Genomic DNA, 144,179 nt, shown 5'->3' with positions numbered 1-144,179 from the left:
TGGCTGAACCCTTCACCAACAAAATTTAAGCTTTAAATCATCCGAAAAATCCCATCTCATTGCCAAATGTGATATATTCACAGAGCACAGCACACACAGCTCCTAACATGGCAGACAGCTTTGTCGGAAGCCTCCGGAACAGCCTGATTCTGTTTATTATTAACTCTGCAGTTGCAGTACATAATAGGTCCACATCCAAAGTAACATTACAAGCTTACAGACATTACAAGGAAACAGTAGCGGGACATTTGGAAAAGCATAAGTCAAGCAGAGTCAGCATGGTTTTATGAAAGGGAAATCATATTTGACAAGTTTGCAGGAGTTCTTTGAGGAAGTAACGAGTAGGGTGGATAAGGGGGAACCAGTGGATAGAAACATAGAAACATAGAAAATAGGTGCAGGAGCAGGCCATTCAGCCCTTCTAGCCTGCACTGCCATTCAATGAGTTCATGGCTGAACATGAAACTTCAGTACCCACTTCCTGCTTTCACGCCATACCCCTTGATCCCCCGAGTAGTAAGGACTTCATCTAACTCCCTTTTGAATATATTTAGTGAACTGGCCTCAACTACTTTCTGTGGTAGAGAATTCCACAGGTTCACCACTCTCTGGGTGAAGAAGTTTCTCCTTATCTCGGTCCTAAATGGCTTACCCCTTATCCTTAGACTGTGACCCCTGGTTCTGGACTTCCCCAACATTGGGAACATTCTTCCTGCATCCAACCTGTCCAAACCCGTCAGAATTTTAAACGTTTCTATGAGGTCCCCTCTCACTCTTCTGAACTCCAGTGAATACAAGCCCAGTTGATCCAGTCTTTCTTGATAGGTCAGTCCCACCATCCCGGGAATCAGTCTGGTGAATCTTCGCTGCACTCCCTCAATAGCAAGAATGTCCTTCCTCAAGTTAGGAGACCAAAACTGTACACAATACTCCAGGTGTGGCCTCACCAAGGCCCTGTACAACTGTAGCAACACCTCCCTGCCCCTGTACTCAAATCCCCTCGCTATGAAGGCCAACATGCCATTTGCTTTCTTAACCGCATGCTGTACCTGCATGCCAACCTTCAATGACTGATGTACCATGACACCCAGGTCTCGTTGCACCTTCCCTTTTCCTAATCTGTCACCATTCAGATAATAGTCTGTCTCTCTGTTTTTACCACCAAAGTGGATAACCTCACATTTATCCACATTATACTTCATCTGCCACGCATTTGCCCACTCACCTAACCTATCCAAGTCACTCTGTAGCCTCATAGCATCCTCCTCGCAGCTCACACTGCCACCCAACTTAGTGTCATCCGCAAATTTGGAGATACTACATTTAATCCCCTCGTCTAAATCATTAATGTACAATGTAAACAGCTGGGGCCCCAGCACAGAACCCTGCGGTACCCCACTAGTCACTGCCTGCCATTCCGAAAAGTACCCATTTACTCCTACTCTTTGCTTCCTGTCTGACAACCAGTTCTCAATCCACGTCAGCACACTACCCCCAATCCCATGTGCTTTAACTTTGCACATTAATCTCCTGTGTGGGACCTTGTCGAAAGCCTTCTGAAAGTCCAAATATACCACATCAACTGGTACTCCTTTGTCCACTTTATTGGAAACATCCTCAAAAAATTCCAGAAGATTTGTCAAGCATGATCTCCCTTTCACAAATCCATGCTGACTTGGACCTATCATGTCACCATTTTCCAAATGCGCTGCTATGACATCCTTAATAATTGATTCCATCATTTTACCCACTACTGAGGTCAGGCTGGCCGGTCTATAATTCCCTGCTTTCTCTCTCCCTCCTTTTTTAAAAAGTGGGGTTACATTGGCTACCCTCCACTCCATAGGAACTGATCCAGAGTCAATGGAATGTTGGAAAATGACTGTCAATGCATCCGCTATTTCCAAGGCCACCTCCTTAAGTACTCTGGGATGCAGTCCATCAGGCCCTGGGGATTTATCGGCCTTCAATCCCATCAATTTTCCCAACACAATTTCCCGACTAATAAAGATTTCCCTCAGTTCCTCCTCCTTAATAGACCCTCTGACCACTTTTATATCCGGAAGGTTGTTTGTGTCCTCCTTAGTGAATACTGAACCAAAGTACTTGTTCAATTGGTCTGCCATTTCTTTGTTCCCCGTTATGACTTCCCCTGATTCTGACTGCAGGGGACCTACGTTTGTCTTTACTAACCTTTTTCTCTTTACATACCTATAGAAACTTTTGCAATCCGCCTTAATGTTCCCTGCAAGCTTCTTCTCGTACTCCATTTTCCCTGCCCTAATCAAACTCTTTGTCCTCCTCTGCTGAGTTCTAAATTTCTCCCAGTCCCCAGGTTCGCTGCTATTTCTGGCCAATTTGTATGCCATTTCCTTGGCTTTAATACTATCCCTGATTTCCCTAGATAGCCACGGTTGAGCCACCTTCCCTTTTTTATTTTTACGCCAGACAGGAATGTACAATTGTTGTAATTCATCCATGCGGTCTCTAAATGTCTGCCATTGCCCATCCACAGTCAACCCCTTAAGTATCATTAGCCAATCTATCTTAGCCAATTCATGCCTCATACCTTCAAAGTTACCCTTCTTTAAGTTCTGGACCATGGTCTCTGAATTAACTGTTTCATTCTCCATCCTAATGCAGAATTCCACCACATTATGGTCACTCTTCCCCAAGGGGCCTCGCACAATGAGATTGCTAATTAATCCTCTCTCATTACACAACACCCAGTCTAAGATGGCGTGTATTTGCATTTCCAGAAGTAATTCGATAAGGTGCCACAAAAGGTTACTGCACAAGATAAAAGTTCACGGGTTGGGGGTAATATATTTGCATGGATAGAGGATAGGCTAATATATTACCAGTTGGGGTGGAGTGTAGATGTTTAGTATAAGGGGTGTTGCAGTGGTGTGAGGCAGGATGGGCCGGGTGCTCTTGGTCTTTCCATTATTGTTCATGGATTTGGATGTAACCTTTAGGGCTGCTGATGAATGGCCGTGTGGCTTTGTTGGTCTGTGCAGACATGTGCCGAAATGGCCTCCTTCTGCGCTGTAAATTTCTATGTTTCTATCCTTTCTTACCCATCCACCAGGAGACTCCATTGCACCTCGTCATTTGGGGCTGCGACGGGAGTTGCCCAGCAGGCATGCAACTTCAGGACAATCATTGGGTCTGTGCGCTCCTGGACACGGACCTCCACAAACACTGGGTCCTGAAGGATCCTCTGAATGGGGTAGTCACTATCCACATACCAGGATCTGTAGTTAGCACCTGAAAGGCAGACACAAGAAGCAGTCAGTCCCTGCATGGATACATTGCCAGGGCTTCAGTCACCATCACCCAGGGCTCTTGTACCTTTGGCAATTCTCAGTTGCAGTTTCAGAATACCATCATCAGAAGCAGGAGGTGGTGGGGGAGCTGTGTAAACCGTGACGTTGATTTGCAAGCCAGTCTCTTTTCTCCCCTTGTACTGGCACTGGACATGCAGCCTGCAGAGAGACAATAGCAGCTGGAGCTTCATTCAGCCCCAACCCGAACATCTCCCCACCATCCTCCTACCTGAAGGTGCTGTCCCAGGTTATTGAGCCCAGCTTCCCAGTCACAATCGTCCTCTTACCCAACACATCCGTTTCATACACCAAGGTTCCATTCTCCTCCTGCAATGGGAACACGGGTTAATAGGGAGCTGCTTGATTCACGCACAGAATGCCCAACCCTTCAATACTCACCCGCTTGGTCGAGCCACAAGAGGTAATGGGGAAGCGAAAGGTCACAAGCTGGGCAGTGGTTAGTTTAGGCCTGCATTCCACTTCTTGTCCATCTTTCACATACAGAGAGGACAGGTTGAGGGCAGGGCGGGTCAGGTTCTTGGAGATGACAATGATGAACTGACCATCTGCTGTGCACACTGCAAGAGAATTACAATTCAATGCCACTGCTCCCATTGATGGTCAGGGGCTTCTCATTAGTGGAGTAATCAGGGTCTCAGACCATAGACTGGAGGGACAGAGTCTCAAAAGCCACAAAACAGCTGGACCACCACACAATCCAAGTGGAAGCACAACCATTTAGTGTGATTAGCAAGGCTGCATTTATAATATCTGGGGCAGGACGAGGCCATTCAGCCCCTTGGGCCCAATTCGACCAATGAGATCACGGCTGATCTGTGTTCAAATGCCATCCCCCAACCCATGGCTAGCAAAAACATTGATCAGATGTAAAAAAGTTAAGTTAGCATTGGTGGCAGAGAGTTTTACACTCCCAGCACCCTGTGTGTGAAGTAGTGTTTCCCACCTTTTCTCCTGAATGGCCTGGCTCGGATTTATGTCTCCTTGTTCTCGACACTCACGAGCAGAAGGTTTCTCCATCAGTCCCGTCAGCTCCTTCCAAATCCTAAAAATCTCCCGTTATCCATGTTTATCCCAGGGTGCAATAGTGATTGGCCTGCTCAGGACGGTTCGATACATTTGCTCTGCAAAGGAGCTCTCAAACACCGTGAAAGCGGTTCTGATCTTGCAATAGAAATTCTATTGCATGCAACGCCAAATCCAAGTGATGCCCATTTAGAATTAGGCAGTAAACAGCAGATATTGGCTTCTCCAAAATACAGCTCTACAAATACCTCCTCCTCCGGAGGAAGCAAGAAATTGGACAAAGTTTAATTAAAAAAACGGATTCTAAATCTGTGCAAGTTAGACATTATGCCCCATCCAGTCACAGGTCTCATTTGCTCATTCTAGCAGATCTTCCATTCTCCCCCAAATCGATCCCATTCCTCCCATCACCATCCACCCAACCCCCAGAAAACAGAGCCCCATACAGTGGAATCCAAAGAAGTATAGTGTAGGCCTCCAATGATTAGGAACACCTTTCCCCTCCCTACACAGGGGGCAAAGGCAGAATTTTATTTAAAAAACTGCTCCCTGTAAGAGCACTGTTAACTGTTCATAATATAACATTTTTAGTCAAAGTGAATCCATGTTCTGAATAATTGCCCATCCTAATCCAGGAACACAGCTGACCAATGAAGTACTGCAGAATCCCAACACAGCACACCACCAATTCTCCTCAAAGGGCAACTTCACTTCCAATGTCCCTTCACCAAGTGTATCAACCTTCAAGACCAAACTTGCTCCACCCACTAAATCTACATGGTGTACCACAGGTTTGAGATCGAGAGCCAGAGTATAAATGGACCGTTAGTATGCAAGAACATAACAGGAGCAGGAGTAGGCCCCTCGAGCCTGCTCCGCCATTCAATAAGATCATGGCTGATCTGATTATGGACTCAGCTCCACTTCCCTGCCCAGTCCCTGTATCCCCTTATTTAAGAAACCGTCTATTTCTGTCTTAAATTTATTTAATGTCCCAGCTTCCACAGCTCTGAGGCAGCGAATTCCAATGATTCACACCCCTCAAGAAATTTCTACTCATCTGTTTTAAATGGGTGGCCCTTTATTCTAAGATCAGGCCCTCTAGTTCTAGTCTCCCCCACCAGTGGAAACATCCTCTCTGCATCAACCTTATCAAGCCCCCTCAATCTTATGTTTCAATAAGATCACCTCTCATTCTTCTGAATTCCAATGAGTAGAGGCCTAACCTACTCAACCTTTCCTCATAAGTCAACCCCCTCATCCCTGGAATCAATCTGGTGAACCTTCTCTGAACTGCCTCCAAAGCAAGTATATCCTTTTTAAAAATGGAAACCAAAAATGCAAGTAGTATTCCAGGTGTAGCCTTACCAATACCCTGTACAGCTGTAACAAGACTTGCCTACTTTTATACTCCAACCCCTTTGCAATAAAGGCCAAGATTCCATTGGCCTTCCTGATCACTTGCTGTACCTGCATACTATCCTTGTGTTTCATGCACAAGTACTCCCAGGTCCCACTGTACTGCAGCAACCTTTCTCCATTTAAATAATAACTTGCTCTTTGATTTTTTTTTTCGGCTAAGTGCACGACCTCACTTTCCCACGTTATACTTCATCTGCCAAATTTTTGCCCACTCACTTAGCCTATCTATGTCCTTTTGCAGATTTGTTGTGTCCTCCTCACATTGCTTTTCCTCCCATCTTTGTATCGTCAGCAAATTTGGTTATGTCACTCAGTCCCTTCCTCCAAGTGGTTAATGCAGATTGTAAATAGTTGGGACCCAGTACTGAACCCTGCAGCACCCCACTCATTACTGATTGCCAACCAGAGAATGAACCATTTATCCTGACTTCTGTTTGGCAGCCCATCTTCTATCCATGCTAATATATTACCCCCAACCCCGTGAACTTTTATCTTGTGCAGTAACATTGTGCGGCACCTTGTCAAATGCCTTAGAAACATAGAAAATAGGTGCGGGAGTAGGCCATTCGGCCACTCGAGCCCGCACCACCATTCAATATCATGGCTGAACATTAACCTCAGTACCCCTTTCCTGCTTTCTCTCCATAACCCTTGATCCCTTGAGCCATAAGGGCCATATCTAACTCCCTCTTCAATATATCCAATGAACTGGCATCAACAAATCTCTGCAGCAGGGAATTCCACAGGGTAACAACTGAGTGAAGAAGTTTCTCCTCATCTCAGTCCTAATTGTCTTACCCCTTATCCTAAGACAGTCTGGACTTCCCCAACATCAGGAACATTCTTCCCGCATCTAACCTGTCCAGTCCCATCAGTTATACGTTTCTAGGAGATCCCCTCTCATCCTTCTAAACTGATCCAGTTTCTCCTCATACATCAGTCCAGCCATCCCTGGAATAAGTCTGGTGAACCTTCGTTGCACTCCCTCAATAGCAATAACGTGCTTCCTCAGATTAGGAGACCAAAACTGAACACAATATTCCAGGTGAGGCCTCACCAAGGCCCTGTACAATTGCAGTAAGACCTCCCTGCTCCTATACTCCAATCCCCTAGCTATGAAGGCCAACATGCCATTCGCCTTCTTCACCACCTGCTGAACCTGCATGCCAACTTTCAATGACTGATCAACCATGACACCCAGGTCTCGTTGCACCTCCCCTTTTCCTACTCTGCCACCATTCAGATAATATTCTGCCTTCGTGTTTTTGCCACCAAAGTGGATAACCTCACATTTATGCACATTATACTGCATCTGCCATGCTTTTGCCCACTCACCTAACCTGTCCAAATCACCCTGCAGCCTCTTAGCATCCTCCTCACAGATCACACCGCCACCCAGTTCAGTGTCATCTGCAAACTTGGAGATATTACATTAATGATTTGGATGAAGGAATTGAGTGTATTTTGTAAAGAGTTGGGGTCCCAGCACTGAGCCCTGCAGCACTCCACTAGTCACTGCCTGGGGTCATGTCTGTGATGCCTATTACATTATATCCATTAACTACTGTCTGCACAGTTAATTCATCTACCTCATTTCAAATATTCCTCGCATTGAGGCACAGAGCCTTCAGGCTTGTATTTGACACAATTTGCCCCTTTAGAATTTTGTTGTCGTGTGGCCCTTTGTTTTTTGCCTCGAGTTTCTCTGCTCTCCACTTTTACTATTCTCCTTTCTATCTTTTGCATTTGTCTCCCTTTTATTTTCCTTTGCCTCCCTGCATAGGTTCCCATCCCCCTGCCATGTTAGTTTAACTCCTCCTGAACAGCACTAGCCTTCTGGAAGTCCAAATACACCACATCAACTGTTTACCCGTTGTCCACCCTGTTCGTTACATCCTCAAAGAATTCCAGCAAATTTGTCAAACATGACTTCCCCTTCATAAATCCATGCTGACTCTGCCTGACCAAATGTCCTGCTACTTTAATAATGGACTCCAACATTTTCCCCAAACACAGATGTAAAGCTAACTGGTCAATAGTTTCCTGCTTTTTGTGCGCCTCCTTATTTAATAGGGGTGTTACATTTGCAGTTTTCAATCTGCTGGGACCTCCCCAGAATCCAGGGAATTTTGGTAAATTACAACCAATGCGTCCACAATCCCTGCCGCTACTTCATTTAACACCCTACTGTCATGTATGCATGTTAATGTAGGAACTGTAACACTAGTCCACTGAATGCACATTACCCTGTATACACTACACCTGTACCACCAGAGGGTGCTGCTGAAGACCTATGGGTCACCTGTACTCTGCAGGTAACTAAGTATGAAAAGGGAGCTCACCTCTTGGTGTCCTCACTCGAGGAGCTGCAATAAAGAAATAAGGTCACCACAGTTCAAGTACTACACCTTTACCTCATGAAGTCATTATTAGTGTGCTTGCATATATCACACCTAGGATGCAAGCCATGAGGTCCAGGGTTTTTATCTGCCTTTAGTACCATAGTACTGAGTACCACCTCCTTAGTGATGGTGTTAAGTTCCTCCCCACCATAGCCCCTTGACTATCCAGTGTTGAAATAGTATTAGTGTCCTCTTCCATAAAAACTGATTAAACAAGTATTTTGTGCCATCTCCAACTCCTCCATTACTAATTCCCCAGTCTCATCCTCCAAAGGATCAACATTTACTTTAGCCATTCTTTTTCTATACCTATAGAAACTCTTGCTATCTGTTTATATTTTGCACTAGTTTACTTTCAAAATTAATTTTCCCTTTGCTGGCTTTTAAAAGCTTCCCAATCTTCTGTCCTCCCACTAGTTTTGGCCACTTTTTAAAAACCAGGGCGTACAGATACCACCCTTTATTTCTTCAGTTAGACACAGATGGCTCTCTTTCCTCTTGCAACCTTTCCTCCTTACGGGAATATATTTGAGAGTTGTGAAATCTCTCTAAATGTACACCACTGTTCATCAACCGTCAACACTTCAATCTATTTTCCCAGTCCACTTTAGTCAATTCTGCCCTCATACGTTATCCTCTATTTAAGCTTAGTACACTGGCTAGAGATCCAACTTTCTCACCCTCCATCTGAATTTGAAATTCAGTCATGCTAGGATAGCTTATTCCAAGGGGATCCTGTACTAGGAGATTGTTTACCAATCCTGTCTCATTACACAGGACCAGATCTAAGGCGGAACCAACCAGGGGGCCGGCTATCACATACTGCTCAAGGAACCCATCCCTTATGCACTCAATGAACGCTTCAAGGCTACCCTGACCAATTTGATTTGTCCAATCAATATGGAGGTTAAAAATCACCCATGATTATTGCTGTTCCCTTTTTACATGCCCCCACTATTTCCTGGTTTATGCTCCGACCAACAGAGTTGTTACTGTTAAGGGATCTATAGATTACACCCACCAGTGACTTTTTCCCCCTTCTTCCTTATCCCCACCCAAACTGTTTCAACATCCTGATCCTTTGAGCATATATTTCTCACTATTGCAGTGATTCCATCCTTTACCAATACAGCTATCCCATCTCCTTTACCTTTCTGTCTCATTTTCCAGATTGTCAATAACCATATGATTAAGTGATAACTACAGGGCCACCCATTGTAGAATTTCAGCAGCAGGTTACCTTACCACAAATGAAGTAAGACACCACTCCTTCAGTGAGCAATACACGCATACCAAGTTAATTCCTTCCAACAGCCCGACCCTGAGCTATTGGCTCCTGCCTTCAATATGACGGAGGACCAGCCATGCACCTTGATGTTGTATTGAGTCCATGACAATAGCACACACCAAGCTCAATCCGCTTCACTCTGGACACCACGGGGAGATGGGTCCACAGACATGTCCACCCTTCCCCATTATACACAGTGAGACAGTAACAGGTGGGGGATCATTGCTTGACCTACACACTTGCATTCTCCCCATCCCCACAAGCATTCCCTGGAGAATAGGCTGGAGGGGCGCTTTGTTACCTGGGCTGTTCCTCAGACTGTAGAAGCAGGGATGGACATTCGGGCTCCACGGGTCAAAGCAGCAACCCTGGCTGGTGCAGTCAGCGCTGTGAATCCCAGGGTGGCCACACTCAAATCTCCAGCCTGGGTCTGTTGGACAAACATCATCTCCGAGAAACAATGGCTGGGCTGGGGGTAAGGAGAGGCTGCCCCAGAGACCAAGATTGCAAACAACCGCTCAATGTGCCATCCCAGTTACTGCAAGCAGGAGAATAATCTGCTCAAAGCCGTTTAATGGCCGGGCTCCGAGTGCGACACGGAATTGGGAGCCAATCCCACTGGGCCGGGTTCATCTTCCCACGGATTACTCGGGAAGGTATTTTGCATTTTGGATAAGCTCTGTCTGTCAGCCTGTCTTTGCTCGTTCCCAAGGCTCAGTCTTCCATTCCTGCTGCAACTGGCCCTCGAGCCCATTGCACTCACTTTCTCTGCTCCAGTGTCAGAAGTTGTGACCTGGACCCTCCCTGCAAGGTTTGAATGTCGGCTGATCTATAACGGCTCCACATTCTCCATGGTGTAGTGCGGCACTGCCACCAGGCTAAGTGAGACAGACTAAGGACAGATCTAGTGGTCCAAAGCTGGGTAATACCAGAGGCTGTGGACCTTCAGCAGCAGCAGGATTGTAGAGCACACAATATGTAACCTTGACCTCACTCCTTGATCACCAACAAGCCATGAGAATAACCCTGCTTCAATGCAGGTGTACCAGAGTGAGCCAGGGGCAGCACAGGGAATCTCATAGAATGAGGTAGCAACCCAGCCAAGCTATCATTGTAGCGCGCCTCTCCTGATCTCAGGATGGCCCAAAGCACTTTACAGCCAATGCGGTAGTTTGGAAGTGTAGTCAATGTTGCAATGGAGGAATATTGAATGTCCTAACTCATCCAGACATGTAAAATAATATATATATAAAAATAATGAATCCCTGCCTGCTGAACCCCAAAAGCAGCAAGGTGAAGACACACTATGTGGACAAGCCAGCAACTAACAGGAGGAGAAGTCTCCCCAAACATCCCCATCCTCAACCATGGTAGAGCCCAGCACAGAATGCAAGAGATGTTTGCAAATGTCTTCAGTCAAAAGTGCCAGGTGGATGATCCTACTTGGCCTTCTCCCGAGGTCTCCATCATGGTAGATATCAGTGTCCAACCAATCAAGTCATGGCCACAGGATATTAAGAATCAGCTGCGTGCACTGGGCCCTGACAACATCCTGGGTGTAATGCTGAAGCCCTGTGCACCAGAGCTAGTCACTGTCCTCACCAAGCTGTTCCAGTACAGCCATGACACTTGCTTCTACAAAACACAGCGTAAAATTGCCCAGCTATGAACTATGTACAATACACAGCCCAATACTGCTCTATAAGCCTCCTCCAAATCATCAGTAAAGTGAAGGAAGGAGTCATTAATATTGCCACCAAGATAAAACCCACTCCCTGACGCTCAGCTGCTGCCCACCAGAAGAATGGTGAGAGCATCATTGCCACAAGAACTGTGGTGGTTCAGTAAGGCCCATCAGCACCTTCTCAGGGCATCGAGGGAGAAGCAATAAATGCAGCCTTGACAGAGTTATCCACATCCCAAGAACAAATAGATTTTAATGCCTTTCTCCTGTGGTCAGTGGGTGGTGCAGGTCTGTCTCCCAAGACCGAGGTAGACTTCCTGTGTTATCTGTTGTGACGAGGACAGTGTGGAATAGAAGGAGGTTTTGCAGGAATGCTTTGTACACCAGAAGGAGATCTTTGTGATTAATAACTTGTTTGATTTTCAATGTCAACAGAAACAGATTTGATGAGCCATGGTACAGATAAAGATCACATGTACATGCACTTTGCAAAACTGAAAGAGCCATAAAGCATATGTGATCATACCATATTTAAATGACCAAGTATCACAAGGTATTTACAGCACAGAAAGAGGCCATTCGGCTGGCAGGTCTATGCCGGTGTTTATGCTCCACACGGTCCTCCCAGCCCTCGGCGTCTAACCCCATCAATATTTCCTTCTATTCCTTTCTCCCTCGTTTGCTTATCTAGCTTCCCCTTGAAGGTATCAATGATATTCGCCGCAACTACACCCTGTGGTAGCAAGTTCCACATTCTAACCACTCTCCGGGTGAAAAAGTTTCTCCTGAATTCCCGATTGGATTTATTAGTGACTAACTTAGATCTCGCCCACAAGTGGATACATCGTCTCTGCATCTACCCTATCAAACCCTTTCCTAATCTTGAAGACCTCTATCAGGTTACCCTTTAGTCTTCTCTTTTTAGAGATAAGAGCCTCAGTCTGTTCCATCTTTCCTGATTGGTCTAACCTCTCAGTTCTGGTATTATTCTAGTAAATCTTTATTGCACCTTCTCCAGTGCCTCTATATTATTTTTATAATGTGGAGAACAGAACTGTTCACAAGACACCCAGTGCGGTCTATCCAAGGTTCTACGCAAGTTTAACATAACTTGTTTGCTTTTTAGTTCCATCCCTCTAGAAATGAACCTCAGTGCTGTGTTTGCTTTTGAATGGCCTGATTAACCTGCATGGCTACTTTTAGTAATCTATGTATCTGTCCCCCAGATCCCTCTGCCTCATTTGCACACGTATTTCCCAAAGAGTATGTGGCCTCCTTATTCGTCCTACCAAAATGTATTACCTCACACTTATCAATATTGAAGTTAATTTGCCAATTACACGCCCATTCTGCAAGTTTATTATGTCTTGCTGTATTTCTCGCAGTCCATCTCTGTATTAACTACACCCTCTAATTTGGTGTCATCCGCAAATTGTGAATTTCTAATTCCCAAATCCAAATTGGTCCCAGCACTGATCCCACTTTGCACTATTTGCCAATTTGGGTAACTGTCTTTAACCCCTAATCTCTGTTTTGTGTTTTGCATATTGTTCCAGCTTGATATCCATTCTGCTACTTGTCCCCTAACTCCACATGTTCTGACCTTAGTCCTGAGTCTTATATGTGGTACTTTATCGAAGGCTTTTTGGGGAATCCAAATATATTACATCGACTGCATTACCCATATCTACCCTTTCTATTATTCTTCAAAGAATTCAATACATTTGGTCTAGCATGACCATCCCTTTTGGAATTGGTATTGGCTAATTTTTATTATATTTTCAGTTTCTCGATGTTTTCTATTACATCTTTGGTTAAGGATTCCATTATCTTTCCTACTTTAAGCTAATTGGTCGAACATTCCCAGGGCTTATTTTCTCTCCCTTTCTTTATATAAAAAGGAATCATGTTAGCTGTCTGCCAGTCCTCTGGCACTATTCCTTTTACCAATGAATTAATTATATATATGTATAGATTTTACATATCTGGATGAGGACATTCAACATACAACACAACAGTGAGTATTCTTCAAAAGTACTTCATTGATGTGGTGCATTGGGACATCCTGAGGACATGAAAGGTGCTATATCAATGCAAGTCTTTCTTTCCCTAAATATATAACTATATCATGTTACACATTTAGAGCCTGCTATGTGCAAGAACTATTGAGATCTATCCTTGGCTGGTCACTGAGCCCAAACAGAGTCAGTGTACAATGGTCAATGATCAAAGCCTGGCAGTGTAAGCTGCTCGAATGGTTGGGAGTTCATGGTGGTGTTGAATGGGTGGTTAAGCAAACAATAATTTTCTCAAAAACCTTGACAAAATATTAAAATTCTTTGGGTTAGAGAATTCCATGGATTTACAATATTCAGAGAAGAAATTTCTCCTCATCTCAGTTTTAAATGGGCGGCCCCTTATTTTGAGACTATGTCCCCTAGTTTTAGTTCCCCCTATGAGTAGAAATATGCTCTCTGCATCCACCTTGTCGAGCCCCCTCATTATCTTATATGTTTCAATAAGATCACCTCCCATTCTTCTGAACTCCAATGTGTATAGGCCCAACCGATCTTCGTAAGTCAACCCCCTCATCTCTGGAATCAACCTAGTGAACCTTCTCTGACCAGCCTCCAATACAAGTATATCCTTTCTTAAATACGGAGACCAAAACTCTACGCAGTACTCCAGGTGTGGCCTCACCAGTACCCTGTAAAGTTGCAGCAGGACTTCAGAGCTTTTATACTCTATACCCCTTGCAATAAAGGCCAATATTCCATTTGGCTTCCTGATTACTTCACCTGTACCTGCATAATAACTTTTTATGTTTCATGCACAAGGACCCCCTGGTCCATCTGTACTGCAGCACTTTGCAATTTTTCTCCATTTAACTTATAAATTGGTTTTCTATTATTTCTGTCAAAGTGGTTAACCTCACATTATACTCCATCTTTTTTGCCCACTCATTTCACCTGTCTATATCTCTTTGCAGATTATTTGTGTCCTCCTCAGAATTTGCCTTTCCACCCATCTTTGTTTCATCAGCAAACTTGGCTACATTATACTTAGTCCCTTCACCAAGTCATTAATATAGTTTGTAAATAGTTTGAGAACCCAGCACCGATCCCTGTGGCCACTTTGCCAGCCGGAAAATTACCCATTTATCCCGACTCTCATTTCTGTTAGTTAGCCTGTCCTCTATCCATGTGAATATATTACCCCCAAACCCGTGAACTTTGATCTTGTGCAGTAACCTTTTGTGACACCTTATCGAATTGCTTCTGGAAATCCAAATACACCACATCCACTGGTTCCCCCTTATCCACCCTACTCGTTACTTCCTCAAAGAACTCCTGCAAACTTGTCAAATATGATTTCCCTTTCATAAAACTGCTTGACTTATGCTTTTCCAAATGCCCCGCTACTGTTTCCTTGTAATGTCTGTAAGCTTGTAATGTTACTTTGGATGTGGACCTATTATGTACTGCAACTGCAGAGTTAATAATAAACAGAACCAGGCTGTTCCGGAGGCTTCCAACAGAGCTGCTTGTCATGTTTGGAGCTGTGTGTGCTATGCTCTGTGAATGTATCACATTTGGCGATGAGATGGGATTTTTCGGATGATTTAAAGCTTAAATTTTGTTGGTGAAGGGTTCAGCCAGCCGACAGAGAGACTTTGAAAAAAGCTACAAAAATCCAAGGTAAAATACAGCACACGGTGTGAACAGCTAGAGATTAAAATGGCAGGTGTAATGCGATATTTGGGTGAATATAGACATGACCGGGAATGTTTTAAAGAGTATGTGGATCGGCTAGAAATGTATTTCACTGCAAATAACATAATCGAAGTTCCAGACAATGCAGTCCAGAACCGGGCTGTGTTGGAACGTAAGAGAGCGAATTTCTTATCGGTGGCAGGTCTGGCATTGTATGAAATGCTGGTAAATCTGCTTGTGCCTGACAAGCCAAAGGACACAATCTTAAAGAGATTTTACCGAAACTGGAGCAGCATTATTACCATTTGAAATTGCTGAATGCTATCATTTCGGGATTCGGAATCAAAAGACCGATGAGGGTATCAGTGATTACATCGTAGCGTTAAAAAAAGCTATCAATGCACTCTAATTTTGGAAACTTTCAAAACCGAGCATTACGGGATCATTTTGTTTGTGGGTTAAAAATGATGCAATCAGAAGGAAGTTATTGACGACGGATGACTTGACTTTTGAGATTGCTTGTCAGACTGCGAGGTCAATGGGCATGGCTGAACAATATTCCCGAGAATTAAATAATACTTACAGTCATCAGTCAACCGAGGTAAACCATCTGCAGGTTCAAAGTAAAAGACGGTGGGGGCCCAAAGTCTCAGAAACTGGAAATTCTAAAAGAGCGTTGAAGTCGTGCTATAGGTGCCTGGGGCAACATATTGCTCAAAGTTGTCCATACGTGAAGGCAGAGTGTTTCTTCTGCAGAAAGACTGGGCATCTTGCGAAGGCATGCCGATTGAAGGGTAAATCAGGGTTCAAAGCAAAGAGTAGAAATCCCAAGAGACTACATAGCATGGAAGAACAACAACAGGACGAGGAGATGTTAGAGTTACAAGTCATCAGGAGCAGGAGGTTAATGGACAGCGATTCGGAAAGTATCAAAATCCAAATAGCTGTTGCGGGATTCAAGATTCCAATGGAAATCGATACGGGGGCATCCATGAGTGTAGTACGGGAGTTGCTGTCCCTCGAGAAATTGCGTGATTTCTAATTGGAGAAATCCAAGATAGAGCTGCGAGGTTACTCAGGAGAGAAAATTCCTGTGATAGGTCGTATCACCGTACCGGTGAAATATAAAGATCAATTTCAGAACTTGCCTCTAATAGTAGTGAAAGGAGACAAGCTTGCCTTACTCGGAAAAAATTGGTTGAGCTCACTGAAGCTGGATTGGAGTGAGATTTTCATCAACGGATGACGTTAAGAAGTATCCAAAGATGTTCTACGAAACGGGCAGTCCGATCCAGGGCTTCAAGACAAGTGTCAGGGTACAGAAGGGCACTAGGTCGGTTTACTACAAGCCACGTTCCATACCATATGCACTCAAGGAGAAAGTTGAGCAAGAACTCAGAAGACTAGAGACTGAGAACATTATTTGTATGCTAGATCAAGGTAATTGGGCTACACACATTGTTGTACCCAAGTCCGATTGTAAGGTAAGATTGTGTAGTGATTATAAAGTAACCGGAAACCAGGTTCTAGAGGGTAATGTCCCCAATCCATTGCCGAATATAACACTGACAGGTGGTCAGATCTTCTCAAAACTGGATTTTACAAATGCCTACTTACAGCTTGAACTAGATGAGGAGTCCAAGTCATGTTTGACTATAAAGACTCATCTAGGCCGATACCAATTTAATAAGCTACCGTTTGGAGTGTCTTCCGCCCCTGCCATATTCCATGGGGTGATGAACCAGATTTTGCAAGGTATTGAAGGGGTAGTATGTTATTTGGATGACATACTAATTTCAGCACCAAATAGGCAAATTCATAATAACATATTGAATGAAGTCCTCAAACAGCTAGAGAAGCACAGAGTACCAGTGTCTGCTCGTAAGTGTGAGTTATTTAAAACCTCAGTGGAGTACTTAGGGTACAGAGCAGATAAAGGTGGTTTACATCCGACCAAGGAAAAACTGGATGCCATCAGAAATGCACCCACTCCCAGGAATGTCACTGAACTTCGTTCATTCTTGGATCTTTTGAACAATAATGGGAAGTTCCTGCCAAATTTGGCTACAGTATTACATCCACTGAACGAACTTTTGAAAAAACAAGTCCATTGGAAGTGGTCAAAAGAATGTGATACAGCATTCAAGGAGTGTAAAAGCAAATTGGTAGAGAGCACCATGTTAGTTCACTATGACATATCTAAAGAGATTAAGCTAGCATGTGATGCCTCTCCGTATGGAGTTGGGGCAGTGATCTCATGTATCACGTAGTGGGGAGGAGAGACCAATTGCTTTTGCTTCACACTCAGTGCCAGTGAGTGTAATTATGCACAAATTGAAAGGGAAGCTTTGGCATTAATTTTCGGGGTCAAGAAGTTTCACAAATACTTGTATGGTCATAAGTTTACCATCGTTACAGACCATATGCCCCTAACAGCAATCCTCCCTCCAATGTCCCCAGTTCCAACATTAGCTGCAGCCTGAATGCAGAGATGGGCTTTGATTTTGTCAGCATATACATATGATATTGAATATAAACAACATGCTGATCACAGTAATGCTGATGCAATGTCTAGATTGCCTTCCCCATCACAAGTTACATCCGATAAGGAAGAAGTGCTTTATTTTTCATACATTGATGAACTGCCAGTCACAGCTGATGAGTTTGGTAGAGTAACCAAACGTGACCCAGTTATGTCAAAAGTGTATGATTATATTGCAAATAGATTGCCAAACCAGGTACCAGACAAAGATACACATCAATTCTTCATTCATAAGAATGAATTATCAGTTGATAAAGATTGTATCATGTGGCTATACCAAATAAATTCACGTCCAAGTTATTAGGAGACCTCCATGAACAGCACTGGGAACGTGCTTGACCAAGAGTTTTGCACGCAGTTATTTATGGTGGCCAGGTCTTGATAAAGATATAGAATACATCGTGAGTCAGTGTACAACATGTCAATCGGTAAGCAAGCAACCAGCATCAGTACCATTACAGGCATGGAAATGGCCTCCCAGGGTGTGGCAAAGGCTACACATTGATTTTGCTGAGTTAGAAGGACAACAATTGTTTATTGTGATTGATAGCCATTCGAAGTGATTTGAGGTGTTCTCAATGTGGAAAACAACAAGTAAAACATTGAACATTTTACAAAGATTATTTTCTTCATTTGGCCTCCCTGAAGAAATTGTTTCGGATAATGGACCACAATTTTGTTAAGAATTTGCACAATTCACGAGCAAAAATGTTGTGAAACATACCAAGGTTTCACCATACCAGCCTGCTTCAAATGGTGCAGCAGAGCACACTGTACAAATTGTAAAACGTGCCCTCATAAAACAAATGTTAGATCCAAATCCAAGGAAATGACAGTTATCATTGAATCACAAATTGGCTTATTTTTTGATTACATATCGTAATACTCCTCATACAACTACTGGTAGAACCAGCAGAGGTGTTTCTCAAATGACAGCCACGAACTAGATTCTCGTTAAAATCCAATTTGGCACAGTTGGTAGAAGAGACACAATTAAGACAGAGAGAGAATCATGATGGAGATAGAGCAAGAGAGAAGTGTGAAATTAAACTAGAAGGTGAGAGTGAAGAACCATCACCATAAAGGGTTAAAGGGGTTACTAGGAAGAGTGGTAATGATGTGGTCCTCGCACATATTTGGTAAAGATGTTTGATAATGGACAGATTACATTTGCACATATTGATCATATTTTACCTACAGACATGGAAGGAGTTGAATGTGGGATGATTCAATTATTTCTGACATCAGATAGTTTTGATACACCAGTAACAAATCCTAAATCCAATGTACTGGAAACAAATCCAGGAGAGAATCAGAATGAAAGTCTGAGTCCGAGTCAGAAAAACAAAGAGCCTGAAGTTAGAGTGAGCCTCGAATGAGTGTGAAATCAACACAATGTTTGGAAGATTCTGTTTGAGAGTGAAGGTATCCTCTTCGAAACAGAAAACAAAGTAGTAAAGTTAAATTTGTAAATATGGAAAAAAAATCAGTCTATATGCTGTTTTATGTATAAAAATGAAAGCTATGTATGATGTTTGTTTTAATAACTTCATTTAGGAGGGAGAAGTGTAATGTTTGTAGTGCCACACTGTGGATGTATTGTGTACTGCAAAGTTAATAAACAACCAGGCTGTTCCGGAGGCCTCCGAGAGCTGCCTGCCATGTTAGGAGCTGTGTTCTGAATATATCACTTTCCTGAATTATTTACTCCAGCATTTTCTCCACAGTAGTTAGGCTAACTGGTCTATAGTTTCCTGCTTTTTGTCTGCCACATAAAAAGGTTACTGCACAAGATAAGAGCTCAGGCGATTGGAATATTAGCTTGGATACAGGATTGGCTAACAAAAACAGAGAGTCGGGATAAATGTCATTTTCAGGTTGGCAAACTGTAACTAGTGGGGTGCCACATCGATCAGTGGTGGGGCCTCATCTATTCACAATTTATTTTAATGACTTGGATGAAGGGACTGAGTGTAATGTAGCCAAGTTTGCTGATAGAAAGATGGGTGGGAAAAGCAAATTGTGAGGAGGACACAAAGCTACAAAAGGGATATAGACAGAATAAAGGATTCGGCAAAAAATTGGCAGATGAGTATAATGTGGGAAAATGTGAAGCTATCCACTTTGGCAGAAAAAGCGCAAATGATTTAAATGGAGATATATTAGAAAATGCCTTGGTCGAGGGATGTGTGGGTCCCTGTATATGTAACAAAGATAGCATGCAGGTACTGGAAGTAATTAGGAAGCCAAATGGAATGTTGACATTTAATGCAAGGAAGGATGGAGTATAAAAGCTTTGATCTTATTTAAGGAAGGAATTACTTGCATTGGAGGCAGTTCAGAGAAGGTTCACGAGGTGGATTCCTGAGATGAAGGGGTTGTCGTATGAAGGTTGGGCCTATACTCATTGGTGTTGTGTTTAGAAGATGGAGAGGTGATCTTATTGAAACATTTACAATTCTAAGGAGGCTTGACCATGTAGATGGAGGATGTTTCCCCTCCTGGGGGAATCTAGAACTGGGGCACGGTTGAATAATAAGGGGTTGCTAATTTTAAACAGAAATGAGGAGGAATTTCTTCTGAGGGTTGTGAATCTCTGGAATTCACTAGCCCAGAGAGCTGTGGAATGTTGGGCATTGAATATATTGAAGGTGGAGATGGACAAATTTTTGAAGGACAACAGAGTTAGGGGTTAGGGGCAGTAGGCAGAGAAATGGAGTGGAGGCCAAGATCAGTTCAGCCATGATCTAATTGAATGGTGGAGTGGGCCAGAGGGGTCAAATGGTCTGCTCCTGCATGTCATGTAGGGAAGGAAATCTGCCATCTAGCCTGTATGTGACTCCAGCCCCATAGCAATGTGATTAATGACCCAACAAGTCACATGAACACCTGAATCAGAACCACCCGTTCCCTTGTTGGTTTCTTACATACTGGCTGAAGTTCTCAAATGCATTCTAGGAGTCCTGCACCCATTTACCATTCACACCTACTTTCCCAGTTATTAGGGTAGTTGAAATCCCCACTATTACAGCGCTATAGTTTTTGCAGTTTGCCCACATTTGTTCTCCTCTCCCTCTGGCTGCTTGAGGGTCGATATTACACTCCCAGTAGTGTGATCACCCCCTTTTTCTTCAATTCAAACCCAATGGCCTCATTTGTTGACCCCTCTAACCGATCATCCCTTTTCACAGCTGTAATTGTTTAATACTGCAATCGCCCCCTCTCCTTTCCATCCCATCTAAAAACTCCAACAAGGAATATTGAGCTGCTATACCTGCCCTTCAGCCAAGTCTCAGTAATAGCTATATCATACTCCCAAGTGTGTATCTGTGCTCTCAGCTCATCTGCCTTATTCCCTATACTCCTTGCATTGAAGGGGTATACCATTTAGTCGTGCCAAACTCCCCTGTTGTCCATTTTCCAGCCCTGGTTTCCCCAGTCTTCCAATTCCACTTTTCTGCTGTCCAATTCCTGCTTTGCTTCTCTCCCCACTGAATCTATTCTCATCCCCATCCCCTGCCAAGTTAGTTTAAACCCTTCCCAACACTGGCAAAGCCTCCAGTGAGGTCAAGTTTCCTGGCTCTGTTGAGGTGCAGCCCGTCCAGCTTGTACTAGGTTCCAACTCACCAGAAACTGTCCAAATGCTTCAGGAATGTAAAGCCCTCCCACCTGCACCATCTTCTGCTGCTGTGACATCCTTGACCCTGGTGTCAGGCAGGCTACTAGAAGCAGCAGCTGAACCACCCGTGGTGCCATGGACTTGGCTGTGACTGCACTCCCCAGAGGCACCATCACCCCCACCAGTACTCAGGAGCCTTAGTACCTCACCATGCTGCAGTGAGTAGCCTCAGCAACCACCACAGGGGGAGGTGATAAACTTACTGCGATGCTGAAAAGCAATTCAAAAGATGCTCACTAGCCCAAGGAGATGGACAACTGAAAGCCAATCCCAATTCTAGCCCAATCGCATTGCAAGTTCCTGCAAGAAGAATGCCAGTCTCCAGTGCTAACTATGTGAAAGTGATCATGTTACTTAAATCTCCCAGTTACAAACAGACACCCAGTCACATTTCTCCAGCAGTTTATTTCTAGTCAGGGTCTACAATCTTACTGCTTTGGGAAGTGACAGTTCTTGGTTTCCACATTATGTACACTGCAGCCAATGAAGTACTTGGAGTGTAGTCACTGTTGTAAGGTGGGAAATGCAGCAGCCAACTTGCACACAAGCAGCTCCCACAAACAGCAATGAGATACTGTAGAAAATCAGTTATGCTGATGGAGGGATAAATTTTGGCCAGGACATGGGATAACTGCCCTGCTTGTCAAAATAGTGCCAGGGGAATCTTTTTCATCCATCTAGTGCAGACAGGGCCTCGGTTTAAGGTCTGATCTGAAAGATGGCACTTCTGAGTGCAGCACTCCTTCAGCACTACACGGGAAGGTCAGTCTAGATCTTGTGCTCAGGTTCCTGGAGTGGGACCTGAACCCACAACCTCTGACCCAGGCGAGTGTGCTACTAACTGACACTCCGTAATAGAAACATAGAAAATAGTTGCAGGAGTAGGCCATGCGAGCCTGCACCATTCAATATCATGACTGATCAAGCAACTTCAGTATCCCATTCCTGCTTTCTCTCCATACCCCTTCAGCCATAAGGGCCACATCTAACTCCCTTTTGAATATATCAAATGAACTGGCCTCTAACCTTGTGGTTGAGAATTCCACATGTTCATAACTGAGTGAAGTTTCTCTTCATCTCAGTCCTAGATGGCTTACCCCTGATCTTTAGACTTTCACCCCTGGTTCTGGACTTTCAACATCAGAAACACTCTTCCTGCATCTAACCTGTCCAATCATATGTTTCTATGAGGGCACCCCCTCATTCTAAATTCCAGTGAAGATAAGCCGAGTTGACCCAGTCTTCATGTCAGTTCTGCCATCCCAGGAATCAGTCTGGTGAACCTTCGCTGCACTCCCTCAATAGCAAGCACATCCTTCCTCAGATTAGGAGACCAAAACTGTACACAATATTCCAGGTGTGGCCTCACCAAGACCCTGTACAACTGTAGTAAGACCTCCCTGTTACTATATTCAAATCCTCTTGCTATGAAGGCCAACATGCCATTTGTCTTCACCGCCTTCTGTACCTGCATGCCAACTTTGAATGGCTGATGTACCATGACACCCAGGTCTCATTGTACCTCCCCTTTTCCAAATCAGTCACCATTCAGATAATATTCTGCCTTCCTGTTTTATCACCAAAGTGGATAATCTCACATTTATCCACATTATACTGCATCTGCCAGGCATTTGGCCACTCACCTAACCTGTCCAAGTCACCCTGCAGCCTCATAGCATCCTCCTTACAGCTCACACTACCACCCAGCTTAGTGTCACCTGCAAACTTGGATATTTATTCAATTCCTTTATCTAAGTTATTAATATATAGTGAATAGCTGGGGTCCCAGCACTGAACCTTGCAGTACCCCACTAGTCACTGCCTGCCATTCCGAAAAGGACCCATTTATTCCTACTCTGCCAACCAGTTCTCTATCCATATCAATACATTACACCGAATAGCATGTGCTTTAATTTTGCACAACAATCTCTTGTGGGACCTTGTCAAAAGCCTTTTGAAGGTCCAACTATACCACATCAACTGGTTCTCCCTTGTCCACTCTACTAGTTACATCCTCAAAAAATTCTAGATTTGTCAAGCATGATTTTTCCTTGATAAATCCGGACATGGACCAATCCAGTCACTGCATTCTAAATGCACTGCTATTACATCTTTAATTGATTCCAACATTTTCCCCACTACTGACATCAGGCTAACTGGTCTATAATTCTCTGTTATCTGAAAAGTGGGGTTAAATTACCAAACCTCCAATCCATAGGAACTGATCTAGAGGCTATAGAATTTTGGAAAATGGCCACCAATGCATCCACTATTTCTCAGGCCACTTCCTTACGTACTCTGGGATGCAGACTATCCGGCCCTGGAGATGTATTGGCCATCAATTTCCTTACTAATAAGGATTTCCTCCTTCTCACTAGACCTTCAGTCCTAGTATTTCCAGAAGATTACGTGTGTCTTCCTTAGTGAAGGCAGAACCAAAGTATTTGTTCAGTTGCTCTGCCATTTTTATTCCCCATTATAAATTCACCTGATTCATTGCAAAGGACCTACATTTGTCTTCACTAATTGTTCTCTTCACATATCTAGCGAAGCTTTTGCAGTGAGTTTTTATGTTCCCTGCAAGCTTACTCATACTATTTTCCCCCTCCTAATTAAACCCTTTGTCCTCCTCTGCTGAATTCTCAGTTTCTCCCAGTCCTCAGGTTTGCTGATCTCACCAATTTATATGCCTCTTCCTTGGATTTAACACTATCCCCAATTTCCCTTGTTAGCCACAGTGGAGTCACCTTCCCCATTTTATTTTTATGCCAGACAGGGATGTACAATTGTTGAAGTTCATCCATGTGATCTTCAAATGCCTGCCATTGCCTATCCACCGTCAACCATGTATCATTCGCCAGTCGATACGAGCCAATTCACATCTTATACCATTGAAGTTACCTTTCTTTAAGTTCAGGACACTAGTCTCTGAATTAACTGTCACTCTCCATCTTAAAGAATTCTACCATTTTATAGTCACTCTCCGCCAAGGAGCCTTGCACAACAAGTTTGCTAATTAATCATCCTCACAGCACCCAGTGTAGGATGGCCAGCTCTCTAGTTGGATCCTTGACATATTGGTCTAGAAAATCATCCCTTATACACTCCATGAAATTCTCCTCCACTGTATTGCAACCAGTTTGGTTAGCCCAATCTATATGTAGATTAAAGTCACCCATGATAACCGCTGTACTTTTATTGCATGCATCCCTAATTTCCTGTCTGATGCCATCCCCAACCTCACTACTACTATTTAGTGGTCTGTACACAACTCCCACTAGGGTTTTCTGCCCTTTGGTGTTCTGCAGCTCTACCCATAGATTCCACATCATCCAAGCTAATGTCCTTCCTACCATTGCATTAATCTCCTCTAACCAGAAACACTATGCCACCTTTTCCTTTGTCTATCCTCCCTGAAAATTTGAATACCCCTGGATGTTGAGTTCCCAGCCTTGGTCACGCTGGAGCAATGTCTCTATAATCCCAATTACATCATAACCGTGCTGTTAATTCATCTAGCTTTTACGAATGCACCTTGCATTGAGACAGAGTCTTCAGGCTTGTTTTATACAAACACTGTCCTTTTAGAATTATGTTGTAATGCCGCCCTTTGATTTCTCTGCCCTCCACTTTTTCTTATCTCCTTCCTACATTTTGCTTCTGCCCCCATTTTACTTCATTCTGTCTCCCTGCATAGATTCCCATCCCCCTGCCATATTAGTTTAAACCCTCCCCAACAGCACTAGCAAACACTCCCCCTAGGACATTGGTTCCAGTCCTGCCCAGGTGCAGACCATCGAGTTTGTACTGATCCCACCTCCCCCAGAACTGGTTCCAATGTCCCAGGAATTTGAAACCCCCCCTCAAAGCATGTTTTCATCTTAACTATCCTGCTATTCCTGCTCTGACTAGCACATAGCACTGGTAACAATCCTGAGATTACTACCTTAGAAGTCCCACTTTTTAAATTTAACTCCTAGCTCCCTAATTCAGCTTGTAGGACATCATCCTGTTTACCTATATCGTTGGTGCATATATGCACTACGACAACTGGCTGTTCACCCTCACCCTCCAGAATGCCTTGCATCCACTCCAAGACAACCTAGACCCTTGTACCAGGTAGGCAACATACCATCCTGGAGTCTCAATTGCAGCTGCAGAAACGCCTATCTATTCCCCTTACAATAGAATCCCTTACCACTAATGCTCTCCCACTCTTTCCTGCCCTCCTGTGCAGCAGAGGCACCCCTGGTGCCATGAACTTGGCTGCTGCTGCCTTCCCCTGATGAGCCATCTCCTCCAACAGTATTCAAAACGGTGGTTGGAGGGAGATGACCGCAGAGGACTCCTGCACTACCTTCCTACAGCACAGCAGGTGACTATTTGGCCCAATGAGTCTGCACTAGCTCTTTCAAAGAGCAATCCAATTAGTTGCACTCCTTCCCCCTCCATGGATTTATCCAACTCCCTTTTGAAAGCTACTATTGAATCTGTAGCCACCACCTCGAGGCAGTGCATTCTAAATCGTAACACTTTTGCATAAAAATGTTTTCCATGTCACCAATGGTTCTTTTGCAATCACCTTAAATCAACCCTTAAGCCATGGGAAACAGTTTCAGTATCTAAACCCTTCTATCAAATCTCCCTTACCCTTCGCTGCTCCAAGGAGACCAACCCCAGCTTCTCAGAGCCACCACTTACCATTCTCTTCCAGCAGCTTCTCAGACTGGAGATTCTCACCTTCCAGGAAAATGATGGGACCAGGGGCACTCACCAATGTTCCCTCATGGTCATCTGCACTCCTGCGTCTCTCTATTGGGAGAAGCACTTGGATTAGTTCACCCTACTCCCCATCATGTCCCAACCAGGTAACAGAGTAATGTATCCCTGCTGACTGGATACTGCGGCATGTTTAAAGACACAAGATCAGAAATAAACTCCAGCAAGAGGCAAGTGTTGATTTAATGGCAAAGATGAAATGTGAAGGAACTCACTTGGGCCACATTTGGATGTACAGTCATCCTGAGCAGAGGGGGAGCACAGCTCAGCATTGCAGTGTAAGTAAACCTAGAAGGGAGAGTTCATGGACACAGGTGAAGCAGGCTGTTGTACCAAGAGCCAGGAAAGGCTTTCATTGGCTCAGACATTGGTTACCTGTCCCATGAGTGGCTGAGCAGAGTCTCCATCCAGGAAAACAAAAGTCTTCACTTCAAAGCGCTTGTGGTGGGTTGGGAACATCAGGCCGGAAAACATATCCACCGGGTGTATGAGGGTCTGGTAGTCGTCTCCCTCATAGGGGCACCTGCAACAGGTGTGTGTCAGTGGGAGCCCCAGGGACTGGATCATTGGTGATCAGGGTTAGAGATCAATTCATTGAAAAGGAACAAAGTGACCACAGAATAAAACATCCACAAAGCCTCAATCTTTAAACTGATATAAAATACTCTCCTTATAAAACAATGCATTTCTTTTTGCAAACATTAACATAGCAGACCTGAGATTGTTAAATTGACAGAGTGCAGGGTGGAGATACGAGATTAAAGGAGGCAAGGGGAGGCACAGACTGGATGTTGGGCCGCTCCCCCCCCAGAATAAGGAGCCTCTGGAATACATTGCTGGCTGGTGGGTGGGTGCAGACTCTGAGCACACGTGCAAGAGGGAGCTGAACCAGTTCCTGATGGGGCAGAGATTACATCTCTTGCATTCCACTTGTCCATCGTTCACAGAAGTGTCCTGACAATTAACATTTGGCCAAGTGTGGCATATGTGATCGCTGGGACTGGATTCGATACCAGAGGCAATGGGAGGAACCACAGTAATGTTTCCCTTGTTGGCCCTGGGTTATCTGTCCCTCCCAGGAGATGACAGGACTCAGGCATGAGGGGGAGGGGTAGGAACTGTCCAAGTCACGATGCTAGTCAGAGTGGGCCAAGCTTGATGGGACAGTTGGTCTTTCCCTACACAGTTTCTATGAACCTATAAAGCCATCAACCCTTGAATAGGGCAATAGGCCTGGAATAAAAGTTGCAAACTGGGGAAAAGTTAATTTTGCCAAGTTGGAGTGATTTGGCAATAGTGGACTGGAAACAGCTACTTGTGGGTAATTCAATGTTGGAACAGTGGGAGACATTCAAGGAGGAGATCTGAAAGATTCAGGCCAAACATGTGCCCTTAAAGAAAAAAAAGCTGGGAAAAATAATTCTAGAGCCCCCTAGATTTTGAGACTTACGGGAGAGGATAAAGAAAAAGGAATGCTTATGTCAAATCAATGGCTAAATACATGAGAATATAGAAAGAAGAGGTAACATTTTTAAAATGCTATTAGGAATGCTGAGAGAACAAAATAAATTCTTCGGCAGTAAAATTAAGGAAACATAGAAAATATGTGCAGAAGTAGGCCATTCTGCCATTTGAGCCTGCACCACCATTCAATATCATGACTGATCATTCACCTTAGTACCCTTCCTGCTTTCTCTCCATACCCCTTTATCCCTTTAGCCATAAGGGCCATATCTAACTCCCTCTTGAATATATCCAATGAACAGGCATCAACAACTCTCTGCGGTAGAGAATTCCACAGGTTAACAAGTGAGTTAAGAAGTTTCTCCTCATCAGTCCTAAATGGCTTACCCCTTATTCTTAGACTATGTCCCCGGATTCTCGACATCCAACATCGGGAACATTCTTCCTGCATCTCACCTGTCCAGTCTTGTCAGAAAACCCCAAGATGTTCTATAAATATATTAAGAGCAAGAGGATAACTAAGGAAAAGGTAGGGCTTGAGAGATCATGAGTAATCTTTGAGGTGGAAGATGTTGGTAGGGTTCTTTAATACTTTGCATCTGTTTTCACAGGGAGAAAAAAAAGGAGGTAATGCAGATACTGCTAGAGGAGTGTGATATTCTGGATGAAATAAATGGAGGAAGTATTAAGGGGTTTAGCAGCTTTGAAAGTAGATAAGTCCCCAGGCCCAGATGAAATGCATCCCAGGTTGTTGAGTGAAGAGGAAATAGCAGAGGCTTTGACCATCATGTTCTGTCCTTGTTGGATATGGGCATGGTGCCAGAGGACTGCTAATGTAGTACCCTTGTTTAAGAAGGGGAAAAGGGATAGGCCGAGTAATTACAGGCCTGTCAGCCTAACCACAGTGGTGGGAAAATTATTGGAAAAAATCCTGAAAGACAGGATAAATCTGTATTTGGATAGGTAAGGATTAATTAGGGACAGTCAGCACGAATGTGTTAAGGGAAGATAGTGTTTGACTAACCTGATTTAATTTTTTGAGGAGGTAACCAAGAGGGTTGATGAGGGTAGTGCATACGATGTAGTCTTTAGCAAGGCTTTTGATAAGGTCCCGCATGGTAGAATGGTCATGAAGGTCAAAGCCCATGGGATCCAGAACAAATTGGAAAGTTGGATCCAAGATTGACTTGGAGGTAGGAAGCAAAGGGTAATGCTTGATGGATGTTTGTGACTGGAAGGATGTTTCCAGTGGGGTTCCGCAGGGCTCAGTAAAAGGTCCCTTGCTTTGTGGTAAATAGCAATGATTTAGATTTAAATATAGGAAGTATGATTAAGACGTTTATAGATGACGACACTAAAATTGGCTGTGTGGTTGATGAAGAGGGAAGTCATGGATTGCAGGAGGATATCAATCTACTGGTCAGAGCAGTGACAAATGGAATTTAATTCAGGAGGAGAAGTGCAAGGTGATGCACTTTGGGAGGGCTAATAAGGAAAGGGTATACACATTAAGTGGTAGGCCACTTAGTTTAGATGAACAAAGGGACCTTGGAGTTCTTGTCCACAGTTCCCTGAAAGTAGCAGGCCACAGATAATGTGGTGAAGGCAGCATATGGAATGCTTGCCTTTATTGACCAAGGCATAGAATATAAGAACAGGAAGGTTATGCTTAAATTGTATAATACTTTGGTTAGGCCACAGCTGGAGTACTGTGTGCAGCTCTGGTCACCGTATTAAAGGAAGGATGTGACTGCACGAGAGAGGGTGCAGAGGAGATTTACTAGGATGCTGCCTGGAATGGAGAATGTTAGTTATGAGGTCAGATTGGATAGGCTGGGTTTGTTCTCATTGGAACAGAGGAAGTGGAGAGGAGACCTCACTGTGTACAAAATATTGAGGGGCCTGGACATAGACCCTTAATATCCACTACTTCTATTGGTGGAGGGGGCTATTACAGGGGGGCATAGTTAAGGGGGTTGGTGGAAGATTTAGAATGGATTTGAGGGGGGGCTTCTTTACACAAGGTTGTGGGGATCTGAAACTCGCTGCCTGGAAGAGTGGTGGATGCTGAAACCCTCACCACTTTTGAGAAGGTTAGATGGGCACTTGAAGTGCTGTAATCTGCAGGGTTACAGACCTAGAGCTGGTAATTGGGAGGAGACGAGATGACCTTTTGTTGGTTGGTGCAGATATAAATGGAAAGTACTGCAGGGAATAGAATACGGCCAGGGTGATCTCCTGGACTAGTTTCAATCACCTGGATGGGTCAGAGGGGAATTGTCCCAGATTTTTCTCCCTAAATTGGCCTGGGTTTTGATTTTTGCCTCTCCCAGATCACATGGCTCCTGTTGGGGTGGACTGTAGATGTTTAGTATAAGGGGTGTTGCAGTGGAGAGAGGCAGGATGGGTGCTCTTTGCCTTTCCATTATTGTTCATGGATTTGGATGTAACCTTTAGGGCTGCTGATGAAGAGCCGTGCAGCTTTATCGGTCTGCGCAGACATGTGCCGAAATGGCCTCCTTCTGCGCTGTAAATTTTGATGTTTCTATCCTTTCTTACCCATCCACCAGGAGACTCCATTGCACCTCGTCATTTGGGGCTGGGACAGGAGTCGCCCAGCAGGCATGCAACTTCAGGACAATCATTGGGTCTGTGCGCTCCTGGACACGGACCTCCACAAACACTGGGTCCTGAAGGATCCTCTGAATGGGGTAGTCACTATCCACATACCAGAATTTGTCGTTAGCACCTGAAAGGCAGACACAAGAAGCAGTCAGTCCCTGCATGGATACATTGCCAGTGCTTCAGTCACCATCACCCAGGGCTCTTATACCTTTGGCAATTCTCAGTTGCAGTTTCAGAATGCCATCATCAGAAGCAGGTGGTGGTGGGGGAGCTGTGTAAACTGTGACATTGATTTGCAAGCCAGTCTCTTTCCTCCCCTTGTACTGGCACTGAACATGCAGCCTGCAGAGAGACAATAGCAGCTGGAGCTTCATTCACCAACACTTCCCTCCAACCCTGACATTTCCCCACCATCCTCCTACCTGAAGGTGCTGTCCCGGGTTATTGAGCCCAGCTTCCCAGTCACAATCGTCCTCTGACCCAACACATCCGTTTCATACACCAAGGTTCCATTCTCCTCCTGCAATGGGAACACGGGTTAATAGGGAGCTGCTTGATTCACAGAATGCCCAACCCTTCAATACTCACCCGCTTGGTCGAGCCACAAGAGGTAATGGGGAAGCGAAAGGTCACAAGCTGGGCAGTGGTTAGGAAGGTTCGATACATTTGCTCTGCAAAGGAGCTCAACCACCATGAAAGCAGTTCTGATCTTGCAATAGAAATTCTATTGCATGCAACGTCAAATCCAAGTGATGCCCATTTAGAATTAGGCAGTAAAACAGCAGATATTGGCTTCCCCAAAATACAGCTCTACAAATACCTCCTCCTCAGGAGGAAGCAAGAAATTGAACAAAGTCTAATTCAAGAAACCTAACCCACTTCTTGTCCATCTTTCACATACAGAGAGGACAGGTTGAGGGCAGGTCGGGTCAGGTTCTTGGAGATGACGATGATGAACTGACCATCCGCTGTGCACACGGCAAGAGAATTACAATTCAATGCTACTGCTCCCATTGATGGTCAGGGGCTTCTCATTAGTGGAGAAATCAGGGTCTCAGACCATAGACTGGAGGGACAGATTCTCAAAAGCCACTAACCAGCTGGACCACCATACAATCCAAATGGAAGCACAACCATTTAGTGTGATTAGCAAGGCTGCATATATAATATCTGGGGCAGGACGAGGCCATTCAGCCCCTTGGGCCCAGTTCGACCATTGAATGAGATCACGGCTGACCTGCGTCCAAACTCCATCCCTCTACCCATGGCTAGCAAAAACATTGATCAGATGTAAAAAAGTTAAGTTAGCAGTGGTGGCAGAGAGTTTTACACTCCCAACACCCTTTGAGAGAAGGTGTGTTTCCCATCTTTTCTCCTGAACGGCCTGGCTCGGATTTATGTCTCCTTGTTCTAGACACTCACGAGCAGAGAGTTTCTCCATCAACCCCGTCAGCTCCTTCCAAAAATCTCCCGTTATCCATGTATATCCCAGGGTGCAATAGTGATTTGTCTGCTCAGGAAGGTTCGATACATTTGCCATTCAAAGGAGCTCTCAAACACAAAGCGGTTCTGATCTTGCAATAGAAATTCTACTACATGCAACGTCAAATCCAAGTGATGTCCATTTAGAATTAGGCAGTAAACAGCAGAAATTGGCTTCCCCAAAATACAGCTCTACAAATACCTCCTCCTCAGGAGGAAGCAAGAAATTGAACAAAGTCTAATTCAAGAAACTGATTCTAAATCTGTGCAAGTTAGACATTATACCCCAGTCACAGGTCTCATTTGCTCATTCTAGCAGATCCTCCATTCTCCCCCAAAAAGATCCCATTCCTCCCATCGCCATCCACCCAACCCCCAGAAAACACAGCCCCATGCAGTGGAATCCAAAGAACTGTAGTGTAGGCCTCCAATGATTAGAAACACCTTTCCCCTCACTACACAGGGGAGCAAAGGCAGAATGTTATTTAAAAAACTTCCCTGTAAGAGCACTGTTTACTGTTCATAATATAACATATTTAGTCAAAGGGAATCCATGTTCTGAATAATTGTCCATCCTAATCCAGGAACACAGCTGACCAATGATGTACTGCAGACTCCCAACACAGCACACCACCAATTCTACTCAAAGGGCAACTTCACCAAGTGTATCAACCGTCAAGACCAAACTTGCTCCACCCACCAAATCTACATGGTGAACCACAGGTTTGCGATCGACAGCCAGAGTATAAATGGACCGTTAGTATACAAGAGCATAACAGGTGCAGGAGTAGGCCATACGGCCCCTCAAGCCTGCTCCGCCATTCAATAAGATCATGGCTGATCTGATTATGGACTCAGCTCCACTTCCCTGTGTCCCCTTATTGAAGAAACTGTCTATTTGTCTTAAATTTATTTAAGGTCCCAGCTTCCACAGCTCTGAGGCAGCAAATGCCACAGATTCACAACCCTCAAGAAATTTCTACTCATCTGTTTTAAATGGGTGGCCCCTTATTCTAAGATCAGGCCCTCTAGTTCTAGTCTCCCCCATCAGTGGAAACATCCTCTCTGCATCCACCTGGTCAAGCCCCCTCAATCTTATGTTTCAATAAGATCACCTCTCATTCTTCTGAATTCCAATGAGTAGAGGTCTAACCTACTCAACCTTTCCTCATAAGTCAACCCCCTCATCCCTGGAATCAATCTAGTGAACCTTCTCTGAACTGCCTCCAAAGCAAACATATCCTTTTGTAAATATGGAAACCAAAAATGCAAGTAGTTTTCCAGGTGTGGCCTCACCAATACCATGTACAGCTGCAAGATTCCATTGGCTTTCCTGATCACTTGCTGTACCCGAATATTATCCTTGTGTTTCATGCACAAGTACTCCCAGGTCCCGCTGTACTGCAGCACTCAGCAATCTTTCTCCATTTAAATAATAACTTGCTCTTTGATTTTTTTTTTCTGCTATGTGCACGACCTCACTTTCCCACGTTATACTTCATCTGCCAAATTTTTACACACTCACTTCGCCTGTCGATGTCCTTTTGCAGATTTGTTGTGTCCTCCTCACATTGCTTTTCCTCCCATCTTTGTATCGTCAGCAAACTTGGCAATGTCACTCAGTCCCTTCCTCCAAGTCATTAATGTAGATTGTAAATAGTTGGGACCCAGTACTGAACCCTGCAGCACCCCACTCATTACTGATTGTCAACCAGAGAATGAACCATTTATCCTGACTTCTGTTTGCCAGCCCATCTTCTATCTATGCTAATATATTACCCCCAACCCCGTGAACTTTTATCTTGTGCAGTAACCTTGTGTGGCACCTTGTCAAATGTCTTAGAAACATAGAAAATAGGTGCGGGAGTAGGCCATTCGGCCACTCGAGCCCGCACCACCATTCAATATCATGACTGAACATTCACCTCAGTACCCCTTTCCAGCTTTCTCTCCATACCCCTTGATCCCTTTAGCCATAAGGGCCATATTTAACTATCTTCAATATATCCAATGAAGTGGCATCAATAACTCTCTGCAGCAGGGAATTCCACAGGGCAACAACTGAGTGAAGAAGTTTCTCATCAGTCCTAAATGTCTTACCCCTTATCCAAAGACAGTGTCCCCTGGTTCTGGACTTCCAACATCAGGAACATTCTTCCTGCATTTAACTTGTCCAGTCCCGTCAGTACCTTATACGTTTCTATGAGATCCCCTCTCATCCTTCTAAACTCCACTCTATAAAAGCCCAGTTGACCCAGTCTCTTCATACATCAGTCCAGCCATCCCTGGAATCAGTCTGGTGAACCTTCGCTGCACTCCCTCAATAGCAAGAACATCCTTTCTCAGATTAGGAGATCAAAAGTGAACACAATATTCCAGGTGAGGCCTCACCAAGGCCCTGTACAATTGCAGTAAGACCTCCCTGCTCCTATACTCAAATCCCTTAGCTATGAAGGCCAACATGCCATTCACCTTCACCACCTGCATGCCAACTTTCAATGACTGATGAACCATGACACCCAGGTCTCGTTGCACCTCCCCTTTTCCTAATCTGCCACCATTCAGATAATATTCTGCCTTTGGGTTTTTGCCACCAAAGTGGATAACCTCACATTTATGCACATTATACTGCATCTGCCATGCTTTTGCCCACTCACCTAACCTGTCCAAATCACTGCAGCCTCTTAGCATCCTCCTCACAGCTCACACCGCCACCCAGGTTCGGGTCATCTGCAAACTTGGATATATTACATTAATGATTTGGATGAAGTAATTGAGTGTATTTTGTAAAGAGCTGGGGTCCCAGCACTGAGCCCTGTGGCACTCCACTAGTCACTGCCTCCCATTCCAAAAAGGACCCGTTTATCCTGACTGCTTCCTGTCTGCCAACCAATTCTCTATCCACGCCAGTACATTACCCCCAATACCATGTGCTTTGATTTTTACACACCAATTTCATGTGGGACCTTGTCAAAGGCCTTTTGAAAGTCCAAATACACCACATCCACTGGTTCTCCCTTGTCCACTCCGAGTTACATCCTGAAAATATTCAAGATTTATCAAGCATGATTTCCATTTCAAAAATCCATGATGACTTGGACCGATGGGGTCACTGCTTTCCAAATGCGCTGCTATTTCATCCTTAATAATTGATTCCAACATTTTCCCCACCACTGATGTCAGGCTAACCGGTCTATAATTACTGGTTTTCTCTCCCTCCTTTTAAAAAAGGTGGCATTACATCAGCTACCCTTCAGTCCGTAGGAACTGATTCAGAGTCAATAGACTGTTGGAAAATGATCACCAATGCATCCACTATTTCGAGGGCCACTTCCTTAAGTACTCTAGAGCTGCAGAACACCAAAGGGCAAAAAACGTTCGTGGGAGTTGTGTACAGACCTCCAAACAGTAGTAGTGATGTTGGGGAGGGCATCAAACAGGAAATTAGGGGTGCATGCAATAAGGGTGCAGCAGTTATAATGGGTGACTTTAATATGCACATAGATTGGGCAAACCAAACTGGAAGCAATATGGTGGAGGAGGATTTCCTGGAGTGCATAAGGGATGGTTTTCTAGACCAATATGTCGAGGAATCAACTAGGAGGGAGGCCATCTTAGACTGGGTGTTGTGTAATGAGAGAGGACTAATTAGCAATCTCATTGTGCGATGCCTCTTGGGGAAGAGTGACCATAATATGGTGGAATTCTGCATTAGGATGGAGAATGAAACAGTTAATTAAGAGACCATTGTCCAGAACTTAAAGAAGGGTAACTTTGAAGGTATGAGGCGTGAATTGGCTAGGATAGATTGGCAAATGATACTTAAGGGGTTGACTGTGGATGGGCAATGGCAGACATTTAGAGACCGCATAGATGAACTACAACAATTATACATTCCTGTCGGTGTAAAAATAAAAAAGGGAAGGTGGCTCAACCGTGGCTATCAAGGGAAATCAGGGATAGTATTAAAGCCCAAGGAAGTGGCATACAAATTGGCCAGAAATAGCAGTGAACCCAGGGACTGGGAGAAATTTAGAACTCAGCAGAGGAGGACAAAGGGTTTGATTAGGGCAGGGAAAATAGAGTACGAGAAGCAGCTTGCAGGGAACATTAAGACAGATTGCAAAAGTTTCTATAGATATGTAAAGAGAAAAAGGTTAGTAAAGACAAACGTAGGTCCCTTGCGGTCAGAATCAGGGGAAGTCAGAACGGGGAACAAAGAAATGGCAGACCAATTGAACAAGTACTTTGGTTCGGTATTCACTAAGGTATTCACAAACAACCTTCTGGATATAAAAGGGGTCAGAGGGCCTAGTAAGGAAGAGGAACTGAGGGAAATCTTTATTAGTCGGAAAATTGTGTTGGGGAAATTGATGGGATTGAAGGCCGATAAATCCCAAGGGCCTGATGGACTGCATCCCAGAGTACTTAAGGAGGTGGCCTTGGAAATAGTGGATGCATTGACAGTCATTTTCCAACATTCCATTGACTCTGGATCAGTTCCTATGGAGTGGAGGGTAGCCAATGTAACCCCACTTTTTAAAAAAGGAGGGAGAGAGAAAGCAGGGAATTATAGACCGGTCAGCCTGACATCGGTAGTGGGTAAAATGATGGAATCAATTATTAAGGATGTCATAGCAGCACATTTGGAAAGAGGTGACATCATAGGTCCAAGTCAGCATGGATTTGTGAAAGGGAAATCATGCTTGACAAATCTTCTGGAATTTTTTGAGGATGTTTCCGTAGAGTGGACAAGGGAGAACCAGTTGATGTGGTATATTTGGACTTTCAGAAGGCTTTCGACAAGGTTCCACACAAGAGATTAATGTGCAAAGTTAAAGCACATGGGATTGGGGGTAGTGTGCTGACATGGATTGAGAACTGGTTGTCAGACAGGAAGCAAAGAGTAGGAGTAAATGGGTACTTTTCAGAATGGCAGGCAGTGACTAGTGGGGTACCACAAGGTTCTCTGCTGGGGCCCCAGCTGTTTACACTGTACATTAATGATTTAGAAGAGGGGGATTAAATGTAGTATCTCCAAATCTGCAGATGACACGAAGTTGGGTGGCAGTGTGAGCTGCGAGGAGGATGCTATGAGGCTGCAGAGCGACTTGGATAGGTTAGGTGAGTGGGCAAATGCATGGCAGATGAAGTATAATGTGGATAAATGAAGTTATCCACTTTGGTGGTAAAAACAGAGAGACAGACTATTATCTGAATGGTGACAGATTAGGTAAAGGGGAGGTGCAACGAGATCTGGGTATCATGGTACATCAGTCATTGAAAGTTGGCATGCAGGTACAGCAGGCGGTTAAGAAAGCAAATGGCATGTTGGCCTTCATAGCAAGGGGATTTGAGTACAGGGGCAGGTAGGTGTTGCTACAGTTGTACAGGGCCTTGGTGAGGCCACACCTGGAGTATTGTGTACAGTTTTGGTCTCCTAACCTGAGGAAGGACATTCTTGCTATTGAGGGAGTGCAGTGAAGGTTCACCAGACTGATTCCCGGGATGGCAGGACTGACCCATCAAGAAAGACTGGATCAACTGGGCTTGTATTCACTGGATTTCAGAAAAATGAGGGGACCTCAGAAAAGTTTAAAATTCTGATGGGTTTAGACAGGTTAGATGCAGGAAGAATGCACCCAATGTTGGGGAAGTCCAGAACCAGGGGTCACAGTCTAAGGATAAAGGGTAAGCCATTTAGGACCAAGATGAGGAGAAACTTCTTCACCCAGAGACTGGTGAACCTGTGGAATTCTCTACCACAGAAAATTGTTGAGGCCAATTCACTAAATATATTCAAAAAGTAGTTAGATGAAGTCCTTACTACTAAGGGGATCAAGGGGTATGGCGAGAAAGCAGGAATGGGGTACTGAGGTTGCATGTTCAGCCATGAACTCATTGAGTGGTAATGCAGGCTAGAAGGGCCAAATGGCCTACTCATGCACCTATTTTCTATGTTTCTAGGATGTAGACAATCAGGCCCCGGGGATTTATCATCCTTCAATTTCCCCAACACAATTTCCCACCTAAGGAGGATATCCTTCTCACTAGACCCTCGGTCCCAGAATACATCCAGGTGGTTATTTGTGTCTTCCTTCGTGAAGACAAAACCAAAGTATTTGTTCAATTGGTCTGCCATTTCTTTGTTCCCCATTATAAATTTACCTTAGTCTGACTGCAAGGGACCTAAGTTTGTCTTCACTAATCTATAGAAGCTTTTGCAGTTAGTTTTTATATTCCCGGTGAGCTTCCTCTCGAACTCTATTTACCCCTTCCTAATTAAACCCTTTGTCCTCCTCTGCTGAATTCTAAATTTCTCCCAGTCCTCAAGTTTGCTGCTTTTTCTAGCCAATTTATATGCCTCTTCCTTGGATCTAACACTATCCTTAATTTCCCTTGTTAGCCACGGTTGAGCCACCTTCCCCGTTTTATTTTTACTCCAGACAGGGATGTACAATTGTTGAAGTTCATCCATGTGATCTATAAATGTTTGCCATTGCCTATCCACCAGCAACCCTTTAAGTATCGTTTGCCAGTCTATTCTCACTAATTCACTCCTCATGCTGTTGAAGTTAGCTTTCCTTAAGTTCAGGGCCCTTGTTTCTGAATTAACTGTCACTCTCCATCTTAATAAAGAATTCTACCTTGTTATGGTCACTCTTCCCAAGGGGCCTCGCACAACAACATTGCTAATTAGTCCCTTCTCATTACACATCACCCAGTCTAGGATGACTAGTTCTCTAGTTGGCTCCTCAACATATTGGTCAAGAAAACCATCCCTAATACACTCCAGGAAATCCTCCTCCACTACATTGCTACCAGTTTGGTTAGCCCAATCTATATGTAAATTAAAGTCGCCCATGATAACTGCTGTACCTTTATTGCACACATCCCTTATTTCTTGTTTGATGCTGTCCCCAACCTCACTACTACTGTTTGGTGGTCTGTACATAACTCCCAGCAGCATTTTCTGCCCTTTGGTATTCCATAGCTCCAACCATACCGATTCCACATCATCCAAGCCAATGTCGTTCCTTACTATTGCATTAATTTCCTCTAACCAGCAACACCACCCCACCTCCTTTTCCCTTCTGTCTATCCTTCCTAAAATGTTCAATAGCCCTGGATGTTGAGTTCCCAGCCTTGGTCATCCTGGGGCCATGTCTGCGATGCCAATTACATTATATCCATTAACTGCTATCTGCACAGTTAATTCGTCCATCTCATTTCGAATACTCCTCGCATTGAGTCAGAGCCTTCAGGCTTGTCTTTGACACACTTTGCCCCTTTAGAATTTTGTTGTAATGTGGCCCTTTGTTTTTTGCCTTGGGTTTCTCTGCCCTTTACTTTTACTATTCTCCTTTCTATCTTTTGCCTGTCTCCCTTTTATTTTCCTCTGCCTCCCTGCATAGGTTCCCATCCCCCTGCCATATTAGTTTAACTCCTTCTGAACAGCACTAGCCTTCTGGAATTCCAAATAAACCACATCCACTGTTTACCCTTTATCCACCCTGTTTGTTGCATCCTCAAAGAATTCCAGCAAATTTGTCAAACATGACTTCCCCTTCATAAATCTATGCTGACTCTGCCTGACCAAATTTTGCTTTTCCAAATGTCCTGCTACTGCTTCTTTAATAATGGACTCCAACATTTTCCCAACCACAGATGTAAAGCTAACTGTTCTATACGTTCCTGCTTTTTGTCTGCCTCTTTATTTGAATAGGGGTGTTACATTTGCAATTTTCAATCTGCTGGGACCTCTCCAGAATCCAGGGAATTTTGGAAAATTACAACCAATGCATCCACAATCCCGGCTGCTACCTCATTTAACATCCTAGTGTCATGTATGCATGTTAATGTATGAACTATAACACTAGTCCACTGAATGCACCTTCACCCTGTATACACTACACCTGTACCTCCAGAGGGTGCTGCAATTGGAGACCTATGGGTCACCTGTGCACTGCTGGTAACTAAGTTAAAAAAAAAAGGGAGCTCACCTCTTGGTCTCCTCACTCTAGGAGCTGCAATAAAGGACTAAGGTCATAGAAACATAGAAAATAGTTGCAGGAGTAGGCCATTCGTCCCTTCGAGCCTGCACCACCATTCAATGAGTTCATGGCTGAACATGCAACTTTAGTTCCCTATTCCTGCTTTCTCACCATACCCCTTGATCCCGCTAGTAGTAAGGACTACATCAAACTCCTTTTTGAATATATTTAGTGAATTGGCCTTAACAATTTTCATTGGCAGAGAATTCCACAGGTTCAACACTCTCTGGGAAGAAACACAAGAAACACAAGAAACACAAGACCATCTAGCCCCTCGAGCCTGCTCCGCCATTCAACAAGATCATGGCTGATCTGGCCGTGGACTCAGCTCCACTTACCCACTCGCTCCCCATAACCCTTAATGGTTAAAAATCTATCTATGTGATTTGAATATATTCAATGAGCTAGCCTCAACTGCTTCCTTGGGCAGAGAATTCCACAGATTCACAACCCTCTGGGAGAAGAAATTCCTTCTCAACTCGGTTTTAAATTGGCTGCCCCGTATTTTGAGGCTGTGCCCCCTAGTTCTAGACTCCACGGCCAGTGGAAACAACCTCTCTGCCTCTATCCTGTCTATCACTTTCATTATTTTAAATGTTTCTATAAGAACACCCCTCATCCTTCTGAACTCCAAAGAGTAAAAACCCAGTCTACTCAATCTATCATAAGGTAACACCCTCATTTCCAGAATCAGCCTAGTGAATCATCTCTGTACCCCCTCCAAAGCTAGTATAGCCTTCCTTAAGTAAGGTGACCAAAACTGCACACCGTACTCCAGGTGCAGCCTCACCAATACCCTGTACCTCTTGGTGTCCAGACACTAGGAGCTGCAATAAAGGACTAAGGTCACTACAGTTCAAGTACTATACCCTTACCTCATGAAATTTTTATTAGTGTGCTTGCATATACCACACCTAGGATGCAAGCCATCAGGTCCAGGGTATTTATCTGCCTTTAGTACCATAGTACTGAGTACCACCTCCTTAGTGATGGTGTTAAGTTCCTCCCCACCATAGCCCCTTGACTATCCAGTGTTGGAATATTATTAGTGTCCTCAACCATAAAAACTGATTAAACAAGTATTTTGTGCCATCTCCATCTCCTCCATTACTAATTCCCCAGTCTCATCCTCTAAAGGATCAGCATTTACTTTAGCTATTCTTTTTCTATAACAAGAGAAACTCTTGCTATCTGTTTACATTTTGCACTAGTTTACTTTCAAAACTCATCTTCCCTTTAGTAATTTTTTTTTTATATATAGTCATTCTTTGCTGGCTTTTAAAAGCTTCCCAATCTTCTGTCCTCCCACTAGTTTTGGCCACTTTTTAAAAACCAGGGCATAGAGATACCACCCTTAATTTCTTTAGTTAGCCACAGATGGCTCTCTTTCCTCCTTACTGGAATATATTGAGGTGAAATCTCTAAACGTACACCACTGTTTATCAACCATCCTACACTTCAATCTATTTTCCCAGTCCACTTTAGCCAACTCTGCCCTCATACCTTCATAGTATCCTTTATTTAAGCTTAGTACACTGGTTAGAGATCCAACTTTCTCACCCTCCATCTGAATTTGAAATTCAATCATGCTAGGATAGCTCATTCCAAGGGGATCCTGTACTAAGAGATTGTTTACCAATCCTGTCTCATTACACAGGACCAGATCTAAGATGGAACCAACCAGGGGGCCGGCTATCACATACTGCTCAAGGAACCCATCCCTTATGCACTCAATGAACGCTTCAAGGCTACCCTGACCAATTTGATTTGTCCAATCAATATGGAGGTTAAAAATCACCCATGATTATTGCTGTTCCCTTTTTAACATGCCCCCACTATTTCCTGGTTTATGCTCCGACCAACAGAGTTGTTACTGTTAAGGGGCCTATAGATTACACCAACTAGTGACTTGTTCCCCCTTCTTCCTTATCCCCACCCAAACTGTTTCAACACCCTGATCCTTTGAGCATATATTTCTCACTATTGCAGTGATTCCATCCTTTACCAATATAGCTAGCCCATCTCCTTTACCTTTCTGTCTCACCTTCCAGATTGTCAATAACCACATGATTAAGGGATAGCAGTCGGGCCACCATTGTAGAATTTCAACCGCAGATTATCTCACCACAACTGAAGCAAAGTAGACACCATTCCTTCAGTGTGCAATACCCGCGTACCGAGCTAATGCCTTCCAACAGCCCGACCCTGAGCTATGGACACCTGCCTTCAATATGACGGAGAAACAGACATGCACCTTGATGTTGTATTGAGTCCGTTACAATAGCACACACCAAGCTCAATCCGCTTCACTCTGGACACCACGGGGAGTTGGGTCCACAGACATGTCCAGCCTTCTCCATTACACACCGACATAGTAACAAGTGGGGATCATTGCCTGATCTACACACTTGCATTCTCCCCCATCCCCACAAGCATTCCCTGGAGAATGGGCTGGAGGAGCGCTTTGTTACCTGGGCTGTTCCTCAGACTGTAGAAGCAGGAATGGTCATTCGGGCTCCACGGGTCAAAGCAGCAACCCTGGCTGGTGCAGTCGGCGCTGTGAATCCCCGGGTGGCCACACTCAAATCTCCAGCCTGGGTCTGTTGGACAAACATCATCTCCGAGAAGCAATGGCTGGGCTGGGGGTAAATACAGACCGGCCAAGAGGCAGAAAAAACAAGCAACCGCCCAATGTGCCATCCCGGTTACTACAAGCAGGAGAACAATCTGTTCCAACACCAAGCCGTTTAATGGCCGGGCTCCGAGTGCGGCACGGAATTGGGAGCCAATCCCGCTGGGCCGGGTTCATCTTCCCACGGGTTACTCGGGAAGGTATTTTGCATTTTGGATAAGCTCTGTCTGTCAGCCTGTCTCCGCTGGTTCCCAAGGCTCAGTCTTCCATTCCTGCTGCAAGTGGCCCTCGGGCCCATTGCACTCACTTTCTCTGCTCCAGTGTCAGAAGTTGTGTCTAGAAACATAGAAACATAGAAAATAGGTGCAGGAGTAGGCCATTCGGCCCTTCTAGCCTGCACCGCCATTCAATGAGTTCATGGCTGAACCTGCAACTTCAGTACCCCATTCCTGCTTTCTCACCATACCCCTTGATTCCCCTAGTAGTAAGGACTTCATCGAACTCCTTTTTGAATATATTTAGTGAATTGGCCTCAACAACTTTCTGTGGTAGAGAATTCCACAGGTTCACCACTCTCTGGGTGAAGAAATTCCTCCTCATCTCGGTCCTAAATGGCTTCCCCCTTATCCTTAGACTGTGTCCCCTGGTTCTGGACTTCCCCAACATTGGGAACATTCTTCCTGCATCTAACCTGTCTAACCCCGTCAGAATTTTAAACGTTTCTATGAGGTCCCCTCTCATTCTTCTGAACTCCAGTGAATACAAGCCCAGTTGATCCAGTCTTTCTTGATAGGTCAGTCCCGCCATCCCGGGAATCAGTCTGGTGAACCTTCGCTGCACTCCCTCAATAGCAAGAATGTCCTTCCTCAGGTTAGGAGACCAAAACTGTACACAATACTCCAGGTGTGGCCTCACCAAGGCCCTGTACAATTGTAGCAACACCTCCCTGCCCCTGTACTCAAATCCCCTCGTTATGAAGGCCAACATGCCATTTGCTTTCCTAACCGCCTGCTGTACCTGCATGCCAACCTTCAATGACTGATGTACCATGACACCCAGGTCTCTTTGCACCTCCCCTTTTCCTAATCTGTCACCATTCAGATAATAGTCTGTCTCTCTGTTTTTACCACCAAAGTGGATAACCTCACATTTATCCACATTATACTTCATCTGCCATGCATTTGCCCACTCACCTAACCTATCCAAGTCGCTCTGCAGCCTCATAGCATCCTCCTCGTAGCTCACACTGCCACCCAACTTAGTGTCATCCGCAAATTTGGAGATACTACATTTAATCCCCTCGTCTAAATCATTAATGTACAGTGTAAACAGCTGGGGCCCCAGCACAGAACCTTGCGGTACCCCACTAGTCACTGCCTGCCATTCTGAAAAGTCCCCATTTACTCCTACTCTTTGCTTCCTGTCTGACAACCAGTTCTCAATCCATGTCAGCACACTACCCCAATCCCATGTGCTTTAACTTTGCACATTAATCTCTTGTGTGGGACCTTGTCGAAAGCCTTCTGAAAGTCCAAATATACCACATCAACTGGTTCTCCCTTGTCCACTCTACTGGAAACATCCTCAAAAAATTCCAGAAGATTTGTCAAGCATGATTTCCCTTTCACAAATCCATGCTGACTTGGACCTATCATATTACCTCTTTCCAAATGCACTGCTATGACATCCTTAATAATTGATTCCATCATTTTACCCACTACCGATGTCAGGCTGACCGGTCTGTAATTCCCTGTTTTCTCTCTCCCTCCTTTTTTAAAAAGTGGGGTTACATTGGCTACCCTCCACTCCATAGGAACTGATCCAGAGTCAATGGAATGTTGGAAAATGACTGTCAATGCATCCACTATTTCCAAGACCACCTCCTTAAGTACTCTGGGATGCAGTCCATCAGGCCCTGGGGATTTATCGGCCTTCAATCCCATCAATTTCCCCAACACAATTTCCCGACTAATAAGGATTTCCCTCAGTTCCTCCTCCTTACTAGACCCTCCGACCCCTTTTATATCCGGAAGGTTGTTTGTGTCCTCCTCAGTGAATACCGAACCAAAGTACTTGTTCAATTGGTCCGCCATTTCTTTGTTCCCCGTTATGACTTCCCCTGATTCTGACTGCAGGGGACCTACGTTTGTCTTTACTAACCTTTTTCTCTTTACATATCTATAGAAACTTTTGCAATCCATCTTAATGTTCCCTGCATGCTTCTTCTCGTACTTCATTTTCCCTGCCCTAATCAAACCCTTTGTCCTCCTCTGCTGAGTTCTAAATTTCTCCCAGTCCCCGGGTTCTCTGCTATTTCTGGCCAATTTGTATGCCACTTCCTTGGCTTTAATGCTATCCCTGATTTCCCTTGATAGCCACGGTTGAGCCACCTTCCCTTTTTTATTTTTACGACAGACAGGAATGTACAATTGTTGTAGTTCATCCATGCGGTCTCTAAATGTCTGCCATTGCCCATCCACAGTCAACCCCTTCAGTATCATTCGCCAATCTATCCTAGCCAATTCATGCCTCATACCTTCAAAGTTACCCTTCTTTAAGTTCTGGACCGTGGTCTCTGAATTAACAGTTTCATTCTCCATCCTAATGCAGAATTCCACCATATTATGGTCACTCTTCCCCAAGGGGCCTCGCACAACGAGATTGCTAATTAATCCTCTCTCATTACACAACACCCAGTCTAAGATGGCCTCCCCCCTAGTTGGTTCCTCGACATATTGGTCTAAAAAACCATCCCTTATGCACTCCAGGAAATCCTCCTCTACCGTATTGCTTCCAGTTTGGTTAACCCAATCTATGTGCATATTAAAGTCACCCATTATAACTGCTGCACCTTTATTGCACGCACCCCTAATTTCATGTTTGATGCCCTCCCCAACATCACTACTACTGTTTGGAGGTCTGTACACAACTCCCACGAACGTTTTTTGTCCTTTGGTATTCTGCAGCTCTACCCATATAGATTCCACATCATCCAAGCTAATGTCCTTCCGAACTATTGCCTTAATTTGCTCCTTAACCAGCAATGCTACCCCACCTCCTTTTCCTTTTATTCTATCTTTCCTGAATGTTGAATACCCCTGGATGTTGATTTCCCAGCCCTGATCATCCTGGAGCCACATCTCCGTAATCCCAATCACATCATATTTGTTAACATCTATTTGCACAGTTAATTCATCCACTTTATTGCGGATACTCCTTGCATTAAGACACAAAGCCTTCAGGCTTGTTCTTTTAACACCCTTTGTCCTTTTAGAATTTTGCTGTACTGTGGCCCTTTTTGTTCATTGCCTTGGGTTTCTCTGCCCTCCACTTTTCCTCATCTCCTTTCTGTCTTTTGCTTTTGCCTCCTTTTTGTTTCCCTCTGTCTCCCTGCATTGGTTCCCATCCCCCTGCCATATCAGTTTAAATCCTCCCCAACAGCACAAGCAAACACTCCCCCTAGGACATTGGTTCCGGTCCTGCCCAGGTGCAGACCGTCCGGTTTGTACTGGTCCCACCTCCCCCAGAACCGGTTCCAATGCCCCAGGAATTTGAATCCCTCCCTGTTGCACCACTGCTCAAGCCACGTATTCATCTGCACTTTCCGGCGATTCCTACTCTGACTATCACGTGGCACTGGTAGCAATCCCGAGATTACTACTTTTGAGGTCCTACTTTTTAATTTAGCTCCTAGCTCCTTAAATTCGTTTCGTAGGACCTCATCCCTTTTTTTACCTATGTCGTTGGTACCAATGTGCACCACGACAACTGGCTGTTCTCCCTCCCTTTTTAGAATGTCCTGCACCCGCTCCGAGACATCCTTGACCCTTGCACCAGGGAGGCAACATACCATCCTGGAGTCTCGGTTGCGGCCGCAGAAACGCCTATCGATTCCCCTCACCATTGAATCCCCAATCACTATTGCTCTCCCACTCTTTTTCCTGCCCTCCTGTGCAGCAGAGCCAGCCATGGTGCCATGAACTTGGCTGCTGCTGCCCTCCCCTGATGAGTCACCCCCCTCAACAGTACCCAAAGCAGTGTATCTGTTTTGCAGGGGGTTGACCACAGGGGACTCCTGCACTACCTTCCTTGCACTGCTCTTCCTGTTGGTCTTCCATTCCCTATCTGGCTGTGGACCCTTTCCCTGCGGTACGACCAACTCGCTACACGTGATACTCACGTCATTCTCAGCATCGTGGATGCTCCAGAGTGAATCCACCCTCAGCTCCAACTCCGCAACGTGGTCTGTCAGGAGCTGGAGGCGGATACACTTCCCACACACGTAATCGTCAGGGACACCGGAAGTGTCCCTGAGTTCCCACATGGTACAGGAGGAGCATAACACCCGACCGAGCTCTCCTGCCATGACTTAACCCTTATACACACTTAAATTGGCAACAACAATGTTAAAAGTTACTCACTGATATAGAAGAGAAAAAAGAAAAACTACTCACCAATCCAGCCAATCACTTACCCTCTTGGCTGTGACGTCACCTTTTGATTTCTTTCTACTTCTTTTTTGCCTTCTCCCTGTAGCTGCACAAGTCACGCCTTTTATAGGCCTCTCCACGCACCTCCTCGACGCTGCTCCCGACTGCCGCCGACGCTGGGCCCCGGACTCCCTGCTGTGCCTTTTATAGGCCTCTCCACGCACCTCCTCGACGCTGCTCCCGACTGCCGCCGACGCTGGGCCCCGGACTCCCTGCTGTGCCTTTTATAGGCCTCTCCACGCACCTCCTCGACGCTGCTCCCGACTGCCGCCGACGCTGGGCCCCGGACTCCCTGCTGTGCCTTTTATAGGCCTCTCCACGCACCTCCTCGACGCTGCTCTGGACCCTCCCTGCAGGGTTTGAATGTAGGCTGATCTATAATGGCTCCACATTCTCCATGGTGTAGTGCGGCACTGCCACCAGGCTAAGTGAGACAGACTAAGGACAGATCTAGTGGTCCAAAGCTGGGTAATACCAGAGGCTGTGGACCTTCAGCAGCAGCAGGATTGTAGAGCACATAATATGTAACCTTGACCTCACTCCTTGATCACCAACAAGCCAGGAGAATAACCCTGCTTCAATGCAGGTGTACCAGAGTGAGCCAGGGGCAGCACGAGGAATCTCGTAGAATGAGGTACCAACCCAGCCAAGGTATCATTATATCGCGCCTCTCCTGATCTCAGGATGGCCCAAAGCACTTCACAGCCAATGAGGTAGTTTGGAAGTGTAGTCAATGTTGTAATGTAGGAATATTGAATGTCCTAACTCATCCAGATATGTAAAATTATATATATATAGATAAATCCCTGCCTGCTGAACTCAAAAGCAGTAAGGTGTAGACACACTATGTGGACAAGCCAGCAACTAACAGGAGGAGAAGTCGCCCTCAACATCCCCATCCTCAGCCATGGTGGAGCCCAGCACTGAATGCAAGATACAAGGCTGAGATGTTTGCAAATGTCTTCAGTCAAAAGTGCCAGGTGGGTGATTCTACTTGGCCTTCTCCCGAGGTCTCCATCATGGTAGATATCAGTGTCCAACCAATCAAGTTCTGGCCACAGGATATTAAGAATCAGCTGCGTGCACTGGGCCCTGACAACATCCTGGGTGTAATGCTGAAGCCCTGTGCAGCAGAGCTAGTCACTGTCCTCACCAAGCTGTTCCAGTATAGCCATGACACTTGCATCTACACAACATAGCGTAAAATTGCCCAGCTATGAACTATGTACAATACACAGCCCAATACTGCTCTATAAGCCTCCTCCGAATCACCAGTAGAGTGAAGGAAGGAGTCATTAATATTGCCACCAAGATAAAACCCATTCCCTGGCGCTCAGCTGGGGTCCCACCAGAAGAATGGTGAGAGCATCATTGCCACAAGAACTGTGGTGGTTCAGTAAGGCCCATCCGCACCTTCTCAGGGCATCGAGGGAGAAGCAATAAATGCAGCCTTGACAGAGTTATCCACATCCCAAGAACAAATATATTTTAATGCCTTTTTCCTGTGGTCAGTGGGTGGTGCAGGTCTGTCTCCCAAGACCGAGGTAGACTTCCTGTGCTATCTGTTGTGACGACGGCAGTGTGGAATAGAAGGAGGTTTAGCAGGAATTCTTTGTACACCAGAAGGAAATCTTTGTGATTTATAATTTGATTTATTGTCAATGCCAACAGAAACAGATTTGATGAGCCATGGTACAGATAAAGATCACATGTACATGCACTTTGCAAAACTGAAAGAGACATAAAGCATATGAGATCAAACCATGTTTAAATGACCAAGTATCACAAGGTATTTACAGCACAGAAAGAGGCCATTCGGTTGGCAGGTCTATGCCGGTGTTTATGCTCCACAAGGCCCTCCAGCCCCTCGACATCTAACCCCATCAATATTTCCTTCTATTCCTTTCTCCCTCATTTGCTTATCTAGCTTCCCCTTGAAGGTATCAATGATATTCAACGCAACTACACCCTGTGGTAGCAAGTTCCACATTCTAACCACTCTCCGGGTGAAAAAGTTTCTCCTGAATTCCTGATTGGATTTATTAGTGACTAGCTTAGACCTAGTTATCGTTTTGCTCACAAGTGGAAACACCGTCTCTGCATCTACCCTATCAAACCCTTTCCTGATCTTGAAGACCTCTATCAGGTCACCCCTCAGTCTTCTCTTTTTAGAGACAAGAGCCTCAGTCTGTTCCATCTTTTCTGATGGGTCTAACCTCTCAGTTTTGGTATCATTCTAGTAAATCTTTATTGCACCTTCTCCAGTACCTCTATATTATTTTTATAATATGGAGACCAGAACTGTTCACAATACACCCAGTGCAGTCTATCCAAGGTTCTATGCAAGTTTAACATAACTGCTCTGCTTTTTAATTCTATCCCTCTTGAAATGAACCTCAGTGCTATGTTTGCTTTTGAATGGCCTGATTAACCTGCATGGCTACTTTTAGTAATCTATATACCTGTCCCCTAGATCCCTTCGCCCCATTTACACATGTATTTCCCAAGGAGTATGTGGCCTCCTTATTCTTCCTACCAAAATGTACCACCTCACACTTATCAATATTGAAGTTAATTTGCCAATTACACGCCCATTCTGCAAGTTTATTAATGTCTTGCTGTATTTCTCACAGTCCTCCTCTGTATTAACTACACCCTCTAATTTGGTGTCATCTGCAAATTGTGAATTTCCAATTCCCAAATGCAAATCATTTACATAAATGGTGTATAACAGCGGTCCCAACACTGATTCCTGTAGAACACCACTTTGCACTATTCGCCAATCTGAGTAACTGCCTTTAACCCCTACTCTCTGTTTTGTGTTTTGCATTTTGTAGCCAGCTTGATATCCTGCTACTTGACGTCTGACTCCATATGTTCTTACCTTATCGAAGGCTTTTTGGGAATCCAAATATATTACATCTACTGCACTACCCTTATCTACCCTTTTTATTATTCTTCAAAGAATTCAATATGTTTGGTCTAGCATGACCATCCCTTTTGGAATTGGTATTGGCTACTTTTTATTATATTTTCAGTTTCTCAATGTATTCTATTTCATCTTTGGTTAAGGATTCCATTATCTTTCCTACTTAAGCTAATTGGTCGATCGTTCCCAGGGCTTATTTTCTCTCCCTTTCCTTATATACAAAGGGATCACGTTATCTGTCTGCTAGTCTTCTGGCACTATTCCTTTTACTAATGAATTTATATATATATATATGTAATAATATATGTATAGATTTTACATATGTGGATGAGGACATTCAACATACAACACAAGAGTGAGTATTCTTCAAAAGTACTTCATTGATGTAAAGTGCATTGGGACATCCTGAGGACATGAAAGGTGCTATATCAATGCAAGTCTTTCTTTCTATAAATATATAACTATATTGTGTTACAAATTTGGACCCTGCTATGTGCAAGAGCTATTGAGATCTTTCCTTGCCTGGTCACTGAGCCCAAACAGAGTCAGTGTACATTGGTCAATGGTCAAAGCCTGGCAGTGTAAGCTGCTCGAATGGTTGGGAGTTCATGGTGGTGTTGAATGGGTGGTTAAGCAAACAATAATTTTCTCACAAACTTTCTGGACAAAATATTAAAGTTAGAGCTCGGACATTCAGGATTGAAACCAGGAATCGGTCTTGCATAAAGGGCTGTGAAATTGGAACTCACTCTCCCAAAAGGCTGTGGATTTTAGTTCAAATTACATTTTAAAAACTGGGATCAATAGATTTTTATGAGGTAAGGGTATCAATGGATATGGAGCAACGGTGGGTAAATATAGTTGAGGTACAGATCAGCTGCGATAGAAACATAGAAATTTTCAGTGCAGAAGGAGGCCATTTCGGCCCATCATGTCCACCACTCTTCCAGGCATCCACCATTTCAGCATCCACCACTCTTCCAGGCAACGAGTTCCAGATCTCCACAAACCTCTGTGCAAAAAAGCCTTCCCTCAAATTCTTCCACCAATCATCTTAAAACTAGGCACCCTGACAATAGGCCCCTCCACCAATGGAAATAGGCCCTTACTATCCACTATGTCCAGGCCCCTCAATATTTTGTACACCTCAATGAGGTCTCCACTCAAACTCCTCTGTGCCAATGCGAACAAATCCAGCCTATCCAATCTGTACTCATAACTAAGATTCTCCATTCCAGGCAGCATCCTAGTAAATCTCCTCTGCACCCTCTCTAGTGCAATCACGTCCTTCCCATAATATGGTGACTAGAACTGCACGCAGTACTCCAGCTGTGGCCGAACCAAACTGTTATACAATTTAAGCATAACCTCCCTGCATTTACATTCTATGCCTCGGCCAATAAAGGCAAGCATTCCACATGCCTTCTTAACCACCTTATCCACCTAGCCTGCTACTTTCAGGGATCTGTGGACAAGCACTCCAAGGTCCCTTTGTTCATCTACATTATTAAGTGGCCAACCGCTTAATGTGTATACCCTTTCCTTATTACCTCTCAAATTGCATTACCTCACACTTCTCGGAATTAAATTCCATTTGCCACTGATCTGCCCACCTGACCAGCAGATTGATATCCTCCTGCAGCCCATGACTTTCCTCTTCATTATCAACCACACAGTCAATTTTAGTGTCGTCTGCAAACTTCTTAATCATACTTCCTATATTCAAATCTAAATTGTAGATATATATACCACAAAAAACAAGGGACCCAGTACTGAGCCCTGCGGAACCCCACTGGAAACAACCTTCCAGTCACAAAAACATCCATCTAATTTAATGGTGGACAGGCCCGAGGGGCTGAATGCCCCCCTCCCTTTCCTATGGTATCCAGGAGGGGAAATGTGCAGATGGAGGTGAAGTGACCCACGGGAAGGTATGGCCTCCATTTGGTGCTTCCCAACCTCCAAGTACCGTCCCTCTGTTAGCCATTCAGTGATGGCCAGTTGGCCCACAGCTGTTTTGACCATTTGTTTGTGCTGGGAGGGGTTGAGTTGCACTCCCACTGGGTTATGCAACTTGTGGCTCAGAGCAAGCCTTTAGCTCAATGGTAGCATTCCCAACTCGGGGTCTGAAGGTGAAGGGTTCGAACCCCAATCCAGACAGTCCCGGTAAGTGGAGTCGGAGCTCTGGCTCTGAATTCTGGGCTGGCATCCAGCGGGATACTCGCCCCCCCCCACCCCTCATTGTATGGGTTGTGGGGGACCCCATAAAACACTCCCGCCGTACAGGACTAACTCCCCCATCAGCTGGGATAAAGATGGTTACGGCCATGTCACTGCCGGCAAGATTGTTAATCAGCCTGTGAATCCTTCCACTATTTCATGAGGGAAGGGTATGAAGATATGAAAACTACCACAGCTTTCTAGCTGTGATAACTGTGCAGCAAGAACTGTAAATATCGAGGAAGGCCATCAGCGAGAGAAGAGGTATAATGTTTCAGCTGGAAATGGATACCTCCCCATTGTGTTCTGTATGCAACTATTTCCAGGCACAATGCAAAGGGACAAGAGGCAGAGATCTGCTCCAGTTGTGCGGCCCGCTTTCATAGTCCTGTTGTCGAAGCTGTGGGACCCTGGCTCTCACCGACATGCCACCCCCCTTCACCATGAAGCGTGCACCGGGTCCTCCACCTAACAAGCCTGAGCCCAATCGCAGGGGCCAGGGATGCCCAGCACAAGCCCACAGGGTCTCAATCACCCGAACCTGGAGTCAGGCACACTTCTGAGGAACTCTGTCCCTCTTGTGCCCGAGTGGGAGGAGTTGATGCCCCATTTTATCTGAACTGGAGAGGCAGACGAGCCCCTATCTCAGACTGGCCCAGACACACTGATGGGAGAGAACAGAGGACCATCAAGTGTCAGACATCTGGTCCCTGTCCTGCTCACACCATGCTCACTGTGAGCTCCAAAACCACTGGTGGTGATGTTAACCCAACCAGTCAGGCAGGGAACGGACGGATTGGGGACAGCCACCTGCTCTGCACCCTCCGACTTTGGTCAATGATGAGTAAAGTCAGGCACTGTGCAAAAATAGGCATCCTACCCGAACCCGCCCGTTTCCCACCCTCCGGCTCAGATTAAGATCCCCCACTATCACATCAAACTGGGCACTGTGTGATGCTGCAGACTGAGATCATCAACATCACACCTCCCCATTCACCTCCCCGTGGTGTGGTTTTACTCAGCCTTTGTCCCAACACACAGCTTAGATCATCCAGCACCTTGGAAACCTCACATTCTTTTTAATTTAAAAAATCCATTCACGGGGAACGGTAGCAGAGTGATTATGTTACTGGGCTCGTAATCCAAGGGCCTGGACGGATGATCTGGAGATGTCAGTTCAAATCCCACCACGGCAGCTAGGGAATTTAAATTCAATTAATTAAATACATCCGGAATAAAAAGCTATTGTCAGTAGTTGTGACCATGAAACTACTGGATTGTCGTAAAAACCCAACTGGTTCACTGTGGGGGTATCTAGAACTAGGGGGTGTCGTTTCAGAATAAGAGGTCGCTCATTTAAAATGGAAATGAGGAGGAATTTCTTCTCTCAGAGAGTCGTGAATCTCTGGAATTCTCAGCCCCTGTGGAAAGTGGGTCATTGAATATATTACGGTGGAGATCATCAGATTTTTGAAGGATAAGTGAGTCAAGGGTTATGGGGAGCGGGCAGGGAAGTGGAATTGAGGCCATGATCGTATTGAATGGCGGAGCAGGCTCGAGGGGCCGAATGGCCTACTCCTGCTTCTACTTCTTATGTATGTCCTTTAGAGAAGGAAATCCGCCATCCTTACCCGGTCTCGCCTGTATGTGACTCCAGACCCACAGCAATGTGGTTAACTGCCCAGCAAGCCACTCAGTTATAGGGATGGGCAATAAATGCTGGCCTTGCCAACAGTGCCCACATCCCAGGAACAAAGAAAATAAAGTTATTAAATCACCGTTATACTGTCTGAGTATCATCATAGGCAGTCCCGCGTACCGAGGATAACTTGCTTCCACGCCAAAAAGTGATGAGTTCACAGGATGAGTATGTAGCATCATCGGCCAATAGTCTGTTGTTCTCCTCACCTCCCCACCCGCACCCACACACACACACACCTTTAAATGGACCTCCCACCTAGTCTTTCTGGATTTGACAGCTTGCTGCTCAGAATAGACACCAATTTCTCGCTGCACATTTTGCTGGGAGTAGTTCTGTAGCTCCAAGTATTTCAATAATTATTTTAGCTTTATTTTCAGTGGATTTTCTTTTTATGCAGCGTGGACAGCAAGGCAGTGTGGTTATGGAAGGGCTCGGACAATGGTGAGGCAAGTCCTGGCAGTGGGACGGGCCTGGGGGATGGGGCGACGGGGGCGGGCAGGAAGGGTAATGGGTAGACCAGTACCGGCAGTTGCGACCTCCAATAATTTCTATCAGGAAGCAGTGGGGGAGGGAGAGAAGGGGCAGGAACCCAGCCCAGGAAACGGGTCAAATCATCGCCCTCTGACCGTCAGCTCCGAGATAGATCTGGGAAGGGAGCGGTAGAATCAGAGTGATGTTTTTCCAGGGATGAGAATGTTGTGTTGCCTTGCTTTATTATCCTAAAGTGATTCAGGCAAGTGTTGCAAAAATACATTTGTATAGTGCCTTACATGTAGTAACATGTCCCACGGTGCTTCAAAGATATATCCCAGTGAGAAAGAAAGACTCTAAGAGAAGGATGAACCATCCGTGGCTAATTCAGGAAGTAAAGGATGGAATCAAATTGAAACAAAGGCATACAATGTTGTGAAGGACAGTGGAAGGCCAGAGGATTGGGAAATGTTTAGAAACCAGCAAACGACTACTACAAAAATGGTAGAGAGAAGATAGGTTGAGAGTAAATTAGCAAGAAATATTAAAACAGACAGTAAGAGCTTCTACAGGTAGAAAACAGGAAGTGAGTAGCTAAAGTAAACATTGTTCCCTTCGAGGATGAGACTGGAGAATTAATAGGAAATGGCAGAGACTTTGAACAAATATTTTGTATCGGTCGTCAGTAGAAGACACTAAAAGCGTCTTAATTGATAGTCAAGGAGCTATGGAGTGGGGGGGAGGGACTCAAAACAATCACTGTCAGTGGAGAAAAAGTACAAGGCAAACTAATGGGACTCAAGGTGGACAAGTCCCCTGGACCTGATGGCCTGCAACCTAGGGTCTTAAAAGAGGTGGCTGCAGAGATAATAGATGCATTGGTTGTAATCTACTAAAATTCCCTGGATTTTGGAGAGGTCCCAGTGGACTGGAAAACCGCGAATGTAATGCCCCTATTCAAGAAAGGAGGGAGACAGAAAGCAGGAAACTATAGACCATTAGCCTAACATCTGTCATTGGGCAAATGCTGGATTCAATGTTTAAGGAAGTAGTAGCAGAACATTTAGAAAATCATAATGCAGTCACGCAGAATCAGCATGGTTTTATGAAAGGGAAATCTTGGTTTGACAAATTTGCTCGAGTTCTGTGAGGATGGATCGAGCAGGGTGGATAAAGGGGAATCTGAAGATGTCGTGTATTTGGATTTCCAGAAAGCATTCGATAAGCTGCCACAAAGGAACATAATAAATCGGAGCAGGAATAGGCGACTTGACCCCTCGAGCCTGCTCCACCATTTAATAAGAGCATGGCTGATCTGATCATGGACTCAGCTCCACTTCCCTGCCTACTCCCCATAATCCTTTACTCCATTATCTGTCTATCTCCACCTTAAATATATTCAATGACTCAGCCTCCACAGTTCTCTGGGGGGGGAGAGAATTCCATGGATTTACAATATTGGGAGAGAAGAAATTTCTCCTCATCTGTTTTAAATGGGCGGCCCTTTATTCTGAGACCATGTCCCTTAGTTTTAGCTTCCCCTATGAGTAGAAATATGCTCTCTGCAACCACCTTGTTGAGCCCCCTCATTATATGTTTCAGTAAGATCACCTCCCATTCTTCTAAATTTCAATGTGTATAGGCCCAACCGAACTTCAAAGTCAACCCCCTCATCTCTGGAATCAACTTAGTGAACCTTCTCTGACCAGCCTCCAATGCAAGTATATCCTTCCTTAAATACGGAGACCAAAACTCTGCGCCGTGGTCCAGGTGTGGCCTCACCACTACCCTGTAAAGTTGTAGCAGGACTTCACTGCTTTTATACTCTATTCCCCTTGAAATAAAGGCCAATATTCCATTTGGCTTCCTCATTATTTGCTGTACCTGCATACTAACTTTTTTGTTTCATGCACAAGGACCCCCAGGTCCATCTGTACTGCAGCACTTTGCAATTGTTCTCCATTTAACTTATAAATTGGTTTTCTATTATTTCTGTCAAAGTGGTTAACCTCACATTATATTCCATCTGCCAAATTTTTTCCCCACTCACTTAGCCTGTCTATATCACTTTGCAGATTAGTATCCTCCTCAGAATTTGCTTTCCCACCCAGCTTTGTTTCGTCAGCAAACTTGGCTACATTACACTTGGTCCCTTCACCAAGTCATTAATAGATTGTAAATAGCTGAGGACCCAGCACTGATCCCAGTCACCACTTTGCCAGCTGGAAAAATGACTCATTTAGCCTGACTCTCTTTTCTCTTAGTTAGCCTATCCGCTATCCATGCCAATATATTACCCCCAAACCCGTGAACTTTTATCTTGTGCAGTAACCTTTTGTGGCACCTTGTCGAATTGCTTCTGGAAATCCAAATACACCACATCCACTGGTTCCCCCTGATCCACCCTCTCGTTACTTCTTTAAAGAACGCCAGCAAATATGTCAAATATGATTTCCCTTTTATAAAACCATGCTAACTCTGCTTGAATTATGCTTTTCCAAACGCCCTGCTACTGTTTCCTTAATTTACTCCAGCATTTTCTCAACAGAAGTTCGGCTAACAGGTCGAAAGTTTCCTGCTTTTTGTCTGCCACATAACAGGTTACTGCACAAGATAAGAGCTCATGAGGTTGGGGCTAAGATTAGCTTGGATACAGGATTGGCTGACAAAAACAGGGAGTCAGGATAAATGTCATTTTCAGGTTGGCAAACTGTAACTCGTGACATGCCAAAGGGATCAGTGCTGCGGCCTCAACTAGTTACAATTTATTTTAATGACTTGGATGAAGGGACCAAGTGTAATGTAGCCAAGTTTGCTGATACAAAGATGGGTGGAAAAGCAAATTGTGAGGAGGACACAAAGCTACAAAAGGGATATAGACAGACTAAAGGAGTAGACAAAAAATTGGCAGATGAGTATAATGTGGGAAAATGTGAAGCTATCTACTTTGGGAGGAAAAAAGCAAATGATTTAAAGGGGGAGCTATTAGAAAATGCTGTGGTAGAGGGTTCTGTGGGTCCAAGTACATGTAACAAAGTTAGCATGCAGCTACTGGAACCAATTAGGAAGACAAATGGAATGATGACCTCTAATGCAAGGAGATGGAGTATAAAAATAGGGAAGTCCTGCTGCTACTGTACAGGGTGTTAGTAAGACCACACCTGGAGTACTGCATACAGTTTTGATCTTATTTAAGGAAGGATTTACTTGCAGTGGAGGCAGTTCAGAGAAGGTTCACGAGGTGGATTCCTGAGATGAAAGGGTTGTCGTATGAAGAAAGGTTGGGCCTATACTCATTGGTGTGGTGTTTAGAAGATGGAGAGGTGATCTTATTGAAACATTTACAATTCTAAGGGGGCTTGACCATGTAGATGGAGGATGTTTCCCCTCGTGATGGAATCTAGAACTAGGGGCATAGGTTAAGAATAAGGGGTCGCCAATTTTAAACAGAAATGAGGAGGAATTTCTTCTGAAGGTCATGAACCTCTGGAATTCTCTGCCCCAGAGAGCTGTGGAATGTTGGTCATTGAATATATTGAAGGAGAAGATGGTCAGATTTTAAGGACAATGGAGTCAAGGGTTAGGGGCAGCTGGCAGGGAAATGGAGTGGAGGCCAAGATCAGTTCTGCCATGATCTAATTGAATGGTGGAGTGGGCCAGAGGGGCCAAGTGATCTACTCCTGCATGTCATGTAGGGAAGGAAATCTGCCATCTTCACCTGGTCTGGCCTGTATGTGACTCCAGACCCACTGCAATGTGATTAATGACCCAAAAAGTCACATGAACAACTGAATCAACCAACCCCTCCCTTGTTGGGTTTCTTACACTGGCTGAACTGCTCTTGAATGCATTCTAGGAGTTCTGCACCCTTTACCATTCACACCGACTTTCCCAGTTATTAGGGTAGTTGAAATCCCCCACTATTACAGCTGTATAGTTTTTGTAGTTTGCCCACATTTGTTCTATCTCCCTCTGGCTGCTTGAGGGTCTATACTACACTCCCAGTAGTGTGATTACCCCCTTTTTGTTCTTCAATTCAATCCCACTGGCATCATTTGTTGACCCCTCTAACCAATCATCCCTTTTCACAGCTGTAATTGTTTACTACTGCAACCGCCCCCTCTCCATTCCATCCCATCTAAAAACTCCAACAAGGAATAGGGAGCTGCTCTACCTGCCCTTCTTTCAGCCAAGTCTCAGTAATAGCTATAATAATCATACTCCCAAGTGTGTATCTGTGCTCTCAGCTCATCTGCCTTATTCCCTATTCTCCTAGCATTGAAGGTATATACCAATTCATGGTGCCAAACTCCTCTGTTGTCCATTTTCCAGCCCTGGTTTCCCCAGTCTTCCAATTCAACTTTTCTGCTGTCCAATTCCTGCTTTGCTTCTCTCCCCACTGAATCTATTCTCGGCTCCCCATCCCTCTGCCAAGCTAGTTTAAACCCTTCCCAACACTGGCAAAGCCTCCAGTGAGGTCAAGTTTCCTGGCTCTGTTGAGGTGCAATCCGTCCAGCTTGTACCAGGTTCCACCTCAAGAAACTGCCCCAATGCCTCAGGAATGTAAAGCCCTCCCACCTGCACCATCTTCTGCTGCTGTGACATCCTTGACCCTGGTGCCAGGCAGGCTACTAGAAGCAGCAGCTGAGCCACCCGTGGTGCCATGGACTTGGCTGTGACTGCACTCCCCAGAGGCACCATCACGCCCACCAGTACGCAGGAGCCTCAGTACCTCACCATGCTGCAGTGAGTAGCCTCAGCAACCACCACAGGGGGAGAAGGTGAACCTATTGTGATGCTCGAAAAGCAATTCAGAGGATGCTCACCTGTAACCCAAGAGAATGGAAGCTAAAAGTTAATGAACATCTGAAAGCCAATCCCAAATTCTTTCCCAATTGCATTGCAAGTTCCTGCAAGAAGAATGCCAGTCTCCAGTGCTAACTATGTGAAGTGATCATGTTACTTAAATCTCCCAGTTACAAACAGACACCCAGTCACATTTCTCCAGCAGTTTATTTCTGGTCAGGATCTACAGTTCAATCTCACTGCTTTGGGAAGTGACAGCTCTTGGTTTCCACATCATGTACACTGCAGCCACCACCAACAGGGACACAGACACCACCATGAAGCCAATGGCTGCTCCATGCAGGAACCGAGAAGGAGCCCCAGCAGCATCTATTGGGAGACACAAGAGGTTACATGTGGAAGGGTTTGGTGGCCCAGTCACAATAGTGCAGTAAATCAAGACAGACTTGCATTTATACAAGTGCTTTTCATAAACACCGGATGGCTCAAAGCACTTTACAGCCAATGAATTACGGAGCGCAGTCACTGTTGTAAGGTGGGAAATGCTTCAGCCAATTTGCACACAAGCAGCTCCCTCAGACAGACAATCTGTTTGTTATGCTGGAGGGATAAATATTGGCCAGGACATGGGATAACTGTCCTGCTTGTCAAAATAGTGCATTGGGATCTTTTACATCCATCAGAGTGCAGACAGGGCCTCGGCTTAAGGTCTGATCTGAAAGATGGCACTTCTGAGTGCAGCACTCCTTCAGCACTGCACGGGACGGTCAGTCTAGATCTTGTGCTCAGGTTCCTGGAGTGGGACCTGAATCCACAGCCTCTGACTCAGGCGAGTGTGCTACCAATTGACACTCCGTAATAGAAACATAGAAAATAGTTGCAGGAGTAGGCCATGTGAGCCTGCACCATTCAATATCATGACTGATCATGCAACTTCAGTATCCCATTCCCACTTTCACTCCATACCCCTTTAGCCATAAGGGCCACATTTAACTCACTTTGCATATATCAAATGAACTGGCCTGTAACTTTGTGGTAGAGAATTCCACATGCTCACAACTGAGTGAAGTTTCTCCTCATCACAGTCCTAGATGGCTCACGCCTCATCCTTAGACTGTGACCTCTGGTTCTGGACTTCCAACATCAGGAACATTCTTCCTGCATCTAACCTGTCCAATCCAATCAGAATTTTATATGTTTCTATGAGGTCCCCCCCAATATTCTCCTGAATTCCAGTGAATATAAGCCTAGTTGATCCAGTCTCTCTTCATGTCAGTCCTGCCATCCCAGGAATCAGTCTGGTGAACCTTTGCTGCACTCCCTCAATAGCAAGCACATCCTTCCTCAGATGGAGACCAAAACTGAACACAATATTCAAGGTGTGGCCTCACTAAGCCCCTGTACAACTGCAGTAAGACCTCTCTGCTCCATAACTCAAATCCTCTCACTATGAAGTCCAACATGCCATTTGTCTTCTTCACTGCCTGCTGTACCTGCATGCCAACTTTCAATGACTGATGTACCATGACACCTAGGTCATGTTACACCTCCCCTTTTCCTAATCGGTCACCATTCAGATAATATTCTGCCTTCCTGTTTTATCCCCAAAGTGGATAATCTCGCATTTATCCACATTATACTGCATCTGCCATGCATTTGGCCACTCACCTAAGTCCAAGTCACCCTACAGCCTCATAGCATCCTCCTTAAAGCTCACACTGCCACCCAGCTTAGTGTCATCTGCAAACTTGGATATTACATTCAATTCCTTTGTCTAAATCATTTATATTGTGAATAGCTGGGGTCCCAGCACTGAACCTTGCAGTACCCCACTCATCACTGCCCGCCATTCTGAAAAGGACCATTTATTCCTACTCTGCCAGCCAGTTCTCTATCCACATCAATACATTACACCCAATAGCATATGCTTTAATTTTGCACAACAATCTCTTGTGCGGGACCTTGTCAAAAGCCTTTGGAAAGTCCAAATACACCACATCAACTGGTTCTCCCTTGCCCACTACTAGTTACATCCTCAAAAAATTCTAGAAGATTTGTCAAGCATGATTTCTCTTTGATAAATCCTGACATGGACCAATCCTGTCACTGCATTGCAAATGCAGTGCTATTATATCTTTGATTCCAACATTTTCCCCAATACTGATGTCAGGCTAACTGATCTATAATTCCCTGTTCTCAAAAGTGGGGTTACATGAGCTACCCTCCAATCCATAGGAACTGATCTAGAGGCAATAGAATTTTGGAAAATGGCCACCAATGCATCCACTATTTCTCAGGCCACTTCCTTAAGTACTCTGGGATGCAGACTATCAGGCCCCGGGGATGCATTGGCCATCAATTTCCCTAACAATTTCCTCCTTCTCGCTAGACCCTCAGTATTTCCAGAAAATTACTTATGTCTTCCTTAGTGAAGACAGAACCAAAGTATTTGTTCAGTTGCTCTGCCATTTTTGTTCCCATTATAAATTCACCTGATTCTGACTGCAAGGGACCTACATTTGTCTTCACTAATTGTCCTCTTCACATATCTATAGAAGTTTTTGCAGTCAGTTTACTCATACTCCATTTTCCCCTCCTAATTAAACCCTTTGTCCTCTGCTGAATTCTAAATTTCTCCATCCTCAGCTTTGCTGCTATCTCACCAATTTATATGCCTCTTCCTTGGATTTAACACTATCCCCAATTTCCCTTGTTAGCCACAGTGGATCCACCTTCCCCATTCTATTTTTATGCTAGACAGGGAATGTACAATTGTTGAAGTTCATCCATGTGATCTTTAAATGTCTGCCATTGCCTATCCACCATCAACCATGTATCTATCTTAGCCAATTTACATCTTGTACCATTGAAGTTACCTTTTTTTAAGTTCAGGACCCTAGTCTCTGAATTAACTGTCACTCAATCTTAAATGAAGATTTCAATCATATTATGGTCACTCTCCCTCAAGGGGCCTCGCACAAGTTTGCTAATTAATCCTCATTACACATGCAGTCTAGGAGGGCCAGCTCTAGTTGGATCCTTGGCATATTGATCAAGAAAACCTTCCCTTATACATTCCAGGAAATTCTCCTCCACTGCATTGCTACCAGTTTGGTTAGCCCAATCTACATTTAGATTAAAGTCACCCATGATAACTGTTGTACCTTTATTGCATGCATCCCTAATTTCCAGTTTGATGCCATCCAACCTCACTACTACTGTTTGGTGGTCTGTACACAAGTCCCACTAGTGTTTTCTGCATTTTGGTGTTCGGCTGCTCTACCCATAGATTCCACATCATCCAAGCTAGTGCCTTCCTTACTATTGCGTTAATCTCCTCTCTAACCAGCAACTCTACCTAACCAGCAACGCTACCCCACCACCTTTTCCTTTGTCTATCCTTCCTGAATATTGACTACCCCTGGATGTTGAGTTCCCAGCCTTGGTCACCCTGGAGCAATGCCTCTAATCCCAATTACATCATAACTGTTAACAGCTATCTGTGCTGTTAATTCATCCACCTTTTTACAAATGCTCCTTGCATTGAAATAGCATTCAGGCTTGTTTTTATAAAAACACTGTCCTTTTAGAATTTTGTAATGTGGCCTTTGATTTCTGCCCTCCACTTATCTCCTTCCTACATTTTGCTTCTGCCCCCATTTTACTTTCTTTTGTCTCCTTGCGTAGATTCCCATCTCCCTGCCATATTAGTTTAAACCCACAACAGCACTAGCAAACACCCCGCGAACATTGGTTCCAGTCCTGCCCAGGTGCAGACCATCCAGTTTGTACTGATCCCACCTCCCCCAGAACTGGTTTCAATGTCCCAGGAATTTGAAACCCTCCCTCAAGCCATGTTCTCATCTTAACTATCCTGCTATTCCTACTCTGACTAGCACATAACCTGAGATTACTACCTTAGAAGTCCCACTTTTAAAATTTAACTCCTAGCTCTCAAAATTCAGCTTTTGTAGGACCTCATCCTGTTTACCTATATCGTTGGTGCATATATGCATCACGACACCTGGCTATTCACACTCACCCTCCAGAATTCCCTGCAGCCAATCCAATACATCCTGGACCCTTGCACCAGGCAGACAACATACCATCCTGGAGTCTCGATTGCAGCTGCAGAAATGCCTATCTATTCCCCTTACAATAGAATCCCTTACCACTAATGCTCTCCCACTCTTTCCTGCCCTCCTGTGCAGCAGAGCCACTCAATGCCATGAACTTGGCTGCTGCTGCCTTCCCCGGATGAGCTATCTCCAACAGTATTCAAAACGGTGGTTGGAGGGAGATGACCGCAGAGGACTCCTGCACTACCTTCCCACAGCACAGCAGGTGACTATTTGGCCCAAAGAGCAATCCAATTAGTTGCACTCCTTCCCCCTCCATGGATTTATCCAACTCCCTTTTGAAAGCTACTATTGAATCTGTATCCACCACCTTGAGGCAGTGCATTGTAAATCACAACACTTTTGCATAAAAATGTTTTGCATGTCACCTATGGTTCTTTTGCAATCACCTTAAATCTGTGCTCGTGTTATCAACCCTTAAGCCATGGGAAACAGTTTCAGTATCTAAACCCTTCTATCAAATCCCCCCTTACCCTCGCTGCTCCAAGGAGACCAACCCCAGCTTCTCAGAGCCACCACTTACCATTCTCTTCCAGCAGCTTCTCAGACTGGCGATTCTCACCTTCCAGGAAAATGATGGGGCCAGGGGCACTCACCAATGTTCCCTCATGGTCATCTGCACTCCTGCGTCTCTCTATTGGGAGAAGCACTTGGATTAGTTCACCCTACTCCCCATCATGTCACAACCAGGTAACAGAGTAATGTATCCCTGCTGACTGGATACTGCAGCATGTTTAAAGACACAAGATCAGAAATAAACTCCAGCAAGAGGCAAGTGTTGATTTAATGGCAAAGATGAAATGTGAAGGAACTCACTTGGGCCACATTTGGATGTACAGTCATCCTGAGCAGAGGGGGAGCACAGCTCAGCATTGCAGTGTAAGTAAACCTAGAAGGGAGAGTTCAGGGTGAGCTTCGTGGACACAGGTGAAGCAGGCTGTTGTACCAAGAGCCAGGATAGGCTTTCATTGGCTCAGACTTTGGTTACCTGTCCCGTGAGTGGCTGAGCAGAGTCTCCATCCAGGAAAACAAAAGTCTTCACTTCAAAGCGCTTGTGGTGGGTTGGGAACATCAGGCCGGAAAACACATCCACCGGGTGTAGGAGGGTCTGGTAGTCGTCTCCCTCATAGGGGCACCTGCAACAGGAGTGTGTCAGTGGGAGCCCCAGGGACTGGATCATTGGTGATCAGGGTTAGAGAGCAATTCATTGAAAAGGGACAAAGTGACCACAGAATAAAACATCCACAAAGCCTCAATCTTTAAACTGATATAAAATACTCTCCTTATAAAAATGCATTCCTTCTTTGCAGTCATTAACATAGCAGACCTGAGATTTTTGGGTTGACAGACTGGAAGGAGTGCAGGGTGGGGATACAAGATTAAAGGAGGCAAGGGTAGGCACAGACTGGATGTTGGGCAGTTCCCCAGAATAGGGAGCCTCTGGAATACATTGCTGGCTGGTGGGTGGGTGAAGTCTGAGCACATGTGCAAGAGGGAGCTGAACCAGTTCCTGATGGGGCAGAGATTACATCTCTTGCATTCCACTTGTCCATTGTTCACAGGTGTCCTGACAATTAACATTTGGCAGAGTGTGGCCCATGTGATCTCCTGGACTGGATTCGATCACCCGAGGTAATGGGAAGAACCTTGTTGGCCCTGGGTTATGTGTCCCTCCCAGGACTTATTGCATGAGGGGGAAGGGGTAGGAACTGTCCAAGTCACAATGCCAGTCAGAGTGGGCCAAGCTTGATGGGACAGTTGATCTCTCCCTACAGAGTTTCTATGGACCTATAAAGCCATCAGCTCTTGGATAAGGACAATAGGCCTGGAATAAAAGTTGCAAATTGGGGAAAAGCTAATTTTGCCAAGTTGGAGTGATTTGGCCAGTGGACTGGAAACAGCTACTTGTGGGTAAATCAATGTCGGAACAGTGGGAGGCATTCAAGGAGGAGATCCAAAAGGTTCAGGCCAAACATGTGCCCTTGAAGAAAAAAGCAAGACGCCTGGATTTTTAGGGACTTACAGGGGAGGATCAAGAAAAAGGGATGCTTATGCCACATCAATGGCTAAATACTTGAGAATATAGAAAGAGGTAACATTTTTAAAAATCTATTAGGAATGCTGAGAGAACATAAGAAATTCTTTGGCAGTAAAATTAAGGAAACATTGAAAATAGGTGCAGGAGTAGGCCATTCAGCCCTTCAAGCCTGCACCACCATTCAATAAGATCATGGCTGATCATTCACCTCATTAGCCCTTTCCTGCTTTCTCTCCTTACCCCTTAATCCCTTTAGCCATAAGGGCCACATCTAACTCCCTCTTGAATATATCCAATGAACTGGCATCAACAACTCTGCAGTAGAGAATTCCACAGGTTAACTACTGAGTGAAGAATATTCTCCTCATCTGTCCTAAATGGCTTACCCCTTATCCTTAGACTGTGTCTCCTGGTTCTGGACTTCCAACATCAGGAATATTCTTCCTGCATCTAACCTGTCCAGTCCTGTCAGAAAACCCTATATATTAAGAGCAAGAGGGTAACTAAGGAAAAGGTTGGGATTATGAGAGACCATGAGGGTAATCTTTGAGGTGGAAGATGTTAGTAGGGTTCTTGAATACGTTGCATCTGTTTTCACAAAGGAGAAAAATAAAGAGGTAATGCAGATACTGCTGGAGGAGGGGTGAATTCTGGATTAAATAAATGGAGGAAGTATTAAGGGATTTAGCAGCTTTGAAAGTAGATAATTCCCCAGGTCCAGATGAAGTGCATCCCAGGTTGTTGAGTGAAGTAAGAGGAAATAGCAGAGGCCTTGACCATCATTTTCTGTCCTGGTTGGATATGGGCATGGTGCCAGAGGACTGCTAATGTAGTACCCTTGTTTAAGAAGGGAAAAAGGGATAGGCAGAGTAATTACAGGCCTGTCAGCCCACCCACAGTGGTGGGAAAATTGGAAAAAATCCTCAAAGACAGGATAAATCTGTATTTGGATAGGCAAGGATTAATTAGGGACAGTCAGCACAGATTTGTTAAGGGAAGATAGTGTTTGACTAACCTGATTTATTTTTGTGAGGAGGTAACCAAGAGGGTCGATGAGGGTAGTGCAGACGATGTAGTATATGGACTTTAGCAAGGCTTTTGATAAGGTCCTGCATGGTAGACTGGTCATGAAGGTTAAAGCCCATGGGATCCAGGAAAAGTGGATAGTTGGATCTAAAATTGGCTTGGAGGTAGGAAGCAAAGGGGAATGCTTGATGGATGTTTATGACTGGAAGGATGTTTCCAGTGGGGTTCTGCAGGGCTCAGAACCAGGTCCCTTGCTTTTTGTGGTAATATCAATGATTTAGATTTGAATATCGGAAGTATGATTAAGAAGTTTGCAGATGACACTAAAATTGGCTATGTTTGATAATGAAGAGGAAAGTCATGGGCTGCAAGAGGACATCAATCTACTGGTCAGGTGTGCATAGCAGTGGCAAATGGAATTTAATTCAGGAGAAGTGCAAGGAGAGAAGGGCTAATAAGGAAAGGGGAAACACATTAAGTGTTAGGCCACTTAATGTAGATGAACAAAGCGACCTTCGAGTGCTTGTCCACAGAACTCTTTTGGGAGGAAACTGAAACATTAATCCTTAAATCGTGTCCCCCCGATCTGGGGGGCATACCAAACATTTACAAGGCCTTTTTTTGTGTGTATTTTTTTTTAAAGTTTTTTTTTTGGGCACTAAAATCTATTTCCCCTCCCCCCCCCCCCCCGCCAAGTGCCCCCTACAAAAGGGGAGGGGGACACTAAAAACACCGGCAATTAAAACAAATTAAACTTTAAAACATAAAATCAAATTAAAATTTGGTTGCCAGGCGTGATGATGCAATCCAGTCCCTCCAGTGCCCACCTCTCGCGGGAGGCCGCGAGCGTACTGGTGGACACCGCGTGCTCCATCTCCAAGGACACCCTGGCGCGGATGTACGCGCGGAAGAGAGGCAGGCAGTCAGGTTGAATGACCCCCTCGACTGCCCGCTGCCTGGACCGGCTGATGGCACCCTTGGCCATGCCCAGGAGCAGTCCTACGAGGAGGCCCTCGGACCTACCCGCTCCCCTCCGCACAGGGTTCCCAAAGATCAGGAGTGCGGGACTGAAGTGCAGCCAGAATTTCAGGAGCAGCTCCTTTAATAATAAAACAGGGGCTGCAACCTCGTGCATTCAATAAAAACATGGAACACGGACTCTTCCAGACCGCAGAAATTGCAGGCGGCCTGGGAGCCCGTGAACCGGCTTAAAAATTTATTGCACGGTACTGCTCTGTGCACCACCCTCCAGGCCAAGACCCCGATAAATAGTGGGAGACTCCCGCGTAGAGTGCCCTCCATCGGGGACCCCCACCTCCTCCGCACGGCAAGATGGTACGCCATGGCGTGTCCGGACGGCAGGCGAGGATGGCAAAGTTGAGAGTGTGCAGGAGCAGCTCGTACAGGAAACCCCTCCGCGCGGAACTGAAAGGCACGGAGGGGATTTCCTCGAGGCGGCTCAAGTTGTGAGGCGCCGGCTCCCGAGGGAGGTTCCAGGGTTTGGCGCCGATGAGGAATTCCGTCCGGACGGGGGTCAATTCGGACGGGAATTCCCCACGTGCTTGAGCCTCCTCGATGCACCTAACGGAGTCGGGGCCCAGAGCTGTTTTTAGCAACTCGATGGCATCGGCCGCGCGGCGGACGTTGGCAGAATTTAGGCGCCGCACCAGCGTGTCTGGCGCCATCCAGCCCGCTCCTCCGCCATCGAGCAGGTCCCTGACCCTGGTCACTTCACCAGCCACAGCCCTCTCGTCCGGCCGCCACCTAAAACGACGGTCGTGGAGGTACGGATTCCCGAGCAGCGGCTCCTGCAGGACAGCCGCCACTCCAGCCGGTGGAGAGCTGCGCTTGGTGGAGACTTTGTTCCAGACCCTGGTGAGTTCCTTGTAAAAGACAGGCAGCACCTGGAAGGCGGTCCTGATGCCCCCCAAGCTCACAAACAGGAGCTGCGTGTCATAGTTGAGGCCGTGCTGCTGGCGGAAGAAGTACGTCGCCAGAGCACGCCACCTGGGAGGGGGCTCGACGTAAAGGTATCTCTGCAGGGTCTGAAGATGGAAAGTCGCGAGCTGGGTGCTGATGCACACCAACGACTGACCGCCCTCCCCAAGCGGGAGACTCAAGACCGCGGCAGAGACCCAGTGCTTCCTGTTGTTCCAGAAAAAGTCCACCAGCTTCTTCTGTATCTTGGTGACAAACGCAGGGGGAGGGGTCAAAGTGACCAGCCGGTATCACAACATGGCGGCCACCAGCTGGTTTATGACTAGCGCTCGACCCCTGTAGGACAGCACTCGGAGCAGTCCTGTCCTGCGCCCTAGGCGAGCAGCGACCTTGGCCTCCAGCTCTTGCAAGTTTGCCGGCCAGGCTTCCTCGTCGGGGCTAAGGTAGACTCCCAGATAGAGGAGATGGGTCGTGCTCCAGGCAAAAGGCCTGAGCTCCTCCGGCAGGGAGTCCACCCGCCACTGACCCACCAGGAGTCCGGAATATTTCTCCCAGTTGATCCTGGCAGAGGATGCGGCCGAGTAAATCTCCTGGCACTCACGCATCCTCCGCAGGTCAGCGGGATCCTCTACCGCGAGGAGCACGTCATCGGCGTAAGCCGGGAGGACGACCTCCACGCCCGGCCCTTGCAGAGCCAGTCCCATCAACCTCGTCCGCAGGAGGCGTAGGAAAGGCTCCACGCAGATGGCATATAACTGGCCGGACATGGGGCATCCCTGGCGCACCCCTCTCCCAAAGCGATGGGGCGCCGTCAAGGACCCGTTAACCTTAATCAGACACTCTGCGGCGACGTACAAAAGTCGGATCCGAGAGACGAAATGCGTCCCGAACCTGAAAGCGCGCAGAGTCCCGAACAGGTAGTCGTCATCCACCCTGTCGAACGCCTTCACTTATTCAAGAGATAGGAAGGCGACCGACAGACCAGCCTCCTGGGAATGATGGATGAGGTCCCGGACCAGATGGATGTTGTCGTGGATTGTCCGGCCCGGGACCGTGTCGGACTGGTCGGGGTGGATCATGTGGTCCAGCACGGCGCCAAGGCGAGCAGACATGGCCCTGGCGAAGATTTTGTAGTCCGTGCTGAGGAGGGAGACCGGGCGCCAGTTCTTAAGGAGGCGGAGATCGCCCTTCTTAGGCAGCAGGACGATGACTGCCCTGCGCCAAGAGAGGGGCATCTCCCCGGTCGCCAGACTTTCCCCCAGGACCCGCACGTAGTCGCCCCCCCAGGACATCCCAGAACGCCCTGTGGAACTCCACGGTCAGCCCGTCCAGCCCCGGGGCTTTTCCCCTCGAGAGCCGGGCGAGGGCGCCGGCTTAGCAGAGCTTCCAGATTTTCGGCGCCCTCCGGGCCGACCATCAGCAGGTCCTCCCACAAAACTCTACGCGCTTCCTCGCTGGACGGCTCCGGAGAGAACAGAGCACCGTAATAGTCCCGGGCCCTGTTGTTGACGCCCTCCGGATCCGAGACGAGAGAGCTGTCATCCGCAAGCAGCATCAAGAGCTGCTTACGGACACTCTGTCTTTTTTTCAGCGAGTAGAAGAAGGGGGAGCCGCGGTCCAGATCCCGCAGGAACCCGATCCGCGACCTCACGAACGCGCCTCGGGACCCAACGAGCTGCAGGTCCTTCAGCGCGGCCTTCTTCGCTTCGTACACCATCCGCAGGGCCGGGTCCTCGACGACTTGACCGAGACGGGACTCCAGGTTGAGCACCTCTTTTTCTAGGCGCCCGACCCTGGCCGCCCGCCTCTTGGTCGACCCCCTCGCGTACTCTTGACAGAAGACGTGGACGTGTGCCTTGCCCACGTCCCACCATAGCCTCAAGGAGGGGAAGCCCCCCTGCTTCCTTCTCCAGTCGGACCAGAAACGACGGAACGAGTCCTGGAACCGCACGTCCTCCAGCAGCTGGTTGTTAAAATGCCAGTATGCGGACCCCGTCCTCGCGCGGAGCGAAGCGAGCTCCGCCCACACCAGGTGGTGGTCCGAACACGGCACCGGCTGCATGGAGGCCGCTGGGATGCAGGAAACATACGCCCGAGACACGTAAAGGCGGTCGACTCTGGACCATCCTACTCCAGGCCTCACCCAAGTAAAGGCGCTGGAGTCGGGGTGGAGATTTCGACAGACGTCTACCAAGTCGAAGGACCCGACCAGGTCCCTCAACTTCTCCATCGCCGTCATGCTCTGCGGGGCACCGGAGCGGTCCCTCGCCTCGAGGGTGCAGTTAAAATCCCCCCCGAGGACAATGCAGTCGCCGACGTCGACGGAGCCAAGAAGAGCAGACACCACTTCGAAGAAGCGCGTCCGCTGCAGTCCGGGCTGAGGGGCGTACACGTTCACGAGATGGAGCGGCACGTCCCCCAGGTGAACCGTGACGTGCAGCAAGCGGCCTGGCACGGGCTCCTCGACCCCCAAGATCTCCGGCTGAAAATGCGGGGCCAACAAGATGGCCACCCCACAAGAAGTGGTAGTGAGGTGGCTCATGCGGACCTCTCCTTGCCATTCCAGGAGCCACGTGGCTTTGTCTCCCGGAACGGTGTGGGTTTCTTGCAGGAAGCACACCGCATATTTCCCCTCCCGCAGGAGCGAAAAATTGTTAAATCTATGGCGTGCCTCTCTGCCGCCGTTGATGTTGAGGCTGGCTATGGTTATCTTCATGACAGAAGCATAGTGCAACCTCTACCTAACCTATTGTGGGGGGGGAGTGGAGTCGTTTGTTGACCTCCACTCCTTCAGCAGCCCAGCGAGGAACCTTTTGAGCGGCGCAGCTCAAGGCCTTGCGCCTTTGATAAGGGCCCGCCCGCGGCCATGGTTTTAGCGGCGGCGCGGACGGACGCGACGAGCAGCCCCGGCTCGGACCATCTTTCCCGGGCCAGATGGGCTCGGTTGCGGCGACCCTGGCTCTGGGCCAAAAAGTCCCGGAGTTCCTTTACAGGAATGAGGGGGGACTCAGCGGCGGGCACGAGGAGATCCACCGCCTCACTGGCGATGGACTCGAGATCTTCTCCCTCGTCCCCCACCGAGTCCCCATCCCCCTCCGGGAGGTCGCCGCCAGCAGCCGGCCCGTCGACCGCACAAGGTACGGCAAATGGCCCGGCCGGTCTATCCGGTCCTGGCTCCGCCCCGATCCCACCCCCAGGATCGTCGGCAGAGGAGTCCCCACTGGGCTCTTTTAAAAGCGGTGCTGGGTCAGGAAGCGACAGTGGAAGGGGTTCCTCCTCCACCCCAGGAGCCGGGGAACGCGGAGAGACCTGGTCAAAGAAATGTTCCAGGTCCTCCAAGTACCCCAGCTCCAAAGTAGGGGGCGAGGGTTGGTGTTCTTCCCCCTCCCCGCCACCATCCCCCGGCCCAGCGTATACAGAATCATTAAAATTGTTCACATTTTCCGTTTCTTCCGGGCCGAGCGACACCCGGGGGAAGTTGGTTAATAGCTGGGCGGGCTCAGGTTCGGCCTTTTCGGCCCCGCCCGCCTCAGTCCCCGGGATGCTCGACCCGGCGGCAACGCATTCCTCCGCTGGCCCCACGCCCCCCACAACAGGCAGATCTTCCACGCCATCCCCGGGAGGCAGAGACTGGGCAGCCTCGACTGTCTCACCCTCCCCGGGGACAGATTCCTCCTGCCTACGGCGCAGTTTGGGGGCACTGGTGGGGGACGCGGGACATGCGGCGGGCACCGACTCCTCCGCGGAGGGATGTTGTTCCCCCTCCGCCTCATTAGAGCGGCGCCTCCTTTTGTTCCTGGGGGTGCGTGGAGGCAGGGAGACCTCCATGTCTGCCGAGGCCTCCCGCTCCACTCCTCCCTTTTTCTTATCTTGCCCGCGCCCGAACACCTCTGCGGTATTGGTCAAGGGCTCGGGCACGGGCTCAGGGCAACCCGCGCTCGCCGGTGACGGGGTTGGGCTGAGCGCAGTAAACAAATTGTCTGCCGCACTGAGGGGAGCCGCCTCGAGATTTTTCGCCTTCCTCCGCGCCTTCCTTCCGATCAGACGCTCTCCTTCCCCCCCGCCGGAGGCCGTGAAAACAAAGGCCCCCGCGATGCCCACGCACCTACAGCTCCCGGCACGCGGACGCAAATCGGGGGAAGGGTGGCGTCGGCGCCAGCCTTGGCTGCCTTCGGTGGTTTGTCGGCCTTGGAGGCGGGGCAGTTCTTCCAAACGTGCCCCACCTCCCTACAGGCATGGCACCGCACGCCGTCCGATGTCCAGAAGACGCGGTAGGCAGTCCCCTCGTGCACCACATTAAATGATCCCTCCATCGTCTCCTCCCGCACCAGTCGGACAAAGAGCTGGCGGCGGAAGGAGAACACGTGGCGCAGGCTGCTCTCCCTGAGGCCGAGCGGTATGGGGTTGATCCCCGACCTTACCTCCCCCAGTTGGTGTAGGTGAGGGAGGAGGAGCCCAGCGGGAACAAAGGGCGGGACGTTTGAAATGATGACCCTCTGCGCGGTGGCCTCGAGAGGGTCCACCGGCAGGAACGTCCCGCCCACCGTGAGCCCCTTTTCAAGGGCCAGGGACACTGCCCGCTCCAACCCCAGGAAGAATACAGCATTCCCAGACATCTTGGAGGCCGCGACAATGGCCGAGGGGCCGACTACCCCAGCCATCGCCCGCACGCACTCCTCGATGCTCATTGTGGGGTGAGTGTAGCTCTTGACCCCGTGTTTTTTTGTTATAAGTCTGAATGGTGGCAGGGCAGCAGGAGGTGCCGTGGATGTGGACGCCGCCTGCGCGTACGTCTTAGCTGGTCCTGCCACCGGCGCGGATGGGGTCGCCATCACGGGGTCCCTTTAAGAGCTACACCCACCCCAAAGTCACAGGCCTTAATGGTCTTTAATTGGCCTCGTTGGTATTTTGAGCAGAGGGAGCTCTTAATGGGGCACACCTCTCCCCTAGTTAACAAATGGGGAGGGGCCTTGCTCCCTCTGCTCAGTTGTCTTAATTAACTTTAATTTAAAGAGGAAAGGGGCTCTCAGAGAGAGAGGGGAGAGACAGAGGGAGTGACAGAGAGAGAGCTTGGGGGGGTGGGAAAGAGGGAAGCTGCAAGGGTGTTGATTTCTGGATTCTTTTACCTCAATCTGGTTCAGCAAAATTACTGAAACGAATACCGTTTGTGCTTTAAACAAAGCAAACTTTTATTTAAAGAGCAAATCCCGATCGGGGACTTTATCAGACAGAAGGAATGCAAGTCTGTTCGAACGCACTCACTTCCTACGGACAAAGTGACGTTACATTGTAAAGGGACGATGGTTATACATTTTCGGCAAAAGATAACAAGATAGGGCCAGAGTGACATCCCAGCTCAGCCCATCTCTTTTGATCCCTCCTTCCCTTTGTCCACTCATAAGCCGACCCAAGCATGGTCCGATTTTAAACAAAGATCTTCTGTCAATGTTTCAGGTTAATAACATGATTTAATAAGACCTTGAGGTTTTTCTGCAAGCTGTGGGCTTTGTTTCAATATGTGTTAGTGTTGTAACATTTCGCAGTCTCGAGTCTGAGATGTCGTGGCTATTCCTCCATGAATTCTTTGTTAGCTTATACTGTCCCGATACAATTCCCACATTCTCAACCCCAATGTCTCTATACATTTTTAAACATTCACATTCCCCCCTTTTATCATTCCATGATAACACTTAGGATCATTCTAGGAGTATCGCATTCATCCGTTCATACTCTATTTCCTGAATCATATTGTTGTTAGTGTCGAGTAGTTCTTTAGTTCGTTGGATCATAACTCAGGAGCCCTTGACCACAAGAGGGTTTGCTAACCTTGCCATCATTACTTTACAACAAAGGTTAAGGCAACCAACAATTAGATAGGATCTCCAAGATCCATCTGATAGCCAATCAAACCAGCTAGATCCTTCTGCTGGTGTGGATAACTTCTTCACCTTCCTTCTTATGTGATCAGCGAGATTGGTTATGTTTTCTGAACTATCAGGAATGTAAGTGCAACATTCAGATCCTATCAGGGCACACTTTCCCCCTTTCTCAGCTAACAGGTAATTGAGGGCCATTCGGTTTTGTAATGTTACGGTCCTTATTGCTACCATTTCAGCTGTGATGCCCTCCAGAGCTTCAGCAGTATTGTATTGGCCCCCTCCTCTCATGATAGTTTGGCTCTGAATCCATCTGACAGTCTCAGTTAGGGTTAGTGGAACTCCCCCTTTGGAATGTATAGGGAATGTATAGGGAATGTGAACACACCCAACATCTAGAAAAGTTCCCATTTTGCGCATAAACATAAGACATGTACAAAAAGGTGTTTACATGGAGCTCTCGTCTCTGTCTCCCCTCCCATGCGCTGAAACTGTCATATATCAACACTATTATACAGACTGTGGCATACAGACAGTTTCATCTTATGGCTCAGAATTCAGATAAATAGTCCAATTATTTTGCTGATTAAAAGAGTTCAGTTTTCCCGTCTCTCTTCTCAGGTCACCGTCGGTGTAGCTGGCTGTCTATCACTACGGGTAAAAGTTCAAACTGGTCCACGTTCCAATTAGGATGCCAATGGCCTTGTTCAGCTATGGAGAAGAGGAAGTCTGGAACAGAAACAGGAGTTAGAATAACCAGTAAAATAGGTTCGTTAGAGGGTGGTGAGCTTGCAGTGGTGCAGGTGAACCCAGGCACTTTTCCCCTCAACCTTGGCTGCAGTGGGGGTAGTGAGTAACACCTGAAAAGGCCCCTCCCATTGTGGCTGTAATCCCTTCCGAATCCATACTTCCCTGGTGCCACGAGGGACAATTCGGGTAAAATTGGGAGGTCGAGGTGAGCATCTTGAACCTGGTTGTGAGCTAGTCGCAGAGCCTGAGTCAGAGAAAAAACATAGGTGGTCATCAGTCGAGCTGAGATACCATATCTAGGAACAATTTCCCTCATTAACACCTTAATAACAGTTTGAGCCTTATTGTCCAGGGTAGGGTAGGCTCCAATCCATCTGCTAAACACATCTACTATTACTAACACATATTTGTAACACTGAACTTTTTGCAACTCAATGTAGTCCAACTGAAATGTCTCAAAGGGACCTTCGGGTAGGGGCGTTTTACCCCAATCACAGGGGACTCCCTTCCCTGGATTATGTTGCTGGCAAACCAGGCAACGACTACTGATGTTCTGGGTGAGCGCCTGGAGTCTAGGGTGCCACCAAGTAGCCAAAAGTGTGTCACTCGTGGTCCTTGCTCCACAATGAGTAGCAAAATGCATACATTCAATAACCCATAGAGCCAACTTGTCAGACATGCAAGTCTGTTCCGCGGAAGTGGTCCAGAGTTTAGAAACATTGTCATAAGTACATGCATAATATTTCCACAACAGTTTATCTTTTTCAGGAGCGTCCTCCTGTGCTTTTATAACATCTTGGATGGTTGGCATTGGTTTTTCCGAGGCTAACTTATCCTTCGCAGGATTTTTAGTCTGACTCATAATTTTGGGCACTACCATCTGTTGGTCACGAGAGGCCTGTTTGGCCTCTTAGTCAGCACAGTGGTTCCCTATATCAACCAGAGAATTTCCGGTAGTGTGGGCAGTACATTTGACAATGGCAATGCGTTTGGGGACCATGAGGGCTTGCAACAAATCAGATACTAGCTGTTTATGAGATATCTCATTCCCCTGTGAAGTTAGGAATCCCCTATTTTTCCATAATTGTCCGAAATCATGGGCCACCCCAAAGGCATACCTAGAGTCGGTATAGATATTGACTTTGAGATCTTTGGCCAAGATACAGGCTCGGGTGAGGGCGAATAGTTCAGCTTGTTGAGCAGAAAAGGCAGTTTCAAAAGCGGCAGATTCCAAGACCTGATTCTCCTGGTTTACTATGGCGTATCCTGAGATTCGTGTACCTTCTGGATTAATTCCGTCAACATACATAATACAGTCTGGATCTTCAATTGGTACATCAACAAAATCTTCCCTGACTGATGTGGCCTCTTAAATTAAAGATAAACAATCATGACTGGGTTCTTCCTCATCTTGGGGTGGCTCAGTAAGAAAACAGGCCGGATTAATTGCAGTACAGTGCCGAAAGGTCAGCTTAGGATTGTTTAGTAAGTAGATCTCATATCTGCTTTGCCTGGCCATGGTAAAGTGTTGAGTCTGCAGTTGGCCCAGGAGGGCAGCTATGGAGTGAGATGTGTTAAGACAACGGTAGCACAGTCTTTCAGAATTGTACAATACAGTTGAAAGGGCCGGTCATAGAGGGGCCGGCCCAAAGCCGGAGCTTGCAGCAGGGCTGTCTTTAGTTCCTTAAAGGCTTGGACGTCTACGGTTTCTATTTCAAAGCTGCCTTACTTATTTGTATACGGGGTGAGGTTGCTTATTCATCAGGGCAACATTAGGGATCCAGGATCTGCAGTAATTGATCATCCCCAAACACTGTCGCATTTGTTTAGCCGTGCTAGGGACTGGAAACTGGCAAATTGGTTCGACTCGGCTAGCCTCCAAAGCTTGGTGGATACTCGGTATTGTTTGTGATAACCCACTTGGGAGGGGTCCTCTGTCCACACATGAGGATCCACATAGTCAGGTATGTCAGAGCCAGTATGATGCTGCAGAGTCGTTAAGACCTTCTCGGGGTCCCCGTGGAATTGGACTGTTTGGCCATGTTTTACAATTTGCACATCCCGGCTGGTAGGGTCAGCCTCGTCTATAGCCTGGTGCACCATAACTCCCAAATCTTTAGCGTGGTGGGGAGGTAATACTTCACGAGTAACATGTGGTGCCACCGTTGGGGGCTGTCCATTTCCACAAAATCTGCCTTCCCTTCCGGTCCAGTCACTCTAGCCCTTAATAGAATTTCCTTCACTTCCCCTTTGTGATCCTGATAAAAGTTCTGCAGGTCCTGATTCTTTCCGCTGGGATCGTATGCTAGGGTCACGTGATAGGGTGCCTGCGGCAGGTCCAGAGACCACCACTGAGGGGTTCTAGTGGTATAATACTGCCGCTTAAGGGTTCCCTGTTTTACAATAATCCCATCATCTCCACACTCCAAATGAAACTGGAATTTGCAGAGGAGGTCTCTAGCCATCAAGTTACAGTCCAGATTGGTTGTGATAACAAATTGATGTTCCACCGATTCTTCCTGGTAACCCATTTTAACCGGTTCTGACACCGGGAATGTAGAGACTTGTCCCAGGAATCCTGAAAGTTCCTGTGTTTCAGTAGAGGCAGGGAGTTTAAGCTTTGATTGTACAGAAAACATGAAGGCTCCCGTATCTATCAAAAAGGGTTGCCACTCATTCAGAATTTTTAACAATATCATTGGTTCGTCGTCCAGGGAAGATCCCTGCACAATCAAGCTGCGTAGTCAATCGGGGAACAATTGACCAAAGGGGTTGTCCTGTGAGAAGTTAGTGTAAGATCCTCCTCTCCCCCCTTGCCCCCCTCCTCTTCCTCCTCTTCCTTTTCCATGCTGACGGTAGGGGCAATTTTTATTCCAATGTCCTGCCTGCCCACAATTAAAACATCCATCTCATCTTTCCCAGCCCCGACCTCTTCCCATACCATGCCGGGGACAATAGGGAGGTTTATTAGCAGGGCTCGGGCCATTTGGTTGTTTAGTATAACCGTATCCTTGCTTATCCATCCAATCTTGTATGCAACACTGCGGTTCTATTGATCCTCCCGAGATGGCTCTTCCTTTCTAGTCACGTATTCAGTCTTGACCCGGGTTGGGGGTGCACCTCCCCCCTCCCCTTTCTTTTCCTGCCAATAATATCTAACCGCCCTTTCCATCTGGGCTTTACTGTTATCTGCCCAATTCATATTATTTGTCCGGATAGCGTGAGCAATCGAATAGGGCAGGCACTGAAGTAGGATAGCACAGAATTGAGGAGAATCCTCTCCTGCCCTGAAGGCATTATCTCCTGATTGAAATATACGGGAGTCAATCGGCAGTTTCTTTATGCTTGGGTTTAGTTTCTAATACTGTGGCCATACTGATGGGCTTCTGAATGGTCGTGGTGAGAGAATTGAAGATAGCGTTTAGGCGATCCTGGATATCGTTAGGGTGAGCAACCAACAATGCATCATGAGTAGCACGTCCTAGATGAGTTAGAAATCGGGTGTGTTCAGTTGGGCTCAAGGTTTGCTTTACCAAGGCCCACAAACTGAAATCGAGATATAGTTCTGCCTTTGAGTGTGAGATCTGGTCCTTTCGGCTATATTGCTTGTGAACTGGGGATCCGAATCGCTATCAGAGGATGAGGAGTCAGTTTGGGTTTGTTGCTTTGGTGGTATGGGGTTATTTTTAACTCCTCTCGCCGGAGTGTAAGGTGGAGGGTGTTGGGAAGAGGACTGGAGCAAGGGGCCAGGGGGTGCGGGAGGCGCCGTTGGGCGCTGAGTCAGTGACCACTCATCAATTTCATCATCAGCCTCGGTTAACACAAAGCCAACCATTTGACTACGTAGTCGGTCAATACCTTTCTCAGAGGTCCCAGAGGATCTCTTAGTAAGTTTCTCGTGCGCACATTCTTTTTTTTAAAGACGTCTACAGTTTTAACATGTGTTCCCTCTGTCAATGAGAGTCCCAATTTAATAGCATTTATTTGCCAACTTGACAGAAGTGATGCTTCTTTTAATTTTTGACAATCCCTGTGCATTATTTTGCTACCTCTACGCTTCTAGTGCCACCTAGAGGCCACTGGTCATCTCCTAATAATTTGTTCAGGGCTCATGATAATTTTCTAAAGTCTTCAGCTCTTTTAGGGAATTCCTCACATAACTTTTGTAGCGGACTATCCGCATCCGTTGTTTTATACAACTGATTACCCATTTTCACGCTGCCCCTCGTATTACCATGTCGTTACGCGTTCGTGTCGTCGTGCAATTTAAACAAACTTAAAATAAACACAGACTTTACTGAAACTAACACTGACTTTGAACCAACTCAAAATAATCAGACTTTACTAAATCTAACACTGATCCGCGTCGCCCCGCGGTTCACGTCGCCGGGCGATTTAAAACACTTAAAATAAACAAAGACTTACTGACACCAGCACTGACTTTGATATCACCCCGCGGTTCGCGTTGCTGCACGTTCGCGTCGTCCCACGTTCACTCGGCCGCGCGCTTGCGCCGCCGCACGTCCCGCATCGCTACGTGTTCCACGCTGCTGCGCGTCTGCGTCAGCCCTCCTTCACTCGGCCGCACGCTCGCCTCACGTCGCTACGCGTTCCACCTGCTGCGCGTCTGCGTCAGCCCTCCTTTACTCGGCCGCACACTCGCGCCGCCGCACGTCTCACGTCGCTACGCGTTCCACGCTGCTGCGCGTCTGCGTCAGCCCTCCTTTACTCAGCCGCACGCTCGCGCCGCTGCACGTCTCGCGTCGCTACGCATTCCACGCTGCTGCACGTCTGCGTCAGCCCTCCTTCACTCGGCCGCATGCTCGCGCCGCCGCACATCTCGCGTTGCTACGCGTTCCACGCTGCTGTGCGTCGGCCCTACCTTTCGAGTTGCTGCGTGATTTAAATTCAATCAGTGCCTAGACGGGCCAAGTGATATACGAGGTCGATGTCACACCTGACTTGAACACCTATCCTCGATTTAATTCCCCATAAGCCTTACTTAATTCCCTGTGAGCCTAATTTTCTAAATTTGATTTCTTATGAGCCTTATTTAATTTCTTTTAGTCTCCAAATTTCCCTATCCTTTCGCGTCACTGCGCAGTTTAAATCCAATCAGTTAATGAAAGCCCTAATTTAGTGGAGTTTTTCTGCCAACTGGACAGGAGTGATTTTTTTTTTAGACTGCAGTGGAATTTTTCTCATAATTTAAAATCTCAGAACATTTTTTTTTCAGCACCTATTTAGTACGTTACTTTTTTTTTTCCATAACTAGAGAGAAGTCTGGCACGTAGGCTGTGGACTGCTTTTCGTTATCTCAATTGTTCCAGCCTCAAGGTCGTGTTATTTAATATAATATATATATATTTTTTGAATCCATCTCAGTTGTTTTGCTGTGCCTTCTCTGAATGTTTTCTTTCGACAAGTAAGTGAGCATGTTAAATCTTTTTTTTTAACCACCGGGACCATGTATTTTTTTTTTTAAACTCAACAAACCTATCCTTTGTGCATTTCCTGGCTCCATAACTTATCATCCGAATATACGTAATTCAATAAGGTTCACACTCTTAAACTTCCCACATACAGGACAACACTACGAAGGGTTAACAAAACTTTCATTCTGTTTGAAAAAGTAGGTAGAGCTAAAACAAACCACAACTCCCCGGCTTTTTTTTTTTACAGTAAAAATCAGAAGCATTTCTCATTTAAACAGACGTTCACAAGAATCTCTTTTCTTTCCTATTAATTTTTTGGATCCATGATTGATCATCTATCCCTATCTAGCTCTAACTATAACCTATCTTTCCAAGTCGCCGCTTGGTTTGCGTCATCGCGCAATTTCCCTATCTCTATCCCTATTCTAAGTTTGAAAGGTATTCACCAGATTGTCCTGGATCTCGTTCAGACACTACCTGAGAACCAGCGAGTGGCTAAACTTTCCTCAGACTTTTGAAACCGGGGGAAACTGGAGCAGTATTGAAATCATACTCACTCCAGTGGCCACTTTCCCCTCGTCTCGTCCAAGGCTAGTCTGGCTCTTAATTCGCAAGTTTTCGGCAGTTGTCCGTTGAGATCCCACTTCTGACACCAAATGTTGATTTCTGGATTCTTTTACCTCAATCTGGTTCAGCAAAATTACTGAAATGAATACCGTTTGTGCTTTAAACAAAGCAAGCTTTTATTTAAAAAGCAAATCCCGATCGGGGACTTTATCAGACAGAAGGAATGCATGTCTGTTCGAACGCACCCACTTCCTACGGACAAAGTGACATTACATTGTAAAGGGACGATGGTTATACATTTTCGGCAAAAGATAACAAGATAGGGCCAGAGTGACATCCCAGCTCAGCCCATCTCTTTTGATCCTTCCTTCCCTTTGTCCACTCATAAGCCGACCCAAGCATGGTCCGATTTTAAACAAAGATCTTCTGTCAATGTTTCAGGTTAATAACATGATTTAATAAGACCTTGAGGTTTTTCTGCAAGCTGTGGGTTTTGTTTCAATATGTGTTAGTGTTGTAACATTTCGCAGTCTCGAGTCTGAGATGTCGTGGCTATTCCTCCATGAATTCTTTGTTAGCTTATACTATCCCGATACAATTCCCACGTTCTCAACTCCAATGTCTCTATACATTTTTAAACATTCACAAGGGCAGGTCTCCCCTCACAGCGATGGGTGGGCGTTTTTCTGGGGTGCACTCCCCAGATGATGGAAAAAATCAAGACAGTCCTTGTAGAATGGTCTTCGGGTGGGGGGAGAAGATGTCTTCACCTGGGGCAGCTGGAGCCACCTAGGCACACACTCCCAACGATGTTAAATAGGGTGATTAGTAATACTTCAGCCAGGTAGCTCCAGCTATCCCAGGCTAGGCAATGGGGGAGGGGTGCTTCAGTGGTGTGTGGGGCCAAGCTGTAAGCAAGACCCCCACACACTTCCACACACACACACCCGCTACGATGTTCCAGCACTCAAATGGTCTTCTTTCCTCCCCCCCACCGATACAACAAAGTCTTTCGGGGAATGCACCAAAACACACCCACCTGTCGAAGATTGTAGAAATGGCTCTCCCACCTTCCACACTGGATGGTGTTTTCTCAGGTTGTTCTTTTCCCCATCTCTCCAACTCTCTGTAGTAGTAATAAGTGATAAATTTTCTGCTCTCCTCCTCTCCCTCTGGACGTTGAATTGTAGTAAGCCAGCCCCTTCCTCCTCTTCCTGGGCTGGTCTCAGGGTTCACTCCAGGCCTTCCAGGCAGGAGCAAAGCAGACAAACTCCTTCTCTCACAGCAGCACAGCTCCAACTGAATAGGCCACGCCTCCAAAGCTCCACCATTGGTCCACAGATCCCTGAAAGTAGCAGGCCAGGTGGATAAGGTGGTTAAGAAGGCATATGGAATGCTTGACTTTATTGGCTGAGGCATGGAATACAAGAGCAGGGAGGTTATGCTTAAATTATATAATACTTTGGTTCAGCCACAGCCAGAGTACTGCGTGCAGCTCTGGTCACCATATTAGAGGAAGGACATGATTGCACGAGAGGGTGCAGAGGAGATTTACTAGGATGCTGCCTGGAATGGAGAATCTTCGTTCGGAGGACAGATTGGATAGGCTGGGTTTCTTCTCCTTGGAAGAAGGGAGGTGGAGAGGAGACCTCATCGAGGTGTACAAAATATTGAGAGGCCTGGACATAGACCCTTACTCTCCACTATTTCCATTGGTGGTGGGTGCTATTACAAGGGGGCATAATTAAGGTGGTTGTTGGAAGATGTAGAGGGGATTTGGGGGGGGCTTCTTTACACAGGATTATGGGGACCTGGAACTCGCTGCCTGGAAGAGTGAAGGGTGCAGAAACCCTCACCACTTTTAAGGTTGGATGGGCATTTGAAATGCCATAACCTACAGGGTTACAGACCTAGAGCTGGTAATTGGGAGTAGATGAGATGACCTTTTGTTGGTTGGCACAGATATAAATGGAAAGTACTGTAGGGAATAGAATATGGCCAGGTTGATCTCCTGGATGGGTCGGAGGGGAAATATCCCAGATTTTTCTTCCTAAATTGGCCTGGGTTTATGCTTTTTGCCTCTCCCAGCAGATCACATGGCTCCTGTTGGGGGTGGAGTGTAGATGATTAGTATGAGGGGTGTTGCAGTGGTGTGAGGCAGACTTGTTGGCTGGGTGCGCTTTGCCTTTCCATTATTGTTCATGGATTTGGATGTAACCTTTAAGGCTGCTGACGAAGGGCCGTGTGGCTTTGTTGGTCTGCGCAGACACGATGTGCTGAAATGGAATCCTTCTGCGCAGTAAATTTCTATCCTTTTCCTTACCCATCCACCAGGAGACTCCATTGCACCTCGTCGTTTGGGGCTGGGACGGGAGTTGCCCAGCAGGCATGCAACTTCAGGACAATCATTGGGTCTGTGCGCTCCTGGACACAGACCTCCACAAACACTGGGTCCTGAAGGATCCTCTGAATGGGGTAGTCACTATCCACATACCAAGAAGTGTAGTTAGCACCTGAAAGGTAGACACAAGAAGCAGTCAGTCCCTGCATGGATACATTGCCAGGGCTTCAGTCACCATCACCCAGGGCTCTTGTACCTTTGGCAATTCTCAGTTGCAGTTTCAGAATACCATCATCAGAAGCAGGAGATGGTGGGGGAGCCGTGTAAACTGTGACATTGATTTGCAAGCCAGTCTCTTTCCTCCCCTTGTACTGGCACTGGACATGCAGCCTGCAGAGAGACAATAGCAGCTGGAGCTTCATTCAGCAACATTCCCTCCAACCCCGACATCTCCCCACCATCCTCCTACCTGAAGGTGCTGTCCCGGGTTATTGAGCCCAGCTTCCCAGTCACAATCGTCCTCTTACCCAACACATCCGTTTCATACACCAAGGTTCCATTCTCCTCCTGCAATGGGAACACTGGTTAATAGGGAGCTGCTTGATTCACACAGAATGCCCAACCCTTCAATACTCACCCGCTTGGTCGAGCCACAAGAGGTAATGGGGAAGCGAAAGGTCACAAGCTGGGCAGTGGTTAGTTTAGGCCTGCATTCCACTTCTTGTCCATCTTTCACATACAGAGAGGACAGGTTGAGGGCAGGGCGGGTCAGGTTCTTGGAGATGACGATGATGAACTGACCATCCGCTGTGCATACTGCAAGAGAATTACAATTCAATGCCACTGCTCCCATTGATGTTCAGGGGCTTCTCATTAGTGGAGTAATCAGGGTCTCAGACCATAGACTGGAGGGACAGAGTCTCAAAAGCCACAAAACAGCTGGACCACCATACAATCCAAGTGGAAGCACAACCATTGACTGTGATTAGCAAGGCTGCATTTATAATATCTGGAGCAGGACGAGGCCATTCAGCCCCTTGGGTCCAGTTCGACCATTCAATGAGATCACGGCTCATCTGCGTCCTAACTCCATCCCTCTACCCATGGCTAGCAAAAACATAGATCAGATGTAAAAAAAAGTTAAGTTAGCATCGATGGCAGAGAGTTTTACATTCCCAGCACTCTGTGCCTGAAGAACTGTTTCCCACCTTTCCTCCTGAATGGCCTGGCTCGGATTTATGTCTCTTTGTTCTGGACACTCACGAGCAGAAAGTTTCTCCATCAACCCCGTCAGCTCCTTCCAAATCCTAAAAATCTCCCATTATCCATGTATATCCCAGGGTGCAATAGTGATTGGCCTGCTCAGGAGGGTTCTATACATTTGCTCTGCAAAGGTGCTCTCAAACACCATGAAAGTGGTTCTGATCTTGCAATAGAAATTCTACTGCATGCAAAGTCAAATCCAAGTGATGCCCATTTAGAATTAGGCAGTAAACAGCAGATATTTGCTTCCCTAAAATACAGCTCTACAAATACCTCCTCCTCAGGAGGAAGCAAGAAATTAGACAGAGTCTAATTAAAGAAACAGATTCTAAATCTGTGCAAGTTAGACATTATGCCCCATCCAGTCACAGGTCTCATTTGCTCATTCTAGCAGATCCTCCATTCACTCCAAATAGGCCCCATTCCTCCCATCACCATCCATCCAACCCCCAGAAAACAGAGCACCAAACAGTGGAATCCAAAGAACTGTAGTGTAGGCCTCCAATAATTAGAATCACCTTTCCTCTCACTACACAGGGGGGCAAAGGCAGAATTTTATTAAAAAACTGCTCCCTGTAAGAGCACTGTTAACTGTTCATCATATATTTAGTCGAGGGGAATCCATATTCTCAATAATTGCCCATCCTAATCCAGGAACACAGCTGACCAATGAAGTACTGCAGACTCCCAACACAGCACACCACCAATTCTACTCAAAGGGCAACTTCACTTCCAATGTCCCTTCACCAAGTGAATCAACCTTCAAGACCAAACTTGCTCCAGCCATCAAATCTACATGGTGTACTACAGGTTTGAGATCGACAGCCAGAGTATTAATGGACCATTAGTATACAAGAACATAACATGAAACAGGAGGAGCAGGCCATATGGCCCCTCAAGCCTGCTCTGTCATTCAATAAGATCATGGCTGATCTGATCATGGACTCAGCTCCACTCCCCTTATCTAAGAAACTGTCTATTTCTGTCTTAAATTTATTTAATGTCCCAGCTTCCACAGCTCTGAGGCAGCAAATTTCAGAGATTCACAACCCTCAAGAAATTTCTACTCATCTGTTTTAAATGGGTGGCCCCTTATTCTAAGATCAGGCCCTCTAGTTCTAGTCTCCCCCACTAGTGGAAACATCCTCTGCATCCACCTTGTCAAGCCCCCTCAATCATATGTTTCAATAAGATGACCTCTCATTCTTCTGAATTCCAATGAGTAGAGGCCTAACCTACTCAACCTTTCCTCATTAGTCAACCCCAGAATCAACCTAGTGAACCTTCTTTGAACTGCCTCCAAAGCAAACATATCCTTTTGTAAATATAGAAACCAAAACTGCAAGCAGTATTCCAGGTGTGACCTCACCAATACCCTGTACAGCTGTAACAAGACTTCCCTGCTTTTACACTCTTTGCAATAAAGGCCAAGATTTCATTGGCGAGCCGGATTACTTGCTGTACCTGTTTCATGCACAAGTACTCCCAGGTCCCACTGTACTGCAGCATTTAGCAATCTTTCTCCATTTAAATAATAACTTGCTCTTTGATTTTTTTTTCTGCTAAAGTGCACGACCTCACTTTCCCACATTTTACTCCATCTGCCAAATTTTTGCCCACTCATTTAGTCTATGTCCTTTTGCAGATTTGTTGTGTCCTCCTCAATTTGCTTTTCCTCCCATCTTTGTATCGTCAGCAAACTTGGCAATGTCACTCAGTCCCTTCCTCCAAGTGGTTAATGTAGATTGTAAATAGTTGGGACCCAGTACTGAACCCTGCAGCACCCCACTCATTACTGATTGTCAACCAGAGAATGAACCATTTATCATGACTTCTGTTTGCCAGCCAATCTTCTATCCATGCTAATATATTACCCCCACCCCCGTGAACTTTTATCTTGTGCAGTAACCTTGTGTGGCACCTTATCAAATGTCTTAGAAACATAGAAAATAGGTGCCGGAGTAGGCCATTCGGCCACTCGAGCCTGCACCACCATTCAATATCATGGCTGAACATTCGCCTCAGTACCCCTTTCCTGCTTTCTCTCTATACCCCTTGATCCCTTTAGCCATAAGGGCCATATCTAACTCCCTCTTCAATATATCCAATAACCTGGCATCAACAACTCTCTGTGGTACAGAATTGCACAGGGTAACAACTGAGTGAAGAAGTTTCTCCTCATCTCAGTCCTAAATGTCTTACCCCTTATCCTAAGACAGTGTCCCCTGGTTCTGGACTTCCAACATCAGGAACATTCTTCCTGCATCGAACCTGTCCCGTCCCATCAGTAACTTATACGTTTCTATGAGACCCCTCTCACCCTTCGACACTCCAGTGTATAAAGGCTACAGTTGGTCCAGTCTCATTCGAGGGATGGCTGAACTGATGTCAGTCTGGTGAGCCTTTGCTGCACTCCCTCAATTGCAAGAGTGTCCTTCCTGAGATTAGGAGACCAAAACTGAACACAATATTCCAGGTGAGGCCTCACCAAGGCCTGTACAATTGCAGTAAGACCTCCCTGCTCCTATACTCAAATCCCCTAACTATGAAGGCCAACATGCCATTTGCCTTCACCTGCATGCCAACTTTCAATGACTGATGAACCACGACACCCAGGTCTCATTGCACCTCCCCTTTTCCTAATCTGCCGCCATGCAGATAATATTCTGCCTTCATGTTTTTGCCACCAAAGTGGATAATCTCACATTTATGCACATTATACTGCGTCTGCCATGCTTTTGCCCACTCACCTAACTTGTCCAAATCATCCTGCAGCCTCTTAGCATCCTCCTCACAGCTCACACCCCCACCCAGTTTAGTGTCATCTGAAAATTTGGAGATATTCCATTAATGATTTGGACGAAGGAATGGAGTGTATTTTGTAAAGAGCTGGGGTCCCAGCACTGAGCCATGCAGCACTCCAATAGTCACTGCCTCCAATTCCAAAAGGACCCATTTATCCTGACTGCTTCCTCTCTGCCAACCAATTCTCGATCCACGCCAATACCATGTGCTTTAATTTTACAAAACAATCTCTGATGTGCGACCTTGTCAAAGGCCTTTTGAAAGTCCAAATACACCTCTACTGGTTCTCTCTTGTCCACTACTAGTTACATCCTGAAAAAATTCAAGATTTGTCAAGCATGATTTCCCTTTCATAAATCCATGCTGACTTGGACCGATCGGGTCACTACTTTCCAAATTTGCTGCTATTTCATCCTTAATAATTGATTTCAACATTTTCCCCACTACTGATGTCAGGCTAACTGGTCTATAATTACTAGTTTTCTCTCCCTCCTTTTTTGAAAGTGGTGTTACATCAGCTACCCTCCAGTCCATAGGAACTGATCCAGAGTCGATAGACTATTGGAAAATGACCACCAATGCATCCACTATTTCTAGTGCCACTTCCTTAAGTATTCTGGGATGTAGACAATCAAGCCCCGGGGATTTATCAGCCTCCAATTTCCACAACACAATTTTCCACCTAATAAGGATATCCTTCAGTTCCTCCTTCTCACTAGACCCTCGGTCCCCTAGTACATCCAGAAGGTTATTTGTGTCTTCCTTCATGAAGGCAAAACCAAAGTATTTGTTCAATTGGTCTGCCATTTCTTTGTTCCCCATTATAAATTCACCTTAGTCTGACTGCAAGGGACCTATGTTTGTCTTCACTAATCTTTTTCTCTTCACATATCTATAGAAGCTTTTACACAGTCAGTTTTTAAGTTCCTGGTGAGCTTCCTCTCGAACTCTATTTTCCCCACCCTAATTAAACCCTTGGTCCTCCTCTGCTGAATTCTAAATTTCTCCCAGGCCTCAGGTTTGCTGCTTTTTCTGGCCAATTGATATGCCTCTTCCTTGGATCTAACACTATCCTTAATTTCTGTTGTTAGCCACGGTTGAGCCACCTTCCCAGTTTTATTTTTACTCCAGACAGGGATGTACAATTGTTGAAGTTCATCCATGTGATCTACAAATGTTTGCCATTGCCTATCCACCAGCAACCCTTTAAGTATCGTTTGCCAGTCTATTCTCACTAATTCACTCCTCATGCTGTTGAAGTTAGCTTTCCTTAAGTTCAGGACCCTTGTTTCTGAATTAACTGTCGCTCTCCATCTTAATAAAGAATTCTACCTTGTTATGGTCACTCTTCCCAAGGGGCCTCGCACAACAATATTGCTAATTAGTCCCTTCTCATTACACATCACCCAGTCTAGGATGGCCAGCTCTCTAGTTGGCTCCTCAACATATTGGTCAAGAAAACCATCCCGAATACACTCCAGGAAATCCTCCTCCACTGCATTGCTTCCAGTTTGGTTAGCCCAATCTATATCTAAATTAAAGTCATCCATGATAACTGCTGTACCTTTATTGCACACATCCCTTATTTCTTGTTTGCTGCTGTCCCCAACCCCACGACTACTGTTTGGTGGTCTGTACACAACTCTCACCAGCAATTTCTGCCCTTTGGTATTCCGTAGCTCCACCCATACCGATTCCACATCATCCAAGCCAATGTCCTTCCTTACTTTTGCATTAATTTCCTCTTTAACCAGCAACACCACCCCACCTCCCTTCTGTCTATCCTTCCCAAAATGTTCAATACCCCTGGATGTTGAGTTCCCAGCCTTGGTCACCCTGGGGCCATGTCTGTGATGCCAATTACACCATACCAATTAACTGCTATCTGCACAGTTAATTCGTCCACCTCATTTCAAATACTCTTCACATTGAGGCACAGAGGCTTCAGGCTTGTCTTTGACACACTTTGCCCCTTTAGAATTTTGTTGTAATGTGGCCCTTTGTTTGTTGCCTTGGGTTTCTCTGCCCTCCACTTTCACTATTCTCCTTTCTATCTTTTGCCTCTGTCTCCCTTTTATTTACCTCTGCCTCCCTGCATAGGTTCCCACCCCCCTACCATATTAGGTTAACTTCTCCCAAACAGCACTAGCCTTCTGGAAGTCCAAATACACCACATCCACTGTTTTCCCCCTTTATACACCCTGTTCGTTACATCCTCAAAGAATTCCAGCAAATTTGTCAAACATGACTTCCCCTTCATAAATCCATGCAGACTCTGCCTGACCAAATTTTGCTTTTCCAAATGTCCTGCTACTGCTGCTTCTTTAATAATGGACTCCAACATTTTCCCAACCACAGATGTTAGGCGAACTGGTCTATAGTTTCCTGCTTTTTGTCTGCCTCCTTATTTGAATAGGGGTGTTACATTTGCAGTTTACAATTTGGTGGGACCTCCCCAGAATCCAGGGAATTTTGGTAAATTACAACCAATGGACCCACAACCTCTGCCGCTATTTCATTTAAGACCCTGGTGTCATGTATGCATGTTAATGTATGAACTGTAACACTAGTCCACTGAACGCACCTTCACCTTGTATACACTATACCTGTACCACCAGAGGGTGCTGCTGCTGGAGACCTATGGGTCACCTGTACACTGCAGGTAACCAAGTATAAAAAGGAGCTCACCTCTTGGTGTCCTCACTCTAGGAGCTGCAATAAAGGACTAAGGTCACTACAGTTCAAGTACTATACCCTTACCTCATGAAGTCATTACTAGTGTGCTTGCATATACCACACCTAGGATGAAAGCCATCAGGTCCAGAGGATTTATCTCCCTTTGATCCCATTATCTTACTGGAGTACCATCTCCTTAGTAATTGTGCTGTGTTAAGTTCCTCCCCACCATAGCCCCTTGACAATCCACTGTTGGAATGTTGTTCATGTCCGCTACCGTGAAAACTGAGGAACTCTAAACAAGTATTTTGTGCCATGTCCATCTCCTCCATTACTAATTTCCCAGTCTCAGCCTCCAAAGGATGAACATTTACTTTAGCTATTCTTTTTCTATACCGATAGAAACTCTTGCTGTTTATATTTTGCACTGGTTTACTTTCAAAATTCATCTTCCCTTTAGTATTTTTTTTTAAAATGTAGTCATTCTTTTCTGGCTTTTAAAAGCTTCCCAATCTTCTGTCCTCCCACTAGTTTTGCCCACTTTTTAAAAAACACCCTTTATTTCTTTAGTGAGCGACAGATGGCTCTCTTTCCTCCTTACTGGAATATATTGAGAAATGTGAAATATATAAATGTACACCACTGTTCATCAATCATCCTACACTTCAATCTTTCTTCCTAGTCCACGTAAGCCAACTCTGCCCTCATACCTCCATAGTATCCTTTATTTAAGCTTAGTACTCTGGTTAGAGATAAAACTCTCATCCTCCATCTGAATTTGAAATTCAATCATGCCATGATCACTCATTCCAAGGGGATCCTTTACCAGGAGATTGTTTGTTAATCCTGTCTCATTACACAGGACCAGATCTAAGGTAGCCTGGCCCCTGGTTGGTTCCATTACATACTGCTCAAGGAACCCATCCCTTACACACTCAAATGAACCCTTCAAGGCTACCCTGACCAATTTGATTTGTCCAATCAATATGGAGGTTAAAAAAAAAAATCACCCATGATTATTGCTGTTCCCTTTTTATATGCCCCCACTGTTTCCTGGTTTATCCTCCAACCAACAGAGTTATTACTGTTAAGGGGCCGAAAGACTACACCCACCAGTGACTTTTTCCCCTTATTCCTTATCCCAACCCAAACTGTTGCAACATCCTAATCCTTTGAGCAATATCTCACGATTGCAGAAATTCCATCCTTCACCAATACAGCTATCCCATCTCCTTTTCCTTTTTCTGACCTTCCGGATTGTCAATAACCACATGATTAAGGGATAGCAATAGGACCACTCATAGTAGACTTTCAGCAGCAGGTTACCTTACCATAAGTGAAGCAAAGTAGACACTATTCCTTCAGTGAGCAATACTCACATACCGAGTTAATTCCTTCCAACAGCCCGACCCTGAGCTATGGACACCTGCCTTCAATATGACGGAGGAACAGCCATGCACCTTGATGTTGTATGGAGTCCATTACAATAGCACACACTAAGCTCAATCCGCTTCACTCTGGACACCACGGGGAGTTGGGTCCACAGACATGTCCAGCCTTCTCCATTACACACAGAGAGACAGTAACAGGTGGGGGATCATTGCCTGACCTACACACTTGCATTCTCCCCCATCCCCACAAGCATTCCCTGGAGAATGGGCTGGAGGAGCGCTTTGTTACCTGGGCTGTTCCTCAGACTGTAGAAGCAGGGATGGACATTCGGGCTCCACGGGTCAAAGCAGCAACCCTGGCTGGTGCAGTCGGCACAGTGAATCCCCGGGTGGCCACACTCAAATCTCCAGCCTGGGTCTGTTGGACAAACATCATCTCCGAGAAACAATGGCTGGGCTGGGGGTAAGGAGAGACCGGCCAAGAGGCAGAGAAACAAGCAACCACCCAATGTCCTATCCCGGTTACTACAAGCAGGAGAATAATCTGTTCCAACACCAAGCCGTTTAATGGCCGGGCTCCGAGTGCGACACGGAATTGGGAGCCAATCCGGCTGGGCCGGGTTCATCTTCCCATGGGTTACTTGGGAAGGTATTTTGCATTTTGGATAAGCTCTGTCTGTCAGCCTATCTCCGCTGGTTCCCAAGGCTCAGTCTTCCATTCCTGTTGCAACTGGCCCTCGGGCCCATTGCACTCACTTTTTCTGCTCCAGTGTCAGAAGTTGTGCCTGGACCCTCCCTGCAGGGTTTGAATGTAGGCTGATCTATAATGGCTCCACATTCTCCATGGTGTAGTGCGGCACTGCCACCAGGCTAAGTGAGACAGACTAAGGACAGATCTAGTGGTCCAAAGCTGGGTAATACCAGAGGCTATGGACCTTCAGCAGCAGCAGGATTGTAGAGCACACAATATTTAACCTTGACCTCACTCCTTGATCACCAAGAAGCCAGGAGAATAACCCTGCTTCAATGCAGGTGTACCAGAGTGAGCCAGGGGCAGCACGAGGAATCTCGTAGAATGAGATACCAACCCAGCCAAGGTATCATTATATCGCGCCTCTCCTGATCTCAGGATGGCCCAAAGCACTTCACAGCCAATGAGGTAGTTTGGAAGTGTAGTCAATGTTGTAATGTAGGAATATTGAATGTCCTAACTCATCCAGATATGTAAAATTATATATATATAGATAAATCCCTGCCTGCTGAACTCAAAAGCAGTAAGGTGTAGACACACTATGTGGACAAGCCAGCAACTAACAGGAGGAGAAGTCGCCCTCAACATCCCCATCCTCAGCCATGGTGGAGCCCAGCACTGAATGCAAGATACAAGGCTGAGATGTTTGCAAATGTCTTCAGTCAAAAGTGCCAGGTGGATGATCCTACTTGGCCTTCTCCCGAGGTCTCCATCATGGTAGATATCAGTGTCCAACCAATCAAGTTCTGGCCACAGGATATTAAGAATCAGCTGCGTGCACTGGGCCCTGACAACATCCTGGGTGTAATGCTGAAGCCCTGTGCACCAGAGCTAGTCACTGTCCTCACCAAGCTGTTCCAGTACAGCCATGACACTTGCATCTACACAACATGGCGTAAAATTGCCCAGCTATGAACTATGTACAATACACAGCCCAATACTGCTCTATAAGCCTCCTCCAAATCATCAGTAAAGTGAAGGAAGGAGTCATTAATATTGCCACCAAGATAAAACCCACTCCCTGACGCTCAGCTGGGGTCCCACCAGAAGAATGGTGAGAGCATCATTGCCACAAGAACTGTGGTGGTTCAGTAAGGCCCATCAGCACCTTCTCAGGGCATCGAGGGAGAAGCAATAAATGCAGCCTTGACAGAGTTATCCACATCCCAAGAACAAATAGATTTTAATTCCTTTCTCCTGTGGTCAGTGGGTGGTGCAGGTCTGTCTCCCAAGACCGAGGTAGACTTCCTGTGTTATCTGTTGTGACCAAGGCAGTGTGGAATAGAAGGACGTTTTGCAGGAATGCTTTGTATACCAGAAGGAGATCTTTGTGATTAATAATTTGTTTGATTGTCAATGCCAACAGAAACAGATTTGATGAGCCATGGTACAGATAAAGATCACATGTACGTGCACTTTGCAAAACTGAAAGAATCGTAAAGCATATGAGATCATACCATGTTTAAATGACCAAGTATCACAAGGTATTTACAGCACAGAAAGAGGCCATTCGGTTGGCAGGTCTATGCCGGTGTTTATGCTCCACACGGCCCTCCCGCCCCTCGACATCTAATCCCATCAATGTTTCCTTCTATTCCTTTCTCCCTCATTTGCTTATCTAGCTTCCCCTTGAATGTATCGATGATATTCACCGCAACTACACCCTGTGGTAGCAAGTTCCACATTCTAACCAGTTTCTCCTGAATTCCCGATTGGATTTATTAGTGACTAATTTAGAACTAGTTATCGTTTTGCCCACAAGTGGAAACACCGTCTCTGCATCTACCCTATCAAACCATTTCCTAATCTTGAAGACCTCTATCAGGTCACCCCTCAGTATTTTTAGAGACAAGAGCCTCAGTCTGTTCCATCTTTCCTGATGGGTCTAACCTCTCAGTTCTGGTATCATTCTAGTAAATCTTTATAAGAACATAAGAACATAAGAATTAGGAACAGTAGTAGGCCATCTAGCCCCTTGAGCCTGCTCCGCCATTCAACAAGATCATGGCTGATCTGGCCGTGGACTCAGCTCCACTTACCCGCCCGCTCCCCATAACCCTTAATTCCCTTATTGGTTAAAAATCTATCTATCTGTGATTTGAATACATTCGATGAGCTAGCCTCAACTGCTTCCTTGGGCAGAGAATTCGACAGATTCACAACCCTCTGGGAGAAGAAATTCCTTCTCAACTCGATTTTAAATTGGCTCCCCCGTATTTTGAGGCTGTGCCCCCTAGTTCTAGTCTGCCCGACCAGTGGAAACAACCTCTCAGCCTCTAACTTGTCTATCCCATTCATTATTTTAAATGTTTCTGTAAGATCACCCCTCATCCTTCTGAACTCCAATGAGTAAAGACCCAATATACTCAATCTATCATCATAAGGTAACCCCCTCATCTCCGGTATCAGCCTAGTGAATCATCTCTGTACCCCCTCCAAAGCTAGTATATCCTTCCTTAAGTAAGCTGACCAAAACTGCACACAGTACTCCAAGTGCGGCCTCACCAATACCCTCTACAGTTGCAGCAGGACCTCCCTGCTTTTGTACTCCATCCCTCTCGCAATGAAGGCCAACATTCCATTCGCCTTCCTGATTACATGCTGCACCTGCAAACTAACTTTTTGGGATTCATGCTTTTAGGTCCCTCTGCACTGCAGCATGTTGTAATTTCTCCCCATTCAAATAATATTCCGTTTTACTCTTTCCCCCCCCACAAGGTGGATGACCTCACATTTTCCAACATTGTATTCCATCTGCCAAACCTTAGCCCATTCGCTTAACCTATCTAAATCTCTTTTCAGCCTCTCTGTGTCCTCTACACAACCCGTTTTCCCACTAATCTTTGTGTCATCTGCAAATTTTGTTACACTACACTCTGTCCCCTCTTCCAGGTCATCTATGTATGTTGTAAACAGTTGTGGTCCCAGCATCGATCCCTGTGGCACACCACTAACCACCGATTTCCAACCCAAAAAGGACCCATTTATCCCGACTCTCTGCTTTCTGTTAGCCAGCCAATTCGCGATCCATGCTAATACATTTCCTCTGACTCCGCGTATCTTTATCTTCTGCAGTAACCTTTTGTGTGGCACCTTATCGAATGCCTTTTGGAAATCTAAATACACCACATCCATCGGTACACCTCGATTCACCATGCTTGTTATATCCTCAAAGAATTCCAGTAAATTAGTTAAACATGATTTCCTCTTGATGAATCCATGTTGCATCTGCTTGATTACACTATTCCTATCTAGATGTCCCGCTATTTCTTCCTGAATGATAGCTTCAAGCATTTTCCCCACTACAGATGTTAAACTAACAGGCCTATAGTTAACTGCATTTTGTCTGCCCCCTTTTTTAAACAGGGGCGTTACGTTAGCTGCTTTCCAATCCGATGGTACCTCCCCAGAGTCCAGAGAATTTTGGTAGATTATAACGAATGCATCTGTTATAACTTCTGCCATCTCTTTTAATATCCTGGGATGCATTTCATCAGGACCAGGGGACTTGTCTACCTTGAGTCCTATTAGTCTGTCCAGCACTACCCCCCTAGTGATAGTGATTATCTCAAGGTCCTCCCTTCCCACATTCCCGTGACCAGCAATTTTTGGCATGGTTTTTGTGTCTTCCACTGTGAAGACCGAAGCAAAATAATTGTTTAAGGTCTCAGCCATTTCCACATTTCCCATTATTAAATCCCCCTTCTCATCTTCTAAGGGACCAACATTTACTAAAGTCACTCTTTTCCATTTTATATATTGGTAAAAGCTTTTACTATTTGTTTTTATGTTTTGCGCAAGTTTACTTTCGTAATCTATCTTTCCTTTCTTTATTGCTTTCTTAGTCATCCTTTGCTGTTGTTTAAAATTTTCCCAATCTTCTCGTTTCCCACTAAACTTGGCCACCTTATACACATTGGTTTTTAATTTGATACTCTCCTTTATTTCCTTGGTTATCCATGGCTGGTTATCCCTTCTCTTACCGCCCTTCTTTTTCACTGGAATATATTTTTGTTGAGCACTATGAAAGAGCTCCTTAAAAGTCCTCCACTGTTCCTCAATTGTGCCACCATTTAGTCTGTGTTCCCAGTCTACATTAACCAACTCTGCCCTCATCCCACTTTAGTCCCCTTTGTTTAAGCATTGAACGCTCGTTTGCGACACTACTTCCTCACCCTCAATCTGTATTACAAATTCAACCATACTGTGATCACTCATTCCGAGAGGATCTTTTACCAGGAGATCGTTTATTATTCCTGTCTATTACACAGGACCAGATCTAAGATAGCTCCCTTGCAGGTTCTGTAACAGACTGTTCTAAGGAACAATCCCGTATGCATTCAAGGCTACCCCGTGCGATTTGATTTGACCAATCGATATGTAGGTTAAAATCCCCCATGATTACTGCTGTTCCTTTTTTACATGCCTCCATTATTCCCTTGATTATTGTCCGCCCCACTGTGAAGTTATTATTTGGGGGCTGATAAACTACGCCCACCAGTGACTTTTTCCCCTTACTATTTCTAATCTCCACCCACAATGATTCAACATTTTGTTCATTAGAGCCAATATCATCTCTCACAACTGCCCTGATATCATCCTTTATTAACAGAGTTATCCCACCGCCTTTCCCTTCTTGTCTAACTTTCCGAATTGTCAGATACTCCTGTATGTTTAATTCCCAGTCTTGGCCACCCTGCAACCATGTTTCTGTAATGGCCTCCAAATCATACCTATTTGTAATGATTTGTGCCGTCAACTCATTTACTTTATTTTGAATGCTGCATGCGTTTAGGTAGAGCGTTTTAATACTAGTTTTTAAACCATGATTTTTAGTTTTGCCCCCTCCTGCAGCCCCTTTATATTCATACATATTGTCCCTTCCTATCACCTTGCGGTTTACACTTACCCCAGTGCTACTCTGCTCTGTTGCCTCCTGCCTTTTGCATTCTTTCTTAAGGTCCTGTTCATCTGAGCTCTCATCCACTTTAACTAGCTCAGAGCCCTCTCCTGGGTTCCGAATACTCCTCGCATTGAGGCACTGAGCTTTCAGGCTTGCCTTTTTATTACACTTTGATCCTTTAGAATTTTGCTGTACAATGGCCCTTTTTGATTTTTGCCTTGGATTTCTCTGCCCTCCACTTTTCGTCATCTCCTTTCTGTCTTTTGCTTCTGTCTCCATTTTGTTTCCCTCTGTCTCCCTGCATTGGTTCCCATCCCCCTTCCAGATTAGTTTAACTCCTCCCCAACAGCACTAGCAAACACTCCCCCTAGGACATTGGTTCCTGTCCTGCCCAGGTGCAAACCGTCCGCTTTGTACTGGTCCCACCTCCCCCAGAACCGGTTCCAATGCCCCAGGAATTTGAATCCCTCCCTGCTGCACCACTGCTCAAGCCACGTATTCATCTGAGCTATCCTGCGATTCCTACTCTGACTAGCACGTGGCACTGGCAGCAATCCCGAGATTACTAGTTTTGAGGTCCTACTTTTTAATTTACCTCCGAGCTCCTTAAATTCGTCTCGTAGGAACTCATCTTTTTTTTACCTATATTGTTAGGACCAATGTGCACCACGACAACTGGCTGTTCACCCTCCCTTTTCAGAATGTCCTGCACCCGCTCCGAGACATCCTTGACCCTTGCACCAGGGAGGCAACATACCATCTTGGAGTCTCGGTTGCGGCCGCAGAAACGCCTATCTATTCCCCTTACAATTGAATCCCCTATTACTATTGCTCTCCCAATCTTTTTCCTGCCCTCCTGTGCAGCAGAGCCAGCCATGGTGCCATGAACTTGGCTGCTTCTGCCCTCCCCTGATGAGTCATCCCTCTCAACAGTACTCAAAATGGTGTAACTGTTTTGCAGGGGGATGACCGCAGGGGGCCCCTGCACTACCTTCCTGCTCTTCCTGATGGTCTTCCATTCCCTATCTGGCTGTGGACCTTTCACCTGCGGTAAGACCAACTCGCTACATATGCTACTCACGTCATTCTCAGCATCGTGGATGCTCCAGAGTGAATCCACCCTCAGCTCCAACTCTGCAAAGCGGACCGTCAGGAGCTGGAGGCGGATACACTTCCCGCACACGGAGTCGTCAGGGACACCGGAAGTGTCCCTGAGTTCCCACATGGTACAGGAGGAGCACATCACGTGATCGAGATCGCCTGCCATGAATTAACCCTTAGATACATTTAATTTGGCGACAACACTGTTAACAGGTTATTTATTGATATAAAAAAGAAAAAGAAAAGCTACTCACCAATCACCAGCCAATCAGTTACCCCTTTGGCTGTGATGTCACCTTTTGATTCCTTTCTACTTCTTTTTTGCTTTATTGCACCTTCTCCAGTGCCTCTATATTATTTTTATAATATGGAGACCAGAACTTTTCACAATACACCCATTGCGGTCTATCTAAGATTCTATACAAGTTTAACATAACTTCTCTGCTTTTTAATTCTATCCCTCGAGAAATGAACCTCAGTGCTGTGTTTGCTTTTGAATGGCCTGATTAACCTGCATGGCTACTTTTAGTAATCTATGTATCTGTCCTCAAGATCCCTCTGCCCCATTTACACATGTATTTCCCAATGAGTACGTGGCCTTCTTATTCTTCCTACCAAAATATATTACTTCACACTTATCATTATTGAAGTTAATTTGCAAATTACACGCGCGTTCTGCAAGTTTATTAATGTCTTGCTGTATTTCTCGCAGGCCTCCTCTGTATTAACTACACCCTCTAATTTGGTGTCATCCGCAAATTTTGAATTTGTACTTTCAATTCCCAAATCCAAATCATTTACATAAATGGTGTATAACAGCGGTCCCAACACTGATTCCTGTAGAACACCACTTTGCACTATTTGCCAATCTGAGTAACTACCTTGAACCCCTACTCTCTGTTTTGTGTTTTGCATTTTGTAGCCAGCTTGATATCCATTCTGCTACTTGATCCCTGACTCCACATATTCAGACCTTATCAAAGGCTTTTTGGAAATCCAAATATATTACATCTACTGCATTACCCTTATCTACACTTTCTATTATTCTTCAAAGAATTCAGTATGTTTGGTCTAGCATGACCATCCTTTTTGGAATTTGTATTGGCTACTTTTTATTATATTTACAGTTTCTCGATGTTTTCTATTTCCTCTTTGATTAAGGATTCCTTTATCTTTCCTACTTTAAGCTAATTGGTCGATCGTTCCCAGGGCTTATATTCTCTCCCTTTCTTTATACAAAAAGGAATCACGTTAGCTGTCTGCCAGTCCTCTATTCCTTTAACTAATGAATTTATATATATATATGTAATATATGCATAGATTTTACATATCTGGATGAGGACATTCAGCATACAACACAAGAGTGAGTATTCTTCAAAAGTACTTCATTGATGTGAAGTGCATTGGGACATCCTGAGAACATGAAAGGTGCTATATCAATGCAAGTCTTTCTTTCCCTAAATATATAACTATATCGTGTTACACATTTAGACTCTGCTATGTGCAAGAACTATTGAGATCGATCCTTGGCTGGTCACTGAGCCCAAACAGAGTCAGTGTACAATGGTCAATGGTCAAAGCCTGGCAGTGTAAGCTGCTCGAATGGTTGGGAGTTCATGGTGGTGTTGAATGGGTGGTTAAGCAAACAATAATTTTCTCACAAACTTTCTGGACAAAATATTAAAGTGAGAGCTCGGCCATTCAGGATTGAAACCAGGAATCGCTCTTGCATAAAGGGGAGTGAAATTGGAACTCTCTCCTCCAAAAGGCTGTGGATTTTAGCTCAAATGAAATTTTAAAAACTGGGATCAATAGATTTTTATTCGGTCAGGGGATCAATGGATATGGAGCAACGGTGGGTAAATAGAGTTGAGGTACAGATCAGCTGTGATAGAAACATTGAAATTTTCAGTGCAGAAGGAGACCATTTCAGCCCATTATGTCCGCGCCGCACGACAAAGAGCCGCACGGCCCTCGGTCAGCAGCCCTGAAGGTTACAGATAAACCTACGAACAATGAACAATGGCAAAAAGGTAAAGAGCACCCAGTCCACCTCACACAACTGCGACAGCCTTTATACTGAAACATTCTACACTCCACCCCAACCGGAGTCATGTGATCTCCTGGGAGAGTCAAAAACCAGATAAAAACCTAGCCCAATTTAGGGAGAAAACAAATCTGGGAAAATTCCTCTCCAACCCCTCCAGGTGATTGAAACTAGTCCAGGAGATCACCCTGGCCGTATTCAATTCCCTGCAGTACTTACCATTATATCTGCTCCGACTAACAAAAGGTCATCCAGTCTGATCCCAATTACCAGCTCTAGGTGCATAACTCTGCAGGTTGCTGCGCTTTAAGTGCCCATCCAACCATCTCTTAAAAGTGGTGAGGGTTTCTGCATCCACCACTCTTCCAGGCAGTGAATTCCAGATCCCCACAACCCTCTGTGTAAAGATGCCCGCACTCATATCCCCTCAAAACCTTCCACCAACTGCCTTAAAACAATGCAACCTCATAATAGACCCCTCCACCAATGGAAATAGACCCTTACAATCCATTATGTCCAGGCCCCTTAAAATTTTGTACACCTCAATGAGGTCTCCTCTCAACCTCCTCTGTTGCAATGAGAACAAACCCAACCTATCCAATCTGTCCTCATAACTAAGATTCTCCATTCCAGGCAGCATCCTAGTAAATCTCTTCAGCACCCTCTCTAGTGCAATCACGCCCTTCCTGAAATACGACGACCAGAACTGCATGCATACTCCAGCTGTGGACTAACCAAAGTATTATAAAATTTAAGCATAACCTCCCTGCTATGCCTCGGCCAATAAAGGCAAGCATTCCGTATGCCTTCTTAACCACTTTATCCACCTGGCCTGCTACTTTCAGGGATCTGTGGACAAGCACTCCAAGGTCCCTTTGTTCATCTACATTATTAAATGGCCTACCGCTTAATGTGTATACCCTTTCCTTATTACCTCTCAAATTGCAATACCTCACTCTTCTTGGAATTAAATTCCATTTGCCACTGCTCTGCCCACCTGACCAGTAGATTGATGTCCTGCTGCAGCCCATGACTTTCCTCTTCATTATCAACCACACAGTCAATTTTAGTGTTGTCTGCAAACTTCTTAATCATATTCCCTATATTCAAATCTAAATTGTTGATATATACCACAAAAAACAAGGGACCCAGTACTGAGCCCTGCGGAACTCCACTGGAAACATCCTTCCAGTCACAAAAACATCCATCTAATTGAATGGCGGACAGGTCCGAGGGGCTGAATAGCCCCCTCCCGTTCCTTTGGTATCCAGGAGGGGAACATGTGGAAATGGAGGTGAAGTGAACCACAGGAAGGTATGGCTTCCATTTGGTGCTTCCCAACCTCCAAGTACCGTCCCTCTGTTAGCCATTCAGTAATGGCCAGTTGGCCTACAGCTGTTTTGACCATTTGTTTGTGCTGGGAGGGGTTGAGTTGCACTCCCACTGGAGTATGCAACTTGTGGCTCAGAGCAAGACTTTAGCTCAGTGGGAGCATTCCCTCCTCGGAGTCAGAAGGTGAAGGGTTCGAACCCTAATCCAGACAATACCGGTGAGTGGAGACAGAGCTCTGGCTCTGAATTCTGGGCTGGCATCCAGCGGGATAATCGCAAACCCTCTCATTGTATGGGTTGGGGGGGCCCCATTAGCATTCTGGAGAGGGAGGGTGAACAGCCAGTTGTCGTGGTACATGTAGGTACCAACGATATCGGTAAGAAGCGGGAAGAGGTCCTACAAGCTGAATTTAGGGAGCTAGGAGTTAAATTAAAAAGTAGGACCTCAAAGGCAGTAATCTCTGGATTGCTACCGGTGTCATGTGCTAATCAGAATAAAGGGAGCAGGATAGTTAGAATAAAAACGAGGCTTGAGCAGTGGTGCAAGAGGGAGGGATTCAAATTCCTGGGACATTGGAACCAGTTCTGGGGGAAGTGGGACCTGTGCAAAAGGGACGGTCTGCACTTGGGCAGGACTGAAACTGATGTCCTGGGGGTAACATTTGCTAATGCAGTTCAGTAGTATTTAAACTAATATGGCAGGGGGATGGGAACCTATGCAGTGAGATAGGGCGCAGTAATATGGAGGTAGAAACAGATGGTAGAAAGATAAAAAGTAATAGTGGAAGGCCGAGTAAACAAAGGCAAGAAATAAAAAGGGCCACACTACATCATAATTCTAAAAGGACAAAGGGTGTTAAAAAAAACAAGCCTGAAGGCTTTGTGTCTTAATGCAAGGAGTATCCGTAATGAGGTGGATGAAATAACTGTGTAAATAGATGTTAACAGATATGATGTGATTGGGATTACAGAGACGTGGCTCCAGGATGATCAGGGCTGAGAACTCAACATCCATGGCTATTCAACATTCAGGAAGGATAGAATCAAAGGAAAAGGAAGTGGGGTAGCATTGCTGGTTAAAGAGGAGATTAATGCAATAGTTAGGAAAGACATTAGCTTGGATGATGTGGAATCGATATGGGTAGAGCTGCAGAACACCAAAGGGCAAAAAACTTTAGTGGGAGTTGTGTACAGACCTCCAAACAGTAGTAGTGATGTTGGGGAGGGCATCAAACAGGAAATTAGAGGTGCATGCAATAAAGGTGCAGCAGTTATCATGAGTGACTTTAATATGCATATAGATTGGGCTAAGCAAACTGGAAGCAATACGGTGGAGGAGGATTTCCTGGAGTGCATAAGGGATGGTTTTCTAGACCAATATGTCGAGGAACCAACCAGGGGGGAGGCCATCTTAGACTGGGTGTGTGTAATGAGAGAGGATTAATTAGCAATTTTGTTGTGCGAGGCCCCTTGGGAAAGAGTGACCATAATATGGTGGAATTCTACATTAGGCTGGAGAATGAAACAGTTAATTCAGAGACCATGGTCCAGAACTTAAAGAAGGGTAACTTTGAAGGTATAAGGCGTGAATTGGCTAGGATAGATTGGTGAATGATACTTAAGGGGTTGACAGTGGATGGGCAATGGCAGACATTTAGAGACCGCATGGATGAACTACAACAATTGTACATCTCTGTCTGGCGTAAAAATAAAAAAGGGAAGGTGGCTTTACCGTGGCTATCAAGGGAAATCAGGGATAGTATTAAAGCCAAGGAAGTGGCATACAAATTGGCCAGAAATAGCAGTGAACCCAGGGACTGGGAGAAATTTAGAACTCAGCAGAGGAGGACAAAGGGTTTGATTAGGGCAGGGAAAATAGAGTACGAGAGGAAGCTTGCAGGGAACATTAAGACGGACTGCAAAAGTTTCGATAGATATGTAAAGAGAAAAAGGTTAGTAAAGACAAACGTAGGTCCTCTGCAGTCAGAATCGGGGAAGTCATAACGGGGAACAAAGAAATGGCAGACCAATTGAACAAGTACTTTGGTTCGGTATTCACTCAGGAGGACACAAACAACCTTCCGGATATAAAAGGGGTCAGAGGGTCTAGTAAAAAGGAGGAACTGAGGGAAATCCTTATTAGTCAGGAAATTGTGTTGGGGAAATTGATGGGATTGAAGGCCGATAAATCCCCAGGGCCTGATGGACTGCATCCCAGAGTACTTAAGGAGCTGGCCTTGGAAATAGCGGATGCATTGACAGTCATTTTCCAACATTCCATAGACTCTGGATCAGTTCCTATGGAGTGGAGGGTAGCCAATGTAACCCCACTTTTTAAAAAAGGAGGGAGAGAGAAAACAGGGAATTACAGACTGGTCAGCCTGACATCGGTAGTGGATAAAATGATGGAATCAATTATTAAGGATGTCATAGCAGCGCATTTGGAAAGAAGTGACATGATAGGTCCAAGTCAGCATGGATTTGTGAAAGGAAAATCATGCTTGACAAATCTTCTGGAATTTTTTGAGGATGTTTCCAGTAGAGTGGACAAGGGAGAACCAGTTGATGTGGTGTATTTGGACTTTCAGAAGGCTTTCGACAAGGTCCCACACAAGAGATTAATGTGCAAAGTTAAAGCACATGGGATTAGGGGTTGTGTGCTGACGTGGATTGAGAACTGGTTGGCAGACAGAAAGCAAAGAGTAGGAGTGAATGGATACTTTTCAGAATGGCAGCAGTGACTAGTGGGGTACCACAAGGTTCTGTGCTGGGGCCCCAGCTGTTTACATTATACATTAATGATTTAGATGAGGGGATTAAATGTAGTATCTCCAAATTTGCGGATGACACTAAGTTGGGTGGCAGTGTGAGCTGTGAGGAGGATGCTATGAGGCTGCAGGGTGACTTGGATAGGTTAGGTGAGTGGGCAAATGCATGGCAGATGAAGTATAATGTGGATAAATGTGAGGTTATCCACTTTGGTGGTAAAAACAGAGAGACAGACTATTATCTGAATGGTGACAGATTAGGTAAAGGGGAGGTGCAATGAGACCTGGGTGTCATGGTACATCAGTCATTGAAGGTTGGCATGCAGGTGCAGCAGGAGGTTAAGAAAGCAAATGGCATGTTGGCCTTCATAGCGAGGGGATTTGAGTACAGGGGCAGGGAGGTGTTGCTACAGTTGTACAGGGCCTTGGTGAGGCCACACCTGGAGTATTGTGTACAGTTTTGGTCTCCTAACCTGAGGAAGGACATTCTTGCTATTGAGGGAGTGCAGCGAAGGTTCACCAGACTGATTCCCGGGATGGCGGGACTGACCTATCAAGACTGGATCAACTGGGCTTGTATTCACTGGAGTTCAGAAGAATGAGCGGGGATCTCATAGAAACGTTTAGAATTCTGATGGGTTTAGACAGGTTAGATGCAGGAAGAATGTTCCCAATGTTGGGGAAGTCCAGAACCAGGAGTCACAGTCTAAGGATAAGTGGTAAGCCATTTAGGACCGAGAGGAGGAGCAACTTCCTCACCCAGAGAGTGGTGAACCGGTGGAATTCTCTGCCACAGAAAGTTGTTGAGGCCAATTCACTAAATATATTCAAAAAGAAGTTAGATATAGTCCTTACTACTAGGGGGATCAAGGGGTATGGCGAGAAAGCAGGAATGGGGTACTGAAGTTACATGTTCAGCTATGAACTCATTGAATGGCGGTGCAGGCTCGAAGGGCCAAATGGCCTACTCCTGCACCTATTTTCTATGTTTCTATGTTTCTATAAAACCCTCCCGCCGTACAGGACTAACTCCCCCATCGGCTGCGATAAAGATCGTTACGGCCATGTCACTGCCGGCAAGACTGTTAATCAGCCTGCGATTCCTTCCACTATTTCACGAGGGAAGGGTATGAAGATATGAAAACTACCACAGCTTTCTAGCTGTGATAACTAGAGAGAAAAGGTAGGTTGTTTCAGCTGGAAATGGATACCTCTCCATTGTGTTCTGTATGCACCTGTTTCCAGGCACAATGCAAAGGGACAAGGGGCAGAGATCTGCTCCAGTTGTGCGGCCCGCTTTCATAGTCCTGTTGTCGAAGCTGTGGGACCCTGGCTCTCACCGACATGCCACCTGCACCGGGTCCTCCTCCTAACAAGCCTGAGCCCAATCGCAGGTGCCAGGGATGCCCAGCACAAGCCCACATGGTCTCAATCACCCGAACCTGGAGTCAGGCACACTTCTGAGGAACTCTGTCCCTCTTGTGCCCGAGTGGGAGGAGGAAATGCCGCGTTTTATCTGAACTGGAGAAGCAGACGAGCTCCTATCTCAGACTGGCCCAGACACACTGATGGGAGAGAACAGAGGACCATCAAGTGTCAGACATTTGATCCCTGCCCTACTCACACCATGCTCACTGTGAGCTCCAGAACCACTGGTGGTGATGTTAACCCAACCAGTCAGGCAGGGAACGGGCGGATTGGGGACAGCCACCTGCTCTGCACCCTCCGACTTTGGTCAATGATGAGTAAAGTCAGGCACTGTGCAAAAATAGGCATCCTACCCGAACCCGCCCGTTTCCCACCCTCCGGCTCAGATTAAGATCCCCCCACTATCACATCAAACTGGACACTGTGTGATGCTGCAGACTGAGATCATCAACATCACACCTCCCCATTCACCTCCCCCTGCACTGCCCTCCCCGTGGTGTGGTTTTACTCAGCCTTTGTCCCAACACACAGCTTAGATCATCCAGCACCTTGAAGACCTCACAATCTTTTTAATTAAAATATCCATTCACGGGGAACGGGAGCAGAGTGGCTATGTTACTGGGCTCGTAATCCAAGGGCCTGGACTGATGATCTGGAGATGTCAGTTCAAATCCCACCACGGCAGCTGGGGAATTTAAATTCAATTAATTAAATACATCTGGAATAAAAAGCTATTGTCAGTAGTGGTGACCATGAAACTACTGGATTGTCGTAAAAACCCAACTGGTTTACTGTGGGGGTATCTAGAACTAGGGGGTGTAGTTTCAGAATAAGGGGGCGCCCATTTAAAAGGGAAATGAGGAGGAATTTCTTCTGAGTTGTGAATCTCTGGCATTCTCTGCCCCTGTGGAAGGTGGGTCATTGAATATATTTACGTTGTAGAGAGACAGATTTTTGAAGGATAAGTGAGTCAAGGGTTATGGGCAGCGGGCAGGGAAGTGGAGTTGAGACCAAGATCGACCAGCCATGACCTTATTGAATGGCGGAGCAGGCTCGAGGGGCCGAATGGCCTACTCCTGCTCCTATTTCTTATGTATGTCCTTTAGAGAAGGAAATCCGCCATCCTTAGCCAGTCTGGCCTGTATGTGACTCCAGACCCACAGCAATGTGGTTAACTGCCCAGCAAGCCACTCAGTTATAGGGATGGGCAATAAATGCTGGTCCTGCCAGCAGTGCCCACATCCCAGAAACAAAGAAAATAAAGTTATTAAATCAACGTTATACTGTCTGAGTATCATCATAAGCGGTCCCACGTACCGAGGATAACTTGCTTTCACGCCAAAAATGGATGAGTTCACAGGATGAGTATGTAGCATCATCGGCCAACAGTCTGTTGTTTTCCTCAATCTCCCCACCCAGACCCCCACACACCTTTAAATGGACCTCCCACCTCGTCTTTCGGGATTTGACAGCTTGCTGCTCAGAAAAGAAACCTATTTCTCTCTCTGCACATTTTGTTGGGAGTAGTTCTGTAGCTCCAAGTTATTTCAATAATTATTTTAGCTTTATTTTCAGTGGGTTTTCTTTTTATGCAGAGTAGACAGCAAGGCAGTGTGGCTATAGAAGGGCTCGGACAATGGTGAGGCAAGTCCTGGCAGTGGGACGGGCCTGGGAGATGGGGCGGGCAGGAAGGGCAATGGGTAGACCAGTACTTGCAGTTGCGACCTCCAATAATTTCTATCAGGAAGCAGTGGGGGAGGGAGAGATGGGGCAGGCACCCAGCCCAGGAAACGGGTCATATCATAGCCCTCTGACCGTCAGCTCCGAGATAGATCCGGGAAGGGAGCGGTAGAATCAGAGTGATGTTTTACTAGGGATGAGAATGTTGTGTTGCCTTGCTTTATTATCCTAAAGTGATTCAGGCAAGTGTTGCAAAAATGTATTTGTATAGTGCCTTACATGTAGTAACATGTCCCACGGTGTTTCAAAGATATATTCCAGTGAGAAAGAAAGACTCTAAGAGAAGGATGAACCATCCGTGGCTAACTCAGGAAGTAAAGGATGGTAACAAATTGAAACAAAAGCATACAATGTTGTGAAGGACAGTGGAAGGCCAGAGGATTGGGAAATGTTTAGAAACCAGCAAACGACGACTAAAAAAATGGTAAAGAGAGAGAAGATAGCTTGAGAGTAAATAACAAGAAATATAAAAAACAGGCAGTAAGAGATTCTATAGGTATATAAACAGGAAGTGAGTAGCTAAAGTAAACATTGCTCCCTTAGAGGATGAGACTGGGGAATTAATAGGAAATGGCAGAGACTTTGAACAAATATTTTGTATCGGGCTTCACGGTAGAATACACTAAAAGCATCTTAATTGATAATCAAAGGGCTATGGATGGGGGGGACTTAAAACAATCACTGTCACTAGAGAAAACGTACGAGGCAAACTAATGGGACTCAAGGTGGACAAGTCCCCTGGACCTGATGGCCTGCAACCTAGGGTCTTAAAAGAGGTGGCTGCAGAGATAATAGATGCATTGGTTGTAATCTACTAAAATTCCCTGGATTTTGGAGAGGTCCCAGCGGACTGGAAAACCGCAAATGTAATGCCCCTATTTAAGAAAGGAGGAAGACAGAAAGCAGGAAACTATAGACCAGTTAGCCTAACATCTGTCATTGGGTAAATGCTGGATTCAATCTTTAAGGAAATAGTAGCAGGACATTTAGAAAATCATAATGCAGTCACGCAGAATCAGCATGGTTTTATGAAAGGGAAATCTTGGTTTGACAAAGTTGCTGAAGTTCTTTGAAGATGGAACGAGCAGGGTGAATAAAGGGGAACCTGTAGATGTCGTGTATTTGGATTTCCAGAAAGCATTCGATAAGGTGCCACATAAGAACATAATAGGAGCAGGGGAAGGCGACTTGACCCCTCGAGCCTGCTCCACCATTCAATAAGATCATGGCTGATCTGATCATGGACTCAGCGCTCCCCATAATCCTTTACTACATTATCACTCAAAAATCTGTCTATCGCCACCTTAAATATATTCAATGACCCAGCCTCCACAGTTCTCTGGGGGAGAGAATTCCATGGAGTTACAATATTGAGAGAATATCTCATCTCAGTTTTAAATGGGCAGCCCTTTATTCTGAGACTATGTCCCCCAGTTTTAGCTTCCCCTATGAGTAGAAATATGCTCTCTGCAACCACCTTGTTGAGCCCCCTCATTATCTTATGGGTTTCAATAAGATCACCTCCCATTCTTCTAAACTCCAATGTGTATAGGCCCAACCAATCTGCATAAGTCAACCCCCTCATCTCTGGAATCAACTTAGTGAACCTTCTCTGACCAGCCTCCAATGCAAGTATATCCTTCCTTAAATACGGAGACCAATATGCTACGCAGTACTCCAGGTGTCGTCTCACCAATACCCTGTAAAGTTGTAGCAGGACTTCACTGTTTTTATACTCTATTCCCCTTGAAATAAAGGCCAACATTCCATTTCGCTTCCTGATTACTTGCTATACCTGCATACTAACTTTGTTTCATGCACAAGGACTCCCAGGTCCATCTGAACTTTGCAATTGTTCTCCATTTAATTTATAAATTGGTTTTCTATTATTTCTGTCAAAGTGGTTAACCTCATGGGAAAAAAATTTGGCAGATGGAGTACACTCACTTAACTTGTCTTTATCCCTTTGCAGATTAGTATCCTCCTCAGAATTTGCTTTCCCACCCAGCTTTGTTTCGTCAGCAAACTTGGCTACATTACACTTGGTCCCTTCACCAAGTCATTAATAGATTGTAAATAGCTGAGGACCCAGCACTGATCCCTGTCGCCACTTTGCCAGCTGTAAAATGACTCATTCATCCTTACTCTCTTTTCTGTTAGTTAGCCTATCCGTGCTAATATATTACCCCCAAACCTGTGAATTTTTATCTTATGCAGTAACCTTTTGTGGCAACTTATTGATTGATTGCTGGAAATCCAAATATACCACATCCACTGGTTTCCCCTTATCCACCCTCCCGTTACTTCTTCAAAGAACGCCAGCAAATTTGTCAAATATGATTTCCTTTTATAAAACCATGCCAACTCGGCTTGAATTATGCTTTTCCAAATGCCCCGCTACTGTTTAATTATTTACTCCAGCATTTTCTCAACAGAAGTTTGGCTAACTGGTTTAGTTTCCTGCTTTTTGTCTGCCACATAAAAGGTTACTGCTCAAGATAAGAGCTTAAGGTTGAGGCTAATATTAGCTTGGATACAGGATTGGCTAACAAAAACAGAGAGTCAGGATAAATGTGTAATTTTTAGGTTAGCAAACTAACTTGTGACATGCTACAGGGATCAGTGCTGGGGCCTCAACTATTTACAATTTATTTCAATGACTTGGATGAAGGGACCAAGTGTAATGTAGCCAAGTTTGCTGATACAAAGATGGGTGGAAAAAGCAAATTGTGAGGAGAACACAAGGAAGCTACAAAAAGGGATATCGACAGACTAAAAGGAGTAGGCAAAAAAAATTGGCAGATGAGTATAATGTGGGAAAATGTGAAGCTATTCACTTTGGGAGGAAAAAATGATTTAAATGGGGAGCTATTAGAAAATGCCTTGGTCGAGGGATGTGTGGGTCCATGTACATGTAACAAAGTTAGCATGCATGTACTGGAAGCAATTAGGAAGCCAAATGGCATGATGACCTCTAATGCAAGGAGTTGGAGTATAAAAGTAGGGAAGTCCTGTTGCTACTGTACAGGGTGTTAGTAAGACCACACCTGGAGTACTGCATACAGTTTTGATCTTATTTAAAAAGGATGGATTTAGTGCAGTGGAGGCAGTTCAGAGAAGGTTCACGAGGTGGATTCCTGAGATGAAGGGGTTGTCATATGAAGAAAGGTTGGGCCTATACTCATTGGTGTGGGATCTTATTGAAACATTTAAGATTCTAAGGGGGCTTGACCATGTAGATGGAGGATATTCCCCATGGTGGGGGAATCTAGAACTGGGGCATAGTTTACAAATAAGGGGTCACCCATTAAACAGAAATGAGGAGGAGTTTCTTCTGAGGGTTGTGAATCTCTGGAATTCTTTACCCCAGAGAGCTGTGGAATGTTGGTCATGGAATATATTAAAGATGGAGGTGGACAGACTTTTGAAGGACAACAGTCAAGGGTTAAGGGCAGTAGGCAGGGAAATGGAGTGGAGGCCAAGATCAGTTCAGCCATGATCTAATCGAATGGTGGAGCAGGCCAGAGGGGTCAAATGGTCTACTCCTGCATGTCATGTAGGGAAGGAAATTTGCCATCTTCACCTGGTCTGGCCTGTATGTGACTCCAGACCCACAGCAATGTGATTAATGACCCAACAAGTCACATGAACAACTGAATTAAATCACCCCCTCACTTGTTGGGCTTCTTACATATTGGCTGAAGTTCTCGAAATGCATTCTAGGAATTCTGCACCTTTACCATTCACACCTACTTTCCCAGTTATTAGGGTAGATGATACCCCACTATTACAGCTCTATAGTTTTTGCAGTTTGTTCACATTTGTTTTTCTCTCCCTCTGGCTGCTTGAGGGTCTATATTACACACCCAGTAGTGTAATTACCACCTTTTTGTTCTTCAATTCAACCCGAATGGCAGCATTTGTTGACCCCTCTAACCAATCCCTTTTCACAGCTGTAATTGTTTAATACTACAACCGCCCCCTCCTTTCCATCCCATCTAAAAACTCCAACAAGGAATATTGAACTGCTATACCTGACCTTTCAGCCAAGTCTCAGTAATAGCTATAATATCATACTCCCAAGTGTGTATCTGTGCTCAGCTCATCTGCCTTTTCCCCCATTCTCCTTGTATTGAAGGTATATACCATTTAGTGGTGCCAAACTCCCTTGTTGTCCATTTTTCAGCCCTGGTTTCCCCAGTCTTCCAATTCCAACTTTCTGCTGCCCAATTCCTGCTTTGCTTCTCTCCCCACTGAATCTATTCTCTGGTCCCCATCCCCTGCCAAGCTGTTTAAACCCTTCCCAACACTGGGAAAGCCTCCAGTGAGGTGCAACCCTTCTAGCTTGTACAGGTTCCACTTCACCAGAAACTGCCCCAATGCCTCAGGAATATGAAGCCCTCCTACTTGCACCATCTTCTGCTGCCGCTGGGACATCCTTGACCCTGGTGCCAGGCAGGCTACTAAACAGCAGCTGAACCACCCGTGGTGCCATGGACTTGGCTCTGACTGCACTCCCCAGAAGCACCATTGCCCCCACCAGTACGCAGGAGCCTCAGTACCTCACCATGCTGCAGTGAGTAGCCTCAGCAACCACCACAGGGGGAGAAGGTGAACTTACTGCGATGCTCACGAGCCCAAGAGGATGCAAGCTAAAAGTTAAACGAACATCTGAAAGCCAATCCCCAAATTCTTGCCCAATCACATTGCAAGTTCCGACAATAAAAATGCCAGTCTCCAGTGCTAACTATGTGAAGTGATCATGTTACTTAAATCTCCCAGTTACAAACAGACACCGTCACATTTCTCCAGCAGTTTATTTCTGGTCAGGATCTACAGTTCAATCTCACTGCTTTGGGAAGTGACAGCTCTTGGTTTCCACATCATGTACACTGCAGCCACCACCAACAGGGACACAGCCACCACCATGAAGCCAATGGCTGCTCCATGCAGGAACCGAGAAGGAGCCCCAGCACCATCTATTGGGAGACACAAGAGGTTACATGTGCAAGGGTTTCATGACCCAGTCACAGAATAGTGCAGTAAATAGACAGACTTGCATTTATAAAAGTGCCTGTCACACCACCAGATGGCTCAAAGTACATTACAGCCAATGAAGTACCGGGAGTGTAGTCACTGTTGTAAGGTGGGAAATGCAGCTGACAAACAGCACTGTGATAGTGAACAGACAATCTGTTTGTTATGCTGGAGGGATAAATTTTGGCCAGGACACAGGATAACTGCCCTGCTTGTCAAAATAGTGCCATGGGATCTTTTACATCCATCGAGTGCAGACAGGGCCTCGGTTTTAGGTCTCATCTGAAAGATGGGACTTCTGAGCACAGTGCTCCTTCAGCACTGCACGGGAAGGTCAGTCTAGATCTTGTGCTCAGGTTCCTGGAGTGGGACCTGAACCCACAGCCTCTGACTCAGGCAAGTGTGCTACCAACTGACACTAAGAAACATAGAAAATAGTTGCAGGAGTAGGCCATGAGCCTGCACCAACATTCAATATGATGACTGATCATGCAACTTCAGTACCCCATTCCTGCCTTCTCCATAACCCTTTAGCCATAAGGGTCACATCGAACTCCCTTTTGAATATATCAAATGGACTGCCTCAATAATTGTGGTAGAGAACTCCACATGCTCACAACTGAGTGAAGAAGTTTCTCCTCCTCAGTCCTAGATGGCTTACCCCTTATCCTTAGACTGTGACCTCTGGTTCTGGACTTCCAACATCAGGACCATCCTTCCTGCATCTAACCTGTCCAATCCTGTCAGAATTTTGTGTTTCTATGAGGTCCCCTCATTCTTCTAAATTCCAGTGAATATAAGCCTAGTCAATCCAGTCTTTCTTCATGTCAGTTCTGCCTTCCCAGGAATCAGTCTGGTGAACCTTTGCTGCACTCAATAGCAAGCACATCCTTCCTCAGATGGAGACCAAAACTGTACACTATTCAAGGTGTGGCCTCACCAAGACCCTGTACAACTGCAGCAAGACCTCCCTGCTCCTATACTCAACTCCTCTTGCTATGAAGGCCAACATGCCATTTGCTTTCTTCACCACCTGCTGTACCTGCATGCCAACTTTGAATGACTGATGTACCATGACACCCAGGTCTCATTACACCTACTCTTTTCCTAATCCGTCACCATTATAATATTCTGCCTTCCTGTTTTATCACCAAAGTGGATAATCTCACATTTATCCACATTATACTGCATCTGCAAGGCATTTGGCCACTCACCTAACCTGCCCAAGTCACCCTGCAGCCTCATAGCATCCTACTTACAGCTCACACTGCCACCCAGCTTAGGGTCATCTGCAAACTTGGATATTTATTCAATTCCTTCATCCAAATCATTTATATTGTTAATAGCTGGGGTCCCAGCACTGAACCTTGCAGTCCCCCACAAGTCACTGTCGGCCATTCCAAAAAGGACCCATTTATTCATACTCTTTGCCAACCAGTTCTCTATCCACAACACATTACACCCAATAGCATGTGCTTTAATTTTGCACAACAATCTCAAGAGATACCTTGTCAAAAGCCTTTTGAAAGTCCAAATATACCACATGAACTGGTTCTCCCTTGCCCACTACTAGTTACATCCTCCAAAAGTTCTAATTTGTCAAGCATGATTTCTCCTTGATAAATCCTGACATGGACTGATCCTGTCACTGCATTCCAAATGCAGTGCTATTACATCTTTGATTCCAACATTTTCCCCACTACTGATGTCAGGCTAACTGGTCGATAATTCCCTGTTCTCAAAAGTGGGGTTACATTAGCTACCCTCCAATCCATAGGAACTGATCTAGAGGCTATAGAATTTTAGATAATGGCCACCAATGCATTGACTATTTCTCAGGCCACTTCCTTAAGTACTCTGGCATGCAGACTATCAGGCCCTGGGGAATTATTGGCCATCAATTTCCATAACAATTTCCTGACTAATAAGGATTTCCTCCTTCTTGCTAGACCCTCAGTCCTCTCGTATTTCCAGAAGATTACTTGTGTCTTCCTTAGTGACGACAGAACCAAAATATTTGTTCAGTTGCTGTCAGTTCTTTGCAATGAATCTTGTGAATTTATAATGGGAAACAAAGGACCTACATTTGTCTTCGCTAATCATTCTCTTCACATATCTATAGAAGTTTTTGCAGTCAGTTTTCATGTTCCCTGCAAGCTTACTCTGATACTCTATTTTTTTCCCCCTCCCAATTAAACCCTTTGTCCTACTCTGCTGAATTCTAAATTTCTCCCAGTCCTCAGGTTTGCTGCTTTCTCAATTTATATGCCTCTTCCTTGGATTTAACACTATCCCTAATTTCCCTTGTCAAAGTTGAGCCACCTTCCCCATTTTATTTGCGCCAGACAGGGATGTACAATTGTTGAAGTTCATCCATGTGATCTTTAAATGTCTGCCATTGCCTATCCATCAATCATTTATGTATCATTTGCCAGTCTATCCTAACCAATTCACATCTCATACCATTGAAGTTACCTTTCTTTAAGTTCAGGACCCTAGTCTCAATTAACTGTCACTCTCTATCTTAAAGAATTCTACCATATTATGGTCACTCTTCCCCAAGGGGCCTCACACAACAAGTTTGCTAATTAATCCTCATTACACACCCAGTCTAGGATGGCCAGTTCTCTAGTTGGATCCTCAACATATTGGTCTAGAAAACCATCCCTTATACACTCCAGGAAATGCTCCTCCTCTATTGCTACCAGTTTGCTTAGCCCAATCTCTATGTAGATTAAAGTCACCCATGATAACTGCTGTACTTTTATTGCATGCAACCCTAATTTCCAGTTTGAAGCCATCCCCAACCTCTACTACTGTTTGGTGGTCTGTACACAACTCCCATTGGTGTTTTCTGCCCTTGCGTTCTGCTGCTCTACCCATAGATTCCACATCATCCAAGCTAATGTCCTGCCTTACTATTGTGTTAATCTCCTCTAACCAGAAATGCCACCCCACCTCCTTTTCCTTTCTGTCTATCCTTCCTGAAAATTGAATACCCTGGATGTTGAATTCCCAGCCTTGATCACCCTGGAGCAATGTCTCTAATCCCAATTACATCATATCTGTTACCAGCTATCTGCAGTTAATTCATTCAGCTTTTTAAATGAATGCTCCTTGAACCTTCAGGCTTGTTTTTATACAAACGTTGTCCTTAGAATTTTGTAATGTGGCCTTTTGATTGCTCTGCCCTTCACTTCCTGATCTCCTTGCTACATTTTGTTTCTGCCCCCATTTTACTTCCTTCTGTCTCCCTCCATAGATTCCCATCCCCGTGCCATATTTGTTTAAACCCTCCCCAACAGCACTAGCAAACACCCCGAGGACATTGGTTTGTACTGATCCCACCTCCCCAGAACTGGTTCCAATGTCCCAGGAATTTGAAACCCTCCCTCAAGCCATGTTTTCATCTTAACTACCCCGCTATTCATACTCTGACTAGCATGTGGCACTGGTAGCAATCCTGAGATTACTACCTTTGAAGTCCCACTTTAAAATTTAACTTCTAGCTCCCCAAATTCAGCTTGTAGGAACTCATCCTGTTTTTTTAACCCTATATTGTTGGTGCATATGTGCACCACGACAACTGGATGTTCACCCTCCCTCTCCAGAATGCCCTGCAGCCACTCCAAGACATCCTGGACCCTTGCACCAGAGAGGCAACATACCATCCTGGAGTCTCAATTGCAGCTGCAGAAACATCTATCTATTCCCCTTACAATAGAATCCCCCACCACTAATGCTTGCTCTCCCACTCTTTCCTGGCCTGCTGTGCAGCAGAGCACCCATGGTGCCATGAACTTGCCTGCTGCTGCCTTCCCCTCCAACAGTATTCAAAACAGTGATTGGAGGGAGATGACCACGAGACTCATGCACTACCTTCCTACAGTACAGGTGACTATTTGGCCCAATGAGTCTACACCAGCTCTTTCGAAGAGCAATCCAATTAGTTGCACTCATTCCCCTACAGGGATTTATCCAACTCCCTTTTGAAAGCAACGATAGAATGCACTACCTCAGTGGTGGATACAGATTCAAAGTTATAACACTTTTGCATGTCACCTATGGTTCTTTTGCAATCACCTTAAATCTATGCTCGTGTTATCAACCCTTAAGCCATGGGAAACAGTTTCAGTATCTAAACCCTTCTATCAAATCCCCCCTTACCCTCGCTGCTCCAAGGAGACCAACCCCAGCTTCTCAGCCACCACTTACCATTCTCTTCCAGCAGCTTCTCAGACTGGCGATTCTCACCTTCCAGGAAAATGATGGGGCCAGGGGCACTCACCAATGTTCCCTCATGGTCAGCTGCACTCCTGCGTCTCTCTATTGGGAGAAGCACTTGGATTAGTTCACCCTACTCCTCATCACGTCCCAACCAGGTAACAGAGTAATGTATCCCTACTGACTGGATACTGCGCCATGTTTAACGACACAGTTCAGAAATAAACTCCAGCAAGAGGCAAGTGTTGATTTAATGGCAAAGATGAAATGTGAAGGAACTCACTTGGGCCACATTTGGTTGTACAGTCATCCTGAGCAGAGGGGGAGCACAGCTCAGCACTGCAGTGTAAGTAAACCTAGAAGGGAGTTCAGAGTGAGCTTCATGGACACAGATGAAGCAGGCTGTTGTACCAAGAGCCAGGAAAGGCTTTCATTGGCTCAGACTTTGGTTACCTGTCCTGTGAGTGGCTGAGCAGAGTCTCCATCCAGGAAAATAAAAGTCTTCACTTCAAAGCGCTTGTGGTGGGTCGGGAACGTCAGGCTGGAAAACACATCCACCGGGTGTAGGAGGGTCTGGTAGTCATCTCCCTCATAGGGGCACCTGCAACAGGAGTGTGTCAGTGAGAGCCCTAGGGACTGGATCATTGGTGATCAGGGTTAGAGATCAATTCATTGAAAAGGAACAAAGTGACCACAGAATAAAACATCCACAAAGCCTCAATCTTTAAACCTATAGAAAATGCTCTCCTTATAAAACAATGCATTTCTTCTTTGCAGTCATTAACATAGCAGACCTGAGATTGTTAAATTGACAGAGTGCAGGGTGGGGGAATACGAGATTAAATGAAGCAAGGTAGGCACAGACTGGATGTCAGGCTGTTCCCCAGAATAGGGAGCCTCTGGAATACATTGCTGGCTGGTGGGTGGGTGCAGACTGAGCACATGTGCAAGAGGGAGCTGAACCAGGTCCTGATGGGGCAGAGATTACATCTCTTGCATTCCACTTGTCCATTGTTCAGAGAAGTGTCCTGACAATTAACATTTGGCCAAGTGTGGCCCATGTGATTGCCTGGATGGGATTCATTCACCAGAAGTAATGGGAGGAACCACAGTAATGTTTCCCTTGCTGGCCCTGGGTTATCTGTCCCTCCCAGATGACAGGACTCATTGTATCAGGGGGAAGGGGATAGGAACTGTCAAAGTCACAATGCTACAGTCAGAGTGGGCCAAGCTTGATGGGACAGTTGGTCTTTCCCTACACCAGTTTCTATGAACCTGTCAAGCCATCAGCCCTTGGATAAGGACAATCGGCCTGGAATAAAAGTTGCAAATTGGGGGGGGGGGGAAGCTAATTTTGCCAAGTTGGAGTGACTTAGCCATAGTGGACTGGAAACAGCTACTTGTGGGTAAATCAATGTCTCCCACTGTTCTGACATTCAAGGATGATATCTGAAAGGTTCAGGCCAAACATGTGCCCTTAAAGAAAAAAGCTGGAAAAACAATTCTGAAGCCCCCTGGATTTTGAGACTTATAGGAGAGGATAAAGAAAAAAGGGATGCTTATGTCACATCAATGGCTAAATACATAATATCGAAAGAAGAGGTAACATTTTTAAAATGCTATTAGGAATGCTGAGAGAACATAAGAAATTCTTCAGCGGTAAAAATTAAGGAAACATAGAAAATAGGTGCAGGAGTAGGCCATTTGAGCCTGCACCACCATTCAATATCATGGCTGATCATTCACCTTAGTACTCTTCCTGCTTTCTCTCCTTACCCCTTTAGCCATAAGGGCCATAATCTAACTCCCTTTTGAATATATCCAATGAATTGGCATCAACAACTCTGCAGTAGACAATTCCACAGGTTAACAAGTGAGTTAAGAAGTTTCTCATCAGTCCTAATTGGCTTACCCCTTATCCTTAGACTGTGTCCCCTGGTTCTCAACATCCAACATGGGGAACATTCTTCCTGCATCTCACCTGTCTAGTCTTGTCAGAAAACCCTAAGATGTTCTATAAATATATTAAGAGCAGGAGGATAACTAAGGAAAAGGTAGGGCTTGAGACCATGAGTGTAATCTTTGAGGTGAAAGATGTTGGTAGGATTCTTTAATACTTTGCATCTGTTTTCACAAGAAAAAAAAAAAGAGGTAATGCAGATACTGCTGGAGGAGGAGTTATATTCTGGATGAAATAAATGGAGGAAGTATTAAGGGGTTTAGCAGCTTTGAAAGTAGCTAAGTCCCCAGGCCCAGATGAAATGCATCCCAGGTTGTTGAGTGAAGAGGAAATAGCAGAGGCTTTGACCATCATGTTCTGTCCTTGTTGGATATGGGCATGGTGCCAGAGGACTGCTAATGTAGTACCCTTGTTTAAGAAGGGGAAAGGGATAGGCTGAGTAATTACAGGCCTGTCAGCCCACCCACAGTGGTGGGAAAATTATTGGAAAAAATTCTGAAAGACAGGATAAATCTGTATTTGGATAGGCAAGGATTAATTAGGGACAGTCAGCACAGATTTAAGGGAAGATAGTGTTTGACTAACCTGATTTAATTTTGCGAGGAGGTAACCAAGAGGGTCGATGAGGGTAGTGCATACGATGTAGGATAGGGACTTTAGCAAGGCTTTTGATAAGGTCCTGCATGGTAGACTAGTCATGAAGGTTAAAGCCCATGGGATCCATGACAAATTGGAAAGTTGGATCCAAGATTGACTTGGAGGTAGGAAGCAAAGGGTAATGCTTGATGGATGTTTGACTGGAAGGATGTTTCCAGTGGGGTTATGCAGGGCTAAATACCAGGTCCGTTGCTTTGTGGTAAATATCAATGATTTAGATTTGAATATAGGAAGTATGATTAAGAAGTTTGTAGATGACGACACTAAAATTGGCTGTGTGGTTGATAATGAAGAGGAAAGTCATGGGTTGCAGGAGAATATCAATCTACTGGTCAGAGCAGTGGCAAATGGAATTTAATTCAGGAGGAGAAGTGTGAAGTGATGCACTTTGGGAGGGCTAATAAGGAAAGGGTATACACATTAAGTGTTAGGCCACTTAGTTTAGATGAACAAAGGGACCTTGGAGTGCTTGTCCACAGATCCCTGAAAGTAGCAGGCCAGGTGGATAATGTGGTGAAGGCGACATATGGAATGCTTGCCTTTATTGGCCAAGGCATAGAATACAAGAGCAGGAAGGTTGTGCTTAAATTGTATAACACTTTGGTTTGGCCACAGCTGGAGTACTGTGCAGAGCTCTGGTCACTATTATAGGAAGGATGTGACTGCACTAAAGAGAGTGCAGAGGAGATTCACTGGGATGCTGCCTGGAACAGAGAATGTTAGTTAGGAGGTCAGATTGGATAGGCTGGGTTTGTTCTCATTGGGAACAGAGGAATTTGAGAGGAGACCTCAGTGTACAAAATAGAGGGGCCTGGACATAGACCCTTACTATCCACTATTTCTATTGGTGGAGGGGGCTATAACAAGGGCACAGTTAAGGAGGTTGGTGGAAGATTGGAATGGATTTGAGGGGGCCTTCTTTACACAAGATTGTGGGGATCTGGAACTTTCTGCCTGGAAGAGTTGTGGATGCAGAGACCCTCACCAATTTTGAGAAGGTTGGATGGGCACTTGAAGTGCCGTAACCTGCAGGGTTACAGACCTCGAGCTGGTAATTGGGAGTAGACAAGATGACTTTTGTTGGTTGGCACAGATATAAATGGAAAGTACTGTAGGAAATAGAATATGGCCAGGGTGATCACCTGGACTAGTTTCAATCACCTGGATGGTTGGAAGGGAATTGTCCCAGATTTTTCACCCTAATTTGGCCTGGGTTTTGATTTTTGCCTCTCCCAGGAGATCACATGGCTGCAGTTGGGGTGGAGTGTAGATATTTAGAATAAGGAGTGTTGCAGTGGTGAGGCAGATTGGTTGGCTGGGTGCTCTTGGCCTTTCCATTATTGTTCATGGATTTGGATGTAACCTTTAGGGCTGCTGATGAATGGCCGTGCAGCTCTGTTGGTCTGCGCAGACATGAGCCAAAATGGCCTTTCTATCCTTTTCCTTACCCATCCACCAGGAGACTCCATTGCACTTCATCGTTTGGGGCTGGGACAGGAGTCGCCCAGCAGGCATGCAACTTGAGGACAATCATTGGGTCTGTGCGCTCCTGGACACGGACCTCCACAAACACTGGGTCCTGAAGGATCCTCTGAATGGGGTAGTCACTATCCACATACCAGGATCTGTAGTTAGCACCTGAAAGGCAGACACAAGAAGCAGTCAGTCCCTGCATGGATACATTGCCAGGGCTTCAGTCACCATCACCCAGGGCTCTTGTACCTTTGGCAATTCTCAGTTGCAGTTTCAGAATGCCATCATCAGAAGCAGGAGATGGTGGGGGAGCTGTGTAAACTGTGACGTTGATTTGCAAGCCAGTCTCTTTCCTCCCCTTGTACTGGCACTGGACATGCAGCCTGCAGAGAGACAATAGCAGCTGGAGCTTCATTCACCAACACTTCCCTCCAACCCCGACATCTCCCTACCATCCTCCTACCTGAAGGTGCTGTCCCGGGTTATTGAGCCCAGCTTCCCAATCACAATCATCCTCTTACCCAACACATCCGTTTCATACACCAAGGTTCCATTCTCCTCCTGCAATGGGAACACTGGTTAATAGGGAGCTGCTTGATTCACACAGAATGCCCAACCCTTCAATACTCACCCGCTTGGTCGAGCCACAAGAGGTAATGGGGAAGCGAAAGGTCACAAGCTGGGCAGTGGTTAGTTTAGGCCTGCATTCCACTTCTTGTCCATCTTTCACATACAGAGAGGACAGGTTGAGGGCAGGTCGGGTCAGGTTCTTGGAGATGACGATGATGAACTGACCATCTGCTGTGCACACTGCAAGAGAATTACAATTCAATGCTACTGCTCCCATTGATGGTCAGGGGCTTCTCATTAGTGGAGAAATCAGGGTCCCAGACCATAGACTGGAGGAACAGAGTCTCAAAAGCCACAAAACAGCTGGACCACCATACAATCCAAGTGGAAGCACAACCATTTAGTGTGATTAGCAAGGCTGCATTTATAATATCTGGGCAGGACGAGGCCATTCAGCCCCTCGGGCCCAGTTCGACCAATGAGATCACAGCTGGTCTGTGTCCAAACACTATCCTTCTACCCATGGCTAGCAAAAACAGTATCAGATGTAAAAAAGTTAAGTGAGCATTGATGGCAGAGAGTTTTACACTCCCAGCACCCTTTGCGTGAAGTAGTGTTTTCCACCTTTTCTCCTGAATGGCCTGGCTTGGATTTATGTCTCCTTGTTCTAGACACTCACGAGCAGAAGGTTTCTCCATCAGCCCCATCAGCTCCTTCCAAATCCGAAAAATCTCCCGTTATCCATGTATATCTCAGGGTGCAATAGTGATTGGCCTGCTCAGGAAGGTTTGATACATTTGCTCTGCAAAGGAGCTCTCAAACACCGTGAAAGCGGTTCTGATCTTGCAATAGAAATTCTATTGCATGCAACATCAAATCCAAGTGATACCCATTTAGAATTAGGCAGTAAAACAGCAGATATTGGCTTACCCAAAATACAGCTCTACAAATACCTCCTCCTCAGGAGGAAGCAAGAAATGCAACAAAGTCAAATTAAAGAAACTAATTCTAAATCTGTGCAAGTTAGACATTATGCCCCATCCAGTCACAGGTCTCATTTGTTCATTCTAGCAGATCCTCCATTCTCCAAATAGGCCCCATTCCTCCCATCAGCATCCAACCCCCAGAAAACAAAGCCCCATACAGTGGAATCCAAAGAACTATAGTGCAGGTCTCCAATAATTAGAAACACCTTTCTCCTCCCGACACAGGGTGGCAAAAGCAGATTTAATTTTTTTTTTTTTAAATGCATGTTCTCAATAATTGCCCATCCTAATCCAGGAACACAGCTGACCAATGAAGTACTGCAGACTCCCAACACAGCACACCACCAATTCTACTCAAAGGGCAACTTCACCAAGTGTATCAACCTTAAAGACCAAACTTGCTCCATCCACCAAATCTACATGGTGAACCACAGGTTTGCGATCGACAGCCTTAGACTATAAATGGACCATTAGTATACAAGAGCATAACAGGTGCAGGAGTAGGCCATGCGGCCCCTTGAGCCTGCTCCACTATTCAATAAGAAAATGGCTGATCTGATCATGGACTCAGCTCCACTTCTCTGTATCCCCTTAAAGAGACTGTCTATTTCTGTCTTAAATTTATTTAAGGTCCCAGCTTCCACAGTTCTGAGGCAGCAAATTCCAATGATTCACACCCTTCAAGAAGTTTCTACTCATCTGTTTTAAATGGGTGGCCCCTTATTCTAAGATCAGGCCCTCTAGTTCTAGTCTCCCACCAGTGGAAACATCCTCTGCATCCACCTTGTCAAGCCCCCTCAATCTAATGTTTCAATAAGATCACCCCTCATTCTTCTGAATTCCAATGAGTAGATGCCTAACCTACTCAACCTTTCCTCATAAGTCAAACCCCTCATCCCTAGAATCAATCTAGTGAACCTTCTCTGAACTGCCTTCAAAGCAAACATATCCTTTTGTAAATATGGAAACTAAAAATGCAAGTAGTATTACAGTTGTGGCCTCACCAATACCCTGTACAGCTGTAACAAGACTTGCCTGCTCTTATACTCGAACCCCTTTGCAATAAAGGCCAAGATTCCACTGGCCTTCCTGATCACTTGCTGTACCTGCATACTATCCTTTTGTGTTTCATGCACAAGTACCCCCAGGTCCCACTGTACTGCAGCACACAATCTTTCTCCATTTAAATAACTTGCTCTTTGATTCTTTTTCTGCGAAGTGCACGACCTCACTTTCCCATGTTATACTCCATCTGCCAAATTTTTGCCCACTCACTTAGCATATCTATGTCCTTTTGCAGATTTGCTGTGTCCTCCTCACATTGCTTTTCCTCCCATCTTTGTGTCGTCAGCAAACTTAGCTATGTCACTCAGTCCCTTCCTCCAAGTCATTAATGTAGATTGTAAATAGTTGGGTCCCAGTATGGAACCCTGCAGCACCCCACTCATTACTGATTGCCAAACAAACAGAGAATGAACCACTTATCCTGACTTCTGTTTGCCAGCCAATCTTCTATCCATGTTAATATATTACCCCAACTCCATGAACTTTTATCTTGTGCAGCAACATTGTGTGGCACCTGGTCAAATGCCTTGGAAACATAGAAAATAGGTGCAGGAGTAGGTCATTTGGCCACTCGAGCCCACACCACCATTCAAGATCATGGCTGAACATTCACCTCAGTACCCCTTTTTGCTGCTTTCTCTCCATACACCTTGATCCTTTAGCCATAAGGGCCATATCTAACTCCCTCTTCAATATATCCAATGAACTGGCATCAACAACTCTCTGCAGCAGCAGGGAATTCCACAGGGTAACAACTGAAAGAAGTTGTTTCTCCTCATCAGTCCTAAATGTCTTACCCCTTATCCTAAGACAGTGTCCCCTGGTTCTGGACTTCCAGCATCAGGAACATTCTTGCCACATCTAATCTGTCCAGTCCTGTCAGTATCTTTTATGTTTCTATGAGATCCCCTCATCCTGCTAAACTCCACTGTATAAAAGACCAGTTAATCCAGTCTCTCGTACATCAGTCCAGCCATCCCTGGAATCAGTCTGGTGAACCTTCGCTGCACTCCCTCAATAGCAAGAATTGCCTTCCTCAGATTCGGAGACCAAAACTGAACACAATATTCCAGGTGAGGCCTCACCAAGGCCCTGAACAATTGCAGTAAGACCTCCCTGCTTCTATACTCAAATCCCTTAGCTATGAAGCCAACATGCCATTTGCCTTCTTCACCACCTGCTGAACCTGCATGCCAACTTTCAATGACTGATGAACCATGACACCCAGATCTCATTGCACCTCCCCTTTTCCTAATCTGCCACCATTCAGATAATATTCTGCCTTCGTGTTTTTGCCACCAAAGTGGATAACCTCACATTTATCCACATTATACTGCATCTGCCATGCTTTTGCCCACTCACCTAACTTGTCCAAATCACCCTGCAGCCTCTTAGCATCCTCCTCACAGCTCACACCACCACCCAGTTTCAGGCCATCTGCAAACTTGGATATATTACATTAATGATTTGGATGATGGAATTGTGTATTTTGTAAAGAGCTGGGGTCCCAGCACGGAGCCCTGCGGCACTCCACTAGTCACTGCCTCCCATTCCAAAAAGGGCCCGTTCATACTGACTGCTTCCTGTCTGCCAACCAATTCTCTATCCACGCCATTACATTACCCCCAATACCATTTGCTTTGATTTTTTACACACCAATTTCATGTGGGAACTTGTCAAAGGCCTTTTGAAAGTCCAAATACACCACATCCACTGGTTCGCTTGTCCACTCCTACTTACATCCTGAAAAAATTTCAAGATTTGTCAAGCATGATTTCCCTTTCATAAATCCATGCTGACTTGGACCGATCAGGTCACTACTTTCCAAATGCACTGCTATTTCATTTTTAATAATTGATTCCAACATTTTCCCCACTACTAATGTCAGACTAACCGGTCTATAATTATCAGTTTTCTCTCCCTCCTGTTTTAAAATAAAGTGCTGTTACATCAGCTACCCTCCAGTCCATAAGAACTGATCGAGTCGATAGACTGTTGGAAAATGATCACCAATGCATCCACTATTTCTAGGGCCACTTCCTTAAGTACTCTGGGATGTAGACAATCAGGACCCAGAGATTTATCAGCCTTTAATTTCCACAACACAATTTCCCACCTAATAAGGATATCCTTCAGTTCCTCCTTCTCACTAGACCCTTGGTCCTGTAGTAAATCCAGAAGGTTATTTGTGTCTTCCTTCATGACAGCAAAACCAAAGTATTTGTTCAATTGGTCTGTCATTTCTTTGTTCCCCATTATAAATTCACCTTAGTCTGACTGCAAGGGACCAATGTTTGTCTTCACTAATCTTTTTCTCTTCACATATCTACAGAAGCTTTTGCAGTTGTTTATGTTCCCAGCAAGCTTCCTCTCAAACTCTATTTTCCCCTTCCTAATTAAACCCTTTATCCTCCTCTGCTGAATTCTAAATTTCTCCGTCCTCAGGCTTGCTGCTTTTTCTGGCCAATTTATATGACTCTTCCTTGGATCGAACACTATCCTTAATTTCCCTTGTTAGCCACAGTTGAGCCACCTTCCCAGTTTTATTTTTACTCCAGATAGGGATGTACAATTGTTGAAGTTCATCCATGTGATCTATAAAGGTTTGCCATTGCCTATCCACCAGCAACCCTTTAAGTATCATTTGCCAGTCTATTCTCGACAATTCACTCCTCATGCTGTCAAAGTTAGCTTTCCTCAAGTTCAGGACCCTTGTTTCTGAATTAACTGTTACTCCATCTTAATAAAGAATTCTACCATGTTATGGTCACTCTCCCCAAGGGGCCTTGCACAACATTGCTAATTAGTCCCTTCTCATTACACATCACCCAGTCTAGGATGGCCAGTTCTCTAGTTGGCTCAACATATTGGTCAAGAAAACCATCCCTAATACACTCCAGGAAATCCTCCTCCACTACATTGCTTCCAGTTTGGTTAGCCCAATCTGTGTGTAAATTAAAGTCGCCCATGATAATTGCTGTACATTTATTGCACACATCCCTTATTTCGTGTTTGATTCAGTCCCCAACCTCACTACTACTGTTTGGTGGTCTGTACACCACTCCCACCAACGTTTTCTGCCCTTTCGTATTCTGTAGCTCCACCCATACCAATTCCACAACATCCAAGCCAATGTCCTTCCTTACTATTTCATTAATTTCCTCTTTAACCAGCAACACCACCCCACCTCCTTTTCCCTTCTGTCTATCCTTCCTAAAATGTTCAATACACTTGGATGTTGAGTTCCCAGCCTTGGTCACCCTGGGGTCATGTCTGAAGCCAATTACATCATATCCATTAACTGCTATCTGCAGTTAATTCATCCATCTCATTTCAAATACTTTTCACATTGAGGCACAGAGCCTTTAGGCTTGTCTTTGACACACTTTGCCCCTTTAGAATTTTGTCATCATGTGGCCTTTTGTTTTTTGCCTCAGGTTTCTCTGCCCTCCACTTTTACTATTCTCTTGTCTATCTTTTGCCTGTCTCTTATTTCCCTCTGCCTCCCTGCATAGGTTCCCATCCCCCTGCCATATTAGTTTAACTCCTCCCAAACAGCACAAGCCTTCTGGAAGTCCAAATACACCACATCCACGGTTTACCCTTTATCCACCCTGTTTGTTACATCCTCAAAGAATTCCAGCAAATTTGTCCCTTCATAAATCCATGCTGACTCTGCCTGACCAAAAGTCCTGCTACTTTAATAATGGACTCCAACATTTTCCCAAACACAGATGTAAAGCTAACTGGTCAATAGTTTCCTGCTTTTTGTCTGCCTCCTTATTTAATAGGGGTGTTACATTTGCAGTTTTCAATCTGCTGGGACCTCCCCAGAATCCAGGGAATTTTGGTAAATTACAACCAATGCATCCACAATCACTGCCACGACTGCATTTAACACCCTAGTGTCATGTATGCATGTTAATGTATGAACTGTAACACGAGTGCACTGAATGCACAAACACTTGTACCACCAGAGGGTGCTGCAGCTGGAGACCTATGGGTCATCTGTACACTGCAGCTAACTAAGTATGAAAAGGGAGCTCACCTCTTGGTGTCCTCACTCAAGGAGCTGCAATAAAAGACTAAGGTCACCACAGTTCAAGTAGTATACCCTTACCTCATGAAGTCATTATAATTGTGCTTGCATATACCACACCTAGGATGCAAGCCATGAGGTCCAGGGTATTTATCTGCCTTTAGTACCATAGTACTGAGTACCACCTCCTTAGTGATGGTGTTAAGTTCCTCCCCACCATAGCCCCTTGACTATCCAGTATTGAAATATTATTAGTGTCCTCAACCATAAAAACTGAAGTAGTATTTTGTGCCATCTCCATCATTACTAATTCCCCAGTCTCATTCTCTAAAGGATCTACATTTACTTTAGCCCTTCTTTTTCTATACCTATAGAAACTCTTGCTTTCAGTTTATATTTTGCACTAGTTTACTTTCAAAATTCATCTTCCCTTTAGTAATTAAAAAAAAGTAGTAATTCTTTGCTGGCTTTTAAAAGCTTTCCAATTATCTGTCCTCCCACTAGTTTTGGCCACTTTTATAAAACCAGGGCATACATGTACCACTATTTCTTTAGTTAGCCACAGATGGCTCTTTCCACTTGCAACCTTTCCTCCTTACTGGAATATATGGAGAGAGGTGAAATCTCTAAAATATACACCACTATTCATCAACCATCCTACACTGCAATCTATTTTCCTAGTCCACTTTAGCCAACTCTGTCCTCATACCTTCATAGTATCCTTTATTTAAGCTTAGTACACTGGTTAGAGATCCAACTTTCTCACCCACCATCTGAATTTGAAATTCAATCATGCTAGGATAGCTCATTCCAAGGGGATCCTGTACTAGGAGATTGTTTACCAATCCTCTCATTACACAGGACCAGATCTAAGATGGAACCAACCAGGGGGCCAGCTATTACATACTGCTCAAGGAACCCATCCCTTATGCACTCAATAAACACTTCAAGGCTACCCTGACCAATTTGATTTGTCCAATCAATATGGAGGTTAAAAATAATCCATGATTATTGCTATTCCTTTTTTACATGCCCCCACTATTTCCTGGTTTATGCTCCGACCAACAGAGTTGTTACTGTTAAGGGTCCTATAGATTACACCCACCAGTGACTTTTACCCCCTTATTCCTTATCCCCACCCAAACTGTTTCAACATCCTGATCCTTTGAGCATATATTTCTCACTATTGCAGTTATTCCATCCTTTACCAATACAGCTATCCCAGCTCCTTTGCATTTCTGACTCACCTTCCAGATTGTCAATAACCACATGATTAAGGGATAAGAACAGGGCCACCCATTGTAGAATTTCAGCAGGTGGTTACCTTACTACTCCTTCAGTGAACAATACTCGCATATCGAGCTAATGCCTTCCAACAGCCCGACCCCGAGTTATGGACACCTGCCTTCAGTATGACGGAGGAACAGCCATGCACATTGATGTTGTATTGAGTCCATTACAATAGCACACACCAAGCTCAATCCGCTTCACTCGGGACACCACGGGGAGATGGGTCCACAGACATGTCCACCCTTCCCCATTACACACCGAGCGATAGTAACAAGTGGGGATCATTGCCTGACCTACACACTTGCATTCTCCCCCATCCCCACAAGCATTCCCTGGAGAATGGGCTGGAGGAGCGCTTTGTTACCTGGACTGTTCCTCAGACTGTAGAAGCAGGGATGGACATTCGGGCTCCACGGGTCAAAGCAGCAACCCTGGCTGGTGCAATCGGCGCTGTGAATCCCCGGGTGACCACACTCAAATCTCCAGCCTGGGTCTGTTGGACAAACATCATCTCCGAGAAGCAATGGCTGGGCTGGGGGTAAGGAGAGACCGGCCAAGAGGCAGAGAGAGCAAACAACCGCCCAATGTGTCATCCCGGTTACTGCAAGCAGGAGAATAATCTGCTCCAACAACAAGCCGTTTAATGGCCGGGCTCCGAGTGCGACACGGAATTGGGAGCCAATCCCGCTGGGCCGGGTTCATCTTCCCACGGGTTACTCGGGAAGGTATTTTGCATTTTGGATAAGCTCTGTCTGTCAGCCTGTCTCCGCTGGTTCCCAAGGCTCAGTCTTCCATTCCTGCTGCAACTGGCCCTCGGGCCCATTGCACTCACTTTTTCTGCTCCAGTGTCAGAAGTTGTGCCTGGACCCTCCCTGCAGGGTTTGAATGTAGGCTGATCTATAACGGCTCCACATTCTCCATGGTGTAGTGCGGCACTGCCACCAGGCTAAGTGAGACAGACTAAGGACAGATCTAGTGGTCCAAAGCTGGGTAATACCAGAGGCTGTGGACCTTCAGCAGCAGCAGGATTGTAGAGCACACAATATGTAACCTTGACCTCACTCCTTGATCACCAACAAGCCAGGAGAATAACCCTGCTTCAATGCAGGTGTACCACAGTGAGCCAGGGGCAGCACGGGGAATCTCGTAGAATGAGGTACCAACCCAGCCAAGCTATCATTATATCGCGCCTCTCCTGACCTCAGGATGGCCCAAAGCACTTTACAGCCAATGAGGTAGTTTGGAAGTGTAGTCAATGTTGCAATGTAGGAATGTTGAATGTCCGAACTCATCCAGATATGTAAAATTACATATATCTATAAATCCCTGCCTGCTGAACCCCAAAGCAGCAAGGTGTAGACACACTCTGTGGACAAGCCAGCAACTAACAGGAGGAGAAGTCTCCCCAAACATCCCCATCCTCAGCCATGGTGGAGCCCAGCACTGAATGCAAGATACAAGGCTGAGATGTTTGCAAATGTCTTCAGTCAAAAGTGCCAGGTGGATGATTCTACTTGGCCTTCTCCCGAGGTCTCCATCATGGTAGATATCAGTGTCCAACCAATCAAGTTCTGGCCACAGGATATTAAGAATCAGCTGCGTGCACTGGGCCCTGACAACATCCTGGGTGTAATGCTGAAGCCCTGTGCACCAGAGCTAGTCACTGTCCTCACCAAGCTGTTCCAGTACAGCCATGACACTTGCATCTACACAACACAGCGTAAAATTGCCCAGCTATGAACTATGTACAATACACAGCCCAATACTGCTCTATAAGCCTCCTCTAAATCATCAGTAAAGTGATGGAAGGAATCATTAATATTGCCACCAAGATAAAACCTACTCCCTGACGCTCAGCTGGGGTCCCACCAGAAGAATGGTGAAAGCATCATTGCCACAAGAACTGTGGTGGTTCAGTAGGGCCCATCAGCACCTTCTCAGGGCATCGAGGGAGAAGCAATAAATGCAGGTTTGACAGAGTTCCTGGAATCAGAGAAATTTACAGCACGGGAGGAGGCCATTTCAGCCCATCGTGCCCCACCGGCCGAACAAGAGCTATCCAGCCTCATCCCACTTTCCAGTGTAGATTATGACACTTTAAGTGCACATCCAAGTACTTTTAAATGTGGTGAGGGTATCTGCCTCTACCACCCTTTCAGGCAGTGAGTTCCAGACCTGCACCACCCTCTGGGTAAAGATATTTCCCCTATTATCTCCTCTATACCTCGCTCCAATGACTTTAAATCTATGCCCCCTGGTTGTTGACCCCTCTGCCAAGGGAAACAGGTCCTTCCTATCCATCCTATCCAGGCCCCTCACAATTTTATACACCTCAATCAGGTCTCTCCTCAGTCTCCTCTGTTCCAAAGAAAACAGATCCAGCCTATCCAATCTTTCCTCATAGCCAAAATTCTCCAGTCCATGCAACATTCTTGTAAATCTCCTCTGTACCCTTTCCAGTGCAATCACATATTTTCTGTAATGTGGTGACCAGAACTCCACACAGTACTCCAGCTGTGGTCTAACCAGTATATTATACAGTTCAAGCATAACGTCCTTCCTCTTGTATTCCATGACTAATAAAGGCAAATATTCTATATGCCTGCTTAAACACCTCATGTACCTGTGAACCTGTACTCCAAGGTCCCTTTGTTCCTCTACACTTTTCAGTGTCGTACCACTTAATGTGTATTCCCTTGCCTTGTTAGACCTCCCCAAATGCATTACCTCAGATTTATCCGGATTGAATTCCATATACTACTCTTCTGCCCACCTGACCATTACATTGATATCTTCCTGCAGTCCGCAGCTTTCTTCTTCTTTATCAACCACAACCTATTTTAGTGTCATGTGCAAACTTCTTAATCATACCCCCAACATTTAAGTCCAAGTCATTGATACACCACAAAAAGTAAGGGACCCAGCACTGAGCCCTGTGGCATCCCACTGAATACAGCCTTCCAGTCACAAAAACACCTATCAACCATTAGCCTTTGTTTCCTGCCTCTGAGCCAATTTTGGATCCAGCTTGCCACTCTGCCGTGGATCCCATGGGCTTTTACTTTCATGACCAGTCTGCCATGTGGTACTTTATCAAAAGCTTTGCTAAAATTCTACATCATACACACTGCCCTCATCGACCCTCCTGGTTACCTCCTCGAAAAATTCAATCAAGTTAGTCAGACATGTCCTTCCCTTAACAAATCCATGCTGACTGTCCTTGACGAATCCATGTCTTTCCAAATGAAGATTTATCCTGTCCCTCAGCAATTTTTCCAATCATTTTCCCACCACTGAGGTTAGTCTGATGGGCCCGCCTGCACACATAGATTTCCATCATGGTCGCTAATGGTAGCTAATGTACACCACTGTTTAAAAAAGGAGGGAGAGAGAAAATGGGTAATTATAGACAGGTTAGCCTGACATCAGTAGTGGGGAAAATGTTGGAATCAATTATTAAAGATGAAATAGCAGCGCATTTGGAAAGCAGTGACAGGATCGGTCCAAGTCAGCATGGATTTATGAAAGGGAAATCATGCTTGACAAATCTTCTGCAATTTTTTGAGGATGTAATTAGTAAAGTGGTCAAGGGAGAACCAGTGGATGTGGTGTATTTGGACTTTCAAAAGGCTTTTGACAAGGTCCCACACAAGAGATTGGTGTGCAAAATCAAAGCACATGGTATTGAGGGTAATGTACTGACATGGATAGAGAACTGGTTGGCAGACAGGAAGCAGAGAGTCGGGATAAACAGGTCCTTTTCAGAATGGAAGGCAGTGACTAGTGGAGTGCAGCAGGGCTCAGTGCTGGGACTCCAGCTCTTTACAATATACATTAATGATTTAGATGAAGGAACTGAGTGTAATATCTCCAAGTTTGCAGATGACACTAAACTGGGTGGCGGTGTGAGCTGAGAGGAGGGCGCTAAAAGGCTGCAGGGTGACTTGGACAGGTTAGGTAAGTGGGCAAATGCATGGCAGATGCAGTATAATGTGGATAAATGTGAGGTTATCCACATTGGGGGCAAAAACACGAAGGCAGAATATTATTTGAATGGCGGCAGATTAGGAAAGGGGGAGGTGCAACGAGACCTGGGTGTCATGGTTCATCAGTCATTGAAAGTTGGCATGCAGATACAGAAGACAGTGAAGAAGGCAAATGGTATGTTGGCCTTCATAGCTAGGGGATTTGAGTATAGGAGCAGTGAGGTCTTACTGCAGTTGTACAGGGCCTTGGTGAGGCCTCACTTGGAATATTGTGTTCAGTTTTGGTCTCCTAATCTGAGGAAGGACGTTCTTGCTATTGAGGGAATGCAGCGAAGATTCACCAGACTGATTCCCAGGATGACGAGACTGACATATGAGAAGAAACTAGATCAACTGGGCTTTTATACACTGGAGTTTAGAAGGATGAGAGGGGATCTCATAGAAACTTACAAGATTCTGAAGGGACTTGACAGGTTAGATGCGGGAAGAATGTTCCCGATGATGGGGAAGTCCAGAACCAGGCGACACAGTCTTAGGATAAGGGGTAGGCCATTTAGGACTGAGATGAGGAGAAGCTTCTTCACTCAGAGAGTTCTTAACATGTGGAATTCCCTACTGCAAAGAGTTGTTGATGCCAGTTCATTGGATATATTCAAGAGGGATTTAGATATGGCCCTTATGGCTAAAGGGATCAAGGGGTATGGAGAGAAAGCGGGAAAATGGTACTGAGGGAATGATCAGCCATGATTCTATTGAATAGTGGTGCAGGCTCGAAGGGCTGAATGGCCTACCCTTGAACCTATTTTTTATGTTTCTATGTTTCTATGTAATAGCTCCAGTTATCCTCTTACTCTTAATGTATTTATAAAACATCTTTGGGTTCTCCCTGATTTCACTTGCCAACATTATTTCATCCTCTCTCTTTGCTTCCCTGATATCTTTGTTAACTGCACCACTGCACTTTTTATATTCCTCTAGAGTATCAGCAGTATGGGGTTGTCAGTTTATGTCTTAAACTTCTCTTTTTCTCTTTATCTTACCCTGTATGACCTTTGACATCCAGCGGGCTCTAGATTTGTTAGTCTCACACTTTTTTCTTCAAGGTAACATACTTGCTCTGCACTCTTAGGATCTCCTCCTTGAATGTCTCCCACTGCTCTGACACTGATTTACCACCAAATAGCCGTTTCCAATCCACTTTGGCCAAATTGCGTCTCAGCTCTGCAAAATTGGCTTTACCCCAATTGACAACTTTTTTTCCCCATCCACCTTTGTCCGTTTCCATAACTACCCAAAATCTTACTGAATTATGATCACTAGCACCAAAATGCTCTCCCACTGATACCCCTTCCACCTGCCCATCTTCATTGCCCAGAACCGCCCCCTCCCTTGTTGGGCTTGTTACGGACTGGCTAAAGAAGTTCTCCTGAATGCATTTTAGGAATTCCGCACCCTCTGTACCATTCATACTACTTTCTCCCAGTTAATACTAGGATAGTTGAAATCCCCCACTAATACCGCTCTGTAGTTTTTGCACTTTGCAGCAGTTTGCCCACAAATTTCTTCTATCTCCCTTTGACTGTCATTCACATCCCAAGAACAAATATATTTTAATGCCTTTCTCCAGTACATTGTGGTCAGTGGGTGGTGCATGTCTGTCTCCCAAGAGTGAGGTAGACTTCCTGTTATCTGTTGTGACGAGGACAGTGTGGAATAGAAGGAGGTTTTGCAGGAATGCTCTGTACACCAGAAATAGATCTTATGATTTATAATTTGTTTGATTGTCAATGCCAACAGAAACAGATTTGATAAGCCATAGTACAGATAAAGATCACATGTACATGCACTTTGCAATACTGAAAGAGCCATAAAGCATATAAGATCATACCATGTTTAAATGACCAAGTATCACAAGGTATTTACAGCACAGAAAGAGGCCATTCGGTTGGCAGGTCTATGCCGGTGTTTATGCTCCACACGGCCCTCCCGCCCCTCGGCATCTAACCCCATCAATATTTCCTTCTATTCCTTTCTCCCTCATTTGCTTATCTAGCTTCCCGTTGAATGTATCGATGATATTCACCTCAACTACACCCTGTGGTTGCAAGTTCCACATTCTAACCACTCTCCGAGTGAAAAAGTTTCTCCTGAATTCCCGATTGGATTTATTAGTGACTAACTTAGACTTAGTTATCGTCTCGCCCACAAGTGGAAACATCGTCTCTGCATCTACCCTATCAAACCCTTTCCTAATCTTGAAGAACTCTATCAGGTCACCCCTCAGTCTTCTCTTTTTAGAGACAAGAGCCTCAGTCTGTTCCATCTTTCCTGATGGGTCTAACCTCTCAGTTCTGGTATCGTTCTAGTAAATCTTTATTGCACCTTCTCCAGTGCCTCTATATTATTTTTATGATATGGAGACCAGAACTGTTCACAATACACCCATTGCGGTCTATCCAAGGTTCTATGCAAGTTTAACATAACTTCTCTGCTTTTTAATTCTATCCCTCTAGAAATGAATCTCAGTGCTGTGTTTGCTTTTGAATGGCCTGATTAACCTGCATGGCTACTTTTAGTAATCTATGTATCTGTCCCCCAGATCCCTCTGCCCCATTTACACACGTATTTCCCAAGGAGTATGTGGCCTTCTTATTCTTCCTACCAAAATGTATTACCTCACACTTATCCATATTGAAGTTCATTTGCCAATTACACGCCCATTCTGCAAGTTTATTAATGTCTCAGTCCTGCTCTGTATTCCAGCATTGAAACCAGGATGCTCCCTTCCGCATAAAAGGCAGTGAACTTGGAACTCTCTCCCACAAAAGGCTTTGGATTTTAGTTCAAATGAAATTGTAAAGTTTTGGATCAATTGATTTTTATTAGGTCAGGGTATCAATGGATATGGAGCAACGGTGGGTAAATAGAGTTGAGGTACAGATCAGCTGTGATCTAATTTAATGGCGGACAGGCCCGAGGGGCTGAATAGCCCCCTCCCATTCCTATGGTACCCAGGAGGGGAACATGTACAGATGGAGGTGAAGTGAACCACAGGAAGGTATGGCTTCCATTTGGTGCTTCCCAACCTCCAAGTACCGTCCCTCTGTTAGCCATTCAGTGATGGCCAGTTGGTCCACTGCCGTTTTGACCATTTGTTTGTGCTGGGAGGGGTTGAGTTGCATTCCCACTGGTGTATGCAACTTGTGGTTCAGAGCAAGCCTTTAGCTCAGTGGTAGCATTCCCACCTCGGAGTCAGAAGTTGAAGGGTTCGAACCCCAATCCAGACAGTTCCGGTGAGTGGAGTCGCGGCTCTGGCTCTGAATGCTGGGCTGGCATCCAGCGGGATACTCGCCCCCCACTCATTGTATGGGTTGTGGGGGGGGGCCCATAAAACCCTCCCGCCGTACAGGACTAACTCCCCCATCAGCTGGGATAGAGATCATTACGGCCATGTCATGGCCGGCAAGACTGTTAATCAGCCTGTGAATCCTTCCACTATTTCATGAGGGAAGGGTATGAAGATATGAAAACTACTTCAGCTTTCTAACTCTGATAACTGTGCAGCAAGAGCTGGAAATATCGAGGAAGGCCATCAGCGAGAAAAGAGGTACGATGTTTCAGCTGGAAATGGATACCTCCCCATTGTTTTCTGTATACACCTATTTCCAGGCACAATGCCAATGGACAAGGGGCACCGGGTCCTTCTCCTAACAAGCCTGAGCCCAATCGCAGGTGCCAGCGATGCCCAGCACAAGCCCACATGGTCTCAATCACCCGAACCTGGAGTCAGGCACACTTCTGGGGAACTCTGTCCCTCTTGTGCCCGAGTGGGAGGAGTTGATGCCCCATTTTATCTGAACTGGAGAGGCAGACGAGCCCCTATCAGACTGGCCCAGACACACTGATGGGAGAGAACAGAGGACCATCAACTGTCAGACATCTGGTCCATGTCCTACTCACACCATGCTCACTGTGAGCTCCAGAACCACTGGTGGTGATGTTAACCCAACCAGTCAGGCAGGGAACGGGCGGATTGGGGACAGCCACCTGCTCTGCACCCTCTGACTTTGGTCAATGAAGAGTAAAGTCAGTCACTGTGCAAAAATAGGCATCCAACCCGAACCCGCCTGTTTCCCACTATCACATCAAACTGGGCACTGTGTAATGCTGCAGACTGAGATCATCAACATCACACCTCCCCATTCACCTCCCCCTGCACTGCCCTCCCCGTGGTGTGGTTTTACTCAGCCTTTGTCCCAACACACAGCTTAGATCATCCAGCACCTTGGAAACCTCACATTCTTTTTAATTTAATAAATCCATTCACGGGGAATGGTAGCATCATAGGCAGTCCCTCGAAATCGGGGAAGACTTGCTTCCACTCTAAAAGTGAGTTCTTAGGTGACTGAACAGTCCAATACGTGAACCACAGTCTCCGTCACAGATGGGGCAGACAGTGGTTGAAGGAAAGGATGGGCGGGACTCATTTGCCGTACGCTCCTTCCGCTGCCTGCGCTTGTTTTCTGCATGCTCTCGACGACAAGACTCGAGGTGCTCAGCGCCCTCCCGTTTGCACTTCCTCCACTTAGGGCGGTCTTTGGCCAGGGACTCCCACGTGTCGGTGGGGATGTTGCATTTTATCAAGATGGCTTTGAGGGTGTCCTTGAAATGTTTCCTCTGCCCACCTTGGGAGCGCTTGCTTTGGGAGTCTTGTGTCAGGCATGCAAACAATGTGGCCCGCCCAACGGAGCAGGTCGAGTGTCATCAGTGTTTCATTGCTGGGAATGTTGGCCTGATTGAGGACGCTAACTGTAGTGTATGGAGAAAGAGTCGGACTGAACACTGTGAGCTCAAAGTAAAGTGTGACCTTAGTCTTTTATTGCAGTTCTCCATAATGCCTCTCCAACCTGTGAAGCCTCCTTAAATACCTGTGCTCCCAAGGGATTATGGGATCCCTTGGGACTCCAGGGGATGAGCCCTCTGGTGGTGGTACAGAGTAAATACAAGTCCACATATATAACAACACTCCCCCCAAAGCCAACAGTGTAACTATTTACAATGTGAGTCGATCTGGGACCCTTCTTTCCCTGGTTGATCGTCTCGGTGTGAAAGCTGGTGTTGTTGAATCATTTGTTGGGCCCTTGCTGGGCTGCTGTGCAGAGGGTCTTGCTGGGCTGCCTAGTGTTTTGTGCCCTGCAGGGCTGCTGTGAATGATGGGTTCTGCTTTGTGGTCAACCGTGGTGCCGGTTGCCACTGGTGTTTTGGGGGATCAAAAAAGGTAGGGTCCAAGGTGGGTTGCTCAGGATCGTCCGTGAATCTGAGTTTGATTTGGTCCAAGTGTTTCCGGTGAATAAGTCCATTTGAAAGTTTGACCCGAAACACCCTGCTTCCCTCTTTGGCCATGACAGTGCCGGGATGCTACTTGGGACCTTGTCCATAATTTAACACAAATACAGGATCCTTGATTTCAATCTCGCGTGACACATTTGCGCTATCATAGCATGCACTTTTTGAAGCCGCCTGCTCTCTACCTGTTCATGTAGATCAGGGTGAACTCACGAGAGCCTTGTCTTAAGTGCTCTTTTCATGAGCAGTTCAACAGGTGGGATCCCAGTGAGTGAACGGGGTCTCGTGCGGTAGCTAAGCGGGACTCGGGAGAGGTGAGTCTTCAGTTACCCTCTTCAAGCCTTGCTTGATGGTTTGTACTGCCCTCTCTGCCTGACCATTGGATGCTGGTTTAAACGGGGCAGATGTGATATGTTTGATCCCATTACGGGTCATGAATCTTTTGAACTCAGCACTGGTAAAATATGGCCCATTGTCGCTCACCAGGACATCGGGTAAGCCGTGTGTGGCAAACATCGCCAACAGGCTTTCAGTAGTGGCAGCGGACATGCTAGCCGACATTATCTCACATTCAATCCACTTGGAGTACGCGTCGACAACCACAAGGAACATTTTACCCAAGAACGGTCCTGCATAGTCGACGTGTACCCTAGACCATGGTTTGGAGAGCCAAGACCATAAACTTAGCGGCACCTCCCTGGGTACATTGCTTAACTGCGAGCATGTATTACATCTGTGAATGCAGGATTCTAAGTCCGCATCGATACTGGGCCACCACACGTGGGATATGGCTATCGCTTTCATCATTATGATGCCTGGATGGGTACTGTGGAGGTCATTGATGAAGGTGTCTCTGCCCTTCTTGGGGACCACTACTCGATTGCCCCACAGAAGGCAGTCTGCCTTTATAGACATTTCATCTTTGCGCCGCTGGAACGGCTTTATCTCTTCCTGCATTTCCACTGGGACACTGGACTAGCTCCCGTGAAGCAGACAGCTTTTGACTAGAGATAATAAGGGGACCTGGCTTGTCCAGGTTTTGATCTGCCGGGCAGTAACGGGTGATTGCTCACTCTCAAATGCTTCCATAACCATGGCTTGATCTGCGGGCTGCGCCATTTCCACCCCCGTGGTGGGCAATGGCAGCCTACTGAGAGCATCGGCGCAGTTTTCTGTGCCTGGACTGTGGCGGATGGCGTAGTTGTATGCTGACAACGTGAGCGCCCATCTCTGGATGCGGGTCGATGCATTGGTATTTATCCCTTTTCTCTCGGAAAGCAGGGATATAAGTGGCTTTTGGTCAGTTTTCAATTCGAATTTTAGTCCAATTGATACATTTTCTTTACCCCATAGACACACGCTAACGCTTCTTTTTCAATCGTGCTATAGGCTCGCTCAGTCTTAAACAGACTCCTGGATGCATAAACAACCAGTTGCAGTTTCCCAAAATCATTAGCTTGTTGCAATACACACCCGATGCCATATGATGACGCATCACATGCTAGTACCAAACGCTTCCATGGATCATACAAGCAATTTGTTTGAGCATAACCATTTTCTCACTTTTACAAAGGCATTTTCTTGGCTTTTGCCCCAAACCCATTCGCCCCTTTTTTTAGTAAGACTTGTAGTGGTTCTGGCAGTGTGCTGAGACCCAGTAAGAAGATACCAAAGTAGTTCAAGAGTCCCAGAAACGACCGCAGCTCCATCACGTTCTGTGGCCTCAGTGCATTCTCGATTGCCTCCGTCTTCGCGTTGGTGGGCCTGATGCTGTCCGCCGCAATCCTCCTTCCCAAGAACTCCACTTCAGGCGCTAGGAAAACGCATTTCGAGCATTTTAACCTGAGCCCCACGCTCGACTGTGTTCCGACCTGTGACCAAGATGTCGTCCTGGAAGACCACGGTATGTGGGACTGACTTCAGTAAACTTTCCATGTTTCTCTGGAATATCGCCACCACTGATCGGATTCCAAACGGGCATCTATTATAAACAAAAAGACCCTTGTGCGTGTTGATGCAGGTGAGGGCCTTCGATGATTCCTCCAGTTCCTGCGTCATATAGGCTGAAGTCAGATCCAGCTTCGTGAACGTCTTTCCTCCCGCCAGCGTTGCAAAGAGGTCGTCGGCCTATGATAGTGGGTATTGGTCCTGCAGGGAGAAACGATTGGTAGTTACTTTGTAATCGCCACAGATTCTGACGGTGCCGTCTCCCTTGAGGACTGGGGCAATAGGACTGGCCCACTCACTGAATCGATTGGTGAAATGATGCCCTCTCTTTGTAGCCGGTCTAGCTCGATCTCTGCCCTTTCTCTCATCATGTTGTGATGGATGGGTCGCGCCCCCGGAATTAGGTGGATCTGCACTTTTGCTCCTTGGAATTTTCCGATGCCTGGTTTGAACAGCGAAGGAAATTTGTTTAAGACCTGGGCACATGAAGTGTTGTCAGCAGGCGATAGCGCTCGGACGTCGTCCCAGTTCCAGCATACATTTCCCAGCCAGCTCCTGCCGAGTAGCGTGAGACCATCACCCGGTACCATCCAGAGTGGTAGCTTGTGCACCACTCCATCGTAGGAGACCTTTACGGTAGCACTGCCGATTACAGGAATCAGTTCTTTCGTGTAAGTTCTTAGTTTCGTGCGAACTGGAGGTAGGACAGGCCTTGAGGCCTTGTTGCACCACAATCTTTCGAAAGTTTTTTTGCCCATGATGAACTGGCTCGTGCCCGTGTCCAGCTCCAGTGACACCGGGAGTCCATTTAGTTCAACATTCAGCATTAACAGGGGAAAATTCGTGGTGAATGTGCGCACCCCATGTAGCTCTGCCTCCTCTATCTGAGGCTCTTGTTCATAGTGATCCTCCGTGGATTTTTCATTCTCTGCAACATGGTGGTTTGCAGGTTTAATAGGCTTTGCAGCTCGTCTGCACACTTGTTGGAGGTGTCCAATTGTTCCACAGCCCTTGCAAACGTACACTTTGAATCGTCATGAATGGAAACGATAATCACCCCCGCAGCTCCAACAAGGTGTTAATGGCCTTGCATTCATCACCCTTGATGGTGGACTCTTAGTCATCTGTGGACGTGCAGCTGCAGGTATGTGTGACCTGCGCTGTACGTTAAGGTTCGAAAACAACATCTCTTTGTTCACTTTGTACTTGTAGCAGCACTTGTGTACTGAGAGATTTGCTTTGTATTGTCATTGGTGGCAATGAACGCCTGGGCTACCGCTATGGCCTTACTCAAGGTTGGGGCCTCTACAGTCAAAAGTTTGCGAAGTATGGTTCGTGGCCAATGCCAAGTACGAAAAAGTCTCTGAGCATGTGCTCCAAATGTCCCTCAAATTAATAATGTCCTGCAAGGCGTCTTAGCTCTGTGACATAACTCGCCACTTCCTGGCCTTCAGACCTTTTGTAGGTGTAGAGCCGGTACCTCGCCATCATAATGCTATCCTTCGGGTTCAAATGCTCTCGGACCAGTGTGCACAAATCGTCGTACGATTTCTCCATGGGTTTCACTGGAGTGAGCAGATTCTTCATGAGGCCATACGTTGGTGCCCCACAGACGGTGAGGAGGTACGCCCTTCGTTTGGCAGCACTCTCTTCCCCATCTAGTTCATTGGCCACGAAGTATTGGTCGAGTCGTTCCACAAAAGTTTCCCAATCATCTGCCTCTGAAAATTTCTCCAGGATGCCCACTTTCTCTGCATCTTTGGGTTCGCTATCTGTATCTCGTCGCCAGCTGTTGTGTATGGAGAAAGAGTCAGACTGAACACAGTGAGCTCAAAGTAAAGTGTGGCATTAGTCTTTTATTGCAGGTCTCCAGAGTGCCTCTCCAAACTGTGAAGCCTCCTTAAATACCTGTGCTCCCAAGGGATTATGGGATCCCTTGGGACTCCAGGGGATGAGCCCTCTGTTGGCTGTACAGAGTAAATACAAGTCCACATATATAACATTAACGTCGGTGCATCTGTCCTCCCAGGGGATTTGCAAGATCTTGCGGAGACATTGTTGGTGGTATTTCTCCAGCAACTTGAGGTGTCTACTGTACATGGTCCATGTCTCTGAGCCATACAGGAGGGCAGGTATTACTACAGCCCTGTAGACCATGAGCTTGGTGGCAGATTTGAGGGCCTGGTCTTCGAACACTCTTTTCCTCAGGCGGCCGAAGGCTGCACTGGTGCACTGGAAGCAGTGTTCAACCTCGTTGTCGGTGTCTGCCCTTGCTGATCATCGGCTCCCGTGGTACGGAAAGTGGTCCACGTTGTCCAGGGCCGCGCCATGGATCTTGATGAGTGAGGGACAGTGCTGGGGGGCGTGGGGTCAGGTTGGTGGAGGACCTTTGTCCTGCGGATGTTTAGTGTAAGGCCCAAGTTTTCGTATGACTCAGAGAGGATGCTGACTCTGATTGAAGGTCAGTTTCTGAATGTGCGCAGACGCAAGCGTAGTCCACGTATTGTAGTCTGGCGGCAGAGGTTAGGATGGTCTTGGATCTGGCCTGGAGACATCAAAGGTTGATCAGGCTCCGACTGGTTCTGTAGCAGAGTGGTTATGTTACTTGTCTCGTAATCCAAGGGTCTGGACTGATGATCTGGAGATGTCAGTTCAAATCCCACCATGTCAGCTGGGGAATTTAAATTCAATTAATTAAATACCTCCGGAATAAATACCGAGTGTCAGTAGTGGTGACCATGAAACTATGGGATTGTCAGAAACAAAACCGACTGGTTCACTGTGGGGGAATCTAGAACTCTGGGGTATCATTTCAGAATAAGGGGTTGACCATTTAAAACAGAACTAAGGAGGAATTTCTTCTCTCTGAGGGTCGTGAATCACTGGAATTCTCTACCCCAGCAAGCTGTGGAAGGTGGGTCATTGAATATCTTTAAGGTGGAGATAGACAGTTTTTGAAGGATAAGGGAGCAAAGGGTTATGGGGAGTGGGCAGGGAAGTGGAGTTGAGGCCAAGATCAGATCAGCTATGATCTTATTAAATGGCGGAGCAGTCTTGAGGGGCCGAATGGCCGACTCCTGCTCCTATTTCTTATGTATGTCCTTTAGAGAAGGAAATCTGCCGTCCTTAGCCGGTCTGGCCTGTATGTGACTCCAGGCCCACAGCAATGTGGTTAACTGCCCAGCAAGCCACTCAGTTATAGGGATGGGCAATAAATGCTGATCCTGCCAACAGTGCCCACATCCCAGGTACAAAGAAAATAAAGTTATTAAATCACCATTATACTGTCTGAGTATCATCATAGGCGGTCCCTCGTATTGTGGATAACTTGCTTCCATGCCAAAAAGGGATGAGTTCACAGGATGAGTATGTAGCATCATTGGCCAATAGTCTGTTGTTTTCCTCACCACCCACCCTCCCATCCCCCACCCCCACCCACACACATCTTTTCACTGTAATGTCTGTAGCTCCACAATGTGGAGGTGCACATATTGTATTACTGCAACTAAAGGGAATAAACAGTCAGTTTACAAGAACCAGGAAGTTCCGGAGACGTCATGAGCTGTACCCATTTTAGAAAGACCTGTGTGTGCTGTGCTCTGTAAATATATCACATTTGGCGACGAAATTGGATTGTTCAGATGATTTAAAGCTGAAATTTTGTTGGTGAAGGATTCAGCCAGCCGACAGAGAGACTTTGGAAGCTTCTCAGTCTTTGGAAATAGCTACAAAATCTGAGGTAAAAAAACCAGCACAATTGTTTAAACTGCAAAGTCGAAAATGGTGCCATCCATAGGTGTAATGGGACAATTAGGTGAATATAAACATGACCAGGAAAGGATTAAGGCGTATGTGGACCGGCTAGAAATATACTTCACTGCAAATAACAAAATCGAAGTTCCAGAGAATGCAGATCAGAACCGGGCTGTGTTGGACCGGAAGAGACCTGTCTTATTATTGGAAGCGGGTCCTGAATTGAATGAAACCCTGGTAAATCTGCTTGTGCCAGACGAGGCAAAGGCCATTACGCTTAAAGAGATTTCAATGAAGCTGGAGCAGCACTTTTAATCCAAACAGTTAGAAATTGCTGAAAGCTATCATTTTGGTCTACGAAATCAAAAGGCTGATGAAAGTATCAGTGATTTCATAATAGCATTAAAAAGCTATCTATTCACTGTAATTTCAGAAACTTTCAAAACCGAGCATTGCGGGATCATTTTGTTTGTGGGGTGAAAAATGATGCGTTCAGAAGAAAGTTATTGATGACGGATGACTTGACTTTTGAGATTGCTTGTCAGACAGCGAGGTCGATTGGCATGGGCAATCAATGCTCCAGAGAATTTAATAATAATTACGGTCGTCAGTCAACCGAGGTAAATCACCTGCAGGTTCAAAGTAAAAGGCGGTGGGGGCCCAAAGTCTCAGAAACTGGAAATTGTAACAAAGCATTGAAGTTGTGCGATCAGTGCCTGGGACAACACATTGCTCAAAGTTGTCCATTTGTGAAGGCAGAGTGTTTCTTCTGCAG

General features: G+C 45.7%; 2 protein-coding genes across 2 annotated transcripts; both read right to left on the bottom strand.

Annotated features, from left to right (window-relative positions):
* Positions 1-58,980: 58,980 nt before the first annotated feature.
* LOC139229045 (zona pellucida sperm-binding protein 4-like) lies at positions 58,981-111,602 on the bottom strand. The gene is made up of 10 exons (XM_070860707.1): positions 111,479-111,602; positions 91,292-91,420; positions 83,505-83,683; positions 83,337-83,434; positions 83,188-83,257; positions 82,850-83,070; positions 63,885-64,032; positions 63,713-63,785; positions 63,420-63,530; positions 58,981-59,126 (listed from the first exon to the last, which is right to left on the bottom strand). Exons 1-10 carry the CDS (start codon positions 111,600-111,602, stop codon positions 58,981-58,983), a joined length of 1,299 nt encoding a protein of 432 aa, XP_070716808.1.
* A 302-nt stretch (positions 111,603-111,904) lies between these two features.
* LOC139229044 (zona pellucida sperm-binding protein 4-like) lies at positions 111,905-129,074 on the bottom strand. The gene is made up of 10 exons (XM_070860706.1): positions 128,975-129,074; positions 128,737-128,865; positions 121,054-121,232; positions 120,886-120,983; positions 120,672-120,805; positions 120,398-120,587; positions 116,786-116,933; positions 116,616-116,688; positions 116,324-116,434; positions 111,905-112,050 (listed from the first exon to the last, which is right to left on the bottom strand). The coding sequence occupies exons 1-10, from the start codon at positions 129,072-129,074 to the stop codon at positions 111,905-111,907; spliced, it is 1,308 nt and encodes a 435-aa protein (XP_070716807.1).
* Positions 129,075-144,179: the final 15,105 nt, after the last annotated feature.

Source organism: Pristiophorus japonicus, chromosome 18 (assembly GCF_044704955.1).
Source record: "Pristiophorus japonicus isolate sPriJap1 chromosome 18, sPriJap1.hap1, whole genome shotgun sequence".
Lineage (NCBI taxonomy): Eukaryota > Metazoa > Chordata > Chondrichthyes > Pristiophoridae > Pristiophorus > Pristiophorus japonicus.
This window is presented reverse-complemented; position numbering and strand designations above follow the sequence as displayed.

What these genes read in the sequence shown, in the direction of transcription:
- LOC139229044 (XM_070860706.1), bottom strand. Translation starts at nt 129,074, where the DNA reads ATGAACCCGGCCCAGCGGGATTGGCTCCCAATTCCGTGTCGCACTCGG. An exon ending in ACCCGGGACAGCACCTTCAG is followed by an intron (nt 120,806 to 120,885) that starts GTAGGAGGATGG and finishes GTCTCTCTGCAG; the next exon opens with GCTGCATGTCCAGTGCCAGT. An exon ending in TGGAGTCTCCTGGTGGATGG is followed by an intron (nt 116,934 to 120,397) that starts GTAAGGAAAAGG and finishes CTCCTGTTGCAG; the next exon opens with GTGCCCCTATGAGGGAGATG.
- LOC139229045 (XM_070860707.1), bottom strand. Translation starts at nt 111,602, where the DNA reads ATGGTGCTTCTGGGGAGTGCAGTCAGAGCCAAGTCCATGGCACCACGG. An exon ending in TCAATGTCACAGTTTACACG is followed by an intron (nt 83,071 to 83,187) that starts GCTCCCCCACCA and finishes GTATCCATGCAG; the next exon opens with GGACTGACTGCTTCTTGTGT. An exon ending in TGGAGTCTCCTGGTGGATGG is followed by an intron (nt 64,033 to 82,849) that starts GTAAGGAAAAGG and finishes CTCCTGTTGCAG; the next exon opens with GTGCCCCTATGAGGGAGACG.